Here is a 144,179-nt window from a genome sequence, read left to right on the forward strand (position 1 = left end):
AATAACCAGGCAAAAATTAACAGCATAAAATGGGAAACAACTGAAAATAACTGAAATATGTTAATGACAAAAATGTGATAAGGTGGAATCTAATTTGTTTGAATTATTCGAAATCCAATTTTGACAGGTGTGGTAGAGATGTAGCAGAATTTAGATTTTTCTTGAATTAATTAAAAACTAGCTAAAATCAAATGGTTAAAATTGCAGTTGTTAATTACAATAGAATAACTATCCTATTGGCCCGAAGACTGGAAGAAGGCCAATGCGGTACCTATCTTCAAGAAAGGGAGGAAAGTGGATCCGGCTAACTATAGGCCCATCAGCCTGACTTCTATCCCGGGGAAGATCTTAGAAAAGTTTATTAAAGAGGCCATCCTTAATGGACTGGCCGACACCAACATCCTGAGGGATAGCCAGCATGGGTTTGTTGCGGGTAGGTCTTGTTTAACTAATCTCATCTCCTTCTATGACCAGGTGACCAATAGGGGTGACCTGGACAAGGGAGAAGAGATTGATGTCATATATCTTAAGTTCAAAAAAGCCTTCAATATGGTATCCCATGATCACCTCTTGGCAAAAATGGCCAATTGTGGCCTTGGGTCCACCATGATCTGCTGGCTGGGAAACTGGCTCAATGGTTGGACCCAGAGGGTAGTAATTGATGGCAGTCACTCATCATGGTGTCCTGTGACCAGTGGGGTCCCCCAAGGCTCTGTCCTTGGACCCATATTGTTCAACATCTTCATTAATGATGTGGACATTGGAGTCAGAATCGTACTGGCGAAGTTCACCGATGACACCAAACTTTGGGGCAAAGCATCCACACCAGAAGACAGGCGGGTGATCCAGGCTGACCTGGACAGGCTCAGCAAATGGGCAGATGAGAAACTGATGGCTTTTAACACTGAAAAATGCAAGTTTCTCCACCTTGGGAAGAAATACCTGCAGTATCCTTATAGGCTTGGCAGTGCTACGCTGGCTAGCAGTACAGAAGAAAGAGACTTGGGGGTCATCATTGACCACAAGATGAACCTGAGCCTGCAATGTGATGCTGTGGCTACTAAAGCGACCAAAACGCTGGCTTGCATCCATAGATGCTTCTCAAGCAAATACCTGGACATCATTCTCCCCTTGTACTCAGCCTTGGTGAGGCCACAGGTGGAGTACTGTGTCTAGTTTTGGGCTCCACAATTCAAAAAGGATGTGGAGAGGCCTGAGACAGTCCAGAGAAGAGCCACATGCATGATCAGAGGTCAGGAAAACAGACCTTATGAAGACAGGCTGAGAGCCATGGGGCTCTTTAGCCTGGGTGATTTGAAGGCCACCTATAAGTTTATCAGGGGTGACCATCAGAATCTGGGGAAATGTTTATTCACCAGAGTGCCCCAAGGGATGATGAGGTCAACTGGTCATAAACTACTACAAGACCCTTTCAAGCTGGACATAAGGAACAATTTCTTTACTGTCTGAGCCCCCAAGGTCTGGGACAGCCTGCCATCAGAGGTGGTTCAAGCACCTACATTGAACACCTTCAGTAGCAAACTGGATGCGTATCTTGCTGGAATCCTATGACCCCAGCTGACTTCCTGCCCTTTGGGCAGGGGGCTGGACTCGATGATCTTCTGAGGTTCTTTCCAGCCCTAATGTCTATGAAATCTATGAAAACTTTTAAACCCAGCAGTTACCTTAATTATCAGGGTCAATACAGTGGAACACTGAACAAATTGTGCTCCAACCAACTACATATCACTGCATGTGGTTTTAGCAATGCAGTTTTAGCGCTCAGAAACATTATTTCCTAATTCCCTTACATATATACAAAGTACTCTAATGATGAAAATCACCAGGTATAGGGAAAAGAAACTTTTAATTACTTTAAAATTATAAACTTGTTCCTGAATGAAACAGGATTAAAGCTACAATGATGTTGCTGCACATGTATTTCTACAGAAGAATGCAGAGTTAACCCTAACAGTTACAACTGTACTACTCCAAATCAACCACTCTCTTTCATTTATTAGGTCAGTCTCAACTTGGGTGGTTGTCTCATGTTCTATATAACACTGTTTACCTTTTTCCTCTTTGTGCTTCTGGTTATACTATTGACTAGTTATTTCAAGAAACTGCATATTTCAGAATTGGTGGAAAGTTGATTAGTTTTTGGGAATAAAAACCAGTTAATGAAGAGGAAAGACTTCACAAATTAAAAGATATGTGATTTTGGAACAACATTTGTACCTACAAAGGCAGCATACAAGATATAAGCACTGAGTACTTTATAAAAGGAATTCTGAAATTATTTGCCAAAGAAGTTAAACCATTATAGGAAACTCCTACCCCTTCCTACTTCTAAGACTCCAACAGGATCTTTATTTTATATGGATTTTCTTTTAATTTGGATAGAGGGGGAATGCCAAGGAGTTTATTAATGTTTCTCAACATTTGGTGCATTTAAGCTTATAGTTCATTAGTGTTCTGTTTCTCAGTGGGGTATATTGGCCTGTGCTGACATGGCTAGCCAGCTCCATTAGTAATGGGTGCCAAGGAGCATGCCTACTTGAGATGTTTACCATGCAGTAGACTAAATAGCTGTGCAGTAACCATGTCTACATATGCATACCTATTAGGTTGGAGTAAACTAATTTATTTCATAGCAGGACCGTACTTGAAGGGTGCATCTACACATGCAACTTGGGTTTATTACACAGTAATTTATTGTTTAGTAACCCAGCCCTGTGCAGGTGTCTATATGTGCAGGGTCTTCAGAGCAGATTTTCTGCTTATGAAAGTAGTTTGCTCCAGGCCTACTCCTGTCCTTTAAAAGGCAACCTCATGCAGGGCTTTTCTGGCCCAGAGCAGTCTGCAGCTGGCTGAAACAGACCTCTATGACATTGCCTGCAGTCTGTGGCCAGTATGTGATAGATGCTCCACACCCAAGCCCCAGGAGTGATGACCCGAACTGCAGGCTTCCGTTTATTGCTGTGCTCACTGTGCTTCACTGCTGCAGTGACCAACACCTGGCCCAGGTTAGCCTCAACTCTGTCTGTCCCCTGTACCACATGTCCACATGGCCAAGCTCACTGACCTGCCTGTGGCACTCCACCCCTGGGCTGTTGCCTACCAGCCACTGGGTGACTTCCCAGACCCTGGCAGGGACACCAATGATACCCACATGAATGCCACCAAAGGTGCCTTCCATGAGCTTCTGGGGCTCTAGTCCCGCTGCCTGTGGGCCTACCGTGCCAGCCAGGACTGGTGGTTCTATGTCATCCAGCACAGCAGGTGGATTCCTTCCAGATGACCTGGGCCACATTCTAGGAAGTACTTGACCAGATCCACCCATATCTACAGCAACAGTCCACCATCATGGGGCTGACCCTCCCCACAGAGATGTGGCTGACTATTACCTTCCTCAATCTCACCATCCTGCCATCAGCCACCTCTTTGGGGTGGACAAGGCGACCATGAGGGAGGATGCTGTAAAGGTCTGTGATGCCACACCATGGATATGCTGGGCTACACCATCCTCCAGGTCAACAACCCCTTGGATTGTGGTGTATTTCCATGCCCTAAGCTTCCTGCAGTGCACCAAGGCCCTAGATGAGACCCAGATCCCAAACACCTGCCTGCCTTGGGGTGACCACCCATACTATAGCCAGTGGAGCTTCCATTTAGTCATGCTTCAAGCTGTGGTGCATCATCAGGGAGTCTTCACTGTCAGTCCCAGCTAGGCTGGCAACACCCATGATGCTTAGATTTTCCAGAATTCCACCCAGCCAAACCTGATGGAGAGAAGGCACTTTGCACCAGGTGTTCTGGACCTCCAGCTGGGTGAGGTGACTGTCTCACCCTTCCTCATTGAGAACTCGCCTACCCACTCCTGCCCTGGCTCATGCGGCCCTACACCAGCCAGCTCCACCTCTGCTAGGCACATTTCAACAGGTGACACATAATGGTACAGTGTGTTTTTGACCACTTAAAGGGACACTGGTGCACTCTCACTGCCTCAAGGTCATGGAAGACAACATCCCAAGTCATCATCATTGTAGCCTGTGTGCTGCAGAACATCTGTCAGGCTCCGGAGGAGCTCTTCCATAAGGCATGGGTGGAGAAGGCACAGGGGCAGGGCACTGTCTGTGACAGCTGCTGGTAGACCACCTCCTCCTGCACTCCCTACTATAGGGCACTTGACTAGTCAGCCATGGAATCCAGACCCACTGCACAATCTGAACACCATACTCACTGAAGATAGCTTTCAGTAAATATCTTTATTTCCCTCCTCCTCAAACACAGACTCCCTCTGACCCCCCTCCAGTCAGAGACCCCACCACCTCACTCACCACCAATAAAACACCCTCTTCCCCATGCAAACTATTTCCATTGTGCTCTGTGTGCCCTCCCAGGGTGGGGGACAGTGGAGTGGAGGTGCCCATTGGGCAGATCCTGGGAATAAGTGCCCAGCACTCTGGCCTCTGGCCACACCATTAATGATGCAGAACCTAGGGTGAGGCTGGCAGATGGGGGCTCACCTGGGTTTGAGGGGGGCACTGCTTTGCCTGCACTGCCTGCTCCACCTCCTTCACTATGGGGCCATGGTCATTACGGCCTGCATGCAGTACTGGTGCCACTACAGGCAGATCCTTCTCAGAGGCCATATACCACCAGGTGAGTGGTGGTGTGAGTGGGAGGCAGGTTAGGGATTAACTTCTGGGTGCCCTGGTGCAGGTTCAGGGGCAGGGAGGCATTGGATGCACAAATTCACAGATTCATTAGGGCTGGAAGGACCTGCCACTGCACCTCAGCCCAAGCCCACTCAGGAGCCTGCTGCTGGGGGGTGGACAGCTTCCAGGGGTCAGGAAGGGCCAGGGATGGGCAGTGTGTGGCATGAAGCAGACTGCCTAGGCCAGGATGTTGTCCATCATCTGGAAGTCCTCCTTCATAGCCTCCACTGCTTTGGCTACCAGAGCAGCCTTCTGTTCCTGGGCTTTCTACATGCTCTCAAGGAGGGCAGTGTGACTCTCCTTGAGGGCCAGGGGTCTGCTCATGAATGCCCAGTCCTCATGGTCCCTCTCCCACTTGAGCACAACCTGCTCCTGGTTATGCATTAATTCCTTAGTGCGTCAGGGCCATAAGTCCACTAGCTGCACCTCTGTCATGGTGACCAACCACTCCAACAACAAAGTCCAGTTTTGTGTCCACCACTTTTGGAGGTGGCAGGCGCAGAGGGTGATGGCCACGGGTATTAGTGACCTTGAATACACATCCCCAGCAGTGGCTGGTGCCTCTCTCCAACATGAAGCTCCTAGACCCATGGACCCAGGAGAGAGAGGCTCTTTGTGACAGTTTGCAGCATTTCAGAGATAGCAAGCACTATACAAGGGGGCTGTGTGCCACCTGGCCTTAGATCAGGGATCATGCACACATGGGTGGCCAGAAACCATGGTAAGTTGGTCAGGTAGACCCTGCCACAGGCAGCTGTTGGCCAAGTCCTCCATCCCCGCTCCCTCAGTTGGGGCAGGCAGTCTGCTTGGTGCTTGCTGTAGGCTCCCAGTCTTCCCAATTCCCTACGCAGGCCTGGTTAGGGCTGGCTCCTGGAAATGGTTGCCACAGCTGGTTCAGACCTACTCCCCCCACCACCATTCTCTTCCTTCAGGCCAAGCAGTCTGCTTCCTTGTCACCAGGCCTGCACCAGCCGGGCTTAAGGGCTGAGGGGTTCCCACCCATCTGGGACACAGAGCTGACAATGCCCTTTCCTTCTCCTCAGTGACAAGGTAGCCTGAGACAGGGCCCCCACCACATGGGGCCACTGGTCTGAGTGTGCCTCTAATGTGAGTCCGTCGGGTGCACTGCAGTTAGCTGTTTGAGCTGATTGAGGTATGCCTTTCTATTTGTATCCTTCATATTTACATGAGCTATAAGGCCCACCCAACTAACTAAGAGCCCTTACTCTGTGGGGCCAATGAGTGAAAGGTACAACATTTCTTGGGACAATAGGAAAAAAACAGGATAGGAATGACATAAGGGTCAGAGGGTCAAAACATGAAAATGAGTGTTCCTGAGGAGTATACTGAGCAGAGCCCACTGGCCTGCACCCACTGGTCCTCAAAGGCATCCAAGGAGTCAGTGCATGCATGGATAAGTGAAAGGAATGCATCCCTGCTACCCGCAGCCTTGAGGGAAGCTTGAGCTACTATACCTTGCTGATGATGATCACCATGGTGCCCCAGGTACACCTGTGAACCTCCCATGAGACCTTGAGATTTCATGGTGCCCCTGGCAAGCTCATGCTTCCCTGCAACATACAGCACTTCCTGGAGGGATACCTCTGCCTATGCTATGAATGCCTGACCCCTGCTGCTGAGGAGACCTCTGCTGCCATTGATGAGTTTCTCTGCATATGACAGGCCCCCGGCTGCCTAGTTGGGAGGTCACTGGCTGCTCAGTATAGTTTGTCACTACCTCCCAGCTCCTTGTGTGCTGTGGAGAGGTACCCTGGGAGAGAAAGGGGAGCTCAGCCAGGCTGAGTGGTGTAGGGGGTGCAGGGCAGGGGCAGGGAGTGGAAGGAAGGGAAGGGAACGGGAGGGCCCTCCCCTCACGTAGGGCCCCTGGCTGCAGGTATACAGCCTGGGGATTGGCAGGAGACCTGGCTTGGGACCACATAGCCATGTTGTTGCTTTTCCCCCGTCACTGCCGGGACGTGACTACTTGTTCTCGTGCCGCTCTTCCCCGGGTGATTGTTGTCACATCCCTCCGGTGTTTGCACCTTCGACCAAGCTGATGGTTTCCGTGCAACTCCTTGACCCCTGTAGAAGAAATTGGCTTACTTGACTAGAAAAACAGACAAAGACCAGATGTGCTGATACTGCTTAATTCAAATGTTCTGAGATAAGGAATCCACATTCCTGCATTCCTTGGGTTATCTTGATATCTTGCCCTGTGCATTCCTGCATGCCTTGGGTTATCTTGATATCTTGCCCTATGCATAGATAGTTTGTTTAAGTAAACTTCCTAAGTTTCTGTGTAATTTACTATTGTTTTGTTTCTCCAAGGTGTATTTTTTATCTCTTTCTCTGTCTTTAGTATAAATACGCTTGTAAACTTAGAGAGTCTGAGAAATCCTTTGAAACAGACAAGTGGGTGATTCCCCTTGCTGTAGGGAATTCTCCCTGTGATCACAGTATCACCTTAAATAAAGAAAAGCTGTCTCTGTAAGTTCTGATTCAACCACAACGCAAAGTTTGATTTCTTCCACACCCCGTTCCCGCCTGCCATGACTTGATGGTTTCAGTGTCTGGGGTCGTTCATTGTGTGCACTCATTGGCCCTGGGGCTCCTTCCGGGGGTCAGTCTTGGGGCTCTGCTACCCCTACACCCCGGCCTCATGCCTCCTGTACAGTGGTGCCACGTTGTTCGTTGTTCCGTCCTCTGGCCTCTTGACTAGATCCTATGCAGGCTCTTTCTTAACACCAACTAGGCCTACTGTGAGGGTTTCATGCCCTCCAGTATCCCCTGGGGTTTGGGGAAAAGGCCACCCAAAAGAAAACCAAAGAAACTCCAACACAAAACTTGGGCCTACCGCCCCTTTAACTACTCCCCCCACCGCACCTTACTGGAGCACTGACTGCCTTATGCCTAGGCACTCAGTCTCTGCCTATTCTCAGGCACCTCTCAGTCCAGCAACGGTGTTTCCCTTGGTGGCACCTCTCTCTGGGATTCCCCACAGTCTCTCGTTCCTGGGACTGACCTCTTCTGGGTCACCCTCCACAGTTCCAGAGGGGCGATTCAGGCGCTTCCTAGCAGCCACACCCGCAGCACCGTCCAAGAGGCTTTTTTCTTTCTTCTCACACCCGTCCTGGGTGTTTCTCTCCCCTTGCCCTGATGCTCCTGCCTGCCTTAGTTGCAGGGACATTGGGTGCAGCCTCCTCACCCTCTCTGCCGGCCCCGCAGTGTGAGCCGCCATTTTTATTTGTGCCGGCCAGCACTCTGTGTTTACGTCACTGGCTGGTGGCAGCTGTATAAACAAGCGGCTAAAGAGCTGCATGGGCTTTGCCTCTTGCTTTCCGTTTGTGGGCTCTGGAGTCGCCAGTGAGTATCTCTGCGTTCTGGGACACCCCCCATTCCCTGGCCTTCCTCCCGGGGCTTACTGGGGGTGTGGCAGGCATCTCTGGTTGCCCAAGTTTGTCCCTACAGGTGGTGACAAAGTGCAGGTCCTTCCAGTGTTTTGAGGTGCAGGGGCATGGTGCCTGGCCGCCTGGGCAGTGGCACCTTCTGGGGAAGAACTGGAGATCATCATCCCAGTGACTGGTACCAGCCTCAGGCTGTCCTCCTTGGTGGGGCTGCACACTGTGAGCAAGGTGTTGCAGTTGCAGGTACACATCCAAACAGCATGCCCAGAGTAATAAGCTTCAGAGTTTATTGCTTCGCATGCATATGCATGTGTAGACATGCCCAGGGTAGTTTAAAATTAGCTGAATACAAACTATGTTAAGGAAATACCCCAAGATCCACAAAATAATTCATAATCTATAACAAAATGATAATATAAGTGAAATGCTGTGAAAGAGTATTCCATTTTATAGAATTACATACATTAGATTGTGTTTACTCTGATTGTGATTATTATGTTGAGAGCATTAGATCAATAGTGCCAGGCTACTCTTAATTCCTATGTATTGATCAGCAATTTTTGGAAAAGGATTTATAGGCACTAAGTCCTGGTTTAAATGTATTGTTTATATTTATAAGTTTTCTTCAGGAGTGAATCACATTCAATAGTAGACGTTTATTAGAAGTTACCTCCATCTTTTTTCATTTTAAACTTGTGCTTCCAAATGTTTTCAGCATCCAAAGACACTTCTACTCAGATTAGTTTGGTTGTTCCCTCCCTCGAAGGAAATAAAGCTTTTATTTACTTCAGTTTCTAAATGTGACAGATTTTTAATAAAAACATATTCTCCAAGGAACTGGGTGAATTAGTCTGTACTCAGTTCTTTGCTGCCATAAGCAACTTAGGTCTCTTACATTACACCGTAGCCATGGTATCAACAGACAACCTTTCCTGCTTTATAATGCCATTTTATAAACAGCAACCCATGTCTTTCTTTGCAAGAAAATACATATTTCAGATTTTTAGAAAAGGGAGATTCAAAACTAATACTCAATTACTGTTTTAACCCCCTGCCCCCACAAATGCATTTTGTGTGTATGTGTCCATGCATTTTGAATCACTACAGTTATGATTATTACAGAGACCTCTAGACTTTGTGGACATTTATAGTGATATTGCAGTAATGTGTAAACTGGTTCCTGGCCACATTTGACAGTTAGCTCAGTACACAGGGAGCAATATAATTATGTGTGCCATGGGGTTCATACAGTTCCCACTACATGGTGAGAGATGTGGGGTATGCAATTTTTCTCCACTTCTGTATTGTTCAATCCACTTCCAAGGGTGCCTGATTTCTGGTATGTTCCCCAGTTCTCCCGTTCCCTGATGAGATTGTATTTGAGGACCTATTATCAGCCCCAGGGATAAGATGGGAATTCACTGTTTTCTTTGGCATCATTAAACTAATGATAATAGATGTCAGAAAGGATAATTAATAGAGGACAGATTATTCTAGATATACCTGGTTCAGTGGTCTCCCTCTCCTGCCACCATTGGAGATAGGATAATGGGCTAGATGGACTACCAGTCTGCCTTGTTACCAGATTTGGCCATCACTTTGGGGTGTGCTCATTTATTAGGGGTACTTTTCTAGGGTCTTGGTAATTGTATCAATGTGCTGCTTGTGTTACTTGTGTTTCTATACAGAGCTGTATATCTCCCTTCTGCAAGTCCTCACCCCCAATGGAGCTATCTTGCAGGGCTCAGTTTCAATGGGGCTGGGTTCCTCCAGTCACCAAATTAGTCATACACACAAACACACACAGATTAACATGACACACCTGACCCAGCCAGGTTGATCAGCATGGACAGGCTGGCACCCTCATATGCCAAGAATCAGTTCATCAGAGCAACAATAAACTGCACAAGCACACAAGTAAACAGAATACCTCTGAATCCAGCTGGGTGTCCACCTGACACCCTGCTGGGCAAGCATTCAGTTCATTAGGGCATGTCTGAGCCAAACTGGGTCAATCAGCCTGTACAAGCTGATCCCCTTATGTGTTTCAAATTCAGCATGTCCCAGTCTTTAGCCTCTTGATGAGCAGACCCCACAGTATTCTTGGGCTTTTAGCTTAGGTAAAAGAAATGTTGCTGCAGAGCTATTGGGGAAGGAGAAATAGAGAAGGAAAAATATACCCAGGTACTACCAGTTTGACTATATAAATTATTGATTGCTAAGTATATGAAATATATAATGGTACAAATAATAATAGACATGCAAAGGAAAAAAACACAAACAATTACAATACTACCCTGTTTCACTATTTGGGGAAACTTAGCTCAATCTTAACTAATACAGTTCAGGTTCAGAAATTTATGCCTAGAGAGAAAAGAGAGAGAGAGAAAGACAGAGAGTGCGCTGGGATCTCACCAGTCCAAGACACTTGGGTTTCAGTGTTGACAGGTAAAGTTCTTAGCACAATCCTTGAAGGGAGATGATCTGTTTCTTCCAGCTTCTTGAAAAGAACAGTGGATGGTATCAGAGAGACTTTTCTTCTTGAAGCACACACACACACTGCTGATTTTTTTACAGATTTTTATACCCTCAGTTCAGCTTCTTCAAAGCATTCTTAATAGTGTAAATAATTGTCTTTTCTATTGACAAAGGGTTATCTGGTTTGGAACATCTCAGGAAACTGATTGATAATCAGGAAACACATAAGTTTAGGGAGTAACCAGACACTTAGGAGCCAGCTTGATATTCCTATGGATAGCAGATATACTGATGGGATATTTCATGGTTTCTTCAGAAACAATAGATAGCTTGCAGCATCCGGGTTTGGGATTTTTACTTCTAGTGAACAAACCTCAGCTTAGCATGACTTTTCCAGATCTTACTATGGTCTTTTAACAGACTTAAGGCAATTATTGGAGTGTTCATAACCTTTGGGGGAGGACTTCTACCAGTCATCCTGGGAAAAGTATGACAACATTTGTGGTCAGGGCTCCAGTGGGCTGGACACTGTGATGAAACCTTTACCATTGTTCAAATGTTGCCCATACCCCCTCTGACTCAGGCTCTTTGCCTCAGCATTCCCTAACCTGGCAACAGAGTTTTAGTCAATCAAGTTTAAATAGGCCTCCCATAGTGGGGATTGGGGAATGTACGGCCTGAGATGCCTATTAAACTTTACTTCTGCTTAGAGGTGTGTGTGTGTGTGTGTGTGTGTGTGGAGGGGGGGAAGTCCTTTGTAAATCCAGATTACAACTGCTCTGATAAATGCTGAGCTGGGTGTATATAAATGTCGGTTTATTAGCATATGGAGCACAGATTCCCCATCACGCAGTGCTCCCCTGCTTCTCTGATCCCAGAATTCATTGCAGTCTTTGCTTCTGCTTCTGTTCTCCATCTTCCATGTAAATAAGTTGTCATCTAGTTCCATCTCAGATGTAAATGAGACCTAGGGCAGTTGTTATACTCTAGTCACCCTTATCTGGAGGGTTTTAGGTGCGTCTCCCGCTGCATCTTAATCAGTTTTTGTTTATGTAGAGCGGGGGGGGTTTCTTTGTGAGTCAGACAGTCTGTGTCCTGTGTCAGGGTTCCCCAAGAACATGGAGCTGAGAAGTAACAGCCTAGTATGACACTTATGTGCTTATCAAGAGGTGAAAAATAATAACTTCTGGAAGATGTGGAGCAGGTGGGAAGGGGAGGAGGAAGGGAGGAGAAAAAATCTTCGGGGGATTCTGATGCCTGTTCTTTTGTTCTTTTCCTTTGTCTCTGAGTATGTAGGAATCATGGCTCTCCTGACCTCTCACTGTTGCTGTTTAATACAAATCTGATAGTTAATAAAATCTAAGGTATCTTTATTTTTTCAAGATGAATCTGCCAATCTCACATGTATCACTGAGACCTGAATGGGATGAGGCATCTAAGCCAATATTTGTCCAAATGGTGTTGGCCAGCTATGTGATGCACTATCAGCCTAGGGCTGGATGCTAAGCTTGAGGGGTGGGGTGGGGTGGGAATGACGGCAGTGGTCTATATAAAAAAAATATGGGCTACAGGAGCCATCTGGTATCTAATGTATTCAGTGGAAAAGTATTTACTGTGTGTGGATCTTCATATAGATTGGATATTCTGTTACTGTATTGACTACCTCACAGCACAACAGATTTCCTGACCAAGCTTGCTAAACTGGTCTAAGAAGTGGTATTGTTTTGGATGACTTCAATATCCATATTGAAGCTGCCTTCAGGTTGGAACAGGACTTCATGAATACTATGCTAACCAACAGACAAGGCAGGACACACATTAGATTTAAAGTTTTTTGCACCTGCTTAGAAACAGGGGTCTAATCATTGGGAGAATTATTAAGATGCCTCCATCTTGTTCAGACCACTATCTAGAGCCTCAGGACCTGACGTGCAGCTCCTAATGCTGGTACAGCAGTCCCTACAAATTGAGTACGCTGAGGTGGTACCTTGACATGCTTTGGGATCATGACCCTGTGGTCTTCTCCCTGGTCAAGATTGCAGGAGTCCACTTTATTGTATGCAAGAACAAGGCCCTGATCAAGGACACTGAGATGAACATCCTGGGCCTGGGACACTGAAGACTTCCTTCCCAAGAGCACCGGGCCACTGCCTGCCTCATGGCCCCTGATAGGGGTAGATGCAAAACAATGTGCAATTAACTCATGGATACTGGGCATGAGGGAGAAGTGCTTCCTGGTAAGCAGAGCTCAGGACCTCTGAGTCCAATCCTTGGCCCTGCATTTGCACAGACAGAACCCCTGGTCTGGGACTCAGACTCCCCATCAGTCAAATGGGTACAAGGAGGCCTGCTTTGTGACTTGTAGACATGAGGAACATCCCATTCCCTTTGAAAGGCAGTCTGAGCTTTCACTGAATGCTTTCTAAATCCCAGTGCTTCTGGAATATGGTCTGCTGGGGGATAGAGGAGGGGATACCTACCCCCATCCCAGACTGGGTTGGGGGTTCCTGCAGCCAGGACCACTGGCTATAGCATCTCCTGTCCCCTGGTGTTGGTACTAATCAAATGTAGCTCAAAGGCTACAGAGGTGTCAGCTCTGGGAAAGTCAGCCCCCACCTCACCCCCCTCCCACACACATGCACCTCTGAGGCTGGATTCAGTTTAGAGATGGAGGTACCAGGGAGGCTGAACTGCCCCCAAAACAGCACCATCACCTGGAGGGAGTGCAGAGAGATTCAGCATTAACTCCTGCACTGCTGGCAGCTTGGCAAAGCTTCCACCCTGATTAAACCAACCTGATCTGTAAAAAAAGAACCTTTCCAGATGTGGCAACCAAGCAAAGGAAGCAATCAACATTTCCAGGTAAACCACTAATGAGTTCCAATTTAATAGAGCACAAGGTCCAAACAGAGACATTATAAGGGAAGACCATACATTAAATTGGGTGTCATCCAGGAATAAGCTGGGTGCAAATTTGGACAACTCAGCAAATGTAAAAATCCTGCTGCCAATCTCAGCACCCTCCCCACCCCCCACACACACTTTTTGACTCTCTCCAGCCAGTATAGGTAGGAATCTACATTGCACTGTCATAAGTAGCCAAATAGACTTTGGGTAAGTGTTTGTTTTTGTGTTTTGTGGTGAAACCAAATAAAAGGTCAAGCTGTAGATTTCTGCCTCTTTTCTCAGTAGCCAACCTGAAAGGTTACCTGTAATCCAGGTAACAGCTATTCCAGCACTAGCCACAGAAAAGCAGTTTTTTCCTCCACTGCCATTCCATGTGCAAAGCGTTCCTTGATGGAACTGTTTCAGGTGATGAATGGCCAGGTGGCATCCATAGTAGTCAGACAAATTTGTGACCTGCTTTGCACACAAAACTGCTTAAATTTGGCTGTTCTTGGAGACCACGTGCATTTGTACATGCCACAAAACTGGCCTTTAAAGTAGTTTAAATGCCCTTTTGTGCCACTTTAATGGTGTTGCTGTTTGTATGTTTGGCAGCATATTCTGCTTTAATGGAGTTGCTGTTTACACTCTTGGTGGTGTATTATGCTTTAAATGACTGGTATGTAGCAGGATAAAACACCTCCAAGGTGTTTTAGTTTGCTACTGAACAAAGTGCAACCATGCACCGGGCACTGGAAGCTGACACACTCAGGGCTTGGCAGGCCCTGTGCAGCTCAGGCACTGTGGGACCCAGCAGCAGCCCATGCAGGGAGGCTCCACTGAAGGGGAAAAAAAGTGACGAGTCCAATTTCCTCCCCACCCTGGAGCCTGCCTGCCTGCCTGAGCTATGAGAGGACTCAGTGCTTCCTTCCATGGCTGCAGCACCCACTGGAATCACCCAGGCTGAGTACCAGAGGGCAGATGCCACCTGGGGGGCCTCATACAGCTCAAAGACCACTCAGCCCATCAAAAGCTCACCTTTCCACACCCCAGCTCCCTGCTGCTGAAGAGGCAGGTAAAGATTGAGCCCCCATCCGTAAATTTAAGTGGTGTTTTAAAAACCAGCCATTTTAATTTAGGGAGAACTCAACTGAATTAACCCCCTGTGGTATGTACAAGCAGCCCACCAGTTTAACATCAGCATCTGAATTTGGGGCTGGAGGAAGCTCATTTGTTTGTATGGCCAGTTATTACCCACCAATGCAAAGAATATGGTTGGGAGGAGGAGGATGACCAATTGTGACCTGGACCCATGTCCATCCTGGCTTGTAAAGGTCAGATAGGGGCAACAGGAGCCACTGCTGCTGGGAGTTGTCAATGCCTCCCTTCGGGAGGGTATTGTGCCAGACATCCCAGGTCTATGATTATCCAGATTCTACTCAAAAAAGCATCTATAGGTATTGACTTACCAGTCAGCTGCCATGCGGTCTTTCTTTCTTTTCAGTATAATATGGAGACCTCATTTGTGGCTTTGGGCAATGATCGTTGCTTTGAAATCAAGAGGAGAAATTGCACCATTGTTCCTATTAGATCTTTTAGTGATCTTTGATATAATTAACCATGAGGAGCTGTTCGTGAATACACACCAAGTCTATTTGGCATGTACCCATTGTGGGTATTCATGGGATGTTCTTAACTGGGAGATTCCAGAGGGTAGTGATGAATGAATACTCATTCTACCCTTGGGACCTTTCCAGTAGAGTCTTTAGCATTACATCTTGTCACCCCCGCTCCCCCATTCTTTGTGGATCTGAGGCTATTGACTTGGAGGTCAGGAGCAGTGGGGAGAAGAGGGACACAGGCGCACGTGTGTCCTTCCCACACGTGTGCCTCCTTTCTGGACCCGGAGCAGAGGCGTGTGCAGCAGTAGCAGCGGCGGCAGCGAGCGGAGCAGCTGAGGGGGCAGCAGCAGCTGATCCCCTAAGGTAAGTGGGGCTGAGGGACTGAGGGGCCGGCGCAGCTGAGCCGGATCCGGAGGGGAAGCCCCCGGGTCCCTCTTAGCCGAGCCGGTAGGGAGCCGCGCTCCCGAGCCGCGCAAACAGGCGCGGTCTGTAAGAGCGCGCCGGCGTTTGCGGCGGCGTTTGCGGCGGCGGGCGAGCAGGTGGGGCCCAGAGGCTGACCCCTGCTCTGCTAGTAAGGGCAGCTACTCCTGCGATGGTGTCAACACGGAGTTCTGCCAGGGCCCCTGCCCGGGGGGCGCGGCCTTCCCGGGGCTTGTCCGAGGCCTCCACCCAGACAGAGCCCTCGGGGGGGCTGCCGTCCTCCAACCCCCTGGCCTGCGGGAACTGCCCGGCAAGGTCTCGGGGGGCAGGGACTGGGGACTCCTGCACCTGTCCTGTAGGTATCCGCCTTAGGACCCTGGAGGAGCGGGTGCAGGAGCTCCTGGAGGAGGTTAGCTGGCTGAGGGGAATCCGTGAGGCAGAGGAGGAAATTGATAGGTATTTTCTTTCTCTGCAGGGTGGTACGACAGAGGAGAGGGCAGCCCGGGACGAGCCCTCCACTGCTGAGTGGCAGACGGTCTCCCGCGCCAGGGCTATTAACCATGTTGCGGCACCAGTTCCTCCTGTCCATCTGGAGAACAGATATGAGGCCCTGGCAGCCCTGGAGGAGGAGGGAGCAGTGGAAGATTCCAGGGAGGAGACTTTGCGCACACAATGTCCTGTGCGGGCGGCGCGAGTCAAGAGGCCTAAGAGGAGGAAGCGTCGCGTCATCGTGATTGGTGACTCCATCCTGAGAGGTACGGAGGGCCCCATCTGTCGCCAGGATCCCTCAGCACGTGAGGTCTACTGCCTGCCCGGAGCGAAGATTCAGGATGGGAAGGGGATGCTCCAGTCCATCATCCAGCCCACCGATTATTACCCCATGGTCCTTGTCCATGTGGGTACTAACGATGCGGCCAGGAGAGCCCCTGATCGCCTGATGGAGGACTACCATGCTCTGGGAGGCGTGCTGAGGGAGATGGGCGCACAGGCGGTCTTCTCTTCCATCCTGCCAGTGAGCGGTCGAGGCAGACGTCACGAGATGTGCATAGCAGAGACCAACTGGAGGCTACAGGAATGGTGCTTCGAGGCGGGCTTTGGCTTCCTCAGCCATGACCGGCACATCGTGATGAGAGACATGCTGGGATGGGATGGGCTCCACCTTTCCCCTAAAGGTAAGCGTGTGTTCTCTTCCAGGTTGGTGAACCTCCTTCGGCGGGCTTTAAACTAGGCTCGTCGGGGGAGGGGGAAGATGAGGGCGGAGGAGACGATGAACTACCAGGCCCAGCAACAGCCAGCGAGCCCAGACCAATGGTCAAAAGGGAGAAACAGGTAAGTGATGGGGGACGGGGCATTGCTGAGACTAGGGGGTCAGTGGGCACAACCTTTGGAGGCCTCAAATGCCTCTACACGAATGCTCGAAGTATGGGGAAGAAGCAGGAGGAACTCGCCCTCCTCCTAGCTGTCACCAGCCCTGACATAGTAGGGATCACAGAAACGTGGTGGGACTCATCGCATGACTGGGCGGTGAGTGTCAAGGGCTATAGGCTATACAGGAGGGACAGGATAGGAAGGAAAGGTGGAGGAGTAGCACTCTACATCAAGGAGGAATATACTTCCTCGTTAATTAGCAAGGGGGTAGAGGGGGGGCACTCTGAGGTGCTCTGGGTTAGAGTAAAAGGCAGTCCAGGGGAGAGAGACTTAACGGTGGGAGTCTACTATAGACCTCCCAACCAGGGAGAAGAGCTCGACCAGGAATTCTTAGGTCAGCTCACAAAGGCAGTGAGGGCTAAGGATGTGGTCATCATGAGGGACCTGAACTTCCCAGACATCTGCTGGGAGGAGCAGTCAGCCAAGTCTGATCGCTCACGTCGGTTCTTAGCCAGAGTACAGGACCTCCATCTAACCCAGGAGGTGCACAGTCCCACCAGGGGAGACGCCTTGTTGGACCTGGTGCTGGCCACGGGTGATGACCTGGTGAGGGGGCTGCGGGTGATGGGCCACCTGGGAGACAGTGATAATCGCTTGCTGGAATTCACCATCCAGCATAAGGTGGCAAAGGGCTGCAGCAAGGCAACAGCCCTAGACTTTAGGAGGGCTGACTTCAACAAGCTAAGGAGGATCGTTGGGGAAGCGCTGAGGACCCAGAGGGGAAGGGAATCAGATGTCGAAGGTGAGTGGTTGCTCCTTAAGGAGACGATCCTCCATGCCCAAAGGGAGGTAATCCCAACAAGGGTCAAAGGGAGCAGGAGGGTACATAAACCCCCATGGCTCACTAAGAGCATCCAGGAATGTCTCCTTGCTAAAAGGGAGGCATATACCCAATGGAGAGATGGGGTCATCACCAAGAAGGACTATGTTACAGTCGCCCGAGGATGTAGGGGGGCAGTCAGGAGGGCCAAGGCAGAGATGGAGATAGGACTAGCTTCCCGGATTAAGGACAATAAGAAGTCCTTCTTCAAATACATAGGGGGTAAAAAGAGGGTCCAGGGTAATGTGGGGCCCCTGCAGGACACGATGGGCAACTTAGTCATCACGCCAGATGATAAAGCTAACATATTTAACAATTTCTTTGCCTCTGTCTTCCTAAGTAGGGACCAGTTCAGCCACCTCCCTGCTGGGCCCCCCTCGGGCCCCGGGAGAGACACGCCTGGGCCAGGGGTTAGCGAGGAGTTAGTTAGGGTACTTCTGGAGAGGCTGGACATGTTCAAGTCCGCTGGTCCGGATGATCTTCACCCTAGGGTTCTACAGGAACTGGCCGAGGTCATTGCGGGACCCCTGGCGCGGCTCTATGAGCACTCGTGGTGCTCTGGCGAGGTGCCGGAGGACTGGAAGAGGGCCAATGTGGTCCCTATCTTCAAAAAGGGAAAAAAGAGGACCCGGGAAATTACAGGCCAGTTAGTCTTACCTCAATCCCGGGTAAGCTCTTTGAAAAAATTATCCTGGCACACATCCAGGAGGGCCTTGCGGGGGAATGCATGCTCAGGGGCAACCAACATGGGTTCATCAGTGGCAGGTCTTGTCAGACCAACTTGGTGGCCTTTTACAATCAGGTCACCAAATCATTAGACGCAGGGGTTGCTGTGGATGTAGTCTTTCTGGACTTCCGGAAGGCTTTCGACACTGTCTCTCACCCTGTCCTCATCAAAAAGCTGGGAGACTGTGGTGTTGATGCCCACATGGTCAAATGGGTTGCCAACTGGTTGGAGGGCCGCACCCAGAGGGTGGTAGTGGATGGGTTCTTCTCGACCTGGAAGGACGTGGGCAGTGGGGTTCCGCAGGGCTCGGTCCTCGGGCCCGCACTGTTCAACATCTTCATCAGTGACTTGGATGAGGGGGTAGAAAGCACCCTGTTCAAGTTTGCTGATGACACTAAGATGTGGGGGGATGTGGGTGCACTAGAAGGGTGCAATAGGCTACAAGCTGACCTTGACACGTTGCAACGGTGGGCGGATGAGAATAGGATGGGGTTTAACACTGATAAGTGCAAGGTGTTGCACATGGGGAGGAAGAACCGGCACCACACTTACAGGCTGGGGAACTCCCCTCTTGCCAGCACGGAGACGGAAAAGGATCTTGGAGTCGTCATTGACTCCACGATGAACATGGGCCAGCAGTGTGGGGAGGCAGTCAAGAAGGCCAACCGTACCCTGTCATGCATCCACAGATGCATCTCGAGCAGGTCCAGGGAGGTGATCCTCCCCCTCTATGCGGCACTGGTCAGGCCGCAGCTGGAGTACTGCGTCCAGTTCTGGGCGCCACACTTCAAGAGGGACGTGGACGATATGGAAAGAGTTCAGAGGAGGGCCACTCGTATGATCAGGGGTCAGCAGGGCAGGCCTTATGAGGAGAGGCTACGGGACCTGAACCTGTTTAGCCTCCACAAGAGAAGGTTAAGGGGGGACCTTGTGGCCTGCTACAAACTGGTCAGGGGGGATCAGCAGGTATTGGGGGAGTCCCTGTTCCCCCGTGCGCTGCCAGGAGTGACCAGGAATAACGGTCACAAGCTGGCGGAGGGTAAGTTTAGATTAGATATTAGGAGGCGCTACTTCACAGTCAGGGCGGCTAGGGCCTGGAACCAGCTTCCAGGGGAAGTGGTGCAGGCTCCTAGCCTGGGGATTTTTAAAAGGAAGTTAGATGAGCACCTTGCCGGGGTCATCTGACCCCGGTGCTCTTTCCTGCCAAGGCAGGGGGTCGGACTAGATGATCTACCTAGGTCCCTTCCGACTCTAGCTACTATGAAACTATGAAACTATTGGGTAAGATTGTAAAGAGATTTGGAGTGAGGTGCTATCAGTGTGTAGACAATGCCCAGATCTAATTTTGCCTTCTCACATGACCCAGACCCTGCAGTCTCTATCCTTACCCAGTGCCTAGCTACATTTTGGAAGTGGATAAGCTAGGGGTGGTAGTAGTGGGCAGACTTCATGACTTGGGGGGATAGGGCCACCTGTTATTAATGGGACTCAGCCTCCCCTGGTTACTCAGGTCCTGTTAGGGGCCCTAACAGGCTACTGAGCTTTGGCTAATTGTCTAGTGAGCCACACCTACCTGGGGATTAGCCTGGCAGCCCTAATACAATTAATGACTACAGCTGGCCATGGTTTGTGCCTCTTGATTGGGTGGTGGGAGAAAAGCATCTCCATTTAACGCCAGCTGTGAAAACAGATTCCAAGTCAGCCAACAGTTCTGATTCAGATCTGCTCTGGTAAGCCTCTGTTCCTGTGCTGTTTGGCTTCCCTGACTCTACTTGGCTGTGCTCTTGGACTCTGGTTTGTGGATTTTCCATTAAATCTAGTAACTTAACAACTGATCCCTGGTCCCTGACTCTGCCTATGTTTTGGACTCTGCCTCTGGATTTCCCTCTTAATCTGCTAGCTCAGTATCAGCTTCCTGAACCTTGACCCCAACCTGAATTTTGTACTCTACCTCCAGGGTTTCTCCCTTGGGTCTGGTAATTTGGGCCCTAAACACTGACACAGCCTACATTCCTGGCTACCCTCAGTGGCCTAACTACTACACCAGACTGCCTGCAACCTAGTCATAGAATCACAGAATCATAGAAAATTAGTGTTGGAAGGACCTCAGGAGGTCATCTACTTCAACTCCCTGCTCAGAGTAAGACCATCCCCAACTGTATCATTTCAGCCTTGTAAGTCCTCAGCCCTGAGATGATCTCAGATCCCTTGCAACCCTTAGATTCTCAAGTAGCAACAATGGCTAGGAGTGCCTTTCAACATCTTCATCTGGTGCAAAGGCTGACATTTCAGATATAAATGAAGCCTTCCCCTGGAGGCTAGGGGGCATGGCGATTGCCCACCGGTGGTGGCAGTGAGGGTATGGCAGTGGCAAGCAGGCAGCTGCAGCAGTGTCAGCTGCCTGTGGGGGGAGGGGAGGGTGATAAGTGCCAACCCATACATATTTCAGGGCAGGTTACCATCCTTAGCATTGCCAGCACCCCTGTTTCTCCTGAGTTGTGTGGTTTAATCCTAAATCTTTGCTTAAAAAAAAGTGGGGAAAAAAGAGGAAAATTAAATCCTAGAAACTGCAGATTCCTTTTTCTCAGGCCTCCTACATATTCCCTTATTTAGCTCTTCTCAGACTTTCATTTCTGGCTTCTCAATCCCTTTCTTTTAAGTAAGATCACTCTTGCCCTTCCACTCCTCCTTAACAAAAAGACTCTCAGCAGGTCCCACCATCTGTCTTACACCGCTCTGACTGAGGAGAGCGGTCTTTTATAAACAGCATGCTCTGTTGGAAATCTGCAGTTTCCATGATTACTGAACTACAAGTAACAGAATCCATCTGTTCTTGGTACATGTCGCATTACAAACACTGAACCGTAAAGATCCAAAGGCTCAATATTAAGGTGGTTGTAATATTAACCCTAGTGTATAGTGTAGAATGGAAACCTTGCAAGCAGACACCAATACATGCTAATACTGCCATGCTCAGTTACGTTCAGTGCACGTTTTGATGAAGAGCTAACTTAAAGCAAACAAGTTTTATTCTTGCAATGTTTTAGGCTTTCAAATTTCAAAGAGGCCAAAATTGTATATGGAATACAATATTAAACAGTAAACCAGCTGAGAATGAAATATAAAGAAAATTGAAAACAGCAGGGAACAAAAGCAGTTAGGAAACTTCTGAACATGAATTGTGATAATAAGCCTCTCAATTAGAAACTGCTTAAAATCAAAAGCATACTACATTAGGTTAACTATAACATTATAAAGTATAAAAATGTATAGAATAAGGGTTTGAACTACAAGAATTGAGGTTGAGGTTATTTAATTAATGATGGATTTAACTCAAAAAGCCAATTCTTACCCAGTTTTTGTAAAAATATTGAAATAATCCAAATGTCAGTGAAGAAGCAGGCTTTTATCTGCAGGGTCAAGCAAGTTACTTTTGTATTGATAATTAAAATTATGACCAGTCTCTAAAGGACTGACTATTGGTGGGGTTATAAGGAAAACCCTTAAACTCTCTTTTTAACTAAAAAAAAAACCTTTGGTTCCATCTCTCATCTATACTCAGTATTCAATAAATCATAAAAGTGTGAACGATTCAAATAAACCACGTAAAGGCCATGTAGAAATACTGTTTTTACAAGAAGATATCTAAAGATTACTGAAGAAATCTAAAATATAGAACACTGGTGCTGTGAAACAGTTCTTTTTTGGGGCAAGGAGACTAGCATGAAACTTCCTGACCTCACAAAAATCTGCTTTCTCATAGCCCTTCCAAATCAATCATGCTACAAACATGGGTTTTTGTATAGCAGAAAAGGCAATTTAAACAAATAGGTTCTGTTCTGACAAACTCAGACCTGGAGAAGAGAACAAAGATGTCAGATCTGTACAGATACTTAAGCACTACAATGTCATGCCCCCCTAGCACACATCTCATCCACTGCATAGGAACAATTATGCATAATGGAAGTTTCAAAACCCTGCCAGTTAAACATCAAAGCAGGTTTTACCCTTAAAAATGTTTACTTGCTTGTAACAACTGACTTACCATCCCACACTTTCTTTAGCTGTTGCAGCTCTGGCAAGCACTAGAAACCACAGCGTTGCTGAAGGGAAGGGAATACATTTCACCTCTGAAGATCACCTTCATCACGCTCCCGTTACCACAAGTTGGATACAATGCACTATGCACCCCCAAAGTCGCACATCAAAGACAGTGCAAAAACCACTGTGTAGTAGATGGAGTCTTGGGGACCCCTTTTTTCTATAGTAGGATCAAGATCCACTGTGTGGCTCCCCACAATCTTCTAGGTCAGGGATGGGTAACCTGTAGCAGAAGTGCCATAAGGGGCATGGGCAGTGTCTGCATGTGGCACACAGCATATTGTGGAGGGGACAGGCAGCAGAAGGCAGAGCAGGCAGGAAGCAAAGGAAAAGAAGCAGAAAGCAGGGGAGAAAATCAGGCAGGAGAAGAGGATAAGAGCAGCACTGGGGGAGGGTACAGGGGTGAATCTGTGGCCTGCCTGCCAAAAAATGGTTGCCCCCTTCTGTCCTAATGATTGTTGATGACGAACAAAACAAAGGCCTCAGTGTCTACATGTGCACACACTTACCATGCAGTAAATTTAGCTATTCATGAGTAAATTTGGTACCTGCAAAAGCAAGTAGCAAATTTACTCATGAGTACTTATGGTGCAGTAAGAAATCAACTTGTGGCAGAGGTGATACCTTTTATTAGACGAACTAGATATTTTCCAAAAAAATCTTTATTTGCAAGCTTTCAGGCACAAGTACCTTCCATCAGGCATAGGAAATTGCAAGGATTGTAGGTAGAAATGAAAATACAGCACAATAACACATGTGTAGCTCCCTGTCAGCCCTGGCACTAGGGAGCCAGCCTGAGCTCAGCCCCAGAGCCATAGGTGATGCATAGGGGGGGCACGACCCCCCCTCCCAATATTGGCCACCACCAAAGCCACTGCCAGCTTCTGCAGGCAGTTGCCACTTGCACCCGCCCCACCCCCCACTTCTGACGCAGCTGGCAGCATCTGCAGGTGGTCTGCCAGCATCCAGGCCCAGCTGCAGCTGGAACTGTCTTACTGCACAGCTCCTAGTCCCACACCATGCCCCTGTGCTGGGAACTACAGTCAGCTGCCCAGCCCCAGCCCCCACCAGCAGTTTGGGGAGCCCAGACTGGTGCCTGAACCAACAGCTCCCTGCCCTCAGCCCCAGCTACAAAGTGCAGCTGTCCATGTCACTGTTGGCTGCCAGCAGCACTAGCTGCTCCCCTGGGGGGGAGCCCCTGGCTGAGCACCCACATGCTACACCCTACTGCCCAATGAGTCTACCAAGAAACTGCATACCATTGACACCAGTTGGGACTGACTGGAGAGGCCAGGCATAATATCCCCACCCACACTGTAATCCCCGTGATGAGAGAAGGGTCCTCCCTGCCCTGGCCCTTGCTCCTGACCCTGGCATTGGCCCTAACCCTGGGCCCCCCTCCCTGCCCCACCTCCTCTCTTGGCATGGCCATGCTTCCCTGGCACCTGGGTTCCCCCCAAACAGCATGCTGGGAGGTGGGAAACAGTGGAAAACTTTACTGAGCAGCCCATGCCCCTACAGCTAGGTGGTCATGGGCCTTACATGCCAAGGAATATGTTGCTGCTGGTGGTGATGTCCTCATTCGCAGTGGGGGGCAGCAACATGTAATGCAGCCACATGTGGAACTCCAAGCAGCACTGTAGATTGTGGGGTAGCCTGGCCTTGTCATCCACACCATTGAAACTCAGGTTCCCATGCCAAGTGAGCAGGCTCACCAGGGGCACCAGCATCAGAGCATAGTAGATCAGGCACCCCTCTTTCTGTCCAAACAGCTCCTCATGCAGCTCCCAGGAAATGCACAAGGACATGCTTGGGTTGCAGCACTGAAATGGGGGGGGGGGGTGGAAATCTGGCCTGAGGGTGCCTCCCAGGAGAGGAGCTCTGTGGGGATGATGGGGGTGGAAGCATCTCTTTATCCCAGTCATCAGGGAGCCCTGCATCCCCCAAACCTGGGCTCTGTGGGCTAGGTAGCAGCACAGGAGACTGATGGGCCTGTAGGAGGAGAAGGCAGGAGACAGTGGGGTCTTGAGCCATGGCAGCAGGTACTGCCATGAACCTGGCCTGTCCCACGCTGGGAAGGGGGTGGGGGAGGCAGGTTACCCACAGCCAGAACCCACCTGGGCCCTGTTCTATCTGGCTGGCTTACCATGCTGCCTGGGCACTTCCCAACTCCCAACATGAGGCCAGGCACCACACAACCACTGGTACAAAGCATCTTATCTCATAAATGTTGCAAACTCTCACAAGCAGCTTCTTTCTCATGGCCCTGCAGCTGCACGTTGATGAAAATCTGCATTTGGCAGCTGGGATGTTGCTTCAGGTTTGCTGCTACCTGCAGCCAGGGCCCTGGGGATGTGCCAGCTTCACAGAAGGAGGACCCAGGTTTGGACTGACCTAGACTGATTGGTGATGACCACAGAGGACTGGCAGGAGGATGTGTGGATGTGATGGACAGCATATGTTGCCTGGAAGGACAGGTGGTGGGCAGAGGATGTTTTGCATGAGGAGGAACAGGACCAGGCAGACCAGGAATTCAGGCCACAGGTCCTGGCTCTGGAGTGTAATCAGGGCACGGTTGTTTTCAGGGCAATGCAGGCTATGGCAGAGGACCACCAGGTGCTGGACACTGTCCTGGCCCTGGTGGTCATCTTCATGCCACCAACCACCCAGCAGCAGACCACCTCATGGGCCTGGGCAGAGGTTCAGTGTTGCCCTGACTAGCCAGGAACCCCTTTCCCAACCCCTGCCATGGGTCCCCCACCACTCAGGCCCCCCACTGAAGCCCAGTGATGCCTCTTGCCTCATTTCCATGCAGGTAAAGAGCCAGAGATGCCTGCAGCAGTGCTAGGACCATGCATTGGCCCTGCTTGTCCTGGCCACCAGCTGCTGGAGGGGGGTCCACCCATGCCAGGGGACCAATGGCTGCAATCACCCCTGAATGATCCCCCTCACCACTGGATTTATGTACACCTATGGGGACATGACCAGAGGCCAGGATGCTGGCTACCTGTCCCCAACCTCTGTCTCCTAGGTAACTCCACCCCATGACTGCCCACCCCAGGACGTCACACACACAAACCACATTTTAAATAGTTTGCATGAGGAAGAGGGTGTTTTGTTGGTGGGTGGGGTGGGTGATTGAGGGGTTATGGTGTTGAGGAGGGATGGGGGCAGGTCTTATTATGGGGATGAAGGTGGGGGTCTGTTATTTGTGAGGACCATAAAGTGCTTTTCTAAGAATGTTCATACTGTGTATGGTGTTGTGGGTGGATGGTCTGTCCATGGCTGTCCAGGCAGGCTGCAGTGGGGAGTGCAGGAGAAGGTGGTCAGCCAGCAGCACTCACACCCAGTGCCCTGGCTCCCATTGGCAGGTGTGCAGCTTAGCTGAGGCCATGATGGGGGTCTGCTGCTATTGCTGACACAGCAGTTAATGCTCCCACTGCCAGGTGTCCCCTGACTGCTGCACCTCCTTTGCCCAGGCCTCATGGAATTGCTCCCCCTTGGCCTTGCGGACACTATTCAGCACACACACTATGGCAATGACCCAGGGGATGTTGTTCTCAGTGAACTTGAGGCAAGTGATGAGGGTGTGTCAGCATCTGTTGAGGTAGCTGAAGGCACACAACGCCAGGGTGTGGTTCCAGCCCAGGCATTGGCTGAAGTGGGTCTGGCAGGGATCCACCTGCCTTGTGTAGGACTTCATGACCCAGGACAGGACCAGGTAGGTTGTGTCCCCTATAAGGAGGGGCAGGACCACCACAGTGCCCAGCTGGAGGTCTGGCACCCCCAGTACACAGCACCCACTCTGCGCTATGGCTGGCAGGGCAGAATTCTGAAACACCAGCATGACCTAGAGGGCAAGGCAAACCTGCAGGATGGCCTCTTCAGCAGTCACATTGCCCATGTCAAAGAGGTGGTCCACGTAGTGGAGGCTGGTGGGTGTGGCTAGCTAGAGCAAGGTTATGCCCACCAAGGTGTCTCTAGGGAGGAACTGCCACACCATGGTGTACTGCTGCTCCAGATGCAGGCATAATCCATATTCAGTTACGCTTTTTTCTGTAACTGACTTATGTGGTAAACAATAACAAATAACATTTATAAATACTTAATTTAGGTAAAAAAATTAAAGTTACTTTGTGGTATAATTTCCCATGGCCAGCAGTCTGACCGTGAATAAAGGTTATTCTAGTAAAAAACTCATAACACTTACTTGTATGTTTGAACTTACAAACAAAATAGTTTTGCAGGTAACAGCCTGCTCTCACCAACATGAAAAACACTACTTCCAATCTACCTAACCTTAGTCAAAGAGAAAAAGAACGGCTACTGCCTCAACAGTGGAGCAGGGGTGGTAGATGCTCCTGCCAGCATAGATCTCACCAGATACCTTTCACCCTGATTCCTCAAGCTATCAATGCACTAGTACTGTAAGGGACCTGAGACACACAATCAGAGTGACACTGCCTTCTATGTATTTACACAAGTATGTGCCTGGTCAGATGGACACTCTCATTCAAAGGATTTGGAGCTTGAAAAAGCAAGATATACATATACACTGTCAATATGACCCATCCTGACATCATCATCATAAACCTGGAGAACCACATTACTGTAGGATAAGTAATTATGCTTTTTTATTACAGCAGCAGCTTGAACAGAGACCATTGTAATGTCAATAATGATGTCTAAACCCCCTTTTTGCACTGAAAATGCAAACACCACACATATAATAGGTACCTGAAGAACTGTAGGTGCAACTAAATTGTAACGTTGTCAGAAAGGCAATATCATCAAGATGGAGTTCTTCAATGCAGTCGTTGGCTTTTTGCCATCTTTTCTTAGATATCTTTGTAATGCCATTATAGCAGCAATGCCTGGAAGTTCCTGAATTAATAGGATTTTTTTTTTAATTTTTCATTTTAATTTCATTTTTGCATGCTGCGAACAGCACAGCAAGTGACATAGTATTTTATTTTAAATGAAAGTAAATTTCTATATAAAAAAAACCAAAACCAAACATTAATACATTGACTTATAATAAACAATACCAAGTGTCTGGATGATTTAACTTCAGTAATGTACAGAAGCTACTGCATCATCTTGTAATTTGCTTTGTGTACAGTGTTAAAGCACACAGTGGCAAGCCAGCTTGACTTACATAAAATAGCACCAACAAGCCTCTTCATAGTGAATGTAGGAAGTGTAGAATTTTGTTTAGGATGGACATTTGTAATCGTGTGAACACTGCCTGTCTATGCTAAAATACCAGTTTCTGTATTTATTTGAGCCTGATGCTTCCTGCAAGAAGTATAGTTCTACTTAGATAAAGTGTAATCTTCAACACTGTAGGAAAGCACCTAAATAAGACCAGATTTACTTGCTGTTGTTCGATAGATACTGCTACATTAGTTAAATTTGCGAAAAAACACAAAATTAGCATGAAAGATAACACATCAAAAGCTGAAAAAAAAGCCAGAACAAAACAGAACAAATCTTTCCTAGACTTCCCTCTTAATGGAATTTTCAGCCACAGACTAGCACTTGAGCTCCTCACACAACAGATGAGGACAATTTACTATCTTGGGAAGAGATTTTCAGCAACCACTCTGACTGGGGATCTGCTGAAGCTAGATAGCCATGAGATGAGCCCCCCATACAGAAATTTAAACCAACGATACAAAGGAAAGTTTTTTATGCAATGGGACATAGCCAAAATAGCTGGCCAGTCAACTTCTGGAGAGCTATTATTTAAAGCAAACATAAAAAATTACATTTCACAAATGTTTCCTTGGACAAGTCTACACATACAATTAATGCACAAAAAATTTATAGTCTACATGTGTGTCCAACAAATTTGCTCCCGATAAGCACATTCAGATGGGCTGGGTTCAGCACCTTGGCTCGTTCCAGAAGCTTTACCCAGTGTCCTGGGGGCCTTCTGGGACTCTAGTAGTGATGACCTGGGTGCACAGAGCCTGATCAGCAGACAGTGTGTTTCTGGGTGGCCAGGTTCCGGTTTCGGGAGGCTAACGCTGTAGCCATGTGCAGCACTCCACTTTTTTTGCCCTCTTTTTTTTTATTCACATTCACATGCACTGCGTGCATTTTGCAGTACCTCAAAAGCGTCTGAGGTGCCACAAAGTGCACGAGTGTTCATCTGGACACATCCAACAGGAACAAATTTTTGCCCAACTGGAGTAGTTCAGGGCAGGGCTCTGTTCCCATACTGCAGTCAGGGAGACCTCTAGGCTCCCCCATGTGCCATCTCTGGGTTGACAAGGGGCACAGGGCTCAGGCCTGGGCTCCAGGGGCAGTTGGGGGCTCTGGGAAAGCTGTTTCTTGGTCTTCTTCCCTGATCAGCTGGTGGAGTATCTGGCAGTGAACCCTTGGATGGGTGGGAAATCCCCACCCAGCCAGGAGCGTGCTACCACCTGTCACACTGGTGGGACAGCTCCAAGCCACCTCTGGCTGGGCAGGTATTCCTCGCCCAGTCAGGAACTTGATGGCAGCTGCCCTGCAAGCATGACAGCTGCCAGTGAGCCCCCAGTAAGCAGGGAAGCAAGGACCTCCCCAGTCCTGGTGCTGCTCCTGTGGGGATCTGGGAGCTGTGCAACACCAAAAATGGGGTGGGGGGAAGAGAGTGACCCTATCCTAGCACTGATCAGCTCCTGTCTTTCCCCAGGAGCAGCACCAAGACTAGGCCCCCTGCAGACAGCCAAGGGTGTGGTTGACCAGGTACAAATTTGCTCCCAGTCAGCATCTATACAAGTGCTACTGCACAGTAGCTACTGTACAGTTAATCTAGTACTAGCTAACTGCACAGTAGACTAATTTACTGTGCAGTAGCTGCTGCAGACAGTTACATGGTGATGCTTTACTTTGTAGTAGATTGGTCAACTGCACAGTAAAGCATCTTATTTAGATGCATACCCTGTGACTTATACAACAACACTTTGGACAACTAGAACAGCCGGTAATGAACTTCACAAATAGAGGTACCACACATCTCATTGTAAACTCCACAACTCATCAAATGACAGTGGCCAGATCTTATGTAGAGGGAGAAGAAACACAGATAATGGAGAGCTTTTGAAGGGTAGTAAAGCAGCAGTTCTACACCAATTAAACAGACAGAACTGATGTGGAGGATTTGGTGCAGACAAGTATTTAGAGCACCAGCAAATCCAGCAATGGTATTGATAGTGGTGAAGGAAGTCCAGGAAGCAAAAACCAGCTTCCCATGCAGAGTTAGGAAGGCTAACGCATCAGATTCAAGCTAATTCATAAGCTCTATTCAGTAAGGAAAGTCTTCCCTTTCCTCCCATGAAGACTTCGCTCACTCCACTTCCCTTATATACCTTCCTATCAACACTTCTGCACTAAAACAGCACACTGGAATTAAAGAAAATCCCAGGGAACACAAATCAGACCACCCATTCACATCTTCCTGGCACAGCCACATACTGGAACACTCCAGTAGGACTCTAGGGTTTCAGCCTGAGGATCAGAGAAGCTCCCACATGCATTTAGTTCCCCTCAAAAGTACTCTCCCAGCCTTTGTAGGTGGGGAGGGGGGAGATGTTCAAAACAGTATTGCACAGGGTATAAAAAGAAAGAGAAAAGTGGCTGGGTTCTTATACATCAGGTAGTATTAGTAAGATGGATCCCAACAGATCATAGATACCAGTGACATGAATCTAGCAGGGAGCCCTTGGTAATGTTCAGTAGATCAGGCATGGGCAAGAGGAGGATGGGAGAACTGAAAGGTTTCCTGACTCCCCAAGACCTGTGGTGAGAGCCAAAATTCTGCTGTGACTCTTCTGTGCTAAGTTCAAAATCACCTTTCAGATGATGGGTCAGACATTTTGTTAAAGATATTAAGGAATGGATAGAAAGAAATGTAGGCCATATCTATACTGCTATATTCTTACAACCCTGGAAGTACTTCCTGACTCCAGACCTACCAATTATCTATATCTGTTGGAAATCAGGGGTAGCTTAGCTTAGTACCTGAAGCCAAGGGCCCTGGCTGGATTGTTAGAAATCAGCCAGAATTCATGAGCTTCAATTCAGAAACTTCAAGTCCAGGGACAAGGACAAGAGGTAGATCTAATATACCTGGATAAGGTCAGGTGTTTAAGGTCTGCAAGCCTAGACCTTCAAGCCAAAGGACAGAACCCAGAGTACAGAAGCTGAAACTAAAGAGGCAAGACATGAAATAAGGTTCTTAGAAAGCAAAAGCTGGGAAGCAGATGTGAACAGGAAAACTGGTTAGGAGTGTGCAGAGAGCAGGGTCTGCTTGCAGGCTGTAAACCCAGTGTAGTGGGCAGCAAAAGTCAGGTAATAATGTAATTTCTTAGAGGAGTTGAGGCTAATCAGGTAGATAAGAATAGGCTATCTTAGAACTGGAATGGACCGGCAGCTATCGTCAAGTAGAAGAGCCAGCTTTTAGGTCCATCTGCTATTAAAGGCCTCCCCATTACTGTTCGGGGGACTGTAAATTTAGACTACAACATTTGTATATTTGGACTAAGCTGGGACTCATATGGGAGACCTAGCTTATTAAGAAAGTGACAAGGGTCAGAACTGGAAGACAATTCTGGGAAAACAGAAGAAAGGCTAGAGGAATGGAGGTGGTATTTGCTCTCAATGTGTTTTTCAAGGGTTGGTCTTAGTTGGTAGTGATTTAATTTCCTCCATGCAACTTAAATGTATTATTTTGAACCCTTAACTTTTTCAAGATGGCCATCTTTGGCTGAGTGTGGAAACTGGACAAATGAGGCACAGGGAAGCCATGTATTTGAGAGGGAAGCAGCTCCCTCTGACTGTGAATAAAAGGTTTTCTTTCTGTTTCTATTGCTGTCTCAGTAAACCTATAGAACATTACAATAACAGTTATATTGTTTGCTTCTAATCGTACTGTCTCCCCAAGGAATAGTCAAGAACCCCATATAACTAAAACAACAGGAGTCACTTTAGTGAACTTTCATCAAGACAGGATTAATAGAACTTGCCCTACCCTTTCTCATTTCTTCAAGCTATAATTTTTTAGTAACATTGGAAATAAATACAATTATTTGATTTTCAGCAAGTTATCTGAAACATTTCTGTACTACATTTTCATTTCAATGTAATTTGATGAAGTACAAGTGAAGTCCCAAGTTACTTAAGTTCATTGCTAAATTGATTCTAATTGCTGTGAAAGAGATCCTTGAAGAATATTTGTCCTGTATAAGGAAAATAGCTTTTAAAATGAAGCTGTTCCAAGATAGGGTCCAGTCAAAGCTTAAATAGTCAGTTAGGCTCTGGAGCGGTGAGAGACGCGCGGGTGAAGCCTGCTGCACCCCCACTCCCCTGAAGCCCCCCAGACACCCCCTCAGCAGCCGCAGAGCCCCCTGCCGACCCCCAGCACAGCCGGAGGTAAGCGGGCTCGTGGTGGGAAGGGGTTAACTCCTCGCTTCCTGGGAGGAGGCCGCTGCCTGGTGCCAGGCCAGGTCAAGCCCCCGCCCAGGCCCCTACTTGGCCCAGCCCCCCACGGAGCCACGCGACCGGAGCCGCGCAAACAGGCTGCATAAACAGGCGCTCAAGTTAGCGCGGAGTCCGCGCAGGGCAGGGCATGGGAGGGCACGAGACCCTGCCTGCGACCCCGTCAGAGTAGTCAGTCCCAGCCGTAGCCAGCCTATCAGAGGCATGACACGGATGGGCATGTGCCGCACCCCGAGGGTCCCCTCGGGCTCCGCGGCCCCCCCATTGGGCACCTCAAAGATGGCCACCTAGTGGGCTCCACGCAGACGGAGCCCCTGGCTCTTGGCTGCGGGGGCTGCCTGTCCCCTTTTCAGGCTCTGGGGCCAGGGAGCATGGCCACCTCCCCTTGCGGGGTCTGCTCCCTACTGGGGTCTCTGGCGCACCAGCTGGAGGAGCTCCAGGCCACAGTCCAGAGACTGCATGCCATCAGGGACTGTGAGCAGGAGATAGACTCCTACTGCCAGGCCCTTCTCCCCCGGGAGCCACAGGGGAGAGCACCGTCTCCCTCCACAACTAAGGAGGACTCTGGGACCTCCTGCTCTGCCCAGTCAAGGGCATGGACCAAGGTGGTCAAAGGCCCAAAGGCCCGCCGCACCAAGGCCCCTCCCTCGCCGGAGCTTAGCAACAGGTTCGCACCTCTTGCAGACCCAGCAGAGCCTGCTCAGTTGCCAGCTCCCGCAGGCAACCCAGGTTCAACCACAGCTACTGGCCCCACTCTCCCCAAGTCAAAGCGAAAGGTGTTTGCTGTAGGAGACTCCATCCTGCGGGGCACTGAGGGGGCAATCTGCCACCCCAACCCCTTAGCCCGGGAAGTCTGCTGCTTCCCGGGGGCCCGCATCCAAGACATTGCGGAGAGGATCCTGCAGCTCCTCCGGACCACAGACCACTACCCCATGCTCCTTATTCATGTGGGCGCCAATGACATGGCTCAGAGCACCCCCCAGCCAGGTCATGAGGCGCTACAGGGAGTTGGGAGTGGGGCTTAGGGGTCTGGGAGCTCAGGTGGTGTTTTCGTCGATCCTCCCAGTCTCAGGCTATGGGCTGAGGAGGGAGAGGAGGATCCACACAGTGAACCAAAGACTGCAGAGCTGGTGTCATCGGGAAGGCTTTGGCTTCCATGACCACAGCCCGCTCTTTGGAGAGAGAGGCAGCGAGCTGCTGGGAAGAGATGGCCTCCACCTCTCTCCCCTGGGGAGGAGGCTCTTCTCAGCCAGGCTGGCTGACCTGCTCCACCAGGCTTTAAACTAAGGCCGCTGGGGATGGGGGGACTACTGCCACTGCTGGCCTGCTGAGAAACTCTTGCAAAGCCAGCGGACCAAGGCACTTAAGGGAGCCCACCCCTGCCCCAGCCCTGGCACAATCTGTGGGCAAGGCAAGAGCCCCTAAGGGCACACTTGCCTGCCTGTACACTAATGCCAGGAGCCTGGGTAACAAGCAGGAGGAGCTTGTCTTCCTGCTCAGTGCAAAGAATTATGACATCATTGGGATAATGGTGACCTGGTGGGACTCCAGCCATGACTGGACCACGGGTATAGAGGGCTATACCCTGTACAGGAGGGATCGTGTTGACAGAAGGGGCGGGGGTGTAGCTCTCCATGTCAAGAAAAGCTACATGTCTCTGCAAGCTGATCTTGGCGACTGGCATGGAAAGCTAGAGACCCTCTGGGTTAAAATTCGTGGGGAAAATGGCACAGGGGACACAACAGTGGCATTCTACTACAGACCTCCCACTCAAAGTCCTGAGCTTCACCAGGAGTTCGCCCGGGAACTGACTGAGGCTGCTTGCTCCAGGACCTTGGTTGTCATGGGTGACTTCAATTACCCGGACATCTCGTGGGAAGATCACTCAGCAAAATCCAAGCAGTCGCAAAGCTTTCTCTTGTGCATGAATGACCCCTACCTGACTCAAGAAGTCTATGGGCCAACGAGAGGCAAAGCGCTGCTCGACCTGGTACTGGCTACGGGGGACGACCTAATCGGCGACCTAGTGATTGATGGGAAGTTGGGTGACAGCGACCACGAGCTGATCACCTTCACCATCCGCCATAAAGCTGGCAAGTCAGTCAGCAACACAGAAGTCCTTGACTTCAGAAGAGCTGACTTTGACAAGCTCAGGAGGCTTGTCGGTCAGGCCCTCAGGGACCATGACCCCAGGGAGATGGGAGTTCAAGAAGAGTGGTTGCTTCTCAAGGAAGCGATCCTCAATGCACAAGCTAAATCTATTCCAACACGGAGGAAAGGCAGCAAGAAGGCACAACAGCCCTCCTGGCACTCTCGGACCTCCTGCGGCTAAAAAGGAAAGCCTACAAAGGATGGAGGATGGGATTCACCTCCAAGGAGAATTATTCTGCGCTGGTCCGGTCCTGCAGGGAGCAAACCAGGAAAGCCAAGGCTGCAACTGAACTCCAACTAGCTTCAAGCATCAAGGACAACAAAAAGTCCTTTTTCAGATACGTGGGGAGCCGGAGGAAAAGCAAGGGCAATGTTGGACCCCTGCTAAACCAGATGGGGCAACTGACAACTGACGCCCAGGAAAAAGCCAACCTATTAAATAGGTACTTTGCGTCAGTCTTTCATCAGTCACATGGGATGCCCATGCCTGCTATGGGACAGGGAGATCTGGGTGATGGGGATCCCCTACCCTCCATAAATGCTGACCTCGTGAAGGAACACCTTGAGAAGCTGGATACCTTCAAGTCAGCCGGCCCTGACAATCTGCACCCCAGGGTACTCAAGGAGCCGGCGAGCACCATAGCCCAGCCCCTGGCACGGATCTTTGAAAACTCCTGGCGCTCTGGTGTAGTGCCAGAAGACTGGAAGAAGGCCAATGTGGTGCCAATCTTCAAGAAAGGGAGGAGAGTGGATCCGGCTAACTACAGGCCCATTAACTTGACTTCTATCCTGGGCAAGATCTTAGAAAAGTTTATTAAGGAGGCCATCCTTGATGGACTGGCCCAGGCTAACATTCTAAGTGATAGCCAGCACGGGTTTGTTGTGGGTAGGTCTTGTTTGACCAATCTCATTTCTTTCTATGACCAGGTGACCTATCACCTGGACAAGGGAGAAGAGATTGATGTCATATATCTTGACTTTAAAAAAGCCTTTGATGTGGTATCCCATGATCACCTCTTGGCCACACTGCCCAGTTATGGCCTTGGCTCTACCACGATCCGCTGGCTGGGAAACTGGCTCCGTGGTCGGACCCAGAGGGCTGTAAATTGATGGCAGTCTCTCATCGTGGTGCCCTGTGACCAGTGGGGTCCCTCAAGACTCTGTCCTGGGACCCATCCTGTTCAACATCTTCATTAATGATGTGGACATTGGAGTCAGGAGTGGACTGGCCAAGTTCACCGATGACACCAAACTTTGGGGCAAAGCATCCATGCCAGAAGATAGGCGGGTGATCCAGACTGACCTGGACAAGCTCAGCAAATGGGCAGATGAGAACCTGATGGTGTTTAACACCGAAAAATGGAGGAAAAACCTGCAGCATCCTTATAGGCTCAGCAGTGCTACGTTGGATAGCACTACAGAAGAAAGAGACTTTGGGGTCATCATTAACCACAAGATGAACTTGAGCCTGCAATGCGATGCTGCGGCTAGTAAAGCGACCAAAACGCTAGCTTGCATCCGTAGATGCTTCTCGAGCAAATCCCGGGACGTCATTCTCCCCTTGTACTCGGCCTTGGTGAGGCCGCAGCTGGAGTACTGCATCCAGTTTTGGGCTCCACAATTCAAAAAGGATGTGGAGAAGCTTGAGAGAGTCCAGAGGAGAGCCACGCACATAATCAGAGGTCAGGAAAACAGATCTTACGATGATAGGCTGAGAGACATGGGACTCTTTAGCCTGGAAAAGCGTAGGCTCAGGGGTGATCTGATGGTCACCTATAAGTTTATCAGGGGTGACCACCAGGATCTGGGGGAACGTTTGTTCACCAGAGCGCCCCAAGGGATGACGAGGTCGAATGGTCACAAACTCCTGGAAGACCATTTCAGGCTGGACATAAGGAAGAATTTCTTTACTGTCCGAGCCCCCAAGGTCTGGAACAGTCTGCCATCAGAGGTGGTTCAAGCACCTACACTGAACACCTTCAAGAGTAAATTGGATGCTTATCTTGCTGGGATCCTATGACCCCAGCTGACTTCCTGACCTTTGGGCAGGGGGCTGGACTCGATGATCTCCCGAGGTCCCTTCCAGCCCTAATGTCTATGAAATCTATGAAATAAATTAACAGGGATATCACTTATAGGTTTCCTTCTATGTATCCCAAGCTCAGGTTTGGTTGTAAAATGGTTTACCTAGTCAGTGATACCACAAAGGCATAAAATAATGATGTCCTGTAAGTGCTTCTAGTTAAAACTGTGAATAGGTTGTCTTTTCAGACCTATTTGTAGCAGTTAAACTGAAAAACTGAAGAGAAGTAGTAAGTTTATCATGCTGGGTTCAATTTAATATCCACCCCGACCCCCTGGCAATTTCAAGGAGTACCAATAAACTTGTCACCTGCATTTCACAAGAGACAATTAAGATCTATTATGTAGATTTTGTACATAATGGGTTTTAAATAAACTAAAAATAGCAATTCTTCTGTCATATATTTGCATTTATAGATTAATTTTATTGTAAGGAGGAAAAAAAGGGAGGAGAGAATATTCCCATCCAGTGTTGTGAACCCAAACACTGACTGAAGTGTGAAAACCCAGCTAAAAATTCAGTGGTTTATCTTACAAATCTTCAATTATCTTATTACCCAATTACTCATTTTAAAAATTCTACAGCCACATTGAAAGAGAAAAATATTTTAGGGGCTACCTTTCTCTGTTTTATAGACATTTATATATTATATAATCTATAAATTAAAAATGTTTATAAATTGCAAGCACTTCAAAACATTTATCCAAAAGCTAATCAAGTCATAGACTTAAATATCTGTGAAAAATGATAACGAAAGGACACATTATAGTTTCCCTCTGAAAAGAAAAGGGGCTTAAAAAACTACAAACTAGATTTGAAAGTTCCCAGAAAATAACAACATGATCACCTCTGTGAGAGCAGGACCTGAAACCCAAAAAATCCTGATAAAATTTGGAAAAACTCTGAATAAAATAGGGTGAAATACAAAATGGACAAATGAAAAATACTACACTGAATTCACCAATCAATGCACAAGTTTAAAATGGAGAATGACTGGGTAAGTCACAGTACTGGGTAAGTCTTTTATTCTATTCATTATTGGCCTTATCTAAAGCTTTTGGCAACACACTTCAGGTGAGAGGTGGAAATATTGAAAAGTGTACAGAGGTGAGCCACAAAAAATTATTAGTTCTATCAAACACAATATAAGTAGAGTTTGGAAGAATTGGGATTACAGGTTTCCTTTGCTTTTATGCAGGTTCTGTATATGTGAATTTGCTCTTATGTGATGACTTTTTTTACACACAAAGTTCGTTATATGCTAAGTAAATTTGTTATACGTGAGGTAAGTTTGTAGGGGAAGGGGTCAGGGAGGAGGGGCATGGTGCAGCCCAACAGATGCAGGGAGGTAGTGTTGGCTGCTCCAGGAGTTGCAGCAGGGAGCAAAGTGGAGGGAACTGTCAGTGGGTGCAGAGTGGGGGGGTGGGGGCATGACTCTTGCTATACACATCTTGGGAGGGCTGTGGGCTGAGGGGCTGTGCCAGGCTCTTTCCAGGGGGGTGCATGTCCCCAGAGCTGAAGACAGGACTAGACCAGGCTGCTGCTGCAGTCTGGGGCTAGTGTCAGCATCAGGCTCTTCCCAGTACACAGGGCGGACAGCAGCAGCACTCAGAAGGAAGGTTGGGGGGGTTACAGTGAATTTTGGGGTGGCCGCAGACCCCCTCTCACCATTGCCTGCCAAGAGAACCAGGAAAAGCCCAGTGCCACCTCTGGTCCCAGCCCACAGTGGTACTCTGCTCTCGTCCTGCCAGGGGCATGCAGTCCTTCAGAATAGCCCGATTAAGCCCCCCAGCCTGCAGCCATCCCAGGGTATGCATAGCAACAAGAGCTGCACCTCCTCACTCCCTACCCCATGCACACTGACGTTCCCTCCACTTTGCTCCCTACTATAGCTCCAGGAGTGACTGATACCACCTGCCTGCAGCTGCTGGGTTGCACTGCTGTGCCACTCCCCCAACCCCTTTCCTAGCCCCAGCCTCATTCCCTCCTTTCCTCACTGTTGTGGGAACATATCCCTAGTTGTTACGTTATAAACCGGGTTCTTGTTATGTGAATTCAAGTTATGCACATAAAGAGAGGGAAACCAAAGAGTGCTTTTGCTATTAGTCTTTAGATAACAACCAATTGCTCTCTGTCCACAGGGGACAGGATGAAAAGTAACAAGCTGAAACTGCAACAGGGTAGATTTAATATTGGATATTAGAAAAGGAACTTTTTAATTCTGAAAGTGATTAAGCATGAAAACGTTACTTTGGATGTCTGTCACTAAAAGTTTTAAATGCAGGTTAGAGAAATATTTATGTGGGATGGTTTATATAAGGAAGTTTAGACAATACAACAAAAGAAAGCTAGCATTTTCCTTTTATTTACTAAGAATTCTCTAACCAAGGATATTTCAACATTTAAAGGAGGCCCTCTCTCCAGTGATATATGGGGTTTTTTATGGATATAACTAAGATGCTTGTAAAATGCAGCATTTAACAGTCAATGTTTAGCTGTCCGTGTATAACATCTGCTTCATCACTTTCACGTGCAAATGCATTTGTTCAGTAGGTTTCTATCTGGAAACCATACACTATTCATAGTTCATCTAACAATCCTTGGGAAGGGAAGGGAAAGGGTAATATTTTCAAATAGATAGTCTCCCTTGCATCCAGCACCCCTGAAATCAAACTAATTATTTACACCAAGAGGACCACAATAATAAAAGCATGTGAATGATGATGATACAGAGAAGCAAATTAAAATAATAGCTTAGAATTGATTGACTTAATTCTTAATACTAATAACTTATCCATCAAGTTTTTTAAATGATTATTTCCACCTTTCCACATAAATCCTTTTTAAAAAGCAATGAGATAACAGCATATCGTATTAACTATCACAACCTTGTTAAAGCTGTTATGCCACCAATATGTTTTTGCCTCTTGATATAAAACAAATGGGGAGAGACATGGTGAGAGGAAACAAATCCATTAGCAATAGAATCATAGATAATTAGGGTTGGGAGGGGCATGCGGAGGTCATCTATTCCAAACCCCTGCTCAAAGCAAGACAATCTCCAACTCCCTCATCCCAGACAAGGCTTTGCCTACCTGGATCTTAAAACCCCTCCAAGGATGGAGATTCCACAACTTCTCTGAGAAGCCTGTTCCAGGATTTCCTATCCTCCTAGTGAGAGAGTTTTTCCACCTATCTAACTGTAGCAGGGGTCCAGCTGAGCCCTGTACTTACTGGGATGGAAGGACACTCTGCAGTCAGCAGATCCCCAGTTGGGATCATGGGAAAATGGCAAGCCCATGCTCCCGGGATCAGCTGGAATGACTTCCCATCCCTAGCCTATAGTTGAAATGTTTCAACTTTCAAAACATTTTGATCAGCCTCATTTTGTTTCAAGTCTATTTCAATGGCCTTTGTTTCATTTTGATTTTGCTGTTTTGACCTCAAAATGAGTTGTCAAAAATGAAATTGCCACCAAAATTTTGCACGACCCTACTGCAGGACAGTCACTTAGGCAGGCTGAAACTGTGTATTCAGCACTGGCTGGAAACCCGAGTGGAAAGTGGTGGGGTGTTGGGGAGGAGAAGCCCCACAGAAGAACCCAATATTGACCCATGATAATCTCAGCATACTTTCTCTAAGCAAGTACTACTTCCTTAAATCTCTTTTCAATTACATCAAGTCATGGCAGGTGAGATTTGAAAGAGAGAAAGTGTGGCACTTCCTGAGTGTGCAGCACACATGCCTCATCCTGGTGTATCCACTCAATGTGGTTCCCTCTGCACTAACCTGGACATCCCTTGCTGCAATCCCTTTCTTAATCCAGTTACAGTCAGTTTCCACCACATCTGGTGGTAAGGAGTTCCACGCTTGAATGACATGCTACTTGTAAAAGGACTTCCTTCTGTTAGATTTAAACTGGCTCCCCTACTTCTCCCATGCTCTCCAAAGTCTTTCTCATCTCCAAACATTTATTGGTACTTTTGGATATGGGAATATGGCCTAATCCCCCAATGCCTATGATTTGCCTGGATGGAAAATAAAAACAAGGGGCAAGCATGTGGGCAGCCATCAAGACCCCCCTCTTTCTCCCTCCTCTTGGCCAGCTATGGAAATGGAATTCTTGCTGCCCTAAAATGTTCCAAGTACCCAACACCAGTGCCAGGGTAAGGGCCATGCTGCCTCCTCTCACATGTCAATTCCTGGACCTTGGTCCAAAGACTAGGTAAAGATAGTCAAATGTCCGAGGCTAAATCAATTCAGTTTTTGCAGGTTAATCTAAAATGCACAGATTACATTGAAACAGAAGTGAACAGATATTTACCCTTCATTAAGGAAAAGTAACCACATGCCTGAAGTGGCTCCTGCCAGAAACTGGGGGGATGCTAGAGTATGGCTCCCTGACTGCGTGTTCATTTCCTCTTCCTACTGTGCCAAGGTCTTTGAGATTTGCAGTCCAGAATTACAGCAGCATAACTCTGCAGGGCTGCTCATCACTTCTTCCTGCTTCCAGGTGCCTCTGGGATTTGTAGTTCACAGTTGAAACCAGCAATAAGTTTGAGTGGGGGAAGGGGTATTTATTGATACCTTTGGGCTCCAGACCCCAGCTGGGATTTGCCTATGGACTGGGCTGCATCCCCAGCTGTGCTTTCCCCTCCACCCCCAGCTAGGAAGAACAGAAGCCGGGCCAGCCCTCCTCTTTGGAGCAGAGAGCACAGTCCAGCCCAGGAAAAGCATGCTGGGATGCTGGGGGACTCTTATTTAACTTGAAAGAGGAAGGGGTCTGATACAGAAGTTTCATAAACTGGTTTGACCCAAATCAGTTAAATCTGATACTGCTTTCAGCCAGGTTTATCTTAAACCAGTTTCAGCCAATTTGAAACTTGTTTATGTGCCCTGAGCTTCTATTCTATTGCAGGTTTAAATCAGTTTCTGATCACTTAAACTGGTTTATGTCTAACTTCTGCCCATAGCCAAAGTGTGCCCATCAGCATCCTGGTGCATGGGCCTTGTATCCCTTCATGGGCACAGCTGTTTAGAGTCATATCCCCTCCTCCCTCCCTCCACCAGCAGACACACACTAATTAGGTCAGAGAGTGGGCCCAGTGCCTTTCTCTTCCCCTGACTTGTGCTGCTCCCACCACATCGCTTTTCAAGGCACACTCTGGCAGAGCTGGGGGAGGGGTGAGAAGAAGCAGCCAGGATCCTGGGGTGATCTGACCCTTTAGTGCTGGGCGGACCAGCACCACATGATAATATCCCCGCCTTTGTGAGCCCTCAAATGATGCTGGCCTTGCTTGAGGCCAGGTAGCCTCAGCACTCCCGTCAGGCAGTACACGGCACTAGGGCCCAGCCCCACTTACCTGCAGGCAAGCAGGCAGGCAGACACAAGCCTGCTTCTCCTCCTCCTCCTCCACCATCCCTGACTCAGCTATTTGCACCATCCAGGCTGTGGCCAATAGCCACAAAACTTGTGATTTTATATATTCCAGCACAGAAAGTATAAGTTAACTATACAAACTGAAAGATGGATGACTGCATTGCTAGCTCTAGACAACATTTGATTCAAAATAATTACATTATGTTTTGAAATTTCAAAATTTTCTTTTCAAGAGTTGTATTCTATAGTTACTTAATGCCAAGCAGAGTTATACTTAAGATGAATTCCCTACAGTTTCAAGTGTTCTTGCAGACATGGAAACATTACTGATTCTTTTTCAATTCTTATTTACATCCACAGTCATAACTTTTATACATAGCATGAACAAACTGCTGTATTAAGAACCAGAAAAAAAGCAGAAACAATTCGTGATTTGAAATAATCTCAAGAATTAGAGCATCTATCAATGCATTGCATAATTCATGTTTTAGTTACAAAGTAGCAGCATCTAATTTACACAGAATATAGAGAAAAGTTTGTATTTTGTAATTTAAAATAATGAAGATACTTCTGATGGAATTTTTCCTATTTCTTATCATTATGGTAGTGCACAGAAATCAGAATCCTATAAAGCTAGCACTCCCCCAAGACTGTCTTTGCCACATAAAGCTTGGTCTGAAAATGAGGAAGGTGAGCGGGTTGGCTGGAAAAAGTATAACCGTACAGTAGTTTTCCCTCCATGAAACAAAAACTCCACTCCTAGACTCGCTGGATAAAAGACCTGAATTACAGATTCCTATAGTGGAAACAGCTCTGACATTCTAAATAAGCTCGTTTTTAAAGATAGCACTCATAAAAGGAACCTTAGTTTCTGATCTACACAGATTCTACTGATCACTTTCACTTGACTTTCCAACTATTTTCGGGATTCCTGCAGGTTGCATTGACCTTCCAAGGTGCAAAAATGATGTCCCAAGCCACGAATGTTGTCTATGCCCTCCTAGCCAGTCCAGTAGCTCTATCAGCCACATAATAATTGAATAACAGAGACTTGCTAGACATTGCTTTTCTTGTCAGCATGTGCTTCAATTTAAAAGCACTGCAAACAGTTTTTTAAGATGCATCACAATGCAAAGTTCAAAATGAATCTAGTGGTTTCCTGACAAAAATGAGAGACATTTTCAGAGAACCTCAGACTGTCAGCCCCTAGCAATGTTTTAGTCAGTAGCATGTATGTAACTCTTGGTTAAACTCTCTACCATCATTTTACCACTACATTTTGTGATATATCCAGTCTTCCTGATTTGCATGCTTGATGTTGATTGTTTGCTCTTTCCCATTAGCTACAGTAAATGACAAGCTGTTTGCGGTAGCTACAAAGATTCCCCCATTCTCTTTTCTGACATTTTCATGGGTAGGGGAACCTTTTTTTAAAATATGATTTCATTCATAACCCTAAGTATTGCAGCAAGAGGTATTAGCTCATTAAGACACAACTCAGTGGTTTCCCACAAGATTCACCTTGATCTTCCCCCATGAGATGTCTCCAGTATTAGTTGCTTACAAAGTTTCACCATGATTTCTTTGCAGGAAGCTTATCATCTATTGCAGAAGTCTAGAAGCCTGCATTTATTTATGCTGGGAAGGTGGGTGCTTAATATGCCGGTTCATGTCCCTGCACCTTCTACTCCTCCTTCACCCCCTCCCCCCACTGCATTTTTGCATTGAAGCCCTAACCCCAGGCCTCAGTGTCTGAGGCTTCAAGTGAGAGGGAAGGGTGGAAGACTTCACTGGTTCTGCACCTTGCAAAAAACTCAAGTGCTGTTTTGTGAGTTAACGAGCATCATTCCAACATGCTTCCAATAAAAGGGCTCCCCCACGGCTTGAATTGAAATACATGCATCTCACAAAGACTTGTCAACTTCCAGCACTACACATCTCGTTGAGAGAGCAGGCAGCTGTCCCAGCCGCCAGGAAGGTTTTTGTTCTAGGCACATAGTACACTCTGGAAGTGAGAAGCAATTCCCTCTTCCTCCCTGAAGCAACCATGTGTGCCCTGCAACATAGGATTTAATTACTCTGCCTACCTTTCGCAGAGCTAGGAATTTTAACTTAATAGGAGCAGGTCTTACCTACATCTTGATAAAGCATGTTGCAATTGTTGTGTGTGTGCACTTTTCAAAAAAGTGCCAATTAGAAAAGCTGAACTAGGCAGGACCTAAAACCATTTGCTAATGAGTTTTTTACTTTTCTCTATTTATAAGTAGTATACATTGCATAAGAAACACAATTTGCTGCTGTTTTAGCGGCTGTTGTTAAAGCATGAAAAACTTCTGTCAAATATAAGCAAGTGATGTCAAAATGAATTGGAAAAAGGAGGGTGTAGCCTTTCTTACCATGTCCTGTGAAATAGCATAAACAGTACAACTAGTAATGTGGTTTTGTACAGCTCCTTCAATTCATGCTTACTTTATCTATTTTTCATGTTGTTAAACCACTTTCTAGCTGTTCAGAAATAAGAGCAAAGACAATTTTTATTTCTTTTTAAAATATTGCTGGATTTATAGAGATCTTTGGTAGATAAGCAAATCTGAAAAATTGCATGTTTATGTTTTACAGAGGAAACATATTTTCATCAGAGGTCTTTGACTAAATACTTCCCTTCAGAATGCCTGAAAATAATGTTCTCCTTAGTTTTTGTGCTGGGGAGCTGGGAGTCATATCAGCAAGAATTGCTTCAGTTCCCAGGAAACTGTTTGAACATTTTCTTGGTTATTGTTATACAACACCTAAATGAACATGATATAACAATGATGACCCAGTTTCTACAAAGGAAAATCACTGTCTTTAAAAATTTTTTAGAATTATTTAGTTACATCAATGAAACAGTCTGTTGTAGTATCTCAGAACACGCTATAAAAGAAACCAAACAATCTTGGAGAGAACATTTAAATTGTAATTTGGGATTTAAGGCCTGGCTGTAAGAGACAGAAAACAGTATGAATAATTGGTCAACTTTCAAACTAGCAAAAGGTTAACAGTTGGGAATCCCCCTTTTTTATTGGGCCTAATGATCTGGAAAAATGGATAAGAAAATATTTTGCAGAAAACTATACAAGACATGAGGAATCTGATAAACCTAGATGAATAATCAACAGAATGACAACATTTTTGTGGCACCAAAGGCAAGGTAATGAAAACTTTGAATTACTATAGATATTTTCTGTGCTTTAATTGTAAACTATTGTGGAAAAATATTGGGTCATTCAGTTAAGCACAAGCAAATGATTTAAAAAGCAAAATTAGAGATGTATACAGACATTCTTGTTTCATCTCAAAAAGTTATTACAGATACATGGATCCTAGAGACTAAGGGAAAATGATTTGAGGTATAATAAGACTTTCACATGAGGAAAGATTGAAAAGTGTTAGACCCTGACTCCATGTGGCACCCAATGACCAGGGAGAGGACAGTCCAATTGCCCATGGATCCTGGTATTCATTAGCCAGAGCAAACAGGAAGAAAACACCAGCACACATTGCTTGCAATGGCTTTATTCAGAATGGAGACAACTTCGAACTGCCTCCCAAAAAAACAACAAACTGGGGAGGCGCATCAAAGATTAGTTCTTTTCACATTTTATCCACCTGGCTCTATACATATTAACATTTACCTCACCTATGTCCCTCCTTCACTTCCACCCGTTTCTCCTCCCATCTCAAACTCCGCCTCTGCTTACTATTTGCTTCATTAGTCTGGTATTGCCTATGCATGTCATTCATTTACATGCCTCTTTGCTAAGAGCACATGCGTAAGACTTTAACCCCCATCTTCTTTCGGTCACTTGCAGTTTCTTGCTCTTCTTTCTAGTTTTCTTGCTGACTTCAGCACCATCTCCAAGGCCATATTTGTACTTTGTCACATGACGATAGCTGGTGGGCTGCCTTCTATTTTTACCCCATGCATCATACACTTGCGCCCTATCCTTTTGTTAAGAATCTGTTTGCTTAAGCATTAGCGAAGTTAGTTGCTTTTAATGTATCATCCAGCCTTGTGACCAGCAGCTTTTGCTGAGACACAGAAAAAAACTTTTATTCACCTGCACACCCAGCACTCCTCAAAATCTAGATCATTACCCCAACACCCACAATCCATATCATTACCCTAACACTCCCTCACAGAATTAATATAGGCAGCAAAAGAGAAACTCAGCTGTACAATACACCCCTTGGGCCTGGCAAGGTGGATGGTGCTTTTGTGTTACTTGGACAGAGGATTGACCTTTCTTGCCCATCATTGGCAATGAGTGAGAGAGTGGTTAGGCTACTTACTTTCCAGCCTGGGACTGAGCCAGGAACTGAGATGATGGTACCATAGGAATATTTTATTTTTTATTGGCAAGAATATGCAGCTGAACATTAACTGGATGCTTAGTGTTATGGTAGCACTACTAGTGACTTTGCATTTTATAAAAGTTGGATAAGTGTCAAGGGCTAGGACCTTTTAACTTGTCATGGAAACTAGGTATGTTGTTTGCACAGGAAAGCCCTGGTTTTCCTTAGGATTTTATCCTTTTATTTTGTGTTCCTAATCTTTGCATAATGTAGTGCTACTAATTCCCAGAATTTATGTTACTATTTCTACTATACAAACTAAAAGACATTAATTTTAACACAGAAAAAAACAAATACAGGACGGGAAAAAAGGAAACAAAGAATGACAATAAAACAAATAATTCAGTAGCTTTCTTGGGATTTGGCACGGCTGAACTCTGCAAGGTTATGGAGGTGATGCTCTGCATGATGTATCATTTTGTAGCCACTCTTTAGGTATTTCATAGCTTATCAAGAAGTTTGGCGTTACATTTTATAGTACAGCATAGTTGACATTACAATTACTTATAATAACAGCATTTTAGAAACTTAGTAAAATACAATCATTACACACAACAGTTAAGCTTGATTTCTTTCTTGTATGCAGCAAACTTCATGATATTTTACTGGTAATTGCATCCTGTAAAATACAAAGATAAAAAGAGAGGGGTTCACCCCTTTTGGTTAGTTTACACTGTGGCTGGCTTTGCTTGGCTTATAGCCAGGTTGGCACTTATTTAAAAAAAAATTCTCCTTGCACTTTCTAGAGGCTGCTTTTACAGCAGTGTTCTTTTCTTAAAGTGGCAGGCATTTTATGCCACACACTTCTTTTCCTTGGCTCGGACCAAGGGTTTTCCTGTTGGAGTATGCTTCCCTTAGCTTTTTGTTAATGAAAAATAACTCATATGGAGGTGGAAGCTAAGTTTTTAAGACACTCTGTATTTGCCTTTGCCTGTTCTTCAGTGTGCTTATGATGCAGCATTTTGCAGAGCTTACCCTGCTTCAGGTAGCTCTACTACACTAACCACGCCTAGAAGTGTGGCAGTTTCAGCAAAGTTTCTGACTTCTGGGCTTTTTGCTCCTCCCCCACCTTGAGTCAATTAAGATTGCAGGCTGTTAGCTCTGGCAGCTCTAACAGTGATTTTTTGGTTCCTGTTCCCCTTTTCAGGACTGCTAAATTACTTGTTTTTTTAAGGTCCTGCAGACTTTTTATTAGATCCTTTTTCTCCTTTCTCTAGCAACTCTCTAGAAGCCTAACACTTGTCTAAGTTTTACTTAACTTTCAGTTTTTCCTTTCCTTAACAGATTTTAACCATATCTTTTCTGGGCTACAGACTTTACAATTCATTCTCATCAGTGGCTTTTTCTTGTCTTACTCTCTGCAAACTAATTCATTTATCACATTTTTCTCTCTCACAGCTGTACAGCCCAGCAAGCTCCACTTTAGGATTAAGAATGTTTCCCCAAAAGACCGTGGGCAACAAATTATATACTACACACAATCCCTTCAAGAAAACATTTTACACCCTAAAAAAGAAACTCCTAAACTATACCTCTGCAGAGAAAAAACAAAACAGGTCTCTGATAAGCTTACTCCTTTTTCCTTGCTTAAAGTAACTTAAAGTAATTCTGGGCACTGATCTCTCTTTACACAACTATACCCCGACGCTTTTCAAAACAAGCTGGTACACTGCTGTACCAATCTCTGTCTCTTTTAGGCTCTTCACTGTTCTCAGAGAGATAGGGGGAGAGAACTAAGTTTCCCTTCACTTCTAATCACAAATTCTCTGCCATTGCCTGAACAGATGTCTAATAACAGACCTTTTTTTCTTTCTGTGCTGTTTGCCTTTATTTTCTGGTACACACAGGATCCTACAATGTCTGTCTCATATTCCTCTAACAGTTTTTGATCTCTCTGAAGCTATACTGCTTGTATAACACTTTATCTTGCTGTAACCTTAGCACCAGTAATGTACGTTTTACAAACTCCATAGCAAACACACACCTGCTTTTGTTTTTTCTCTCTGCAGAAAAGACTGTATATATTTTTCCCAGGGACCTTAGAGTTAAAGAACCCTGTTCATTCACAAAGCTTTTCTAGCTGAGAGAGATGACTTTCTTTGCTTTCTAGCTTCCTATTGTAAACACAACAGGAGGTTCTTACTTAATTCCAAGGAGACTACAGCATATACTTCCACAGCATATACTCCTGTCCACTAGTCTGCCTGACCTGGACAAAGTCTCTTGGTCATCAGTAACAAACAACATCTCCTGCACAATACTTATAACTTTAGTTACTTCCTATATAACTTTACCTTACTACAAGTTTCAGCTAACCCCTCTAAAACAGATCACTCTGCATCAACAAATTCCCTGATTAGTTAGGTTACTACTCTTGTGTCCTGGTGAAGTTGCCAGTTATGGATCTGGTTTTGGACCCAGCACTTCTGTATCTATATAATTCTATATCTACTAAGCCTAGGCTATCATCAGAGTTAAGGTACTTCTGGCCAGGGTGCAGGCTTCACTCTGAGGCTCTCTCTCTTGGGTGTCAGGAGTCTGAAGGTAAAATCTTGAACACTCCAAGCTAAAGCCAGGAGGGTAGTTGCTTTACTTAAAATTCCCTTCACCCAACCATGGGTCGTAATCCAAGCTGAGCTAAACAGACTCTCTTGGTGTCCCATACCCCCATTCTGTTTAACCCAACTCTCAGTAAAAACACAGAGGTCACCTTGACCCCACACACAGAGAGAAAAAGCCTCTGAACCCACTACCATGCTACTTGGGAAAGGTAAAAGATGGGGTACGATAGCTGGGATGGCCCAAGAGAACCTAGTACACTGGTGCATAAGTACACAGCTAGGTCTTACCCTGGTAGGATCGAGATGATCAATCCCCTCCAAATGTGTGTTAAATCCTGCTGACGATGCCAAGATGTTAGACTCTGACTCCACGCAGCACCAAATGACTTGGGAGACGAAGAGCCAATTGCCCATGGATCCTGGTACTCATTAGCCAGAGCAAGCAGGGAGCAAACCCAAACACACATTGCTTGCAACAGCTTTATTCAGAATGGAACTACCTCCTAAAAACCCAACAAATTGGGGAACTGCATTGAACGTTAGTTCTTTTCACATTTTATACACCTTGGTTCATACATAATAACATTCACCCCACCTATGTCCCTCCTTCTATTCTACCCATTTCTTTTCCCATCTCAAACTCCACCTCTGTTTACTGTTTGTATCATTAGCATGGTATTGCCTATGCATTTCATTCATTTACATGCCTCTTTGCTAAGAGCGCATGCGTAAGACTCTGACCCCCATCTTCTTTTGGTCACTTGCAGTTTCTCGCTGTTCTTTCTAGGTTTCTTGGTGACTTCAGCACCATCTCCAAGGCCATATTTATGCTTCGTCTCCTGACAATAGCTGGTGGCTGCCTTCTATTTTTACCCAACGCATCATGCACTTTGCACCCTAACCTTTGTTAAGAATCTGTTTACTTAAGCATCTCCGAAGTCAGTTGCTTTTAATGTTATCATCCACCCTTGTGACCAGCAGCTTTTGCTGAGACACAGGAAAAAAACTTTTATTCAGCTGCACACCCATCACTCACCAAAATCTAGATCATTACCCCAAAATTCATATCATATCCAAACAAGCTGAAGACTGTTTTAGATTTGAAAAGATTTGATATATATAGTTACTGTAAGCACATGGTATATGGCATATGGAATACAAAAGTCTAGCATGATAAAGCCCTGAATTAGGGACCTAAATTTCTGATGTAATGCATAATAAGTGGCATTCTAAAGTGGTTGACAGGAAATACTATGGACCAGGTATGTCCAACCTGTATCATGTGTGCCACAAGTGCCTGCTGAGAATAGGGAAAAAAATGTAAATTTTAAAGTATCTAAGCCTTTGTATTTATACATAAAACTTTTAAAAATACATTTAGTATGGTATCTATTTTTCTAAAGAGTTGTCTAAACTCTAAGCTTCATTAAAGATGTCTCTGTTTTTTATTTAAATAGTTGCGTTATTTTGTCTCCTAGCTAAACTGGAGACAAATATTTTAGTTTGGACCCCACTAACCATCAAGAACAGAAAGCAAAATGTGAAGAAAATGCAACAATAATTAGTTAAAATTTCATTTGAATAATAAAAAAGCTTTAGACTAAAAAAAAATTAAAACTGGAGAAAACTGGAGAAAATAGAATGATGGCAACATGCATACTTTTGAACTTAATGAAGATTAAAAGAAATATAGAAGAAGGGGAGATTAAAAACAGAGTACTGCTGAGAAAATAACAGGAAATTATATATGGTAAAATTAAGCAATGAAGAGCAAAGCAAAAAGATTGATGAATAAATTAAAATACATGATAGGAAATAAGCGCAAGAGAGGAATTTTGAAGCAAAACCAAGGACTCAAAGGAACATGGAAATAAGAATAAAAATTACAAAAGCAACTCCATTGAACAAATTAAAAATGCTTAAAGTGTGGGAAAGCAGTCATTCAGTCATCTACAGTTAGTCTTATTTTTATGAAGTTTCATGCTTTTAAATGACTTCTCTGTAATATATCTGCCTGGAGAAAAAAATGGTGTTATTGGTAAACTCAGAAAATGTAAATGCTCTTACATTTTGGAAGGGTGAATCTTGAGTTGTGTGTTCCATGAAGAGATTCTTTTTTTTTTTTTTTTACCATCTTACCAAGTGGCTCTGTGATGATTAAGTCATTTCCTTCATCTTTTATCTATCAGGAATAAAGCAACTGAGTGCTAAAATCTGACTGAAGAACTGGAAGATGCAACACTTTGATACTGTGGTACGCATTTTAGTTTTATAAGATGAGGTAAATGATTGGCATCATGCTTTACAGTTAAAACATAAAAAAAACAAATGAACATTTTCACCTGAGGAGGTCAGACCTTCAGTATGATAAATGTTGCTTTTTAGTATAAACATTTTACAGGTTAAAGTAAGATAATTGACCAGAAAAGGATCCCTTGTACTTGCTAATGAAGTATACCTCCCCAGCAGTGACATAGTAGCTCACTGGATAAATGCTTGTTTGGGAACTGGAAAATTCAGTATTGTTAATATATATGCTATATCAGGGCTGCCCATCTTCTAAACCATTGTGAGCCTCATGCCACACACTGAACTGATGATGCTGTGGCCACATGCTGCACAAGGTCCCTAGGACCTCTACAATACAGCCAGGAAAGCCTTTGCCTTGCCATGGGCACTGTCGGAACCTGCTCCCCTCCAACCCACTGGCAGCCACTGCGTAGACAATGAAAGGTCTCTCCACTGTGCCATAGACAAGGAAAGGTCTATGTAGACAAGGAAAGGTCTCTCCATTGTGCCACTATATGGACAGTAGGCTCAGTAGGCCCCATCTTCCTTCCCTGAAACAACTCTGGCCACCACAACAACAGGAGCAATGGTGGGGGGCACTAGGCAGAGCCTTGTGTTAACTTCTGGCAGGCCAGATGCAATCCGAAGGCTGCCAATTGGGCGGGGGGGGGGGGGGGGGGCTTCATTATGTTATGAAAGCTTTCATAAAGGGTTAAAAGGATTTTCAATGGAAAATTGGCTAACAATGGGAAAGGCAAGATAGTGAGAATTCCATACCTCTTCTGAGGTCTCCAGCTTTCAGGAAATTTGGACAATGTTTTCTAATTCCAAGGGATATCAAAGGCTTATGTAGGCATGTAACAGAGTTTATTTTACTCCTAGTTGTATCCCTATATGTTATTATAAATAACTATTTTTCCTCCATAATATTTACAGTTTTTATATATTTTACATTATTGCTATATGCTACTTGCCTGTTCTTTAACATTTGCTTAGCTACATCTTATTTATATGATATGTATAAGGCATTTATCAAATTAGCATGAAAGCACTGCACATGAATTAAAAAAGCAAACACTCATTGGGGGTAGGCTGTCATCTGTTTTACTGTACATTTAATCACAGTCCCAATAAGCTCACGGTGTAAGATATTTCTCTATTCTGATATAAGTTTAATGTTGAGCTGATACTTTTGATCATTGTTGCGTTATGATCAGACTCTTGAGGGGAAATGACAGCAAAGAGATATGTTTTACTATGACTTGGGGACAGAAAGCATTAGAGCTGTTTTAATTTTTTGAAGAATATTTCAGGATATTAGATCTTCCTTTGACAAAGCTACACACCCCAATTCCACACATTTATCCTTTTTTTGAGATAAATATAGCACACTTAATTGTTGAACCAACCAAGAGATGATAATGAAAGAGATTATTTGATATTATTAAATATCAAACTTTCTCCCCAGAGATTTGGTAAATCAATGGGAGCGTCTTTGAATAGAATTGATGCATTGGAAACTAGTGTAAGTTGCAAAATACTCTACATATGTGGTCATTTTGGCTCTTGCTGATCAAATAGGTAGTTTTGTTGTAGGTGAGATGTAATTTATAGACAGAGCTTTCTGACTAGGTCACTTTTACACTTGCAATTACAGAACGACACTCTTAATGACTCACTTTTAAGATTAACATTAATTTGATCTTTTCTAGACTTAGGTTAAAGTATCTAATCTTGATGAAGATTCCATTCTCTGGTATTTGTTATGTAAGTGGTCAGACAATAGTGAAAGGCCAGATGAAAAAGATATATAAAGCTGAATTTTATCAATAAATATTTGACTGCATGGTCCATGGTATCTAACTGGACTTGCCTACATACTTTCATAGTTTTTAAATGGGACCAGGGCTGAAATCAAGGAATTTGTCTATCAAAGTTTGGAGCAAGAGCAATGTCCACCCATGATAACTTTTAAGGGTTCTTTGAGGACTTGCAGAGGTTGTGATTCTTTTAGCACTTACCTGCACATAGAAGCAGATTAATAGTGTTGATTGATTATGTTACAAGTTGAATTATAACCTGAGTTTTACTAAGCTTCTCATCCTTTTTTGGTTCCCCTTCTTAAGGAAAATGACCTTTAGTTCAAACAGTGTTCTCTCAGATCCACGACCTGACATGAAACTAAATCTAAAGTAGTCTATGTTGTCCATTCAGTTTAGAGAAATAATTTCTTTAATACAATCTTATCCAGAATTGTTTTGAAGGGGAGTTTAAGTATCAGATGAACATTTGCAATGCAGCACACATTTATTTGAGATCTAGTTGCAGAAGGTGACTGTCAGAGTGGTGCTCCACAGAGAGGCATTAGCTACATTAGTAAAGAAAGAATTTAGGGGCAAGATCCAGTAGATCTGAAGTGCCTAAAAGGCATCAATAGTTAGATAGGCTGGAGTATTGTTGTAACCATGATGGCCAGGAATGATGTGAGAATCAAGGTATCATAGTTCTTAAATCTAAAATCATAATTCTGAGTACACACATCTAACTTTATGACCTTAAAGATAGAACGGTGCTTCTGTGCACACCCAGAAATGCTACAATCTGTATTTCTCTGTTTTAAATACCTGAAGGACTCAGTCTTATAGGTATTCAGACAACACATGTAATGCACACTGACAGGATTGCCCATAAAAATTGGCATCCTAACCACTAGGCACTCTCCATCACTCCTAAGGAAGTTTTGCACTTTGCAGACAAGATATGAATATTAACTGAGCCTTAGAGATAGAGGGCGTCAGGTGGATCTAGCAGGCTAAGCCACATTATCCAGCCTTCAAGGACCTCCATGAGTCCAAAAGTTTGAAAGCAGACAAGCAGTAGTTAAGTCTGCCCCTCTCCCCAATTACCAAATTTTCAAACCCTTGGAGAGCCCTATGGGTGAGATAACATTGCTCCATGGACCAGATCTGGCCTGCAGGCCAGAGATTAAGCACCATTGTACTAGACTATTAAATGATAAAGACAAGAGGCAGTGGCGCAACTCTTCTAAAAACAACTATGAGACATGCTCAGGTCTCTGATGGGAGTGTAGTCAGCGATTGTCTTTGGGATAGAGTTCAGGGCTATGGATATGACATGGGAAGACTTCCTTGAAGTCTGCTGTGAGGCACCTGAGGAACTGGATTGTATCTTAGCCTTCTTTTTTCATGCTTTCCTGGGTATGAAGCACTTCAGAGTGAGGTTTTCTGAGTCTAAGTATTAGGTATCTAAATCCTTTATTCACTGTGTCATTAAGTTGAAAAAAGGTAACTCCATATTGCAGATGTTGGCATAGATTTTTTTCAATGTACCTAGAATCTGTAGAAATGGGCCAGTTCTGGCATGGTAGCATTTCTTGGCAAATATTTTGATCACAGTACTGAAAGCTGACTTAGAAAACCCTTCAACATGTCAGTATCTTGTTGTTTTCCTCTTGCTGAAATCTCTTGTTTATTAACCTTAAGAATGAGAAGGCAACATTCCTGATTTACTAAGGGACATTGGTGCACATTGGTTTAAAAAATATTTCCTTTACAAAAAGGAAGTGAATACAAGCTGCATTCAAAATCACTTAACATAAAACAAATAGCAGCAAACATTAAATTCCACTTTAATTAACAGATATATTGGCATGGTTAAGATTGTGAAAGTGCTCTGTAGTTTCTGTGCATGATACGTCAGCAATACGTAGCAAAAATCCTATTACTTAGTATGTCAGTGCTGTAATGAATATAAAACACTTTAATTCTAAAAATATGTGAATGAATAAAGAAAATCTTACTCATTGCAATTGAAGATTGTTAGGATGTTACAAAGCAACAAACTTAAAATTTTGTTGCACTTAGGTGAGACAGGAAAATAATTTGATGGAAGCCAATATTGACATTCAGGTTATGGACTGGCAAAAAAATAATGTCATACATTAAGTTGGGGATCCAGGGGAAAGGGCCATGGCCCAAGATCATCTGCTGTAACTGTTTTGTTTGTACCAGTATGAGGACATGGGTAGCCAAGTCTGGAGGCCTACTGGTGAACAAGATCACTGGACTTGAAAAGTCAAGCCAAGTTCAGGGAGCAGCATGGTCAGGAAAACAGATGATCAAGACATGGGTAGCCAAGTCTACAGTTTACAGGTAAGCTGAGTGAAGAAAACAGGAGAACACAAAGTAGGCAGCATTACCAGACTACAGTTTCAAGTCAGGAAGAGACCTAGAGTCCAGGCTGCAGGCTTGACAGGTTTTCTGCTTTATCCCACACTAGATGGGGGAAAAAAACCTGTTGTAATTCAGCTGTTCCCCAAATTTGGGTTTATCTGACAGCCAAATACTGTAGAGATGGATGAAACAGTTACCTTGAATAAGCTAGCATGTGGTAAATCCATCTCTTCCTTTCAACTAAAGTAAGAAGAAAGAATACACTTGATACTTACTTGTATCAAAATAAATATAAGAACCCTTTAGAGTTACAAAAATAGGATCTTTGAATGATACTTTCTTTTTGCATTTTGTTGGTGGCAAGCTAAAACTTCCTTGAAGAATGGATGTTACTGTTAATGCTGTTTAAAACATATAATTATTGGTTTGCAGGAAGATGCATAGATATTTAGATTTGCAGGAAGATGCATAGATAAAATTTTACAATAGAAATACATATTTTGTGGGAATTTTAATTATAATTGATATAATTTTGTATACATATGCACTAGCAATTCATTTGCAGTCAGTGCAGCTGTTTAACATGTTACTGACCATATACATTTTGCCAAATGACAGGTATCCAAAGTTCAAAGATTGTCTGGTTGTACTTGACTGTGCATGGACAAAACAGACATTTTTTCCACAGCTGTTGTTACTAAATGCAATATACAGATTTTAGCTGTTTCTTAAAAAAAACAAAAACAAACAAACAAAAAAACACCAAACACATTTGTTTCATTCAGTTAAAATATGACATGTTGGAATGTAAAAGTGCATTTGCTGCCATTCTACTGTTTTGTCAAACAGTCAGGTTGAAACGGCTGTTTCCTTTTCAACGTGGATCATTGTTCCTGTCACTGATAGAAATAAATGCTGGCTTCCTGCAGAGCATTTGTCCACATTCAAAACTTGGCAAATTTACTATTCATAAAGATATCTTTGTGAAGTGATTAGGCACTGTAAATGGAAAAGTATATTCTGTAAGAAAAACGGAAAACAATACTTCATCTTATTATTTTTGTTTGGTTGGTTTTGTAAAATATAATTCTATTGACTGAGAAATACTTTTCGGCTTTCAATTAGGTTTTCCATGGATGGCGGTCTCTGCCTGACCAACAATTTTTTTTATCGTTTTGTTTGGTTCTCACTGCAGGGCTAGCAGAAAGCATATTCTTCACTGATTCCACTTCCCTCAGAATTCTTGCCTGAATTTACAAAGTACTTTTGCGTCTTCCTTTGCTGTTTGCCCCCCATTGTCCGTATTTCTGCAGCTTCCTTAGCCATTTAATGAAGGTCTTTGGCACTATGAATAGTTTTTCAAATGTGCCCCACAATAAGATCCATTATGTGAACTAGACAAGCGATGTTCACACAGTTGAGAAGCAGTCCTTTCAGAACATCAGTAATTAGGTCTTTTTCATACATGCTGCATTGTCTGTTGTGAAGATCAGATGGTCTTTAAAATCTATTTCTAAAATCATGCCAAACCTGAATTAGCAACAGTATGGTGAGAAACTGATGAAAATGTCAGGTTAAGGAAACAAGTACAAATTTAGCCACTGCCATTTCTCATTAAACATGTCAACAGCATTTTTCAAATGTTCTTGATAGGTTTTGTTTTTTTGCTTTTTTCAGTAGTAGTCTCGCGCTGTTAAAGACATAAAGCGAGTATTGTTTCCTGAACTGCTATTACACAGGGATGGCACCCCTGATTTGTTTTTAACTTGGTTGATTAGAAAGGTATAAACTACAGAATGACTATTCTTCTTAAGAGCAGTTTGGGATTCTATGCACATTGTCTCAAAACCCATCAAATTTCAATTTTGTCTATCTCAGCATGTAAATTTGGAACTGGGAAAAGCCCCACTGTTTTTTCTTGATGCTCAGTGCTGTAAATTAAGCTTTTGTTTCACTTCAGTCCTGGGCCAGGAGATACTAACTAATGGTGATTTTCCAGACTTGGTACAAGCAGCACATTTCTACAGGGAGTACAGAACATCTGTATCTACCTTCTATCTATATACAGTTCATGATTAAGCAATAGGATATGTTATCTTGCCTAGCCATGGCCACTACAATCTTGGAAAGATTGTGAGATCACTCCAAATCATTTCATCAGGGATGGGTGGAACTGCATCTTGCTTCTTCTTTCTGTGGGTAAAGACAGGTGTCACATTTGAAGCATTTTAAATGCTCTGAAACAAGCTGAAGTGCTACAAATTGTATTTGTTTGAATGGAATACTATTTAGAAGTTCTTTGCTGGCTGTGACATGTGAAAACAATATAGAAAAGAATAGGGGACCCCTGGGTCCTCCAAGATACTACTTTGCTCCACTTTTTCCATACATGGGGGGGGTAGGAGTGGGGGAGTAAGCGCTTTCCTGCTATCCTGCTACTCTGGGTTTGCTGTCCCAGAGCCCCTCACCACTAGAGACAAGATCCCCATGCTAATTTAATCACCACAATGAGACTCCTGCCACTGCCACCAGAAATGGAGATATAAGGAATTGGGATGAGACCTGGAAGCCTGGTGGTGGTGGGATATGGGAATTGCTGCCATAAGACCCCTGTTGCCATTGCTGTAACCAGAGGATGCATGGGAAATTGGAGAGCTGGTATCCTGACAGTAACATAGAGGTTCAGGGGGCATTGCTGCAAGTTCCCTATGTCCCTGGATTGGCATTGTTAGATCTCCCCAAAACCCCTGTTACCCAGAGCCACAATTCTAGCTCTCCCAAACCTCGAATATCTCTCTGGTTCTGGAAAAGGGGGTTGTGGCTGGGAAGGGTGGGGGCATGTAGTCTCTGGTTTCCCATTTCAGGTATTAGGAGCACTCAGGGGGATCAGGGGCAGTAGATGGAGAGTGCCTACTCGCACTGAGGGAGGATAATGGAGCCCAGGGAGATGGGGACTTCAGAACACCAATGACAGCCACTCTACTGTCTGGTGGTTGAATTGCTACTTTTTGATAATGTTCCACTAGTGTAACAGACTTGGAAACATTTTATATGTCTGTTTCAGCCCTATGTCATATTCAATAACTTGCGTGAAAGTAATAGGTTGTATCCCAAAAAGGGCTGTTGGGCAGAGGTTTCCTTGGAGGAGGAAGGAATTGTGCTGCTCTGTACACAGATCTTTCTTGTATTTTGGGACAGTCCTTACATCAGGCTCATTTGAGCTCTTTAAATGGATGTGGGTTAAGAAGCCTTTTCTTGCTATACTTTGCTAGACCAACCCACATTTGGTCTATCTAGCATAGAAAAAAATATCTGCATCTCTTAGTGTATGCTCCGGTACTACATCTGATATGTTACTGAAGCAGAGATATCATGGGTTGGCTAGGCCTCTATATATAGGCAGCTCCCAAAAGGTATGACTGAGAGAGGAAGTTGAACAATATAGTTTTCAGGAGAAAATTATTCACTTCAGCAGCAGGATGCATGTTACAACTACTTGTTTCCAGAAATATTTTTCTCATGGTAACTTGAGATCAGGCCAATACCAATATTCTGGGGCCTCCTATTGTTTTACTAGCTCTTAGCATCTGCTTCTTAGTACATGATCATCCTTAGTACAACTTAGTACTTTGACAATTTGTCTTTTTTATGACAAAATAAATTATTGCATGGAGCACTGATATGGCTAGAAGTACTAACAACATATCAGCTGCTTTGTATTCAGACCAAAAATGAAACCAAAGCTTTTGTCATGCAAGCTGTAAAAAAAAAAAATCTCAAAATACTTTCCGCCTGCTAATTTCTACAGCGATATCTAGCAGTTAAAAAACTGTTGTCATTATTCCAGGGGTACCAAAGTAATTCAGTCTGTGACACTGATGCTACAACTTTTCCTAGGATTAATTTAAGCTGGTAAAATAATTCTTATTACAAATGCATGTTACATTAATGTAACAAATAAATTATGTTACAAACTATGACAGGACCCTGAGTCTGCCAAGGCCATGAATGTGCAAGCTTCTCTACTGGGGAGAGACCAAATTCAAGTTAGGGGGATCAGAGGAAAAAAAGTAAAACACTACAATATCACAGGGGAAGACAGAACATCAAATAACGTTGTAAAACACACTAACCCCTATTGCTTCACTCTCATGCCCAGCTAGTGCTTACTTTCCACTCCCTGTAAGGCTCCAGTAGCAGGAAATACCCTGGATCAAGTAGACTAATTCCTACTCTCTTTACAGTGCTCCTCTGGGTCCCCATCAGGCAGGAATTTTCACTGTCTCTGTGGTAAAGCTCCCTCTCATCCCTATGGTCTTAGCTTCTCTGCTAAGATTTCCTGTGCCCCAAAGTTCTAGCCTTTTCAGCTATAATGCCCAAGTGATAGACTCCTTCTGTGTCAACTTAGTAGGGCTTCAAATCAGTGGGCTTCAATGGTTTCCAGTAGGTAGACACATTCATGTAGGTAGGATCCCAGTAGGTAGGCACTCTCCATATCTATTTGAAACCTTCCAAATCAATTCAGAGAGATTTGACGATTCAGACATAGACACAGCTTTAAATGTTTCTTCTACATACGTCAAGGTACCAGGTGGCTTGTGAATGCTGAGATGCTGGGACAGATGGAGTGTCCCACAGGAGCATGGGTGGGGGGGATCATCCCCAGCACACTCAGCACAGGACCCAGAAGTGGACCAGAAGCACTTCCAGTCCACTTCTGAGTTCATTGCTGAGCACTGGGGGGACCCCCTCATGCTCCTGTGGGATGATCCATCCACCCCACTATTGCAGCATTCATGAGCCATGCCTGGTACCTCGAGCTAGGTAGAAAAAACATTTAAAGCTGTGTCTATGGCTAAATTGCCAGTTATCTGAATCAGCATCAAATCTTCATATTTAGATTCAGCAGATTCGAATCAGGACAGTGATCCGAATCAACAAATAGAATCACTGTCCCTGATTCAGGCTGAATCCAAATCTGAATCAAATATGGCCCATTTCACACACCCTTAACTGGCAGAGTGCAATGAGCCATCCCACATCCAACCCCTTTACAATCCAACTATTAAACCCGTTCCCATCAAAGAACAAGCAATATAACCACATTGTTGTCACAGGTCTCCCCTGCAGCACAAACAATAGGGGTTATTGCTCAGTGCCACCTCAGATGTTTATCCTTTTAACTTTCCTTCTTGACAGTGCATCTGCTACCTGGTTCTTCTTTCTCTTTACAGTTTCAATCTGCCTGTCATATTCTTGCAGCAACAGACTCCACTGCATGAGTTTTGATTAATCACCCTTCATGCTCTGTAACATTTCAGTGGGAAATTGTCTGTATACACTGTAGAAGGCCAGCCATACAGATATGGCACAGTTTCCTTAAGTCCCAAGCAATTGCCAAAGCCCCCTGTTTTTTGTCGGGGTAACCAAACACCGAGTGAATTGGGCCCCAAGGTCACGGTGGGCCGGGGTGGCAATTGGAATACGAACAGGTGGGATTAGTGGCGGTGGAGTGTGAGCTGTACGGGAAGTTTAAACAAATATGATTTATTTACTCATGCTTGGGAAGCGGAGGCTCAGATATTTCTTCAGTTACAGTATAGCGAACAACAAAGGGGTCTGTTGGCCCACGAGGTTCACTAGTGAGCCCTTGCTTTCTACCCCCTGAGGGAAAGGTGTGGCTGCCCACCAGCTAGTCCAAGGGCTGGTCAACAGCTCATGAGCAGGATAACAAACAACAAAAACTGTAACGTAGTGAATCGAGGAACGGGGTCGTGACGCCAGTCCAAAAGACAGTCCGGAAACAGAGGTCGGAGATGAGAAGCCAGAATGAAGTAAGCCGAAGTCAAAATCAAAGCCAAACAGTCCCATAACCGAGATCAAAAAGACGAGTTGCTCCACCCACTGTCCACAGCCTCTGCTTGTGCCTCACAGTCCCTGCAAAGGCAGCCTCTGCTCACAGGATCAAGCACAGTCTCTCCTCCAAAACACACACGCACTACCTCACCACCCCCGGGTGGTGGCTCACAAACCTTTTATAAGAATTTAGTGGCCAATTAGAATGCTCTTCACAGAGAAATTTCTAGTCAAATTACATCATGCAGTCAGTGAACTGAGCATGTGCGTTAGATCAGATTACCTCATGCTCTGTGATTGACAAGCCTCCAGGTCACCCAGAGGGAACATTCTGGGGGCCTGTCTGTAGTTTCAACTCCCTGTGATGGCAGCACCAAAGTTAAGATTTTTCCTTGACATTTTTGTGTTTTTTAAATGGGGCATAATTTCTTTCCCTAGGTGACAGTTTTTCATTTAGGTGAACCACTGTATTGTACACTCCCTTGTCATCCTTCTGTTGCTCTGTGGGGTCAGGCCAACTCTTAGGATCTCAATATTGTGCTGTTAGACAGGAGGGCATGGTGTACAATTGCACATATACAAACACACAATCAATGTGGTGCATACACACCCACACTACCAACTCAGGCACATACACATCCAAACTAGCCTAAGCACATACATACCTATCACCAATTCAAGCACATACACTATACACCCCAAAAGTTAGACAAAAATCAATTGTCCATACCTGCACTCTCAGTACACATACACAGATCACTAATTTATACATCATGCACACACACATACATACATAAACACGTACATCAGTTCACATGCATAAAACCCACCTACACATACACACAAGAAAGTTTCTAACTTGTATGGTACGGTATGTACGTGTGTGTTTGGGGTACCTGGGATACTTGAGGGAAGATTAAGGTGAGAGAGAGTTAAAGTATAGGGAGCAAAAGTTGCCAGAACTGGGGGACTAGAGAGAAGATGGCTGAAGAAGTGAGGCTTGGGTTTACTTATGATCAAGTGGCTCCAGGGTTACTTGAGGTCACTGGTGCAAGGAGAAAAAAAGCCTGGTGGCAAAGACAGCCAGGAAAGAGAGAGAGACAGAAACCTGGGAACTCGGGGCTGGAAACTAAGGCAGACAGCTGAGATATTGTGGAGGGGAGGGGGCAGATAAGTGGTAGCAAGGAGGAGACAGCCAGGAAACAAACTGAGGAAGAAACCTGGGAGCTCAGGGGAAAAGATAGTGGGGATAAGACAGTGTCAAAGAAACAGGGGGTTTGCAGGCAGAGAGGAGCTCAAGACAGGTGTTGGAGGTGGTGGTGAGCCAGAAGCAGGAGAGGGAGAAATGAGACAGAAGTTAGAGGGGCAAGGAGCAGAGATTTGAGCAGGGCCAGGCTGTAGTAAAGCAAACCCAACTCAGGGGTCCAAATAACAGTTTTATTAAACATGCACTACACAGCCCCATGACGTTATTGGTTCTCACACACACACACATGCACACACTCACAATGGCAGCAGGAAAAAGAGACTCAGTGGAAGGGCTGGAGTACAGGTAGGGAAGAGAAACCCTGGTTGAAGGGGGGTGGGGGTCCAAGTCCCTGGTTGAAGAGGGAATGAGAGTGATAGCTACCTAGAATCAGAATCATAGAATCATAAATCAATGAGTTGGAAGGGACCTAGACAGACCATCTAGTCCAACCCCCTGCCATGGGCAGGAAGGGGCACTGGGGGTGAGGGGGTCATAAGACCCCAGCCAGGTGCCTATCCAGTCTCCTTTTGAAGATTTCCAGGGAAGGTGAGAGCACCACCTCTCTAGGAAGCCTATTCCAGGCTCTGACCACCCTTACAATGAAGTAGTTCTTCCTAATAGCTAACCTAAACCTATCCTCCCTCAGCTTGTGGCCATTGTTCCTGGTGACTCCAAGGGGGGCCCTGGTGAACAGACTTTGCCCAAGTCCCTGCTGGTGGCCCCTGATAAGGTTGTAGGCAGCCACAAGATCCCCCCTCAGTCTCCTCTTGCAGAGACTGAAGAGATTCAGGTCCCCCAACCTCTTCTCATAGGGCTGGCCATGGAGGCCCCCAACCATACTAGTGCCCCTCCTCTGGACCCTCTCCAGGTTCTCCGTATCCTTCTTGAAGTGTGGCACCCAGAACTGGACACAGTATTCCAGCTGTGGCCTGACCAGCCCCACATAGAGGGAGAGCAAGACCTGTCTGGACCTGTTAGGAATGCCCCTGTTGATGTATGACAGGGTGCGTTTGGCTCTGCCTATTGTTTCATCGCATTGGTGACTCACATTCATCCTGGAGTCAATCATGACTCCAAGATCCCTCTCTGCCTCTGTGCTGCTGAGAGGGTCAGCCCCTAACCTATAACCATAATGCTGGTTCCCTCTCCCCAGGTGCAGCACTCTGCACTTGTCTTTGTTGAACCACATCCAGGCTGGAATGGGGTCCTTGTCTAGTAGGTGTTGTCCAGAGGGCGGGGATCACTGGCAGGGCCTCTGGGTGGATAGGTGGATAGGTGGTATGGCATGATGCCTGTCCAGATAGAGGGGGTGTCCCAAGGAGTCATGGTTCACTACCGCTCTTTATGAGGCAGACTACATCTGATGTCCTACGGAGAGGGCCTGTCCAGGCAATGTCATTCCTGTTCAAGAGGGTTCCAGGTGTTCTTACTGAGCACATGCAGCTTAGCACAATGGTGGGTTGCCTCATCTTTTGTTTCTTGAATGCCAAGGGTGTTGCCCTGAGGGGTCAGGCCAATGCTCAGGATCTCAATATTGTGCTGTTAGACAAGAGGGTGTGGTGTACAATTGCACATGCACACATAAAAATCAATTAAGCACACATACACTCACTAGGTGCACACACACTTTCTAGGCATATACACTCACACTAGCAACTCAGATACACACACGTTCAAAATAATGAGTCTAGGTTCATGCACACCTATTACCAGTTTAAGCCCATACACATTACACACACCAAATTTAGACAGAATCAGTTACCAACACCTGCACATCCAGTACATATACATGGATTACTATTCATATACCACACACACAATACATACACACATACATGGTTCAGTAATTTACACAGATACCACCCACCTACACATACACACATCTGAGTTCTTAAATTGGATGTTGTGATGTGTATGTATGCATGTATGTATGTGCTTGGTGTACTTGGGATAGCTGAGGAAAAGTTAAGGTAAGAAAGTAGAAGTGTACGGAATGAAAGTTGCTGGGAGTGAAAGTTACTGGGACCGGGATTATAACCAGTAGACTAGAGGGGCCTGGGCTGAAGAACTGAGGGTTGGGGTAACTTTAGGTTAATTGATCTTAATTGATTAAAAGACAATGCCCAAAGCCTGCAGAACAGGGGAAAGATGCCAGCACAGAGGCTGGGACCAGAGCCAGCACTATGAGGGAGCTGAAAAAGTAGGTGGGAAGAGGGAAAATGGGACTAAAGGAAAGTGTGGGTATTAAAGAGGGGCTCTGGGTGTGGGGAGCCAGAGAATGGCTCCAGGGCAGCTAGAGAATCTGCAAGGAGCAGCAATAGATGCTGGGAGCTGGAGAAAGGCTCCAGCTGCTGGAGAAAGCTGCAGGATAGCCACGAGGAGCTGGGAAGCTGCAGGGGGGGAGGGTGGACTACAGAAGGTGCGCAGGAAGCCAGAAAGCAGAGAGATAAACAGCAAAAACTCACAGAAAAAGCAGAAGGAGAGACTGAAAGGTAGCAGGGCAGCAGGAAAGCAGAGAAACGCAGCGGAAAGTCACAGGGAAAAGGCAGGAGGAGTATGGGGAGCCAGCAGAGAGCAGAAAAATCAAAGGGAAAGCAGGAGGAGAGACTGAAAGGTGGCAGGGGCAGCAGGAAAGCAAAGAGAGGCACAGAGGTGGCAGAAAAGGGGAGACAGAATTGGAAGGAGATCGAGAAACTAGCGGGGGGGGGGGGCTGGAGCTGAGAGAGAGAGTGAGAACGAGCCTGGGATTTAAGGTAAGGAAGGGACTGGGATTCAGTAAAATATGACCCATCTCAGGGTTCCAAATGACAGTGGTTTTATTGAACAGGGGAGACGGTGACACAATGTCTTATTGGTTCACATGAACACAATGGCAGCAGGGGTTAGAGAGGCTTGGTGCAGAGGTTGAAGTCCTTTGAAGTCCAGGACGAGAGAGAGACAGAGAGAGAGAGAGAGTCCAAATTGTAGGAGGAGGTGTGCAGGTAATATCTACCTATACCAGGCTGGAAGTTGATCCTTGATGGCCAGTCGGGGTCTCCTACAGGTATAGTCCACAGGGCGTCCCTAGCAAGGTCTGTGGGGTAGATAGGTGAAGCTAGTCTGATCTGAATGGAAATGGCACTCCCACTGGGTCTGTCCCACTGGGCACTCCCACTGGGTCTGTCTTCACTGCCCCTCTTTATAGGGGCAGACTGTGTGTAGCCCTAATGACAGGAGGCATGCCCAGGCAAGGACCAGCCCCTGGTGTACTGAGCATGTGTGCTCCATGCAGGGATGTGCAGTGTCTGGAAAGATGGGGTACAATGACAGAGTTACTGGTTATGCAGGGTCTTTTGTCTTTCAAATGCTCGGTTTGTATTTCTGTTCCTGGGTGAGGTCCGTGTTTCCTGAATGAATCAATGTGAGGTGATGGACCAGTCCTTACAGGCCATTCAGTATAGGCCTGCTACCATTGTATTTCAGTCATTCCCAATCACTCTTATTCATCTGGGAACCAGTTTACATGGGAGGGGTACGTGACTCATACAGTTGCAATACGGGGGATGCCCAGGCAGAGGACAGAAGCTGGAGGCCTGACATATAAAATGGAAACTTGACATGACTTTGGTTCACTTACAAACACAGGCCTAAACCATACAATATCCATATGAAACAATAAAAATAAATATGAAAATGATACTAATACTGTTGCCGGCACAAGGTGCCCGAGGGAGGCAACAATTGGGTTCGTTGCCCGGTGTGCGTCGCGCCAAATAAACACACTGGGGGAGAAGCAGACAGAGTTTATTTGAGCTCAAGTAAAAGGCACAGGGAGACCGTATTGTCTCAAATCCTGCACACCTAACCCTGCAACAGCGAGATCTTTATACCCCGGTCAGTTTCACTGTCAGTGATTTTCCACCAGCTGGCCCCCTCCTCTCCCTCTTCCCTCCTCCTTTCGCTCTCCGAGCGGTGCCCTTGCATTCCACAGATAACAGTTTTAGCTCGCCTGCTTTCCAGAAGGACAGGAGATTTGCAGGCGCCAGAGAGAAAGGGTTGCAAAGGTTGGGCAAGGGGGGGCTTTGGCTCTTCTGAGCCTGGAGCAGAAGGACTTCCTCGACACTCGTGGTCTTCCATCCCTCTGAGTTACCCAGGGTTATGCCCAGTGTCACCAACAGTAAGAATCAATACAAACCTAATAATAATACAATATACAACAGTGGATATCAAAAACCAAAAACTTGCTACCAAAATAAAGATGTTAAAGCTTATCTTAAGTGTGAACTCACTTATGCTTGTCTATAGGGAATAGAGAGGGAGAGAAAGAAAAGCCAGAAATAATTGGGGATGGGAAGGGAATGCATATCTATCATATATATATTTATATCATATCTGTATATGTGTGTGTGTGTGTATATATATATACACATATGTGTATATATGTGTGTGTGTGCTTGTGTATGTGTATATATATGTATGTGTATGGGTGTATATATATATATATGTTTGTGTGTGTATATGTATATATATGTGTATATATTTATATGTGGAGGTGCATATATATGTATATACATACACATACATATACACATGTACATATACATATACACACATATACACACACACACACATTCACCCGCGTATTAAAAAAGAAAAACTGGTGCTACAAGGGTGGTTCAAAGGGCTGGGTCGCTGGTCCAGCTATTGGTGTTGATGGTTCGGTCATTCAGAGGGAGGTATTTTTAGACCTACTTCCATTGTCTCTCAAGCACCCTCATTCATCCCCAGTCATTCAGGAACCAAGTTACATAGGAGGGGTCAGGGGACACAAGGTGGAGGCTTGACATTAGAAGATGGAAACTTGACATGACTCTGGCTAACTTACATATGTAGGCCTAAAACAGTAACCACACAATATAAAAGCAGTTAAAAAAAAAATCAATACAAACATAATAATTATCACATATAAAACAGTGGGTATCTATATCAAAATAGCAGGGCAGCTATTTGCAAAGAGGGGGAAAAAAAATTAAACTTAAAACTTAAAAAAATAAAACTTACTACTTAAAATAAAATGTTAAAGCTTATCATATATCTTAGTTTTCTTATACTTATCTATAGCAAATAGAGAGGAAGAAAAAAAGTCAGAAATGGTTGGGGAAGGGGAGGGAATGCATTCTAAAATAAAAATTCGAAAAGCTGGGGGTTTCGCTACAATATGAAAAGGAAAATGCCCACCAATTGCATATACGGCTTTAGAATTTTTCAAGAGGAAAACCCTCTTTAAAGGATGCAATTATTTTATACAAAAGCTTTTCCTTTTCATGTTTAGATATAATTAATTGTATTTAGATTATCATTTGCAAATAATAAGATTAGTTAAACTGTTTATCTAAGTATCTGTATACAATTGCCAGCAGTAAGCTTCTTTCATACCATGTACCTTTTAAGAAGAAATTTGCATGCTATTGCCATACAGGGAGGTGCATACTATTTAACTGGAGTTTTACTTTTGGATTTTCTTAATAAAAATATTTATAATAAGACTTTAAGATTTTTTTAAAGACTAGAACCTCTATCCAAACATGAACTAAAGTTCTTTGAAAATTCCTTTTATTCTCCAAAAGATATGGAAACCGTTTTCTTCAGTTCTGCAGATGTCACAGTAGACAACCATAGAGTTCAAAGTCAACATCCATTTATTTTATGATTTTTGTTGTTATGGAACTAATTAGGAACTCCAGTCATGGACAAGAACCCCATCTATTTTTCGGGATAATTCAGTGACTGCATAGTTTGCTGTTTACTTTCAGTTCTGTTAAAAGATAATGCTAGCAAATAAATGGTGGAGCTTAAAAGCAAAAACCCAACAAGAGGTGGCAAAAGGGCTGAGAAGAATAAATAAATAAATATTAAAAAGATAAAAAACCTGTGGTCAAAGAAGTTAAGGATGATATGGAAATTGCTGAAAGACAAACTTCATGTGTAGAGGCTGGGTACATCTACATGTGAAGCTACGTTGCCGTCACAATGCGATACAGCGACATAGCATCCTTGGGTAAAAACCATGATGCTCCAGCTACATCACTAACCTAGAGCACAGTTAATTAGTTTACTCAGTCCTAAAAATCAGCACAATAACACCCTGTATTGTGCCATGTGTGCTGCACACAGTTATTTTACATTGCCAGAGCGGTATACTATAACCAGGGAGCATGGTGCTACAGTGTTGTAGCTGAAGCATCATGGTTCTTACCCAAGGATGCTCTAGCTTAGTACCTGTAAACACAAATTATCCTACGGTGGACTTTTTTTACTCTGCAGCAAAACACATCTAGATGTTGATAGGACTGTCTGGGGTATGAGGATGCTTTAGTGCAGAATCTGCCTGCCAGCTAGACCCACACTGAAGTACTCCTGTGCCCCAGCCAGCCCCTCCACAGCATGTTGTGCTGGATCAGAGCAGAACCAAGCAGGCAGACTGACCCCCTAGACCCCTTGCCAGCTTGGGCTGCTCTGATCTGGCTCCATGTTCTGTGGTCCCAGGCACACATTCAACATGGCTCCTGGGAGCAATAAACTCCAGTGCGATATGCACCAGAGTTTATTTCTGTACATTAATTACACATGTAGTTCCACCCACTATCTAGCAAATTACTACAGGATAAAATTTGGGGTACATTATTCTGAAGTAATCATGTTGTGTTGGCATGGCCTAGTTATTCCCTGACAACAAAACAAATACTTTATTTCAGTTTTATAAAGGTGATGATGTTGAAAATGGAGGCTTGGAAATGGAAATTACTATCTCCAACTCAAAAAAATCTTAATGCACACAAACTGGCAGACTAGAGAATGTCCATAATTTTGGAAGAAGGTAAAGGTGCAGTAGCACCTTTAACAAATCTCACAAGTTTGGTGGTAATACCATATGACTGAAGAACTACAAATGAACTGTTAGTTTAGAATCCATGCATATTAGTATGCAAGACACTGAAATAAAAGAATAAATGCATTTGAAATAAAATAATACTTAGACGAGCAGAAAATGTTATGAAATGCAGCATGATTTTACCATAGACTATGCCTATGTCTTTCTTTTAAAATAATTTTTAGACAAAAGGAATAGAGTAGATGGAACCTGTCTTGATCTTATTAGAATATCTGTTACAGTGCCACAAATCAAAGTATTATTTTAACTGAATATGATGGGGATTAGAACAGATATTGTGAAGAGGGTAAAATATTGACTGAAGTGGAAGAAGCAATGGGAAAGGTTTAAAGGAAAGTATTAGGGATTAGTACAGGTATTGTGAAGAGGATAAAATATTGACTGAAGTGGATGAAGCAATGGGAAAGGTTTAAAGGAAAGTATTAGGCTGGATAGAGGCTACTGGAAACTTTCTGAAAGATCAGTCTAGAGTTTATTAATGACCTTGGCAGAAAAGTATGAGTACTAATGAAATCCACTGATGGTATGAAGTTGGGAAGCATCATCAATGCAAGGAAAGTTCCAAATATCCTACAGGAAAAACTGGATTACCTTGAGAAGCAAAGTAATAAAAATGGAATGAAATTTAATAGGATCATGTTCAAGCTTATAACAAGAATTTCCTTCCACAATTAGGGGACTCTTCAGTTCCTGAGCATCTAAGTAGTCCTTCTCTTCAGCGTTTCCAGTCTGAAAATGAAGCCTGAAACCCCTTTCAGTATGATTACTGTCTAAAATGTAGCAGGGAGTAAATACCCCAAAAGGCAATGAACTACTACTTATGCATATGGACTGGTTTGGCACAAGAACAAATAGTTCCACGAATAAATGAAGTCTAGAAATTAGAGAAGGAGGTATCTAATGACAGGAGGGGGTGAACTCCTAAAACAACCTTCCAATAACAATAATAGGGATAAGGAGACTAATTACTACTGAGATGGACATTAATTTATTAGTAGAATTTTATGATATGGGTGTGTAACAGGGGTCTCTCTCAGGACCAGTCTCCCATTGGCCTGCCCACCTGTTTCTGGGCCAACAGCCCACCTCCACGTCCTTCATGTTTTGTTGTTTCTTAATTGTTTATAATAAGGCGGGAGGCTGCCCATTCTTTCTCCGATGCCAGGGGGCACTATCTGCAGCTCCATTTCTCCCCTAGATCACAGCCCAAGCCTTGCAGATGGTATCCAGGTGACACAATGCTTCCGGTCCACAGCTGGACCAAGCTTAACTCTCGTTGTCAGGCTTCAGACAATACATTCATACCACCTTCCTTTCACTAGGGCCTCTCACACTCCACTCCGTCTCACAGGGTCTCTTTCATGCATCGACAACTTGCATCGCCTTGCTCCCTCTCAGAGCAGGCCATAAGCTCTACCTAGCACACACCTTGGGTGGCAGATATAACATTTTTTGGGTCTCTCCTGCGACCCTCACCTGGGTCTCCAATTACCTGACCCTCACTTGGCCCTCCAATTACCTGACCGGGTCCAAGCTTGCCCTGGCCCCTCCCGGGGCAATTCTACACAGATTCACACACACATACAGAGCTCCCAGCCCTCCGGTTTACCTCTCTCACTGGGGATCCACACCTGCCCCCTCACTGGGGCTCCACATCTCTGCCCCCTCACCAGGGTCCCAGAGATTCTTTCCCCGGTGGGGGCTTAGGTGGCCCTAGCTATGCCTGGCCCCTTGTACCACAGTGTTGTGGGGGCTAGGGGTTAAGGCACCCCAACCCACCTTTCACCAGGATAGTAACTAGCCTGGTATTTCCTGGGGGCTCCCACACCACTGGGAGCCTCACCAGGCCATGCACTCCTGTCAGGGTAAAGTTTTAGGTCATTCCCAGGACCAGGAGCCTCAAAACCATCCCCCTAAACTCCTCCTCTTACCACTAAGATATTTCATACAGCCTTTCAGCCAGGCAGTGTTTCTGCCCAGCCTGCAAGCAGCAAACTGCTCTGTTTATGTAGGTGGCCAGAGTTCTAAAATGGCCACCGTAATCAAGCACCTGCTGGATGTTTGGCTCAGCCCTTAAAGTGGCAGGCACCAACAGTGCCCTGCCACAAGGTGCCTGTTAAAGCTAAGGCATCAGGCTATTTCCAGATTTGGTCCATGTAAAAACAAATAGCACAACTTTGCTCATACTGTATGCAGGATAGCAGTGAACACTTTTCAAAGAGTATCTGATCTTTCAGGTTGATGGGTACTCCAGCCTTATCCAACAATTCAAGTATGTGTGAGACTTTTAACATATTAATAGTTCCATTAACCCACTACCCAAAAACTTGTAGGTCTTAAACTGGAAAGACTCAGTTCCTCCATAGTTTCATAGTTGGTAGGGTCGGAAGGGACGTGAGCAGATCATCAAGTCTGACCCCCTGCCATGGCAGGAAAAACTACTGGGGTCAAATGACCCAGCAAGGTGTTCATCTAGTCTCTTCTTAAAGACGCCCAGGATAGGAGCCAGCATCACTTCGTTTGGAAGTTGGTTCCAGATCCTAGCCACCCTGACAGTGAAGTTGCACCTCCTGATGTCTAGTCTGAATCTACCCTCTACCAGCTTGTGATCATTACTTCTGGTCACTCCTGGTAGTGCTTGGGGGAACAGGGACTCCCCCAGTGCCTGCTGGTTCCCTCTGACTAGTTTGTAACAGGCCACTAGATTGCCCCTCAGCCTTCTCTTGTGGAGGCTAAACAGGTCCCTTAGCCTCTCCTTGTAGGGCCTGCCCTGCTGCCCCTTTATCATGTGAGTGGCCCTCCTCTGGACCCTGTCCATGTTGTCCACATCCCTCTTGAAATGCGGGGCCCAGAACTGGATGCAGTACTCCAACTGCAGCCTGACCAGTGTTGCATAGAGGTGGAGTATCACCTCCTTGGACCTGCTTGAGATGAATCTGTGGATGCATGACAAGGTACAGTTGGCCTTCTTAACTGCATCCCCACACTGCCAGCCCATGTTCATCTTGGTATCAATAGTGATTCCAAGATCCTTTTCTGCCTCTGCACTGATGAGAAGGGAGTTCATCAGCCTGTAGGTATGCTGCTGGTTCTTCCTCCCCAGGTGCAGCACCTTGCACTTGTCAGTGTTGAAACCCATCCTGTTCTCATCTGCCCACCCCTGTAACCTATCTAGGTCTGATTGCAGCCTATTCCTCCAGTCTAGCATGCCCACATCCCCCCACATCTCAGCAAATTTGAACAGGGTGCTTTTTACCCCCCTTATCCAAGTCACTGATGAAGATGTTGAACAGTGCAGGCCCAAGGACCGAGCCCTGCAGAACCCCTCTGCTCACATCCCTTGAGGTCGAAAATGACCCATCCACCACCACTCTCTGGGTACGGCCCTCCAGCCAGTTAACAACCCATTTGACTGTGTAGGTGTTGATTCCACAGTCCCCTAGTTTTTTCATGAGAATGGGGTGAGAGAGAGTGTTGAAGGCCTTCCTGAAGTCCAGAAAGACTACATCCACTGCTACCCCACATCTAAGGATTTTGTGACCTGGTCATAGAAGGACCTGCCTCTAATGAACCCGTGTTGGTTGCCCCTAAGCACAATCTCCCCTGCTGGCCCCTCATGTACATGTGCCAGAATAATTCTCTCAAAAAGCTTACCCAGGATCGAGGTAAGACCAACTGGCCTATAGTTCCCCAGGTCCTCCTTCCTCCCTTTTTTGAAGATGGGAACTACATTGGCCCTCTAACCCAGAGCACTAAAGTGTGTCCCTCCTCTGACCTTCTGCTACTTGATAAGGATGTGTATTCCTCCTTGATGTAGAGTGCCACACCCCCACATTTCCTTCCTGTCCTGTCCCTCCTGTACAGCCCTTGATATTTACCGCCCAGTCATGTGTTGAGTCCCACCACATTTCCATGAACCCCACTATGTCTGGGTTGGTGTCAGCTAGCAGGAGGGTAAATTCCTCCTGCTTGTTCCCTTTACTACGAGTGTTTGTGTAGAGGCATTTGAGGCGTCCTGAAGATGTGTGCACTGGCCCCCTAATCTCAGTATTTCCCTGGCCCCTGTTGCTTACCTGGGTGTTTGTTCTGCTTGTCATCAATCTAGGCTGGGCTGTACTTGTGGGTGCTGCTTAGTTTAGTGGTCTAAGGCTTCTTCACCCTCATCTTACCCTTCTCCGGATGAGCCCACCAGAGGAGATTAGCCAATCTGGAAGAGAACTCCTTCCCTGCTGTGCGGGAGCAGGTGAACCAGCGGGCTGTGGAGCTCACTGGGCTGGCCCCCCCACAGGAACGCCTTCACCCCGACACCGGAAGGTGGGGCAAACATTTACCTCTTGCAGGTGTGTGGCAGGAGAGTCCGGCTCAAAAGGAGCGCCGGAACGGGGAGCAGGACCGGAAGTGCCACAGCGAATGGCGGACACCGGTGAGGAGGCGGAGGGGCAGATGCGTGCCGCCTGAGGCCAGATCCGCACATTTTGGCGCAGCGGTAAGGCTCCACTGAGGTGCGAGTGAGAGGCGGTGACCCAGAGCGGAGACAGGTTGACCGCAGTGTGCCGGACCGTCTGGCTTTGGCAGGAGCAGGGCAAAGGAAAGCTCTAAAGGTCAAAAAGGGTGGACGGACTGTTGGCAGTGTGTTCACAGAGTTGAGTCGCAGGGTGGGCCCAGAGGGAGGGCTGAGGATGCCCATTGAAGAAGGCCCCAGAGAAAGAAGCAGGACCCTGCTTGAGGAGAGAGCGGGGCTCCAGATATGGCCGCTTTAGGCAGAGGTGGCATTGACATTATCCCTCCACCACTTCTGGTGAGGTTTGGACTTACACTAGAAGAGGGAGCCATAGAGAGGTTTCTACGTGATGGCATGGGCGAGGGTGTAGGGGTGGAGGAGCCCTCACCAACTCCCCGATGGACACAAGGTCTCATTTCTGGACGTGCATGCGCCAGACAATCCATCTGAACCAGGAATCATCAAAGTCATGGCAGGAGAGTTTGGGGCATGCACCCCGGAGGGTGAGCGTCTTGTATCACTGCATGCAAGCTAATTGCCCTTGCTGAGAAGTGAGGTATATTATCTTAATGTTCTGTGCTACAAGCATCTGCTTCCAGTATCCAGCCTGATTTTGATCACCACAGAACTATCTGTGTGTATATATGTAAAGAGTCTTCAACTGAACATTTGCAAGATAGCATTTTCCACCCTAAAAGACAAGATTGCTTTCTTAACAGAGTCCCCCTGAATGAGTGGAATCTCAAATAGTTCTTCAAACCAGCAGTGCATTCCCCCACTAGTGCAAAAAGACTGAGGTGCAGCTCAGTTGAGGGCTCCATAATTCTACTGTACCTCCTTCTTTTTAAACCATTGGCCTTGTCCCCCACATATTGTTCTGCCAAAACTACATTGCTTTCTTATAGTTAGGAACCTACTCAATTTGCAGTTTCATCCATTTCCCCAGAAGGAGCCAGTAGTTCTCATGGTCACTGTAGCCTGGCCATGCAGCGCCCCAGTGGGGAAGAGAAGAGGAGGGCTACCAGCACAAAGAAGACCAGTCAAGATGGCTGCCACCCCTTTTCCTCACTAATCAGTGTGGCCCTGCCCCTTTCAGCAAATCAGTTATTCCAGACCTTGGGGGCTCAGACAATGAAGAAATTCTTCTTTATGTCCCATCAGTCTTGCAGGAGGTTATAACCATTTGACCTTGTCATGCCTTGGGGTGCTCTGGTAAACAATCTTTCCCCCAGATCCTGGTGAACATCCCTGATAAACTTATAGGTGGCCATCAGATCACCTCTGAGCCTGTGCTTTTCCAGGATGAAGAGTCCCATAGCTCTCAGCCTGTCATCATAATGTCTGTTTTCCTGACCTCTGATTATGTACATGGCTCTTCTCTGGACTTTATCAAGCTTCTCTACATTACTTTTGAATTGTGAAGCCCAAAACTGGACACAACATTCCAGCTGCAGTCTCACCAAAGCCAAGTAAAACTGCAGAATGCTGTCCTGGGATTTGCTTGAGAAGCATCTATGGATGCAAGCCAGCGTTTTGCTTGCTTTACTAGCTGCAGCATCACAATGAAGGCTAATGTTCATCTTGTGGTCAGAAAAACATTTACAGCTGTGTCTGTCTGAATCATTGACCACAAGAGTTCATAACTCTAAGTCCCTTTCATCCATAGTACTAGCCAGTGTAGCACTGCCAAGGCTATAAGGATGTTTCAGGTTTTTCTTCCCAAGGTGGAGAACCTTGAATTTTTTGGTGTTAAACACCATCAGGTTCTCATCTGCCCATTTTCTGAGGCTGTCACTGTCAGCCTGGATCGCCCCCCTGTCCTCAGGTGTGAATGCTTTACCCCAGAGTTTAGTATCATTGGCAAGTTTGGCCAGTCCAGTTCTAACTCCAGTGTCCACATCATCAATGAAGATGTTGAACAATATAGGTCCAAGGACACAGCCTTGGTGGGGGGAGAGGGGCACTGGTCACAGGGCACCATGACGATTGACTTCCATCAACCACCACCCTCCGGGTCTGACCATGGGCCAGTTCCCCAGCCAATGGATTGTGATGGACCTGAGGCGGCATTTGGCCAGTTTTTCCAAGAGATGAAATGGGATACTGGGTTGAAGGCTTTTTTGAAGTCAAGATATATGACATCAATTTCCTCTCCCTTGTCCAGGTGATAGGTCACCTGGTAGTAAAAGGAAATAAGATTGGTCAAGCAAGACCTATCCATAACAAACCCCTGCTGGCCATCCCTCAGGATGTTGCTGTCGGCCAATCCATTAAGAATGGCCTCTTTGATAATCTTTTCTAAGACCTTCTGTGGGATGGAGGTCAGGCTGATGGGCCTGTATTTTGCCAGATCCATTTTCCTCCCTTTCTTGAAGATAGGCACCACACTGGCCTTCTTCCAATCTTCAGGTACCTCACCAGAGCACCAGGAGTTCTCGAAGATCCATGCCAGGGGCTATGATAGTAGCCAGCTCCTTGAGTACCCTGGGGTTCAGATTGTCCGGGCCAGTTGACTTGAAGATGTTGCGCCTCTCAAGGTGTTACTTCATAAGGTCAGCATTGATGGAGGGCAGGGAATCTCCCTCACCCTGGCCTCCCTGTCCCATAATGGGCAGGGGTGTCCCATGGGACTGATGAAAGACTGACACTTACCTCCACTCAATTCTTTCCCTCCACTATTTATAGTAACTTAGGAGGCACAGCAAGGCTATGCCTAGCTTGCCACTCCAGGAGACTTGTGGCCTGTGGCCAGGATCAAGTTGCAAATGGTGTCCTGCACCACCAAAATTGCTGACCCCGACTATAGGATATTCCAGCACGTATGTTTCTAAGTATCTAGAATGGAACAGATATTACCTATTTCCTTCACCTGAACCCTTTGGTTAATAGAATGTCTTTTATATATCCTGAGTGTCAAAGATCAGCTTTATTAAGATTGATATCAATTAGGACTGTGCAAAGTGGCTAGTATTCACTTCGGATTTCGATTTAGCCAATTCAAGAGACAATGATTTGATTCAGTCATTTGAATCACTGTCCCAAATCAATTCAGCCAAATTTGATTCTGAGATTTGGCTGCTGCTGAATCAGCTGAATCTCTGAAGCATGAAGGCCCAATCCCCCACCCACTTTCCCATTCTTGGCAATGGCTGCCCTGCCTGTCCCAGCTCCCAGCTCTTTGGGAAAAAAAAGCACTCACCAGCTGCTGCCAGGTGGGGAGGTGATCCCTGCTGCCCCCACTGTCCCACACCATGTGGGGGACTCTGCCATGAGCCCCCTGACCTCTGCCAGCTGTCCCAGCCTCTGCTGTGGCTGCCCTGCCTGGCCCCAGCTCCTAGCCTTTAAAAACAAACAAACAAAAAAAAGCCCAGACTCACCAGTGCCTGCCTAGCAGGGGGGCAATCTCTGCTGCCTCCGACTTCCCTGCTCTGGATGGGGAGTGGCAGGGGTCCTCCATGGTCTCTCCCCACCCCCTGCTTACTAGCTCAGAGTCCAGGTCCAACTCCATGCTGCAGCTGGCAAGGACTGCCTGAATCACCAAAGCTTTCTGAATTGATTCAGAAAGCTTCTAAATCAGGGTGAATCTCTTCTGAGTTGAAACAGCACCCAAAGCTTCATACAGCCCTAATATCTATATGAGCTAGGTACCATGATAGGTAAAAGATTTAAAACACAGGCTTTCACCCTGGATTACATATGGTGGGTACATCTGAGAAATTCCACATCAGTGCTGCATCTTGTGTGAATGGCAACGATCAAACCCCACACATTCTTCTCTTTTCACTCTTGCAATAGACACTTCCCTACATTTGGTAAATTCCAGTTAATTTGTAATTTTCATGTTCATTTTTCTTGGAGAGAATTTTTCTAGGCATTCCTTACAATAAAGAAATAGGAACTCTAGAGTGCATGGACTAAACTCATCCTGGTATAAGGGAATGTGGTATGGATAATAAAGGTGAAATTTTTTATCTGCACATAAAGTAATAAATTTAGCTATTCAAGCTGCCCCACCCTGGGTGAATCTACACACATGCAATTAGTACAGACCAATAAACTCTGGGCCAGTTTGCTCTGGAGTCAGCCACTTCCATCAGATATGTATACACACATTCTTGGGATTGCAGCAATTAGACCTGGGATGGAGTAGCTCTGGGCTGGCAGCATGGATAAATTTAATATTTGCAGTAGTTTGTGTTATAAATGTGAGGACAGACAATGCACACAGGTGGAGTGCTACAAATCAACACAAACCACATTAAGATGACCCTGGATAAAATAAAAACACATTTGGAACTCTTCAATGTAAAGTATTTTGTGGTACAGTTGGTCAGTCTCTGCTGGCATCCCACAGGACTCCCCCATCTCTGCCCCAAAATAGTCCATCTGTGACTAATCCCCGGATTCTGTGCCCTTGAACCACAGGCCCTGTCCTGCATGTGATCTTCCCTTTTTAAAGCTTGGTGCAAAGGCATACTGTAGCTACTAGTTTCTGGACCATTGTGTTGGAAACATGTATGCTCACCCATTTACTCGCCATCAGAGCCAGGCTGGGCATGAGTGGATTGTGGCAGAGATGTCAGCTCATGGGCATAACCAGGACTGGCATCAGTGCTAGGCCAAAGCCAAGGTCCTGAAGCCATGATTCTGCATGTGAGGAAGATGCCCTGATCACAATTTCTCCTGGGGTCCCCATGGGCTCTCCTGGAGATCCTTTCCTGAAACTGAAATCTCCTTTCACATCAGCAGTGTTGCAAACGATGACAGCCCTGAGCCTTTTTTGCCTTCTTTGACTGTTTTACTGTTTATCCAACAAAGGAAAAGAAACTCCCTAGTTATACTGGACAGTCCTGCTGTTCCCTTTGACTATCCATGCTGACTTATTTTTTCCCAGGACATTTTTCCTGCCCAACTGCCATGTTCCTCTGTTTCATTGCTGATATATAGCCTCCCCAGTTGTCCTGTTTGTAAATTTGCCTCCCTTTTTAATTCCCCCTGTGGATAAAATACTCAATTAAACATTGCTTTTTAAACATAATCTCTCTGCATTTCTCACTAGCAATAGTAAAACTACACTTTTAAGGCCTATCCACACATAATACATTGGAGATTGCCTTGTGCTCCCAGGAAATGCTGTTTTAACTTCTGAGCATTCCTAACTGTGTTCTTGCCCATTTATAAAATGAAGGACAAGAAACCAGTGGCCTAAGAAGCATAGTTGGTGTCCAAGGCAAACCATGCTGGAGAGCAGGGGGGTGGTGGGGAGGACACAGGTTCTGAGAGAAGGGGGTGGAGTGTTGAGAGGAGTGCAGATTCTGGGCAGGGGTTGGAATGGGATCTGAGATTGAAGGCAGGGGGCACGAGATATCAGAGTGGGGGTGGGAGGAGGCTATGAGAGGTGATAATCACTCATAACTGTTTGGATAACACTGGCCTTTTGGGGAGCAGCAGCTGGAACAAGACTTTAAGTTGTGTTTCAGCAAAGCTGCTAACCACAAGGCAGAATGATATATATTAAAAGTAACTTTGCAAATGCTTAGGCAAGTAGTTTTTAAACATACAATAGTATTGTTGTGAGATATATAGCTTTTATATATAAGATTTTGCTTATGAGTGTTTCTGCTGAGTAACCATCTTAATTGTGTTAACCATTTTTCTGGAAAAAGCAGCAAGTAAATTTTGAACCAGCTATGGTGAGGCACAAGATAAGATAGAGGGGTCCAGAAAAGGTGGAGATGGTACAACATGGGACAGAAAAACAGATTGGAATGTGGAAAATAACATGCAACTGAGATGAATATATGCAAAAGGGTGAATGGTGATCGGTAAAGAAACCCCCAGAGTCCACCCATTGACTGACAGAAGGGAGTTCATGGCCTTAGATATGCACTCATAGCAAAAAGGGATATAAATGCATAAAATACATAGGCAATTCCATGCTAATAAAGCAAACAGGTGAAGCTTGAAATAGGAGGAGAAATGGGTGGAACAGAAGAAGGGACGGAGGTGGAGTGAATGTTAATGAGTATAAACCAAAGTGTATACATGTGGACAAAACTATTGTTCAGGGCAGCTCCCCAGTTTGTTGTTTTTTGGGAGCTAGTTCAGAGCTATCTCCATTCTGAATAAAGCTGTTGTGAGCAATGTGTGATGGTGTTTACTCTGGCTAATGAGTAACAGGATCCATGGGCAATTGGATCATCATCTCCCTAGTCGTTGGGCACCACATGGAGTCAGGGTCCCACAATAATGACTCCAGGGATTCCACAGTCCTAGCTAACCTACTGGTGCCAGCATGTATGCTCTGCTCTCCCTGGTTGTTGCTTTTAGAAGTAGTAGTAGCTGGGGACTGTTTCAGAGTTCCCAGGATGGGAATCTGCTGGGGTGTGGACTTCATGTGGGTGAGAAGCAATTCCAGCAGCCCTCCTAAATTGGCACTTGGGACAGGTGCCCCTCTTGCCCACCCTAAGTTATGCTACCCCAAGTAACTCCTTAAATGCAAATAATGACAGAAAAGTTTTGCAGTATGATCATATTATGGCATGCTCAAAAGCACTAGTTCAAACCAGCTACAACTCTACTGAAGGGAGTTAAGATAGAACGTTTAAATCAATTTAAGAAATATGTGTATTCAATCTGCCAAATCCATAGGACTACAGATAAAAGGCTGTTGGAGAAGTACAAGGGCATCACCACATGGGTGTATCTTTTTGAAAGGGTGGACTGTGTGTCAAGAGAGGGAAAATGGGTCTCTTCAAGGCAGTCTGCCAATGAGTTTGGCAACTGGGAGGAAAAAAAGCAAAGGTCATAGATGTGGACTGAAGTATATAAGGTTTCTGGAACAAAAACAACCTTTCATCTCTGAATCAGAACCGTGGACCCACATCCTAGGGATATTGTGCACGATCCTTGCTTTGATGAAAGCAAAACTGATTTTTTCCCCCCCTTATTCTGTTTTTAGATGCTATCCATTTATTTTTTCTCTTTCTAAAATAAATGAAACAGCATAGGTGGAACAATTATTTTGTTTATATGCAGCACTGGGGGAATGAGTATTGACTATCTAGCCTTGGAGTTGCTGGTCTATGAAGACTCTGCAGAACCTTGTCTTTAGCTGACAAGTGCTCATTTGCAGTTTGTTGGTGTGATGGTGTAAGGGGAGCCTTAAGCAATATTTGTTCTTTCCTGATCATGGGCCAGTCTACAATGGGCCAGACCCCAGGCATCCTGAAGGCTGTACTAGCTGTCAGTAGTACCCTGGAGTCATTCTAGCAGCTCTTGATTGATTGTAACTAGTTCTCTGTGACAGCTTAGTATTTGGCAATCACTGTTGGATGATTTTGACTAGTGAAACAAATCATACAATATCATTGCTGTTCCCTGGTGAAATGGATTCTGAAGCTTTTCAGGCCAGAATACTTGCATGTAGAAGTTTAAAATGTGTTTTCTCTAAATACTCACAATGTGATTTTGACATTAATTTTGACATCTGTGTTGAAGGTCATACTATATCTATGCACACCATGCATCATTTTTGCTTAAGCAATAATTTGAGGATATTTTGATTTATAAATACTCCAATATTGACTTTTTACAATGGGATGAATTTCACCCATATTTACTGATCTCAAGTGCCAAAAAAACACAACGTGGTAAAAATAGGAGGGTTTTCAGAAATAGTCATGTAAAAAAACAGAATGGTATTGTAATTCCATATATTACGATAGGACCATTAATGGTTGTCAGGTGAGGGTTGATAAATATTTGAATCCACCTGTTAAAAAAACCCAGAAAGATATTGGCTATTGTATATCTCTTTCCTCTGAAATGACCCTGTGCAATCTGGTTTGTAAAGCTCAGGGAAGATGTGATTACTACTAAGGGTAGCATTTTATTATTTCTGTTATCTAGCCTTTTTTTGTTTTTGTGGGTTTTTTTGTTATCTACAGGCTTTTAGGATGGACCAGAGTATGGATAGTTGATCTAAGGAGGTGTCTAAGGAGGATAGGGTTTACCATGGAGAGAGCTCAGGTAAAGCTGGTACCAGTCACTGCCTGAGGTATCAAGTCAGGGTTTATAATGGTGTTGGTGTCACTGGGCATAACCCTGGGTAACTCAGAGGGATGGAAGACCACGAGTGTCGAGGAAGTCCTTCTGCTCCAGGCTCAGAAGAGCCAAAAACCCCCCTTTCCCAACCTTTATAACCCTTTCTTTGGTGCCTGCAATCTCCTGTCCTTCTGGAAAGCAGGCGAGCTAAAACTGTTACCTGTGGAATGCAAGGGCACCGCTCAGAGAGAGAAAGGAGGAGGGAAAGGGAAGAAAGAGGGGGGCCAGCTGGTGGAAAATCACTGACAGTGAAACTGACCGGGGTATAAAGATCCCGCTGTTGCAGGGTTAGGCGTGCAGAATTTGAGACATACAGTCTCCCTGTGCCTTTTACTTGAGCTCAAATAAACTCTGTCTGCTTCTCCCCCAGTGTGTTTATTTGGCGCGACGCACACCGGGCAACGAACCCAATTGTTGCCTCCTTCAGGCACCTTGTGCCGGCAACAATGGGTTCATGGTTGAAGCAAGCATTGGTTGAGCTAGGAGGTCCAAATCAGGAACAAGAAATGTCAGGGCAGGAACAAAGCAATCCAGGACAGAAACAGGAAGACACAGTCGTGGGAGCAGGGACCAGGTAGGAACTAGGCAAAGTAAAACTGGACCATAGGTTTGGGTTAGACAAAGATACATGCAGGACCTAGGCAAAGAGTAAGGTACAGGTTCAGGTGGGATCTAGGTAGGAGCAAGACACAGGTTTGCCTACAGCAAGGGCAAATAGGCTACAAGAGCTCCAAGCAGGCCAGGAGGTGCAGACAGGCAGTCTGTTTGCTCAGGCAGCATTTTAGTGTTTCCTTGGGGCTTATGAGGCCTGAACAGGTAGGTCCTTCTTCCTTCAGGTTACGGGGATTAATCAGCCTTGACTCTGATATCTTCTAACTAGGCCTAGGTTCATTACACAAGGCATTTGGGATACGTATACATCCAGAGAGTATTCTATTCCTGGACTTGTAGCTCTGCTGTATAGATAAGTATATGAAGAGTGGCAGCAGAAAAATGGGTAAAGAAAGTCCCCTCTTTTCCATCCATCTAGCTGAGTGGTCTGGGAGCCCAGAAGACCTTGGTCTTAAACCTGCCTTATCCAGAGGGGTTTTTGCCAGATCTAGGACCCAAATCTAAATCTGGGTCTAGATTAGCATAGCACTCTAAATATCATGCAACATATCAACCATTATCTAGCCCCTTCTTCTGTATCAAAACTCACAGTTTTTCTGTTTTTTTATTTATTTTAAAATGCATTCCCTCCCCTTCTCCAACCGTTTCTGACTTTTTCTCTCCCTCTCTATTCCCTATAGATGAGTATAAGTAAACTAAGATGTAGGATAAGCTTTAAACATTTTTATTTTGGTAGCACATTTTTGGTTTTAGATATCCACTGTTTTATATTGTTTTATTATTAGGTTTGTATTGATTTTTACTGTTGTATATTGTATTATCATCATTTTTTGTATTGATATTTATTATTTCATATGGATATTGTATGGTTTAGGCCTGTTTGTAATTGAACCAAAGTCATGTTAAGTCTCCACCTTGTGTCCTCTGCCCGGGCACTCCCTGTGTCCCAACTGTATGAGTCACGTATCCCTGCCATGTAAATTGGTTCCCCGATAAATGAGTGTGATTGGGAACGACTAAAATACAATGGTAGCAGGCCGCTACTGAATGGCCTGTAATAACTGAGTCATCACCTTGCATTGATTCACCCAGGAATCACGGACCTCACCCAGGGACAGAGACAAGAACCCAGCATTTGAAAGACAAAAGACCCTGCAGAACCAGCAACTCTCACCATTACAGCCACCCAAAACTGCATATCCCTGCATGGAGCACACATGCTCAGTATGACAAGGGATAACCCTTTTCTGGGCATGCCTCCTGTCACTAGGGTCACACCACATCTGCCCCTCTCCATTTGGACCAGCACCATGCCAGACCACCTATCCACCCAGAGGCCCTGCCGGCAACCCCCCTCTGGACAACATCTGTTGGACAAGAACCCCTTTGTATCCTGGATAGGTCGATATTACCTATGCACCTCCTCCTACAATTTGGATTCTCTCTCTCTATCTCTGTCTCTCTCTCTCCTCCTGGACTTCAATGGACTTCAGCCCCTGCACCAAGCCTCTCTAACCCCTGCTGCCATTGTTTGTATGTGTCTGGGTGGGTGGGTGGGTGCAAGGGAACCAATAAGACATTGTGTCACCATCTCCCCTGTTCAATAAAACCACTTTCATTTGCAACCCCAAGTTGGGATGTGTTTTACTAAATCCCAGTCCCTTCCTTATCTTAAATTCCAGCCTCATTCTCTCTCTGTCTGCTAGTTTCCCGATCTCCTCCCAATTCCTTCTCCCTTTTTCAGGCTTTCCCCACACCTTCTGTAATCCTCCATCTGCCCTTCCTGCAGATTCCCAGCTCCTTTTAGCTGTCCTGCAGTTTTCTCCAGCAGATGGAGCTTTTATCCAGCTTCCAGCACCTACTGCCGCTCCCCGTCACTTCTCTAGCTGCCCCAGAGCCATCCTCTGGCTCCCCACATCTAGTGCCCCTCTTTAATACACACACTTTCCCTTAATCCCATTTTCCCTCTCCTCACCTACCTTTTCAGCTCCCCCGTAGCTCTGGCTCCAGTCCCAGCCTCTGTGGTGGCATCGCTCCTCTGTTTTGCAGGCTTTGGGCATTGTCTTTTAATCAATTAAGATCAATTAACAAAAAGTTACCCCCGAGCCTCAGTTTTTCAGCTCAGGCTCCTCTAGTCTACTGGTTCTAATCCCAGTCCTTGTAATTTTAACACCTTACACTTCTACTTACTTACCTTAATCTTTACCCAGGTATCCCAAATACATCAAGCACATACATACATACACATCACAACACACAACTTAGGAACTCACCTGTGTGCATGTGTAGGTGGGTGGTATGTGTGTAAATTAGTGAATACACATGCACATATATATACATATATAGATATCATTGTGTGTGTGTGTGTGTGTGGTATATAAATTAGTAATCCACATATGTGAATTGGATGTGCAGGTGTTGGTAACTGGTAACTGATTCTGTCTAAATTTGGTGTGGGTAGCGTGTATGGGCTTAAACTGGTGATAGGTGTGCATGAACCTAAACTAGTTATTTTGAACGTGCGTGTATCTGAGTTGCTAGTGTAAGAGTGTGTGTGTGTGTGTGTGTGTGTGTGCATGGTATTGTGTGCATGATATACAAATTAGTTATCTGTGTCTAACTTCTGGGGTGTATAGTGTATGTGCTTGAATTGGTGACAGGTATGCATGTGCCTAGGCTGATCTGGATATGTATATGCCTGAGCTGGTAGTGTGTGTGTGTATGCACCTGAATGATTTCTGTGTTTGTATATGTGCAATTGTGTCACACCCTCCTGTCTAACAGCACAATATTCAGATCCTGAGAGTTGGCCTGACCCCACAGGGCAACACTTCAGCTTTCCCTTTGAAGTTGCACCCACAGGCAGCCATGAGGAGAGGTCTTTGGAACATGTGTGATACCAATAGGCTTAAAGTAAACCTCAGTGTCTAAATCAGTGAGGTAACTGCTGGCCTGAAAGAGAGGGCGTCCTTGCTTCTAATGAGCTAGAAACTCCCCCTTTGAAGTGAATTCCATCCTTTTTTTCCAAAAAACTATGTTAGTGGGTCAGCTTCAAAGGGATTCCAGATGAAGGCAGCAAGTCGTGCCTGATCTGTGTTGCAGTACTTAGAGTCATGTTCTTAGAGCTGAAAAACGCCCTGATTGAGACCTGCAGGACTTCTGTCATTTCAGCTTAGTGCCCTAGGCTGACCTATGGGTAGAGAGCTGTACTAGAAAGCAGAAAATGGCCCTGGTTTGGACCTCTAGCCTCCCAAATGAGTGTCCTAGGTACTAACCTATGGAGTAAAAGAGGGAGACACCACCCAACCCTTCTTTTGTTCTTGAGTCTAGGTCTAGTAGTCACAGGTTCTGAACAACTCGATTTTTAGGCGTCTTAAGTCCTCTGTACATCTGCAAGGGGAAGGCATATGAGCCATGGTCACTATTGAACATGTAATTTGCACTTTCCAAGCTAGGAGGCAGGGGATGCTACACAGACAAATGGCTCTATGAAGACTCCAGCATACAGAAGTTCTTTAGAATACTGTAGGTTGCTAAAGTGCTATAAAATACAGTGCTTCAAATTTAATACCTTATTTAGCAAGGGTAAATTCAAAGTGCTATCCCCCTTTTTAAAGTGCTGTAAAGCCATGCAGTTCTGTTAAGTCATGGCAACAAAGAGTTTTAAACAGCAAAAAAAAACAACTTCTGTGCAATCCCTACTTGCAAGAAAAAGATCACTGTAAATAGATGGATGTGTGTATGGCAACTTGAAATTCAAATTTGAATTTGTCAATACATGCATTAGTTTTTCTATAGCTTTTCTAAAACCTTTATACACTATATTAAATCAATATTGCTAAAGGTTGAGTATTTCCTGGCAGTTAATGACCAGCTGGAGGAGCTGAGATTTCTCAGTTACTTCAGAAATTCTACAATAAGCAGTGAAGGCCCTAATTCAGCCAGATATTTAAGTATTTACCATAATGAAGCATGTAGGCAGTCCCTTTTATTTCAGTGGTACTGTTCACTTAGGCACATACTTAGGCGAGGTGCCGGAGGACTGGAAGAGGGCCAATGTGGTCCCTATCTTCAAAAAGGGTAAAAAAGAGGACCCGGGAAATTACAGGCCAGTTAGTCTGACCTCAATCCCGGGTAAGCTCTTTGAAAAAATTATCCTGGCACACATCCAGGAGGGCCTTGCGGGGGAATGCATGCTCAGGGGCAACCAACATGGGTTCATCAGTGGCAGGTCTTGTCAGACCAACCTGGTGGCCTTTTACGATCAGGTCACCAAATCATTAGACGCAGGGGTTGCTGTGGATGTAGTCTTTTTGGACTTCCGGAAGGCTTTCGACACTGTCTCTCACCCTGTCCTCATCAAAAAGCTGGGAGACTGTGGTGTCGATGCCCACACGGTCAAATGGGTCGCCAACTGGTTGGAGGGCCGCACCCAGAGGGTGGTAGTGGATGGGTTCTTCTCGACCTGGAAGGATGTGGGCAGTGGGGTTCCGCAGGGCTCGGTCCTCGGGCCTGCATTGTTCAACATCTTCATCAGTGACTTGGATGAGGGGGTAGAAAGCACCCTGTTCAAGTTTGCTGATGACACTAAGATGTGGGGGGATGTGGGTGCACTAGAAGGGTGCAATAGGCTACAAACTGACCTTGACACGTTGCAACGGTGGGCGGATGAGAATAGGATGGGGTTTAACACTGATAAGTGCAAGGTGTTGCACATGGGGAGGAAGAACCGGCACCACACTTACAGGTTGGGGAACTCCCCTCTTGCCAGCACGGAGACGGAAAAGGATCTTGGAGTCGTCATTGACTCCACGATGAACATGGGCCGGCAGTGTGGGGAGGCAGTCAAGAAGGCCAATCGTACCCTGTCATGCATCCACAGATGCATCTCGAGCAGGTCCAGGGAGGTGATCCTCCCCCTCTATGCGGCACTGGTCAGGCCGCAGCTGGAGTACTGCGTCCAGTTCTGGGCGCCACACTTCAAGAGGGACGTGGACAATATGGAAAGAGTTCAGAGGAGGGCCACTCGTATGATCAGGGGTCAGCAGGGCAGGCCTTATGAGGATAGGCTACGGGACCTGAACCTGTTTAGCCTCCACAAGAGAAGGTTAAGGGGGGACCTTGTGGCCTGCTACAAACTGGTCAGGGGGGATCAGCAGGTATTGGGGGAGTCCCTGTTCCCCCGTGCGCTGCCAGGAGTGACCAGGAATAACGGTCACAAACTGGCGGAGGGTAAGTTTAGATTAGATATTAGGAGGCGCTACTTCACAGTCAGGGCGGCTAGGGCCTGGAACCAGCTTCCAGGGGAAGTGGTGCAGGCTCCTAGCCTGGGGATTTTTAAAAGGAAGTTAGATGAGCACCTTGCCGGGGTCATCTGACCCCGGTGCTCTTTCCTGCTAAGGCAGGGGGTCGGACTAGATGATCTACCTAGGTCCCTTCCGACTCTAGCTACTATGAAACTATGAAACTTTGGTACATTTTTCCCTATGGAAAATATTTTAGAATCTTTATTACCTGTTTGGCCCCTATTTTAACTCAGCAGGGTGTTACATTCTCAGAATAGCTATATTTTCCTTTGATCTATAAGAAAGTAATTTTATTACCTGTGATGATTAAAATGTGTAGCAGCATTTTCTTATTTATTTATTTATTTTGCTAAATACCTCTATTGGGGAACCAATGTTTCTATGCTTTAATTAGACAGTAGAAATCTATGAGAGTGCCTTCATTTTGCTTTCAGCTGTTTACTTTGCGTCAGTAAAATCTATACTCTTTAAAGGAGGTCTCAACTATAATTAAAAGTGTTATTGAACTAAACATACTTACCAGTGTTTATCTCATTATGTAATGCTTCTGGCACAAAAAGAAGAATTCAACTAGTTTTCTTTTTGGTGTCTTTGTTATGCAGGTTTGTTGGGTTTTTTTAATGCATGAAATTCAGTTCAGGTAATGACAATCACTGCTGTCAAGTATTGTGAAGGCTTTGCAGTCCTGGAATTCATGTATTCAATCTAAATTCTGACTATTTAAGCACATAAAACTCTAAAAAAAGACCTCATAAAACAGTAAAATTGAAGCCATCAATATTTGTTTTCTGTTACATTTGAAATTGGAATTTGAGTTACTGGATTCTTATTTAGTTTTACCAAATTAAAGGAGCATTGCTGGTTCTTTGAAATCACAGACTGAATATATAATGTGAAACAATATTTCATGAATGAAGTGAGCCATGTCCAGAAGGTCTATGCAAGGTCAATACAACACATAACTCCCGTATGTAGAACTTGGGTGTTCAATACTTTCCTATAGGCTTTTTAAGTTATTTTAATCCTTGGTGTCCTGTGCAACAATAAAGGTTAAATGGATCCAGATAAAGACCACCAGTCATTCTCTAAACTTACACATATACAATCATATTTGAATTCCTTATTTTCAGTAGAGTTTGATCCTTTGTGGCTCTGGACTGTAGTGTGATATTTTCAAATTCCATGATGAAACCTTTGCACCAGTCACATAGCTGAGAGAGGCTAAAATACAGTCACAGATACCTAATAAGAAATTAATTCCCCTAAAGAAATCCTAGAGAGGATGCTAGTGCATCTCTGCTGCAAAATGGCTCATCTGTCTTTCGCTCCTTTCTTCTCTATGGCTTAAGTGCTGCTATGGCCTTCAGATATAAGACTGAGATGTTTTATTTTCCTGTTTGAAAATACATGGCCTGATTATTCCAACAGTGTACAGCAGCTGCAATTGCCGTTGATTTTATTGGTAGAAGTAGGCACACAGACCCTGAAAAAAAATCAAATGATTGGTTCTCCCTTGGAAAAAGTAACAAATAAACTAATTCTAGTGAGGATGTGCCTACAAGGAAACCATGGGTTTTCTAAAAGAAGTTTTGTGTGAAAAAAAATGGTCATTTTAAAAATGCATTACTTGGGTTTCTTTTGAAACAACAAGCATTAAAAAACAATGTGCCCACTTCACTATGTTAGTCACAACTTAGAACATAATATCTTAAAGATTTAAAGCCAAGCAGGAGTGCAGGAACATTCCTGACCAGAATACAATAGATAACACATAATACACTTCAGAAGAGAAATGGAAACCATTTAAAATTAGTTTAAAAAACATATTCATCCTACAGAACAATTCTATTCTATTAATATTGTAGCAGAAAGCCAAATCACAAGTTTTAATTCAAGAAATACAATAGTTTTTACAAATAGTCTCAGACAAGGAGAGAAAACTGAGCCCATCACCATCTAAAACAAAGTGCATTGAAATGAAGGATGCTGGCAGACGTGCAGCTGCCTGCTTTAACTCATGGCACTTCACAAAAAGTGCTATGAGTTAGAGTGAAGCCCCCAACCCAGGAGACATTTGTCTTTTGGGTCAGAGGGATTGGGGTAGCTAAGCTCCACTTTGGAGCTGGTCCACCAGAGGAGCCTGCTTGTAGCCTGTTTCCCCTAGCTCAACCCTTCCCCCCCTCTGCAGCAAGGGTGGGGGGAAAGGAAGTGGGAGGGAGCTCTGGGATACAGTTTGCCAAACTTGAGCAGGAAGCAGAGGATCCTGAAGGAAACCTGCCCCCACTTCCAGCTCAGGCCCTGCAAACCACAGTCTGCAGACCCCTCCCCTCCATCCCCTTTCCTTCTCCCCCTCCCTTCCTGCAGACAGCACTGGGGGTGGGGCTGGACTGCATCAGCCCAGCCCTGGTAATGCAAGAGATTGACAGAAGTGCCTTAAGGCACTCCACTTCGGAGCGTCTTCATCTGATCCCTTATTAAATGAGGTGTAATTTGTCACACAACCGGCCACTTTTAAAGCACTCTGAAGACATTCATGTGTGTCACAGCATGGCTATAAAGTGCTTTCAGGGGGCCGATTGTGCAACATGTGTCATCTCTGTCAGTGCCTGAAATAATATCTGTTACACTATTCCTGTCAAAAATTCTACCGCATGTTTAACTTTACATGCCACTGACTAGTCTCATTTAAGTCAAATGTGTCATAAATGTGTGAAAATGTTATTGTGTGCATAATTTTTTGCAGGATTAGACTTTTGGAAGATACTTAGCAAATGAAAGAAAAAGATTAGTTGTATGAAGACTATTACATTTAAAGGGAATGAAAATCTACCATCACCATATTCAGGAAATCATGGGAGAGAAACAAGTAAAAAGGAAACAAACTGTTTTTTTCTAGAAGATGCTTCCCCACGGCAGAATATGAGAGAAAGGATGCAAAAGAGTCAGGAGGTGTACCAGGGAGATACATTCTCTTGGTATATAAAAATGCAGCTTTGCTATTCTTTTATTTTCTCATTATTCAATCATTTAACCTTAGACTAAATGAAAATTGCATTAATTAATGTTATTGGCATAGGTTTGAGCCATATATTCCACTGAAGAATAAAACTGGCAATTTAGATACACAACGAACTATGCATCCCTAAGAAAGAACCTCTCTCCCCCCTCATGCACCCATCATATTTTATGACAGATGCCTGGGTTTTGGTAGTATTCATAGACGATGACTTTTCATAAATTGTCCTTCCTCCATCACTGTTTATTACATTAAAATGTGTTTTACTATGTTACTGTTCATTCCTCACTTTTTCTTGTTTGCTCTGTTAATCCAAGCTGAAGATTCATTCTAAGCCTATTGAGGGATTGTGAATTCATTGCACTAATTGATGCATTGATTAAAAACTTCTTGCTGGAAAATGAAGGCTCATTTGAGGTATGCCACACAATTTGGAACTGTTTGGGGACTGAAAGCCTCATTAAGAGGGATCTGTATTAGCTATGCCTTATGGAGAGAAAAAAAATCAAAAGACCAGGAGAAAGTAAAAGATTAGATTTTACACTAAATTCAGAAACTTGAAGATATAGCATATCATCATCAATTCATAAGCTCACTAAATTTGAAGTCATGAGAGTTAAATATTAAATAACTGAATTCTTTGGAGACTTTTAAACTAACTTTAACTTTCACAATGTTAGCTAAAAATCTTAACTGGTCAGCGTATAGGATTTTATGTATAGTTTTCCTTGGATCTTTTAGATTTTGTTACCCCCCCCCTTCTTCTTTCCCTTTAAAGTATTATCATAATCTCATTTCCATTCCTCTCATCAAGTAATACTTTGCTCTGCAGCCTTGGAGCACAATCATCCTGTTGGCTGGAGTTGCGGTGAAGTGAATAGGGACTGTGTGCACCTAACTGACAGAATAATCAAGCTGCAGGGCATCTGTGTTCAGATCTTTCAAAGGTCAGTGAAAAAATGGAGAGAGAGAGATGGAGCTAAGTTATAAAGAGACAGCAACAAACTTGGAGGACAAGCTGGAGCAGAAATGAACAAGGGAAATGAAAACGTATGTCATGAAGGGAGAGCAATGGGACAGATAATACAGATTGGTACAAACAAGAAGTGGAAGTATGCTTTAAAAGAAGCTGTTGCTTGTCAAGAAAAGTGAAGGAGAATAGAGAGATAAATGGGATACATAAAAGAGATGTCTTCCGATACATAGACCATGGGGATGCAAAAAGAAAAAGAAAGCAATAAATAGAAGCAGTGAACACAATTATACCATATTTTATTGTTTAATTCCATAGATTCATAGGCTTTGAGGCCAGAAAGATTAATTACAATCTAATCTGACCTCAAAAGGCAGATAATATGCTTAATATCTGCATCTGACTCATAACTCCTGATTAAACCAGACTGCATCGTCTAATATATTCTACTTGTTTTATATTGTTGTGGTAGATATTTATCCCTTTCTACATATGCAGCAAGAGATGGAAAGGATAAGTATTTTGAGGGAGGGGGAGCTGGGAGGGTTGTTCTGCTTTATTGTAATACTGCTATACAATTTACTGACAGATTATTGAAGGGTTATCCAAATGTATAAATAAAGTTCCCCAGAACACTCACAGTTCTTCCTCTGACTGCAATCTAGTCACCCAAACATTTGGCTTATGAGGAAAATTATGAATCTTCAAATATTCACAACTATATGCAGATCCAAGGAAAAAGTGCTTGATAGCTACTCCAGTGGAGGGAGGAGATGCCAGTCAAAATTCACTGGGGAAATTCAGGAACTGATAGCCTGATTTTAAATTGGGTATCTATACTTTTTTCCCTGCTCTCTACACCCCAGTTCCCACCCCCACTGACTGGGAATGGTCCATACATTTTCATATGACAGGAAACATTGTTTGTGAGTGCTCCATCATGTCTGATGTTGTTTTGTAATACAATTATCCACAGACCACTATTCCAAGTTATCTCTTCTTAGAGCAGGTTATATTAGTGTATATGGGTTATTCCCAAACATATTGGTGTGCTAGTGTGGAGGGTATGCTTTCCTTACCTGTTTCATCCTCTTCTTTGAAAGTTAGTATGTGTCCATTTATGTAGGTTTTGCTCAGACTGGTAAAATCCATATGTGAAACCTAGGTGCATCAGGAAAAGCCAAATGTTAACATCAAGCAAGATTATACTACTTACATGATATTATGTTTCTTGTGCATGTGCCTTATAGATCTCGTGGGAGGAATATAACTCATTCTGGCAGTTAAGAGACTCTGCATTATATAAATTGGTTTTAATATTATTCCTATACCACATGAATATGCTGTTTCCAGATTCTTCATTCAAAGTATATTTGTATAGAGTGTGCTAAAATTGTGGGGGTTTCTTTCAAATATGCTATGACTCTGCTTTGGTTCATTGCAACAGCAGATAACTTTTCATTTTTCGTGACAGAGCATTGTGTTTTACATTCTAAAAGCTTTGAGATACTCTGCATGAGGGGTGGTATATAAATTAAATGATTGATTGAATAATAAAGTCTTCATTGGGGGGTTGCTATATTCTTCCAACTAAAACACTGTCCTAGCTCTGGTTTACAAATAGGCCAGATGTAGAATAATATACTCTAGTGATCTATAAAAGTGGTTCTTTACACACATTATTTGCTCATTCTGTCATGTACTGTTTTATAACTGGTAGCACATCAGAACCAGCATATTGGTAGATAATGTTAATGGTCACATTTTCTTTTCCTCTACATAATTTCCCACAAAGTGTAGCAGTCATAAGTTTTGGGGGTTCTCATAGTTTTATAATAATAAGACTGAACATACCACTGTGTTCTCCATAGATTTAGAGACATACAACATTTTAATGTATAATTCTCTTATTTCTAGGCATATATATCATGAGCCAAATTGCTAACTCCAGGAACAGTAACAGCAAGTTTGTTATTTTAGTATTTCTAAATGTCTTTTCCCAAATTGTATTTTCTATGCTTTCACCATAAGGGGAAATTACTGGCACTTACATTTTCAGGATGTTTCTTGGGGAACTTTTTGTGTTAAGTTTACTGGCTGGTCTATCAGTCTGAACCCCATCCATCCCCCTTTTACTATTATTTGTTTATCTTGCATTAATAAGTAGACCCTTTTTTTTCTTTATGTTGAGTCTTTCCTCAAAGTGGAAAGAGAGAGCATAAATATCTAAATAAAATGTAGGAAATATGTATAGATAATAGCTGATTGTCAAGCAATATATATGCAACATGTCAAAAGCACCTTACATATTCCTCCCAATTACCTTTTTATTTTAAATGTCACCAGACTGACTCTCTCTCTCCTTGGAACACAATTCTTGATGCCTTCTATTCATCCCATCTAAACCACAAAAAGAACTTCAGATTAATTCATAGGGAAAAAGTAAAAGTAAAAGTGCAAACTACCCCAGATGTGTAAAGGGCTACACATGACTGCTCTCTTGACTCCTTCTGACAGAGGATTGGGGTACGGACAACTCCTGAAAGAGTCCCAGTGGGGCTGGGATGGGGACAGACAGCCAGTCCCTTCTCTGTCAAATCTCTGAGGGCATATCTACACATGAATGTAAGCAGGTTTAAATTTAATGCGCATTAAACTAATGCAGATTAAGCAGGTTTTGGCCAGTGTCTGCACTTGGTAGGATTTGGAGCTAACTTTAGTCCCAGGTCATTTCAGCTTTGCCATATTCCCTGTGGCCACTGGGGGAAGCTCCAGCCTCCAGACAGATGGCTACCAGCATTTGGCAGCCATGCTGAAGCCAGAGCCAGCTGCCAGCATTTGACAGTCATCTTGGAAATACATCCCTGCCCTCTGATCCCTGGCCAGCCCCTTCCCTGCCCAGGAGCCACATGCCCAGCACAGAGGAAGCTCACAGCAGCTCCTTTTTTGCCTACACTGCCTCTCTGTGCCAGGGCTGCCTTTTCCCTGGCCCCTACCCCTGCCAGTGATGCTCAACACCCCACTGCTCCAGCTCAACCCCTGCCAGTGATGACCATCTCCCCATGCTCTTGCTGGCCATGGTGCTGGCCCTTCTGGCCCCAACAGGCACCCCGTAACCCAGGGCCCAGGAAAGCCACACACCCACTAGGGCACCAGCTGCAGAAGACCCTGGCTGACTTGCTCCTGCACTCCAGCCCACCTGCTCCATTGCCTACACACCCACTCCCCACTGCCCACCCCCAGCACCACTCTCAGGACATGCACATGTTTGGGAAAAAAAACCTTATTACCCTCACAAAACCCACCCCATACTTCCCCCTTCCCCCTCTACAAATATTTCCTTTCCACCACCCTCCCCACCCAGCAACAAAAAAATCCTTTTACCAACAGCAAAATATAGAGAGAGCAGCTCAGTATTGGGGGATGAGAAGCACCCTGTCAGAAGCCCTGGGGCTGGGCTCCAGCTGGTCCCCTAGTGGCTGGGCAGACCCAGGACTAAATTCCCTGTGTTAATACAGATTAATGTATCTACAGATGTGTTACTTTGCATTAACTAATCCCGCTTAACTTTTATACTTGGTCTGGGCAGGTATGAAATTTAGGCTGGCATAGCCTAAAATCACCATTTTTAATCCACATTAAGACTGCTCGCTGTAGACATGTGCCCCTAATGCATCTTAAATTGAGCTAATCCACGTTAAATGACCATGTGTAGACATGCTATGAGTGACTCAGAGGCTGTGTTTCAATGTTGCAAATCTCAGTGAAGACAAAGGTAAGGGCACCCTATTTTGTAACTCCCATCAGCTGCAGTCCTTCTATGAAATCAATGTTAGAGTTTACTCATCCTTAGTTAATCCTCATCCCTTTTTAAATCATCAGGTTCCTTTCCTCCATGCAGGCTAACCTTGCTGTCCCCAATGGGATGCTTTGGGGAAATCTGCAGAAGCCACTCGCACTTGACACAACTTTCTTCACATATTTTTCTTGTTTCTCCACAAGTAGAAGGTTGGCTTTTGTGACTGTTCAGGGCTTTCAGCCTTGGTCCAGAGGGTTAACATCAAAAGGGCTGGATACATACAATATACTAAACTCTTTTACTATTTAGTAAAATTTAATGCATGTAGTAGGTAGTTACATCTACCTTATACAGCATGAACTATGTTCAACATTGTCCAGCTCTGCCTTTGTAAAGCTAAGTCAGGAAGTTTAGAAGTGGGGCCTGTGATAGAAATTTGTTAATGACATCAATTATGGATCCATTTTTCCTTAATGTCAACAGTTTCATAATGTAGCTCTTTTTCCACATCCCAAAATGAACTTCTTGGCTTAACTCTTGGCCTAGGGGTGTCATTATGTTACTCAAAAACTGGTAGTGAATTGAATATAAGCAGTTTTTTTATAGACGCTTAAAGTAACCTGTTTATGTCAAAGATCAGGACGAGGAATATGAGATAGAACAGACAGGCAAGGTACAGAAGTGAATCTTGCATGTACCTGTTGTGAGTCTCATTTTTTCATTTAGTTGAGAATCAGTCAGGCTGGTATGGGTGCTTCTGCCCCAAACTGGGACACAATACCCAGCTGTTGAATAAACAAGGGCCAGCACAGGTTCAAAGAACTTCAGCATCACTTCCCCAATTTATACCAGCCAGTTTTGAGATGATATTACTACTGATAATACCTTGCAATTGATATCAAATCTAAAACTGTCTCTGGCCTTAGCCCTCAGTGCTGATGTTTATAGGTTGTTTATAGCTTACTTTGTCATACAGTTGCAGTATTCCATTTGAATAAATAAATAATCTCTCCTCATGTTTGGGGGGAGTAGGCATTCTAGCTGTCTTGCTGACAATCTGATAAGCTAAAGGAAGAGGAAATGCTTAAGGCAGAAACATCAACAACTTGCCAGGCCTGATGCAACCAGAAGGGAAAGCCTGGCTACAAATGAACTAAGCTACAGCTGGTGCTGGTATCCATCAATCCCTGTGGACAGGCCCATCACACTCCTTGTGATCCTTTCAAAGCAATTGTATGAGGGGAGTGAGCAATTTTAGTTTTTGGCAATAATCAGCAGTCTTCAAGAGATAGCTGATTCATGGTAATAATCATTCCAGGGAGAAGGAAGATTACAGCAGTTGCTATGAAAAGGGTCGTGTAAAGGTGCCTTGAAGGAGGTGTAAATTTAACTCCAGCAAAACTAATGTGAATCAGGAGTACAATAAAGCTCCATCACAGAATTTGAACAGAAAGAATAAATCTATTAATTGCTCTGGAATTTTTGTAAGGCACAAGATAAAAAAAAGAAGAAATATGATCCTTCACCAAAAACTTGAGTTTTAATGAGAGACACGTAACACAACTCCCAGTACTTATTTTTAACAAAGGAAATGGAAGTTTTGCTAACAGTTTCTAGCAGAAGTTGCCTTTGAATCAGTACTGAAAAGGGTTTGTTTGTTAGCACTAGTCAGAATGAATAATTTTCAATGTCTTTTCAGGGAAAGCAGGACACTTCTGTATTGCCAACCATGAGCTTTCAAAATGCCAGCATCAAGCCTAAAAAGAAAATGAGATAGTCATACAAAACCTAAACTTTTAAAAAACAAAATAAATATTTTTTTTTCTGTCTTCTGGAGTTTCTTTAGGGTGGATTGGGTCACAGTATTCTATCCTTTTCCACATGATTTTTTTTCCCCCTATCTGCAAAAATTAAAACATCATTAAAGACCTGGGAGCCTAGAAGAATCTGACAATGGGTGAGTGAGTTGGCAGATGGTGGTTTTTCACACCTTCTGTACACATCAGCTGTCCTGAATACAGAAGCGCATTGATGGCTAACTAGCTGATGTCAAAACACAGGCTTGTGAAGCTCTGTATCACTAGTAAAATAGTACCTAGAAGAATGGACCCTGCATTTGTCAGGTTCAGATTTATTCAGTGTAGTCAACAGTGATGGAATGAGAGACAGGGTTGATATTTTCAAGATATTTCTAAGACCGTGTCTTTTGGGAGCTTGTGGCATTTTCCTGGGCAAAGAAATTTAAACATTGTATAGAAAGGCAAACAGAAGTTGTTTTATAGCTGAGTGAACAAGACAAACCAAATAATTTATTGGATGTATTTAGTCGCTAAGGGCAGTCTGTAGTTACCACAAATACATTTAGTTTCAAAGTTTTTCAGTCACATGTTTTGGAAGTTTGAGAAGAGGGATTAACTGTACAGACTGAATTAAGAATTCACTGTGTCTATTTGGCATTAGCTATTCAAGCCATGTTGTTACTTAGTTGTGATCGTTAGCTAAGTCATGTAGTCTTTTCTTTGCTCCCTTCCTGACTGCAAATAATACTTGTGCTACCAAAACACCCAAGGCATGGCATAAAAATGATTCTATGTTGTATCTAAGACTTGCCATTTACTGGGTCAGACCATAGGTTCATCTCGTCCAGTATTCTAAGTCCACAGCAGGGCACCACCACTTACCACTTGTCCTGCTGGAGCTGCTGGGCCAGGAGGCTCCTTCTCTCACCCCCCCACCAGTTTCAGCTGGACCTATACCCCCCTTCCGTTCTTGGAGGGAGGGGAGGTCTCCTTCTTCACCCACCACCAGCCATCACCTATTGCTGCAGCCATCTGCAGGAGGAAGACTCTACAATGCCAATGGAGTCCTTCCATCAGCAAACACCATCTGCTTCTGCCAGCTGTTCCAGTAGCAAATCCTGTGTTTACCCCTCCTGTAGTGAGTCCTGTGCTCCACTACTTCTCTCCTGGTGTTTCATGTATGGCTGAGTAAGCCATTACCATATATACCCCACCACTCCCCCGTGCGTGTCCTTGTGTGTCTTTTTGTGTTTACCCCCCAGCTTTAGCCCCCCTCCACATACCACCTCTCACATGGGTCTAGGACCCCCCCACAAATTGCAGCCCCCAACCTAGTGCAGCTGGAGAAGGCACCCTGCCCCCCCCACAGGTAATCACTCGCTCTTACCCAGGTGGACAGGGTACGCACTCTACCTCCCCACCCAACCCCTTTCACCTAATTTCCCATAGAAGGGAAAAAGCCCCTTGAGGGGATTGCTGCACTGGCAGCCTCAAACCCAGAGGACAACCAATAAGCCAGGGCCAGGAGGCTTTCCTTGGCCAGCCTCCCCCAGAGTGTTATACTTAATGTTGACTAAGGGGTGCTGTGAACAGAATAAACTAATCAGTGATGTTTTCACTCTTACGATGCACAGAAATTGAAGCTTGTTTTACTTTTTCAGCATTGTATTTAAGCAGGCTCTGCAACTCAGGATGGGTTAAAATGGTCTTAGCACATTTAAATTCATACCTAACTTAACAGGAGTTATTTTAGTATACAAAGTAAGATTATTAATAAACAATTGGATAGTAAATACTGGAGTTTTAAAAATTAGACTCACATCCACTTATATTAGTTATGTTACAACTACAAAAGTTACTATGGTTAGTTATGGACTGTTTATGCACTTCATTAATGATTACAGAAGAGCATATTGTATGTACACAAACACATCCCTGCCCCATATACATGATGATGGAACTGCCTTGAACAGGCTGCGTAGTTTATACACCGGGGTGGGCAAAAATGGCATATTTGTCCAGTGGCCGGACTCCATTTCTCAGCAGCCCCTGTCCACATCTCTGCAGCTGGTTTCCATGGAGATCCCAGAAACAGTGGCACTGTGACACTGTGGGGCCAGGGTTTTCAGGAAACCAGCCCCAGCAGCACTGGCAGGGCATATGGCTGGATAAGGACCTGCTCTGGTGCCAGGCCTGGGATATTGCAGTGGTGACAGTGTGGTCTGGAGCCAAAGTAGAGCTGCTGGACTTTGCCTGCCTTTGCTATACACAGTCACAGATACTGACTGACATCCACATGTATGCTGGCATCTGTTGGGTCTAGGACATGATCCTCACATACAAACCTTAAACCTTGTTCCACTATACTTCCTTCTAAACTCACAGCTTTCCACTGATTGTGTTACCTATTTCCTAGAGGTAATGGGGTTAAGGAGGGACCTATTAGTGTTTAACCCAGTGGAACAAATCATTTGGACTTTTGCTTCTGCCACACTTAAAACTTATGCAATTATGATATTGTCCTTTTTGTGGTAGATGAAATTAACTAACTTCCACTGTTCTGTGAGCTGACATTCTCAGAGTGAAGCTGAGTCCCACATAATATTCCAAATTCAGGTGGTAAAGTACCAATGTCTCCTCAGATAATGGCTGTTGCAATAGTTTGGAGCCATGCTTGACACTGAATACATGCCAGAGGCAAGGGCACATTTTTCTGGGCCACTCCCAGTGCCTTTAACACAAGTACATTGAATTTCTTCCACTCTGGTAATAGGTTAGCAGTGAATCATTGTTCCAAATTAATCAGTGATTTATTCAGTGGCACAACCAAATGTTTCATTTAAATTGACACTGCCACAAGCTTACAAGACCCAGAACCTCTTCATTCTGTGGAATTAAGGATGACGTTCCCACTCTGCCTAATGTGGTGGCAACATCTCATTTGACACATAAGCCCTGATGCCATGGGTACCAACTATGCAGCTCAACCATCCAGGTGCCAACATATGGGTAAACACTGTGCAGCTAGGCCACACAGAGGAGACTTTGATGGAGTCTAATGACAATATGACTTTCTTCAGCAATCTAACAGGTTCAATAATCAATCCTTGCACTTGATCCTTGTTGACTACCAAAAACTCTGCCTTTGTAATGTGGAGCATGAGACCAGGCTCAATGGGAAAAACTTTGGTATACCCAACAGGTCCACAAATTTTCCACAGACCTCCTTGATCAAGAGTCAAAATGATATTTAGCATTCCCATTACCCATGAGTTTGCAGAATTATCATCATTACAAATACCATATTTGTGAATATACTAAGTTTTCCCCATGCCTGCATCTGGGAATTCTGTGGAGTAACATCCAAGCTGGTGAAGTCTTCCATAAGGGTCTGTTAAATTTACATCAATGCGTTTCTTAAACTGAGCTGGGTTTAAATTTGATGCAACCCACTGGCTAAATTGCATAACCATGGAAATCATTTGTCCAACAGGGACATGCTTGGGAGCTCACCATTTTAGAGTATGACACCATGACTTGGTATCAGGCTCAGGTTATAGTGGTTTGGTTTCACTGTGGACTCTTTTGTTGGGCCAAAGCAGTCTTTCATCTCAGAAAGCAATGGTAATGTGAGTCCAGACTAGGATGATAGGAAAAACAACTTGTGTCTTTCTTTGGTGAATGTTTCATGGGGAATGTATCCTCAGGCTGCAAACCAAAACTAAGATGCTGTTGAGGTGCCTGCCTCACCAAAAATTAGTTATTAGTGCCTTTGCCCCCTTTACAAGCCTTTAAGTGTGATGTGCGCACACATTTTTAATATGATTTCCTTTCCTTTTTGCTGAATTTAAATTTTATAGACAGTCGGGCTAACCTTAGTTACAGTGAATTCAGCCCAGATGGCGCACAATAAACAGTCCTTATCTTGGCAAGCCCAGTACATGACTAGGTCACTGACCTCCCACTTGACATGTTTTTCAAGCAGCCCAAAATGCCTTTCCATATGATTGCAGCTTATCTTTAAGGCCATTGCCAACATCCAGTGAGTATCAGAGACTGCTTTTAACATTTGCTGCATCCACTCATCTGTTAATACTCATGGTTGCAAGTCCTTCAGGCACATGCATAGCTGTGGATCCATGCAGACCTATGAGGATACCAAATTTCTACCCTGAGGGGATCAGTTGGCTTTTCCTTTTCCTTCCCATCCTGGTTAACCTTTTGCTCCTTAAAATGTTTCTTAGGCCCATTATGACTAAAAGTAACTGAAGCTACTTTCCTCTTGTCCTTTGTTCCCTTAGAGTCTGTTGCCCAAGTTCATAGCCATCTCTAGCTGCCTGAATAATGTCCCAGAGAGGAAGTTCCAACACTCTTCCTCCATGACACATTCATATACCTGTCAAACCGGAGCTGGCGAGCCAAGCTCACGGTATTGGTCACGGTGGGGCAGCCGGGTGGTGACAATTGGGCACGGAACAGGTGGGATTAGCGGCGGTGGAGTCTGAGTGGCACACAAGCGTATGATTCCAAACAAGGTGGTTTATTTTAACTTATGCTTTGATGGCGTAGGCGCAGGTAGCTTCTTCAGTTACAGTATAACACAAAACAACAAAGGGTTCTGTTGGCCCACGGGGTTCCGGAGTGAGCCCTTGCATTTTACCCCGTGAGGGATAGGGGCGGCTGCCCACTCCTTAAGTCCCAGGGTTGGTCAACAGATCATTAAAATGGAAATGAACAAATGAAACTGTAACGCGTCATGGTGCCAGTTCTAAGCGGCCGAACGGATGATCCAAGAGTGGTGAATGAAGCCGAGGTCGGATGCCGGGTAAGTCGTGGTCGTGGTAGGTGGGCTAGCGCAGAATCAAGGTCGAGGTTGAGAGCCAAAAAGTCCAAGAATCCGGAAAGATCAATGCCGCACGAACGAAACGAAATCAGAGATGCAGCAAGAATCTCCACTGGAAGAGATCGATAGGCCACGAAGCCTAACTGAGGGACAGTCCCTGGAGCCCCAGCCTCTGTCCTCAGCTGAACTGATCTCCTCCTTGAGGGACAGGTCCTCAGACTTTTATAGCAGCCCTATAGCCAATCAGGCTGCTTGGCTGAGAGAAATTTCTAGAGGTGTTACCTCGTTCCAGTTGTACACTGGGCATGCTCTGCAATAATGTCTGTGTAGCAACTGAGCCTGCGCAGGGTTGAAAGTGGGTCAGGTCTGATTGACAGCTCCTGAGGTCACCCAGGGGGCACATACTAGGTCTGTTTCTATAGCACATGCTCATATCAGCTAGTTCAATTCCTGTATTGTCAGCATACATACAAAGTTTTCCATGACAATACCCACAGATAAACCTTGCAGTAATGGTCCCTTAAACTCATCCTAATCAAAGGCATGCATGTTTAGCTCTTCCCTTAATAGGGCGTGTGGAGCAGGTCTTCCCAATATCAGGCCCCATCTGTCCTCCTCACAATAATAATAAGGATACAAATCACAGGCATCATCATCATCCTCATTCTGTTCTCCTTCGCAGTCACTACTGCCCCACTCTGCCCTTCTACCCTGGATAGCAACAATGCTTCCATTTGTAATGCCCAGGTTTAGTTCTAACCCCCTTATCTATCACTTAAAAGCCCTATTGTCTGCAGGTTTGCCCAGCTCTGCATCCTTAATAACTGCCTGCACTGCAGCTTGGGCATCCTGAGCCTTTTTTCCTAAACTTCCTTTTCTTCCTCTTTTTCCTCCATCACATACAATGCCTTCTGCATTCTCTGCAGAATTTCTCTTTACCAGTTTCTCTTTACCATTTAGTATTTTGTAAACCCTTATTATGTTCCCCTTCAAATGCCTCCTTTCTGAACTGAACAGGTCTAGCGTCTTTAGTTTTTCCATCCATCCATACTACTAATCATCCTTGTTACCCTTCTCTGTAGCTTCTCTAGTTCTTTTATATCCTTTTTTAGGTGTGGGGACCAGAAATGACCACAGTATTTCTGTGCCCTTGTTGCCAAGAAGGCTAATGGCATACTGGGCTGCTTTAGTAAAAGTGTTGCCAGTAGATCAAGGGAAGTGATTATTCACTTCTATTTGGCACTGGTGAGGCCAAATCTGGAATACTGTGTCCAGGTTTGGGTCCCCCACTACAGAAAGGATATAAAAAAATTGGAGAGAGTCCAGCAGATGGCAATGAAAATGGTTAGTGGGCAGGGGAACAATAATTATAAGGAGAGGCTGAAGCATCTGGGCTTATTTAGTTTGGAAAAGAAAAGAATGGGTGGGGAGTGGGATTTAATAGCAGCCTTCGACTGCCCGAAGGGTGGTTCCAAAGAGGATGGAGCACTGTTCTCAGCGATGACAGATGACAGAACAAGGAGCAATGGTCTCAAGTTGCATCAAGGACAGCTAAGGTTAAATATTAGGAAGAATTGTCTTACAAGGAGGGTAATAAAGCACTGGAACAGGTTACCCTGAGTGGTTATGGAATCTCCATTCTTGGAGGATTTTAAGACACAGCTAGACCAAGCCTTGGCTAGGATGATCTAGTTGGCGATGGTCCTCCTTGGAGCAATAGGTTGAACTAGATGACCTCCTGAAGTCCCTTCCAACCCTAATTTTCTATTATTCTATTCAAGACACGGACATACCATGGATTTATAAAGGGACATAGTGCTGCTTTCCATTTTTGTAGCAGAAACCCCCCATTGTACATTTCCCTTCTGAACATGGATATAACTGAAGTCCCTACTTGCCTGTACACCCTCCCCCCCTCATTTTGTGCATTTCTTTGCCTTCTAAGTATGGGCAGAGACCTAGCACACTCATTGTATAAGTGTGGCAAGGCTCAGAGCAAGCCAGAAAGCTGAGGTGGTTTTCTGTAAGAGAAACTTACAAACTACATCTACATATCAATTAAGCTCAGTGTCACTAAAGAAAACAAAAGAACTAAAATATCCACTGTAAAGACTGTAAATATATCCTGTGCAACCTAACGCACTTACTGTCCCCAGTAGCCTTTGATCCTCGCTACTTCACATTTCATTTTTATATATTTCTCAGTTTCCATTTTCATATTTCATCTGTCTCATCTTTACCATGGCATTTTGTATTTTATATTTTATACTTTTAAACTCTTAAGGAATGTACTCCCTGTACAATGAAGTTACACCGACCATTGTTAAAACTGCATATGAATTGTAATTGTAAAGTGATAAAATCTGTTGAGTGGATGTGAGAGAACGATGATCATCAATAGACAATAGCCTAGCCAAAGGAACTCCATTTTAAGCTAATCAAGCTAAAAAACTGATTCCTGGAACTTGAGCAGTCACCCTATGGACTGTTCCTGTAACCCATGACAATACAGCCATTAAGTCAATAAGTCAAGGGTGGGCTCCTGAAACTTCAGGTACCAACAGACAGAGACCCCTGTGACTAACAGCTTTCAGGTACTACTCAAGACCCATGTGGGTCAGCGACCTCCGGACCGGGTAGTCAAGATGATGTTGAGGGATCTCACAAGTCTACCAGAAGGGATAAAAAGCTGTGAAACTTTATGCAAGTATCAGATTTAGCCTAAAATCACCATTTTAAGGTGTTTTAAGGGTGCCTGTATAGACATGCATCCTTAATGCACCTTACATTGTGCTAATATGCATTAAGTGCACATGTGTAGACATGCCCAAAAATCCCTAACATTTTGTTCATCTTTTTGATGTTTGCTGAGCACTGAATTGATGTTTTTAGTAACCTATCCACAATGAATTCAAGATCTCTTTCCTGTGTGGTAATTCCTCTTCCCAAATGTTGAAAGCTTTTTGTGCCATAGGCAAATTGAAAGGAATGATTTTATGCTGAGTGGGTTGTGAGGGAATGGGTTAGTTTTGGGAAATACAAAAGAGGAAAAAGAAATAAATTCTGTAATATCGACATTGCAGATATGTGTTTTGGTTATTTCTGCTTTCTTTCTTGTCCCTTTAGCATGGCTAGCCCTTCTCTGCAGGTACTGTTCTTTATTTTTGTGTAAGTACAGTAAATCTTCCACAGTGGGTTTCCCCAATAGTGATTGTGGCCTTCAAATTAATACTACCAAATAACTCAATGAGTTCTGAAATTGACATTTCTAAACACATTTTCCCACTTGTATATTGTGTAGCTCCATGCCATGAAACACTGTTATTTTTATACTGTGGTAGCACTTAATACTGTATTTCATAGAACACTGAAGGCAGACGTGGTTTCTTCACTGATCAGCTCGTAAGCCAATATAAGACAAAATATAGGACAAAATTGAACAAGTGAGTGTAACAAACAATAGAGGAAATAAAGGACAAAGGACTGGTAGAGCCTAGTAAAATCTTCTTACTATTCTGAATAACTTTTAAAATTATTTTTCCAAATTAAATACAGATATAGAGATGGGTTAAGGCAGGATGACAGGAAAGGAAAAATTAACAGAAGTCTGAGTAGAAGTCTGAGAGGAAAGCAGAATAAACATATTCCTGTATGGGACAGGGGTGGATGAAGCAAGCAATAAAGCAGTAAACAGAGAACATCTGTCTTCTGGAAAGTAACTTCTCCGCTCTGAAAAATAGGATCAGTACCATAGATCTCATACAACCAATCTCAATCCCAAAGGGTGAAAAGAAAAAAAAAAACCTTTGAATCATATTTTCAAGGTAAGAATAACTATTATTTTTGTATAATTTTTTATGAGAAATCTCATTTTTGTTAGTGACTATCTTACTTTATAAGTATTTTAATATACTGTTAAAAGCAGCTTGTAAAAAAATCCTATTTCATCCAGTTCTAAAATATGCAACTATAATTTTCCTCTCCCAAAAAACCCCCCCAACCCATTGGTCTCAGTGTTCTTTCCTTTTTTTTTTTTTTTTTTTTGGTGAGAATTATTGACAGTTCCTGGGCTTAACTGCATGTTACTCAGCAGATATTTGCATTTTTCCTGAATAAATATGCACCATCATTATACCACTGGAATACATCTGCATACACAATTTTTCTGTTATTTGGAACTCCCATAGCACTAGAACCTTCCTGTTGGAACCTATTTGCCCCTCAAACTGGTAATTTCACCTTTAACCATTTTCCTAAAGCCATTTATATGTAACTGCATCTCATTTTCATTACAATCCCCTCAACTACCTGCAGTATACAAAGTAACATTTCATATTAAACGTAACATACTCCCTCTTCTTCAGGAGATAGCCTTAATTTGAAATTCTTTGACTTATACAGATAAAGCTTGGAAAATCTAGTAAACAAATTCAGACCTTAGAGATGCATACAATACCTAACAAATAAAATACTGATTACTGTATATGCTAATGAGGTGCATATTTTGCAGTTTCCCCAGGTACTTTATTTCTCTCTTTTTGGCTTTTAAAAACTTAGAAAAGAATAATTCATTAAAAAATAACCCAAGACCCTGCTTTATACACAAGCAAAAGCCCAATAGACTGAACTCTGAAAAAAAAAAATCTCTCATACGTTAAATTTAGGTTACCTACTAACCTAAAGATGTTAGTAATTCATTTCAGAACACTTAAGAATCCTGCTTTTGAAAACTGACTAGACTAGGTCAGTGTAGAGTTAATCAGAACCAGGCATCAATATTCATCTTTTTCTGTATTATCAGAAACATTAACTCTTTGAAGGGGGTAGCAAACTACAACAGGTAAAATTCCTATTGCCACTGAGTCACTAAAATCATAGCAAAAGTCCCAATGAGGCCAGGAATTTGCCTAATCTGCCCATCTCAATGTATCTGAAAATGTTTCTATTTTTTCTCTGTAACAAGAGCAGAGAGGTGGAATTGTATCTGAACACATGTTTTATACAACTTTTCATGCATGTTGTTAAATCTGGTGTTCCCACATTACTTTAAATCTAACCATCCATGCATTTGAAGTGTGCAGAGAAAACTACTTTGCTGGCAGTGTATTGTAGAAATACCAAACTATTTCTAACCTCAGTCTTGTGAGTGTCAGTAGTAGCTCCACTAAAGTCAGTGGGATTACATTTGTGTAAAACCACCACAGGGGAGAGCACAATCAGGCACATCAATTGTGGGGTAGGGCAAATCTCCACAGTCTCAAATCAGAATCAGACTGAGAGCACTGAGTTGTGAGGAGGAAAACAAGGAGATTGATTGAGGAGCTGAAGCAATTTTACTGTACTAGGCTAAAAATTAATGGAATGAAAGAAGACTAGAAGCACACAGAAATGTGCTGTTACTTTCAAAAAGAACCTCAGTAGTTTTCAAAGGATTCAAAATAAGATATTGTAAAAATCAAAGCTGTTTACTTTTTTTGACAATGTTTTGGGCTAATGTCATAAAACAGTTGTTTTCCACCTGATTGGACCTATTTTGTGTCTTTGATTCAAACTAATTGATTCACCATTAAAGACATGCTGTATTAATTCAGGATTCTTATATAGTTTAAGGGAAAAATGAAGAAAAAACTAAAGATGGTCCAGTCAAGAATGAGAAATATTTTTTGTTATCATTTGCTAATTAATAGAATGTTTTAAAAATGCTCATCATACAAAAACTTTAGTGATTAAATGCAAACTCTTTCTTATTTGTAAAACATTTCCCACTTGTAAATGTAGGATGCTGATCTGTGGGTACTAATTTAAATATTAAATAAAATTTCCTTAGACCAACATTCTTTTTATAATTAATATATTTCAGCCTAATTGGCTACCTTTGTACTTAGAGGCTATACAGTTGATATAAAATTAAAATTTTGAAACATTTACTTAGGCAATGGGTTTAAGAGCACTTTTAATTAGTTATTTTGAGAATTTCCTTATCTTTCGTATCAGTTTCTATTTCTTTTGAAGCTTTGAACTTTATAAATAATTATGAACAAGCTTGAAAATTTGTGGCTGTTCTAAATTAGCGTAATGAAGTTTACATTATTGACTGTGCTCCAAATCATGTCAAATGCCTTGAGTTTATGGCAAAAAAATAACCCCATTAACTCAATAAAAATATACATTAAAAAAAGAATCAAAGTGGCAGAAACTTCAGATGAAGTATTCTCTCCCCACCTATACACACTCTCAATTTCTGGTGCAAACATGTTATTTCACTAAAAACTAACACTGGGAGAAGGGGCAGAATTCAGCAAGAAAATCAATTTTTTTTAATTAGCTCCCTGTTACTTCAGATAATCTCCTTTGTAGTTTCTTGTCAGATAACAAATTTCACATGAAATTACTTGTCATAGTTGATAGTTCTTATGTAATCATTCTTATCAAACTGATCCAACAGGTTTCCTAAAGCTATGTACCAATGACAGGTTCCTTATAAGCAGACATTCACCCCTAGACTGCATCAGTTTGCATCTAGGGAAAATATGCTGTCACTGGTAAATTTTCCATGTAAAAATTGTATGACTTCTAGAAAATGAGATGGTGGTCTCACATCAGTTTTTGTATTATTTAAATATTCTGGATGAGGAAAATGTATCTACAGAGCATTCTCTGCAACTGTTATGGCATGTGATCCATAAGAGAATGGTATTAATGTAATAGGAATATTGGGTCAGGGTAGGCCATATTGTATCACAATAAATGGCACAAAGGACTGCAATAGACTGACTGAAAAAAAAATAAAGACAAGTGTTGTTTTCTTGTTCCTGCCATAGTTTTCAAAATGTACTGTTTTTGTCAGTTTTGAAAAGGTAGATTGTAGAGCTCCCTGCAAATTATCATTAACTATTCATTAAAATGTTTCATTTTTCTATGAAAAAATAAATTAAAATCATGAACAACTCCAAATTCAGAAAAGTTGATCAGCCCTACTTCTTGGTCAGGTACAGATCTTATACTTTTACTGGTACAAGTGATTGGAAACCAGTCTATTACCCATAACAGAATAGAAGTTTGGCACACAAAACCAGTGTATACCCACAGTAGAACAAAAGTGTGGCACACATAGATTGGTTTAAAAATAGCAGACCCCCCTACTCCCACCAAAGGGTGAATGTGTTTTGTTTCCTATGATCTAAACTGTGTTGCTTAAAGAAAACATGTAAAATAGATCAATTCTGCCTCTGGGTTTTTTAATATCTATACCTAGCCATTGGAGTTTGATCAAAACCTCATTGAAGTCAATGGAAATAGTCCCAGTCCACTGATGAGCTATGAAACTTCTCAGGTGAAATAAAACCATTCCCACAAGCCTAGTTGCAAAAGATTAAAATGAAGCAAAATCCCTTTGACTTCTTTTGGAACAGGCATATAATCTGGAAAAAAACAAACAAACAAATTACTTAAAATGCCCTCAACTTTCTTCATAAAAGGCCTCCTTCTTCATCAAAAGAAACAAAAATTCCTTCCCAAAAACACAAAAGCATCAAAAGTGGAGCAGCCACTTCAGTTTATTAAACTGCCCACTCTAAGAAATGCACTTTGTTCAGATTTAACAGTGGCAATGGAAAAATTGAGCTTCTAAGAAGATTCCTGGAGTGAAGTGATGGGATGCGACTAACCCCAACAAACCAAATTGAACGACAGTTTTGTAGAGACTATGAGATTTTTCTAGAATGGTGTAAAATTCTTCCCAGTAATGCCCAGTGAAAAAAAAAGAAACAGAAGAAATAGGCTACTTTATTTCCCTTTGAAATCAGTCCCTAAAAGAAGTATGAAATGTTTTCAGAAAGCCTGGCTGAGAGGTACATAGATTCTCCCCCTCAAAATCCACCCTAGAGGGCACCAAATTGAGTTTATTATCCATATATCTCTTAGCCCTGTGATCTTTGACTGCTGATGTAATTGCAGCAGCTGCATATCATTTAGAGGCCTGGGAAAAATCTCACTGCTTTATTTCTCAGAATGTATTTTGTTGAATTAATAATAAATCCTATGCTTATTCTGCTAACAAAGCATCTAGTATTGCCCTTGCAGTTTCATGGATAATTTGATCTTCATTCTTACAATCCTTCAAGAGTCCTTGATTTTCTAGTCTAACTTTAGAAAATTAAGTCTGACTCCCTTCACTCGGCTGAAAAATGACATGATGATCCTTTAAATGTGTTTTTGCAATTTTACAAACTGGATTAGTTGGTTGAATGGGATTAGTAGTCTCAGAGACTCAACATGTTGTTTTAAATATGGTTTGGAAGGTACTTTGACTCATTTTAGCCATCCACCTCACAGATTGGAATTCACAAAATATAAATTAGGCACCTAGAAGTTAGGAATCTCAGAATGGGATTTGTAACAGCCAGCAGGCTGAGTTGTGGGACACCTAGATGAACCATAGGAAACACTGGGCACAGACAGAAGTGTAGCTCCCCTCTCTAACTGAAAATGCTTTGCAGGAAGTGATCTGAGTTACAACAATCCTCTGGACCAAACAGGAGTTCACTGTTAAGGATCTAGTTGCTGGTTGCAACCTGTAGCCATTTTCCCCCAGAAATACCGCTTCCTCTCTCCCAGCCTATCCCTGTTTTCAGAATAGGAGGGAGGACAGGGAGCAGAGGTAGCTCATTCTAAGAGTTCCCCAGCTAGTACTGGAGAGGGGTGGGTGGATTGGAGCCCTCCCTCCCTCACCCACACCTTGGGAGGGTGTCCAATGCATCCACCCCACACACCAGTGAGGGCTGAAAAAACCCCAAACCAAACTCCCTCTGCTCCCTTTCCCCCCTTACCATTCTGCAAACAGCTCATGGCTGGCAAGCAGCTGAGACAAAGTTACACAAGATGCTCTGTTTTGAAACAAGTTCATGTTCACCCCATAAACCATTTTTTAGTAGTCTGCAGTCATGTGTTTATATTTGGTCATGGCTATAGACCACTTCCTGTGGCCATATCAGACAGAAATGGTCACTTCTGCCTGTGCCCAATAAAGAGAGGGGTGTGTCTCATTCTCAAACTTTAACATCTACTTGCAGCACATCTTAGCATCTTAGATGTCTATGTGAGACTGAGATTCACAGTCCAAAATTCCTTCCTAGACTTTGGTACCCAAGACAACTCTCCACATACATAAAGCTATTTTACCTTTTTCTTTTAAAACACATCTGGAAGCAAGAGGTGCCTAACTATTATGTAATAATCTAGTGATTAGAACACTTTCCTAACAAGTGGGAGACCTGGTTCTAGTTCCCCAGCCTGAGGGGCTTTAAAACCACATCTTATGAAGTGTGCCCCCTCTACAGCAAAGAATACAAGACTTCCATGAGCAAGAGCAAGAGCAAGAAAGAAGGAACATGTTGGAGTTGCCTGGGTAAGAGAACTGAATTGTGAGAAGACAGCTTGGGTTCCATCTCTGATCTGTTGGCTGCTTGTGCATTTTGCATTAACAATTCATTCTAGAAAATGCATTAATGGCATTGGAAGAAAGGAGTGTGACTGCCACACTCACCCCTCCCAGTGTACTTCTGCCCTTGTTTCTGAATTACAGTAGTTCTTGTCCTGGCCAAAGTCAATGCTATTGGGGTGTATTAGACATGCTTAACGCACATCATCCAGATTAGGCCCCTCAGGAAACACAGGAAGAGGAACACTTAGTTTGTGGGTTCCAAAAAGACTTAGATGTAAGATAGACACCAAGCTCCTTAGTTCAGCCATGCTAGGGGTACCTATGGGTATATGCAGTTGCCAAAGTGTAGACACCCATGCAAGCAGTAACTATGAACATTACTGCCCAAAAGTTAGGTACAAGTGGTCCTCTCAGGTATTTAAATGGTGTGAGAAAGAGAGAGAGTCACAGGATGCAAAGAAGCAAGGGCTAAACATAGGGTCAGTGGCCCCAGACCCACAGCCCCAAAGGACCTGGCAGAAACCCTCCTTACCCAGGTGTTTCTGGAGGAGAGGGGCTAGGAACTCCAACTCCAGTATAAAGAGGAGCCGGGAACAGGCAAGAGTGGGGAGCGGGGAACCAGAAGCAGGAGGATCAAGCTGAGCCACACTGCAGAGAACCCTGAAAGCAGTGTGGAGAGCTGGTAGGAGCCTCCTCCAGAGAGCAAGCTCCCCAGAGAGAACTTAGAGAGACGACTGTTGACCTGGCAGTGCTTGGAACTGCCTGTTACACACTGTGAGCCAGAGGGGCCTGGCAGAGACAGGTACTGTAAAGTCTCCAATAGAGGGGCATTCTAGAAAATTGGTACCTTAAAGTCCCTAAAAGGGACGCAAGACAAATTTTGTCATAGATGGACCTAATGGGTTGAGGGGAATCATGACAACCCCAATAAGAGGCTCGTGGAGAGCCACCATAGAGACAGTAGTGGAAGAAAAGAGGGACTGACCTCAAGAACGTCATTTTTGTTTGTTTTCTGCTAAAAGGAGCTGGAACAATAATCCAGGCCAGGAGTACTTGGTTTTAGAGTTTTTTTGTTTTTTCTCTTCTTGGGACGGAGGCCACGGGGAAGGACAAAGCAGCCGATCAGAAACTGGTGGAACGGGTGAGGGTGTAGGGGTGGTGGAGCCCTCAGGAATGTAGGACATTGTGGGATGACTAATTGAACTACACATCCAGGTACTGAACCAACTTCTTTAAACACCAAGTTGTGGCAGGTGAAAGCATAGGTGTGTAGAACTCTAATTAGAATTCATCTCTCAAGTTGGCCGGCAGGCGGTGTCCTACAAGCCTGCAAGTGAAGGAGATACTTGACAAATGGTTAAGTGGAATTGTAAGGACCACATTCTTGAACATAGTTGGCTAAATTCTGCCTAAAACCTACCATTGGCACCTCAGTCCTTTTGTGTTATTTCTTTTTATATAATACGCTATGGTTGATAGATTCACATCTATCTAAAAGTGTAGCACTTACCACTAATAAGCTAGAAAAGGTCATGGAGTAGGGTCCTAAAGGGTTCACAATGTATGCACTTAGAAGAATATGTCATTACATGGTTTAAAGGAATTATTTCCAGGGACTACAAATGCAGTACACAAATTGGACTGTGCACTAGCTGAAGGGAAGTTGGTAGTGTTACAGCATTTTCCAGCTAAGTAATCAGACCATGATAGAAGTGCAGTGAACATGCTGATGCCTAAATGTGGGAATTAAGATCTGTGGCTTCTAGGCAACTGGAATTCTTCCAAAACATATGCTTGATGTTCTGCTTTTTGTGGAATATACTCAAACAGCTCATGTTTATCTGCATCACATCACCATCTGTCTCCCTCTCTTTTTTTTTTTCCTTTGGAGCCTTTATTGCCTTCACAGTTTATATATGTAAATGGCATAACACATTGATAATTAGGAATGGGAATATTGGGGAAAAATGAATAACGTGTCTGAATACTAAGGACATTCAAATAATTGGGTAATCTTAAACCAGATTCTATTCTGCCTATTAGATGCATAAGTGGATTTAGGCACCTATGTGTAATTCTGTCCCACTGTGCTCAAGTCCATGAAAAAAAAGTTAATGGAAAAGGTGAATGAGTCCCCTTCACTGCTTTTTTTACAACTGAGTCTTAAGTGTAAGATGATAGTGTATTACAAAAATAGATGTATTAATGGATTTTCAGAAACGTGAAGAGAGTGAAATAGAAGAAAATATAGGTGCCTTAGTCTGCTTAGATGCCCAATTGGTGGAATAGATTCTGGTTCCTAGTACCTACAGGTAGTACCTACAGGTAGGTTAGTATCTTTCACACTCAGCTGGATTTTTTTTGCTGAAGTGAATAAAGGAATACTGGAAAGGAATAGTAGTAAGAAAAGTTCTTAAGACAGGGAACTCTGTCCAACACAGGTCTAAAGGGTACATCAGTTAGCTTCACAGGGTGGTTTCTGTGATTCTGATTTTCCCTATTGGTTTTCTAGAACAGTCTTAACTGTCTTTACCTGTTATGAGACTGTAAGTTAGTCTGCAAGGAGCCATGTCCTTGGTGGCCTGGCCCCTATGCATGTTTGACTTTGATCCATCCAGGGCATCCCCAAATATACATAATGGCCATCTCTGCCTTAGTGCAATTGAGACTTGTGAGTGTAGGTGTTTAAACCCTGTCCAGAGCCTTGCATTTAAATCTAGACAAGTATAATAAAGTGGGCACGAGTTAAAATAAACATAAGTCAGACAGTGCAAGACAAGCAACTCTAGAGGATCCCAGAAAAAGTGGTGAGGTTGGACTAAGGCACTTAGCATAGCACCAGGGGCTGAGGGTGAGTTAGTAGAGTAGGTACAAGAAGGGATTAAATAGGAAGATAAACAGATAACTGGGATAGGCATCTATGGCCAAGGAAAATCTATACAGGGTCAGGAGGTTGGATCAGTGGACAATTGGGCACCAGCTAAGGAGTGGGGTATGAATATGTGACTGGAAACCACATCAAGTGGTATCACTTTATCTACAAAACTGAGTAATGAAGTTTGCAACCTGGAATGTCCACACCCTGATGGGCAACCCTACTGGTGACTGACAGGAACGAAGGATAGCACTCGTGGCCAGAGAACTTCCACAATTGTTACCTCTCAGCTCCATGTTCTTGGGGAACCTTGAAACAGGACACAGTCTGTCTGACTCACAAACAATGCCCCCCCACCTAAACAGAAACTGATTAAGATGCCATGAGAGACGCACTTAAAACCCTCCAGATAAGGGTGACAAGAGTGAAACAACTGCCCTAGGTCTCATTTGCATCCGAGATGGAACCAGATGACTATTCATTTACATGAGAGATGGAGAACAGAAAGCCTGAAGCAGAGACTGCAGTGAATTCTGGGATCAGAGAAGCAGGGGAGAACTGCATGATGGGGAATCTGTGCTCCAAATGCTAATCAACCTACACACCCAGCTCAGCATTTATCAGACCAGTTCTAATCTGGATTTACAAAGCACTTTCCCCCCACACACTCACATACCTCTAAGCAGAAGTAAAGTTTAATAGGCATCTTGGGCTGTACATTTCCCCGGTCCCACTATGGGAGGCCTATTTAAACTTAATTGGCTACAACTCGGTTGCTGGGTGAGGGAATGCTGAGGCAAAACACCAAGTCAGATGGGGTATGAGCATCATTTGAACAATGTTAAACAGTTTATCACAGTGTCCAGCCCGTTGGAGCCCTGACTACAAGTGTTGTCATACTTTTCCAGGAACAACTGCTGGAAGTCCTCCTCTCCCAAAGGTTATGAACACTCCAATAATTGCCTTAAGTCTGTTAAAAGACTATAGTAAGATATGGAAAAGTCATGCTAAGCTGAGGCTTGTTAACAAGAAAAATCCAGAACCTGATGCTGCAAGCTATCTACTGTTTCTGAAGAAACCGTGAGATATCCCATCAGTATATCTGCTATCCATAGGAATTTCAAGCTGGCTCCTAAGTATCTGGTTACTCCCTAAACGTATGTGTTTCCTGATTATCAATCAGTTTCCTAAGATGTTCCAACCAGATAACCCCTTGTCAATAGAAAAGACAATTTGATTTACACTATTGAGAATGCTTGAAAGAAGCTGAACTGAGGTTATAAAAATCTGTAAAAGAAGCAGTAAAAGTATGTGACACCACCTGCTTTCTTCTTGAGAGGCTGAAGAGGGCAGATCATCTCCCTTCAAGGATTGTGCTGAGAACTTTAACCTGTCAGCTTTGCAACCCAAGTGCCTTGGACTGGTGAGATCCCAGCTCTCTCTCTCTTTCCTCTTTTCTCTCTAGGCATAAATTTCTGAACTTGAACTGTATTAGTTAAACTTGAGCTAAGTTTCCCCAAATACTTAGTGAAACCAGGGTAATACTGTGATTGTTTGTGTTTGTTTTCCTTTGTGTGTTCTAGTGCAATTATATATTTCATATACTTGGCAATAAATAACTTTTATAGTCAAACTAGTGGTAACTGGGTATATTTTTCCTTTGCTACTTTTCCTTCCCCACCTGCTCTGCAGCAATGCTTCTTTTGCCTAAGCTAAAGATACCTGTGAAGCCCAAAAAAATACTGTGGGATCTGCTCATCAAGAGGCTAAAAGATTGGGACGTGCTGAGTTTGAAACACATAAGGGGATCAGCTTGTGCAGGCTGATTGACCCAGTTTGGCTCAGACGTGCCCTAATGAACTGAATGCTGGCCCATGAGGTTGTCATCTGTACACCCAGCCGGATTCAGAGGTATTCCGTTTAACTGTGTGTTTGTATCTGACTGTAGTTTATTGTTGCTCTGATGAACTGATTCTTGGCATATGAGGGTGTCAGCCTGTCCATGCTGATCAACCCAGCCAGGTCAGGCGTGTCACGTTAATCTGTGTGTGTTTGTGTGTATGACTGATTTGGTGACTGGAGGAACCCAGCTGCACTGAAACTGCAAGATGGCCCCATTGGGGGTGAGGGCTTGCAGAAGGGAGACATACTGCTCTGTGTAGAAACACAGGTAACACAAGCAGCACATTAATAGAATTACCAAGACCCTAGCAACGTATCCCTAATAAATGAGCACGCCCCAAAGTAATGGGCAAATCTGGTAACAATATTGACAGTGCTGCACTTTGTAAGACCGGGCAAGAGAGGGACAGCTCACAGAGTATGGTGACAGCTGCACCTTTTTTGGAAAGGAAAAACTGAAAAAGAAAGACATCCACAGTGCTGATTTTGTTCTCAAAACCAAGGCTGTTACTCAGATGCCAGAATGTCTGTTGCAACAATGAGCATCTCATGACTCTTCGTCTTCAACTGACCAACAGACAACCTGCAGCAGTCTTCAGTGTGTATGCCCTGCCCCATGTATGTAGATAACGAAAAAAATGTATTTTAAACTCTATGAGGTCTGATGCTCCATCCCCAAAAAAGATAAGATATTTTTTCTTGCTGATCTCAGTTTTAGAGTAGACAGAGATTCTCAGCTATGGAAAGGAATTCTTGGAAAGAAAGAAATGAAACCCACATGATGACCAACCAGCACAGATGACTACTGGACAAATCATCATTTGATACAGTTTGTCAGGCCCATCTGTACTGCCACAACATAGTGTGAACAAAAAACCTACCACGATAGAGTTTCAGTAACAAGTGCTTGAAAGACCCTGCTACAAGCAATCATCAGAGAGAACCTGTCTGACCACTCTGACCATCCATACATCCTTGAGGAAGGTATCTATGATGTACACAAAGAATCTCTAGGTTTCACCACAAAGAAACATGAGGACTGTTTGGTGAAAATTAGTCAAATTCAGGCATTCATTGATAGAAAAATTAGAGCTTTCAGAACTTGACAGGAAGACATCTGCTGTAAACAGAAGCAAGATACTTGCCACTACATTAAAGCCATGACCCAGAGGTGTAGGTTGTAGCTATGTAAATTCCTCAAAGGGAATTTACAAAACACCTTTCACAGATGAGCCTATGAACTTTACTTCAGCAACCTCCTGGATAGAAAAAAGCATGAACACAAAAAAGCATGGATACAAAAAAGCATGAACTAAATCATGGACATTGGATTTAAAACACATTATAACCTGCCTGACATCTGACTCCCCGGTACCTCTCTGCTATCTACCTGCTACATTTACCCCCCCTTCCCCACTCCTGCCTCCCGCCCAGCCTATCTCTTTCTCATTGACGTGATACATATTTATATGTTCACTGACTGGCTTTCTTGCATGCATACTAGGTTATGGCTTCTTTACTATTCGTTCTATCCAGGAAGAGCACACACCAACTGCAGATGTTTCCTCAGCCTGATGTCCGAGGCTGGAACAATACTTCTTAAAGACAGCTCGACCATCAAGGCATGAAGGAACATTGTCAAGAGCTCTTGAACTAAGATACTAATGTCAAAGACAATACCACCAAAGCCATTCCACAGTGCCCCATTAAGGACTACCTTGGAGATCCATCAACTTATCAAGAGGCCTTGAAAGTCATTAAGCAGATGAGAAACAAAAAAGCATGTGCTTTGCCCCACTTTTTATATTTATTAAATATAGGAAATCCTGGTAGCAAATTTTGCCACTATGCTGCTAATTAGCAGTGTGGCTCATGGTTTAATGTGTAAGGTGTGCAATTTGTGGCACCACAAAAGGGCTGTGGCACCACAAAGCACATGTGGCTGCATGTGTGCATGTGGCCTTGAAGCCAATTTGGAAAAATGTTATTTTAACATGAGTGCCTGACAGGTGAGTACTGAATTATCCCCATTGGGGACATCACATACAACAAGACATCAATCACTGTAACCAATCTCACCTTACTATGGAGGTGAATATGTGAGAGAGACAAAGGGAAAGGGCTCTGGCTGAACGTCACCAAGATGCACTCCTTTCTCTTGAAGCTATTTGTTATATGTGCAGTTGAATATATGGGTTTCCTATTGACCTTCTCAATCATAGATTCATAGTTTGTTAGTGGCCAGAAGAGAACTTGTAGATCATTGGGTCCAGCCCCACATACAGAGTCATTGATAACTCTATTTACTAGAAGGCTTTCATCCTTATATCAAAGGACTGCTGTCATCACCAATGGTAATGACATAAGTTTCTATCTCAAGAAAGGTCAGCACTGGCTCTGACATGCTAGCATGGTCTTTCCAAGGAGTTGCTGCCCAAAACAGTGCTATTAACCAGTCCATGGCCACCCATTCTGTGTCCAAGTTACCACCAAAGGAATTAGTCATGATATTAGTGGTGTTTCATTTAAACCATGGGAAAATGTTGATTTAGGGTTACTCTTTTTAACTGAAAATTTGAGATTTTTTTTAAACAGAGAAAACCAGGATCCCTTATTATGAGATGGCAGGCAGGTTATATGTGCCATAAATCTAATGTCTATATTTAGTCCATGACTTTTTGTATCTAGTAGATTTATGAGTGAAGTTCTTAGGCTCTTCTATGAAAGGTGTTTTGTAATTCCCTTTAAGGATTAGAACTGCGAGAGCGGAGAGAGATTGGTTGCCTTGTGAGAAATGTGCACCCACAGATAATTGGGTATTTTTGTCTTTGATAGATTTCTTGTGTGCATTCATTCTGGTACGCGGGTGTTGTTTGGTTTCTCCTACATATTTTCCATCATGATATTTAGTGCCCTGGATGAGATATATTATATGAAGTTGCAGGTGTAAGATCCAGGAATGATGATAGTTCTGTTGTAGGGTGTTATTATGTTAATTGTAGAGATGTGTTGGCAGGTTTTACATGTTTTGTCCTGTCATGGTGTGGATCCATTTGGTGTACTTTGGATTATAGGAAGTTTACTTCTGGAGATGAGGTTGGTGAGGTTCAGTGCTTGTTTAAAGGCTAAGATAGGTAGTTCTGGAAAGATCTTTTCAAGAATTGGGTCTTCTTCTATTATGGGTTTTAATTGTTTGAGGATTTTCTCCACAGGTTCTAGGGCAGGATGGTATGTCATAACTAATGGTGTGCAATTTGTGGAGATTATCTTTCTGTACTGCAACAATTCTTCACACGGTATCCAGGTGGCTCTTTCAAAGGTACAATCTATCTTTCTGGAGGACTTAAGCATTATAACAAAAACAATTAAGCAAAATAAAACTCCCCAAACCTACTCTATTTGTAGTTCTTCAGGTCTTACTCTAGTCTTGAGCTTCTCATCTTGGTCTCCCCTTAAGGCATAGCTGCCTGGCCCAGCTCTGAGCAAAATCAGATTGCTTTACCTCTGTTGATAGGGCATGGTATCCACACTAATCTTGCTGGTCTGGGAAGAGTGCTTCAATTCAGTTCTCATGGTCAAGGTTAGAGTCATCTCTCCATCACCACTGCTATTCCTTCTGGCCCAAGAAATCCTTCCCCGCACCACAACCCAGCTTTCTGCCACCACTGCACATACACAAACCTTTGCCAAATCAGTTCTTCTGAATTTAGACTGCTCTACTTACTCCCGAAGCAGGGCCATCGTCACAAGTCATGAAACTTCTAAAAAGGAGAATCAGGCTTTTGGATACAGTCCCTACTCTTTAATATTTGTATTCCTCCTTCTGAGCCCAAGCTTTATTACCTAACCTTAATTCACTGTGGTGACTCCCAAGTCCATGCAATATGTAGCAAAGTTCTTGCACTTATATTTTAAGCAGTGAAGCTAATTGTTCACCATCACATATGTACTTATAACTTAACCACACTTTAAACTCTAAATGATGGAATAACTGGAAACCTCATACAACCATACTTGACTGAACCTGGCTCTTTTCTTTCTCACTGTACAGGGCTGCAGCCCAAAGGTATTTCTAGCTATGGATATGGATAAAGCAGCTGAAGTTCAAATCCAAATTCATGTTGCTTAACTCTAATGAAATGTGAAAAGGGTTAGCCATGTTAGTCTGGAGTCAGGCAGAAGTTAGGGCAAGGTGGCACCTTGAAGGTTAACTGGTTCAGAGACACATAATCTTTGGCAGATGCTGTCTAAACTACTTATTTTAACAAATTATGTCATTTAAAAAATATTTTGAATTTTAAATAGTATCTATATAGAAGGCATCATGCTAATCAGCTGATCTATGTGCTTATATTACTGATGCATGTGTATGTTTACTACTTTTAACTCTATGTAGTGCTTCAGAAGTAGTGAAAGCATGAACTCATTTCTCTTTGGGCTTACACATTGTTCATTAAATCCCCATTTCAGGCTCTTTGCTTTTCATGTCAGTTATAACAACTCACCTTGAATTAAAATTGCAGATGGAGGTTTCAGAGATAGCATTTCTTTTCTTTCTTTATTTTTCACCTGCAAACGAGATGTACTGAATCCGAGTTAATGAAAAACGCTCAACATGTAGTCCCAAATTACCATTTTAGCCAGCATTTTAAAAGGAAGGAATACCATTTTAAGAAAATTCTAGATAGCACATTAAGTCTTTTACACAGCTGAACAGTACGCACTCATTAGGAAATACCTTATGCATCAGCATTTTATAATAAAATTACATTTAGAAAAGTTTCTCTCTCTCTCTCTCTCTCTCTCTCTCTCTCTCCCTTTCTGCCTTCTTGTCAGTACTAGAAAAAGTGGCAGACTTATTTCCACTGACTCCATATTCCATGTGATGGACATTTTTTGTTTGACAAATTCTTCTTGTCAGGCTTTCTTGACATTTTTCCAAGCAGCACATCTCTGAGATGATATATTTTTTGTCAGTCTTTCTAACAGACCTGTGGTGGGTTTTCAGGAGGAGAGAGTCAGAACAGTTAGGATTAAATTCTGTTTTGATAGTCTAGCTTTCCAGTACATGACAGATTCAAGAATCACATTCTCTTTTGTTTAATATGTAACACATACATCTTTCCAAATTAGATAGAAACCTCTGCCTCTATTTACTGTACTGAATGTGTACCTTGTAAAAGGTGGCCTCTGCATATGCACCCACACTTTTGGGCACATACCTACTACTGGTATTTGCACTTTTAAAATTTAAAAACACTCAGACAAAACTCATTTGTCTATATATGATATATAATGATACCTTTTGATTACTCTGCTGTAAAAGCAAAGGTTTCTAGAATAGACCTGTCCTCATTCTCCCTACCAGAAGTTTCCCTAGGTCTAAGGGGAGTTTTAGTGGATGCAATTTGTAGCTCTCTATGTGAAGGAAAGCTACATGTCCATGCAAGCTGATGTTGGCGACCAGCAAGGACAGCTAGAGACCCTCTGGGTAAAAATTCGTGGGGAATATGGCACAGGGGACACAACGGTGGCAGTCTACTACAGACCTCCCACTCAAAGTCCTGAGCTTCACCAGGAGTTCGCCCAGGAACTGACTGAGGCCACTTGCTCCAGGACCTTGGTTGTCATGGGTGACTTCAATTACCCGGACATCTCATGGGAAGATCACTCAGCAAAATCCAAGCGGGCGCAAAGCTTTCTCTCATGTGTGGATGACCTCTACCTGACTCAAGAAGTCTATGGGACAACGAGAGGCAAAGCGCTGCTCGACCTGGTACTGGCTATGGGGGATGACCTAATCGGCGACCTAGTGATCGATGGGAAGCTGGGTGACAGCGACCACGAGCTGATCACCTTCACCATCTGCCGTAAAGCTGGCAAGTCAGTCAGCAACACAGAAGTCCTTGACTTCAGAAAAGCCGACTTTGACAAGCTCAAGAGGCTTGTCGGTCAGCCCCTCAGGGACCATGACCCCAGGGAAATGGGAGTTCAAGAAGAGTGGTTGCTTCTCAAGGAAGCAATCCTCAATGCACAAGCTAAATCTATTCCAACACAGAGGAAAGGCAGCAAGAAGGCACAGCAGCCCTCCTGGCTCTCCAGGGACCTAGCGGACCTCCTACGGCTAAAAAGGAAAGCCTACAAAGGATGGAGGACAGGATTCACCTCCAAGGAGGATTATTCTGCACTGGTCCAGTCCTGCAGGGAGCAAACCAGGAAAGCCAAGGCTGCAACTGAACTCCAACTAGCTTCAAGCATCAAGGACAACAAAAAGTTCTTTTTCACATATGTGGGGAGCCAGAGGAAAAGCAAGGGCCACGTTCGACCCCTGCTAAACCAGATGGGTCAACTGACAACTGACGCCCAGGAAAAAGCCAACCTATTAAATAGGTACTTTGCATCAGTCTTTCATCAGTCCCATGGGATGCCCATGTCTGCTATGAGACAGGGAGATCTGGGTGATGGGGATCCCCTACACTCCATAAATGCTGACCTTGTGAAGGAACACCTTGAGAAGCTGGATACCTTCAAGTCAGCCGGCCCTGACAATCTGCACCCCAGGGTACTCAAGGAGCTGGCGAGCATCATAGCCCAGCCCCTGGCACGGATCTTTGAAAACTCCTGGCACTCTGGTGTAGTGCCCGAAGTCTGGAAGAAGGCCAATGTGGTGCCGATCTTCAAGAAAGGGAGGAGAGTGGATCCGGTTAACTACAGGCCCATTAGCCTGACTTCTATCCTGGGGAAGATCTTAGAAAAGTTTATTAAGGAGGCCATCCTTGATGAACTGGCCCAGGCTAACATCCTAAGGGGTAGCCAGCACTGGTTTGTTGCAGGTAGGTCTTGTTTGACCAATCTCATTTCCTTCTACGACCAGGTGACCTATCACCTGGACGAGGGAGATGAGATTGATGTCATATATCTTGACTTCAAAAAAGCTTTTGATCTGGTATCCCATGATCACCTCTTGGCCAAACTGGCCAGTTGTGGCCTTGGCTCCATCACGATCCGCTGGCTGGGAAATTGGCTCCGTGGTCGGACCCAGAGGGTTGTAATTGATGGCAGTCACTCATCGTGGTGCCCTGTGACCAGTGGGGTCCCTCAAGGCTCTGTCCTGGGACCCATACTGTTCAACATCTTCATTAATGATGTGGAGTCAGGAGTGGACTGGCCAAGTTTGCCGATGACACCAAACTTTGTGGCAAAGCATCCACGCCAGATGATAGGCGGGTGATCCAGGCTGACCTGGACAAGCTCAGCAAATGGGCAGATGAGAAGCTGATGGTGTTTAACACCGAAAAATGCAAGGTTCTCCACCTTGGGAGGAAAAACCTGCAGCATCCTTATAGGCTCGGCAGTGCTATGTTGGATAGCACTACAGAAGAAAGAGACTTGGGGGTCATCATTGACCACAAGATGAACATGAGCCTGCAATGCGATGCTGCGGCTAGTAAAGCAACCAAAATGCTGGCTTGCATCCATAGATGGTTCTCGAGCTAATTCCGGGACGTCATTCTCCCCTTGTACTCGGCCTTGGTGGGGCCGCAGCTGGAGTACTGCATCCAGTTTTGGGCTCCACAATTCAAAAATTATGTGGAGAAGCTTGAGAGAGTCCAGAGGAGAGCCACGCGCATGATCAGAGGTCAGGAAAACAGATCTTACGATGATAGGCTGAGAGACATGGGACTCTTTAGCCTGGAAAAGCATAGTCTCAGGGGTGATCTGATGGCCACCTATAAGTTTACCAGGGGTGACCACCAGGATCTGGGGGAACGTTTGTTCACCAGAGCGCCCCAAGGGATGACAAGGTCGAACGGTCATAAACTCCTGCAAGACCGTTTCAGGCTGGACATAAGGAAGAATTTCTTTACTGTCCAAGCCCCCAAGGTCTGGAACAGTCTGCCATTGGAGGTGGTTCAAGCACCTACACTGAACACCTTCAAGAGTAAATTGGTTGCTTATGTTGCTGGGATCCTATGACCCCAGTTGACTTCCTGCCCTTTGGGCAGGGGGCTGGACTCAATGATCTCCCGAGGTCCCTTCCAGCCCTGATGTCTATGAAATCTATGAAATCTATGTAATTTTAAGAAAGGAACCCTGGTAAAAGGTGCAAGGTAGGTTACTGTTATATATCTATCTAATTGTCCTTGGTGATATGAAGCTGTATAAGTCTTTAGAACTACCCTGCCCTCATAAAATACAATTTGATCATTTTTAACACAATAGGAGACCCACATCAATTTGATGGTGTCAGAAGAGGTGCTAAGCATCACCTTTAAAAGACAATCAAGTTAAAATTAATTCTGATTAATTCATTCAACATCAGTTAATTTAAAATTAGCTAGGTGGATTAGGTAGGTGGATGTGCACAGAATGTGTGTAGTCTTTGTAAAAGCATCTCACATATTTAATCTATTATTGTTTAAACTTTTCTTGATTTTTTTCACCATTTTGCCCCTGTACTTTGTATCAACAAACTACTCAGACTCCTGAAATGCTGCAGCGATGGAAAGTTCATATTCTTACAAATTCACCCACACATTGTTAGCACAGCACACAATGCATGAAATGATACTTTACTCAGAAGAGCACTTTACATAGTTCAGCCTTTGCTGAAAGACAATTTTTTGAGACAGTGGATTGAATTCAGACTGCAAATAAGCAGCAGCAAAGTAATGCCTCACCAGAAACATATATGTACAAATACTCATGTGCATTAGGCCTGTGAAAATAGGGAAGCATTCAATTTGGATTCAGCCAGTTTGGAGGACAGAAATTTGATTTGGAGATTTGGATCACTGTTCTGAATTGATTCAACCGAATTGGCTTCAGAAGATTCGGTGCTGATTTGGAGAGATTCAAGCATAGGGTTCCACTGAATCACTGTACCTTTGTCATTTTTTGGTTTATTTACATACAAAGTTCAAAGGTTATAGCCCCCTTCTGAGAGCATGAAGCTTTCCAAGGTCCAAGGAGATAGGTGTAGGGATTTCTGGGAAACTTCCTCTCAAAGTCTTGAAAGCAACACTCATGTTACGTGTGTGTGTTAAGGCATATTTAGAAGAAAAGACCATGGATGGTAGTCCCTTCTAAGAGTATAAGTGTTGCCAAGTTTCAAGGAGATAGGTTCAGGGGTTTCTGGGAAACTGCACCTCAAGCTGCTGACAAGCAAAACTCATGACATGCGTGACACTGGGTGTGTGTTAATGCACAGGGGGTGCAAAAACTGCAGGGATGGTGGCCCCTACTGTGGCCATGAAGCCTGCCAGCTGCAAGGAGATAGGTGCAGGGGGTTCTGGGAAACTGCACCTCAGGCTGTTGAAAAGCAAAATTCACAACATGGGTGGGTGATACTGTGTGTGTTAAGGCACAAGGGAGTGAAAACTGCAGACATGCCAGCCTCTGCTGAGGCCATGAAGCCTGCCAGCTTTCAAGGAGATAGGTACAGGGGGTTCTGGGAAACTGCACCTCAGGCTCCTGACAAGCAAAACTTGTGACATGGGTGGGTGACACTGTGTGTGTGTTAAATAGTCCTGGGGCACCTACACAACATGGTAGTGTACCCCAATGAAGTCTCTTCCTCCCCTACAACCTCAGGCTGGTCCACCATTTTAAGTTAAAACAGGTATAAATTAACTTAGTGAGCATTAGCTCAGTAGCACCAGCAGCATCTGAGACAGCCAAACTATGGCAGAGCCCTTCTTTCCTCTCCTGGAGGAGCTTCTTCTCCAGCGTGTGTGTCAAGGCGCATCCTCACTGTGTGACTCTGTGTGTGTGTTAAGGTGTTCCCACGCTGTGCGACTGTGTGTGCTAAGGTCCTTCCTCACTGGCACTGGGGCATCTACACAACATGGCAGTGTGCCCCAATGAGGTCTCCTTCTCCCCTACAGCCTCAGTCCAGTCCATCACTTTAAATGGCAACAGCTAAAATAATAACTTAGTGAGCAGCAGCACAGTAGCACCAGCAGAATCTCAGGCAGCCAAATTATTACAGAGCCTTTCTTTTTATAAAAGAATGGAATGGAAGAAATAGAGATGCTGTTTTGGATATATAAATGATGTATTGCTTGTGGTGTGTAATGGGTTTTGTTGTGTTTTTATGTTTATATGTTTAGTATTAACCCCCCCTCCCGCCCCGAATAGTTAGAAAAATATATCTTGGCAAACTTTCCTGTTGAAAAACCGTTTATCAGGAAATGGAAATGGAGGCATCAGGGGGTGAGGGACAGGCTAGCATGGAGGGGGAAGGGGGATGTAGCAGCACAGGTAAAAGTGCACAGGTACCTGGGGAGTCAGATGTCTGGCAGGTTAATGTGTGTCAGAATTCCACTGACTATAGTGAATCCATGAGTTTCTGCACCTATTACCTAGTAGGCTGATGAAGTGAAGTTCATAGCCCTGAAAAGTGGTTTGTAAATTCAAAGAAGCACCAAACCTTGCTAACATAACCTCATCACCAGAACTGAAGCCAACTTCCTACAGCTCAAAACCTACCCCGTACCATGTGAGCTGCTCTGGCAGTATGCAGGACCATCTCCCTTTATTGACCGTGGTCTCATCCTGGTGCTCAGGCTGCGTCAACAGCATTCAGCAGTGTGCAGTCTCCTCCCCCTCTGCTGTATGGGCTGCACTGGCAATGAATGGATCCCCAAGCCAAGCCCCTACTGCACAGCAGCAAGAGAGTTGGACAACAGTGAGGAAGTCCTGTGTAGGGAGTTGGACAGTTGAATAGCTGTGTCCTAGAGCAAGCAAACAAAATAGCTGATAGAACATGCTAACCACAAGAAATGGGAATGATAACCCAGCTTTCTGAAGCTTAGAGGCATTGATCAGCACTACAGGCAGATACTTTCCTCCACTCAGGTTTCACAGCTCTGAATCTTTCCTGAACTTAAATGTCTTTGCCTTTCAGAGATTCTTTTCTCTTGAAAGTTGTGTAGCAGGAGATGGTCTTCTCTTCCAGTGGATGGTTCATTGAAACAAACTTAGAGCAAAGAATGGAACTTTTGCCTCAGGTACATGCCCTAAACATCAGCCCATGGACACACAGTCATTCCCAGTGAAATCTTTCATTCTTTTTTGCAAAAGTGGAACAGCTTCAACATGAGGGGTTGAGAGTAGTCTTGCTCCTCAGAATAGCATACAGCCTGGTGCTGAGAGCACTCTTTTGGGCACAGGGAGATGTACATCTGAGTCCTCTTAAGAGAGGGAAAAAATGTTAGCCAGCTCTTCCAAAGTCTATGTGAATGCTCTGAGCTATTGAGGAAAAGTGGGATAACAGTGGCCCTACTACCACATTATTTTGAAGGAAAGTAGTAACTGTTGGGTGTATTTTTAGTGGAATCTAATTTGATAGGTGTTCTCAAACCCCACTTACTGTATTAAGCCCTGTTTCAGACAAACAGGCTGAGGGGGTCTGTTGGATCTTAAGTATGAGATAGACACCAACCTGTTCAGCATTGTTTAGACTGAACTTCCTCGATGCATGCCATGCCCAGAATCAGAACTTTACATGCCCAGAGAAAATTAATATGAAAAATCTGAGGCACTGTTGGACTTGGGGGTCCCTCCATGATTAGAAGAGACTTCAGCTGGGGATGGATTTAGCTTTTGGATTTTTGTCCTTTAGAATCTAGTCATCATCAGCAAGGAATCAAGGTGATAGCAGAAAGGTGAATCAGGAAATCAGAAAGGTAAGTAATATCAATGAGTAAAGTTTCAAAATAGATATCATTGAACAAACTTGAGAACATTTTTTGACACGCTGGCAAGCTTGGTTAATAATATTCTTATGCTTCTGCTGGTCCAGGATTTGGACCTTTGAGTTTATGCAAGATAGCATTCAGATAAAATATTAGCAGAGCCCAAAATCACTGCATCTGCTACCAGATGAAATAATAAAAAACTGTTTAACTGGTAAATCATATTCCATGTGAGTATTTTTAGGGTTATCTCACATGAATCTATTTTTGTAAAATGCTAGTCAGTGTTTCTATCTGAAAGAATATAAATTATTACTAAAATCCACAGATGATGCAGAAAATGGCAGGGTGGTAAATAATAATGGGAACAGGTTAGATGGACCAGCTACATAAGTTTATATGGACCAGGCATATGCATTATGTAGAAGTAATTGGCTTCCTTGACTAGAAAAACAGACAAAGACCAGACGTGCTGATACTGTTTAATTCAAATGTTCTGAGATAAGGAATCTGCATTCCTGCATTCCTCGGGTTATCTTAATATCTTGCCCTGTATGCCCTGGGATAGCCCTATGCATAAATAATTGTTTAAGTAAATGACCTAAGTTTCTGTGTAATTTACTATTGTTTTGTTTCTCCAAAGTGTATCCTTTTATCTCTTTCTCTGTCTTTAGTATAAATACGCTTGTAACCTTAGAGAGTCTGAGAAAATCCTTTGAAACAGACAAGTGGGTGATTCCCCTTGCTGTATGCAATTCTCCCTGTGATCACAGTATAGCCTTAAATAAAGAAAAGCTGGCTCTGTCAGTTCTGATTCAACCACAACGTGAAGTTTGATTTCTTCCACAATTATATGGATAAGGCATGTTCAGTTGAACAATGTGTTTTAACAGAGCCAAGCTCAAGGTCATATATATCTAGGAACAAAAAGTGCAGACCACCTAGGGTCATGGAAGAAAAAGTTCATAAAGAAGCTGCAAGAATTATTCAATTATTCAAGTTCTGGTGAGCATGCCTATTAATAAGACACTAGCGTAGCTCAACTATCTAATTTACTCAAGAGAAGCATGAGGGAATGGTAATTTGATCATGAAGCAGGATATGCAAAGGGAAGATATTAATGACAGTACATGGTGCTTTCTTCTAGCATAAAAAATACAAGATTTAGCAGCTGGAAGCTGAATTTAGACTAATGCAGATTAGAAATGAATAGATATGAAACACAGAAGTAGTAGCAATTTCTGGTTGCTGGTGAGCATTTTTTTCACCCTGCACCAACCCAAGTTGGTGCCATGACATATATCCCAGCTGTTCCACACTAATTACAATAGTGGTGACAGTGATTAAGGCCTGACAAAGGGTATTTGTACCCAGAAGCTTGCAAAGAAGATTTTTTCCCAACTATTTGAGTTGGTCTAATAAGATACCAGATTTACCAAAAGAACATTGTCTAGTTATATGGTAGATTTTTCACCATTTAAAATTTTGAATTACTGATTAGATACCTTTTTTGAGCACATGATGTAGCTCAAACTGTGTTTATGGGTTTTACTTAAATTCTTCTGGCTGATAATCTATGGCCTGTATTTTACAGGTGGACAGACTAGATTGGAGTGGCCAGTCCAAGTTTTGGGTACCACAACTGCCTCAGGTGGCCTCTGTGCATGCAGACTAGGAAAGGAAAGGGGACCAGGCAGCAGAGCATCAGATCAGGCAGGGAGCACACAGCAGGAAACAGAAAGTAGAAGAGCAGCTTGGGCATGGAGCACAGGGCAGGGAACAAATCAAGTAGGGGGAGAGGATTTAACAAATGAAGAAAGGGAAAGGTATCGAGAGTGGCACTCCAAGGATGTGGAGCCAATTTGAGGTATGCCCACCAAAAGATTGTCTCCCACTGGAATAAATGATCCTAACTGTCTGTTTCAGTTTTACCATCTATGGAAGTGTCTCAGTAAGTCTCTGCTGAATTCAGGAGTCAGTTTCACAAGAGCCCTTGTTTCAATCAATAGAACCAAAGCTAGAAAACTCAGGGGAAAAAAGCAAAAACATTCTAGCAATTCTAGCACCGGAGGTCATCAAACTTCATGCTGGCTGTAGTTACTAAAGTGTCTGTTCAGACTAATTGCCATGTCTGCAAAACCTGGAAAAGTCTATATACTATACAGGATTTGAAGAAAGGGTTAGAAAATATCATGCTACTTGCTGGTGTCGATTCATAACTCAGGTGGTCATTACAGTTTCTTTATAAATCTCTGTTTTCAGGGAGTTTATAAATCTTCCATTAAAATATTTTTTCTGTGGAGACAATATGCAAGAACACATCCTGGGATCAATTACACTGAAAGAACTTTCCCCAAAAAGGGTCATTTTGAGCAATGTAATTTATTAAGAAAATCTTTACTTGGGTGCAACATCTTGTTTCATGTAGTCTTGCTTTCTCTCTGTCTCATTTCTCCCACCTCTGATCTCTAGCTGAGCTAATCCACATGCAGGGCACATCTATAATCAATCAAACACTCTCTTTCACTAGTTTCTTGCCCATACTCTCTTTTACATTGAGACCAAATGTGAGTGGGTAGAATCCCACTAAAGACCACAGAGTCTTTCTGCCTGAAGCTTATCTAAATATGGTTTTGTCTCATGAATAAAAATGTTCTTCCATGCACTTCATTGTCAGTTTTTATTCAGATATTGTACTTAAACATGAAAACTTTTGGCAGGTAGTTAAATAAATACTTCATCTACAAGTAGACAAGTCACTTAAAAGGGAATCCAAATGTTTTGGGTATATTCATTTTCTGGCAGCTGCGCTTATTTGTATGCATAGTTAACAAGAGACATAAAATAAACTAAAAACTGTTTTCTGATTATCATATATGGAATTTATTCCTGAAATAATGAATACAGCTTGATTTTTAACAAGACTTGGGATTGTGATTTCATGCCTCTACACATTTGAAGGCCAAGCTTATTTTTCTTTCAGAAATAAAATCTGATGACAGGTACACTTTGGCAGCCCTACAGCTGTCTTCAGGAGGACAGAAGCAAATACCTTATTTGTCAGACAGAAACCAAATATAGGACACCTCATGTATCACTTTTCTAACTGATGGCTACAGACCATTTAATGATTGCTTCAATTGCTATACTTTTAGTCAGCCAAGGTAATCTGGATGCAATCCCAAAAGCCTTGTTAAGAAGGAAGAAAAAGATCATAACATGAGATTTCCAGGAATAAAGCAGGATACCTTCTCTCTATCAATTCTGTCTACCCATGTTAACCACCTGGCTAAAAGCCATCTTATAAGGTACTGAAAAGAAAACACTACATAGTAGGGACCTAACTGTCACAATTCCACATGCAGAAATGGAATATTAGGTTATTTGCTAAATACAGAATCTCTATAAATCCTCTTAACCTCAACTCCAGCTTAATGAAAATATTTTTTGTCCAGTCTTTTCACTAATGGAGGATCAGGCTAGGTAAGAGTGTGTGTGTGTTTGAGAGAGAGAGTGTATTTCAGTAAATAAGTAGGTAGATGCTGAATACATAGGTACACCTTCTGGGAAGCTTGTCTGATGTGCTGTATTTACAGTGCATTGGAGAAGACCCAATTAATCAAGTTTGCTGGAGCATGCTAATTAGTGTTCCCCAACCAGTCCCCACATCTCCACATGTGTATCAGTGTTCCTGCACTTCAAAATGGAGGTGGAGGCACTTTAAAATGCCTCCACTGACATTTCGGAGTGTGGGGACACTGATACACAAGACATTCCAAGCACCGTAATTAGAGTGGCTCTCTGAGCTGCTCTAATTAAATACCTCCTCCCCCTTCCTTCCCTGCCTCCCCTTGGATCATATGTAAAAGGTTTTACTCAAGGAAGTAGAAAAGACAAAATTAAATTAATTACTTCTTGAAAATGCTACATTAGTGTTCTAAAATACAAATGGCGACATGCTTTTTAAATTTATATCAGGAGGGATTTCAGAAGGGAATCTGGACCTGGAGGTTATAGCAAAATAAATTCAGGGGTTTGCATCATTCTTTTTTTCCCTTAAACAGGAGATTCCAAACTAAAATTAGTATCAGTTGAAGTTTGTTATGTTCATTCTCCATGGTTTCCATAAAAAAGTCATGTTAGCTATTGATGTTTTTGTGTATTGTACTCTGATATTCACAAAATCTACATTTGAGAAGTAGTAAGCACACAGTCATATCATCCAACCAGTGTTGTAGCAAAAACCCCAGTTTTTTTTCTTTATTTTAAAATGCATTCCCTCCCCTTCCCCAACCATTTCTGACTTTTTCTCTCCCTCTCTCTTCCCCATAGATAAGTATAAGTGAGCTCAGACTTAGGATAAGCTTTAAACATTTTTATTTTGGTAACAAGTTTTTGGTTTTGGATATCCACTGTTTTATATTGTATTATTATTAGGTTTGTATTAATTATTACTATTGTATATTGTATTATTAACATTTTCTTATTGATTTTTATTTTTGCATATGGATATTGTATGGTTTAGGCCTGTATTTATAAGTGAACCAAAGTCATGTCAAGTTTCCATTTTATATGTCAAGCCTCCAGCTTGTATCCTCTGCCTGGGCATCCCATGTTGCAGCTGTATGAGGCACGTACCCCTCCCATGTACATTGGTTCCCAGATGAATGAGTGTGATTGGAAATGATTGAAATACAATGGTAGCAGGCCTCTACTGAATGGCCAGTAATGACTGGGCCATCACCTCGTATTGATTCATCCAGGAACCACAGACCTCACACAGGAACAGAGACAAGAACCCAGCATTTGAAAGACAAAAGACCCTGAAGAACCAGCAACTCTCACCACTACAGACACCTGAAACTACACATCCCTGCATGGAGCACACATGCACAGTATGCCAGGGACTGACCCTTGCCTGGGCATGCCTCTTGCCACTAGGGTCACAGAAGGTCTTCCCATATAAAATGGGCAGTGAAGATGGACCCAGTGAGACGCCCTCTCCATCTGGACCAGCACCATGCTACACCACGTATTCACCCAGAAGCCCTGCCGGTGACCCCCTCTGGACAGCACCTACTAGACAAGGACCCCTTTCCAGCCTGGGGTAAGTAGGTATTACCTACACACCTACTCCTATAATTTGGACTCTCTCTCTCTCTGTGTCTCTCTCTTCCTCCTGGATTTCAGTGGACTTCAGCCCCTACACCAAGCCTCTCTAACCCCTGCTGCCATTGTGTGTGTGTGTGAGTGTGGGTGCAAGGGAACCAATAAGACATTGTGTCACCATCTCCCCTGTTCAATAAAACCACTGTCATTTGCAACCCCGAGTTGGATCATGTTTTACTGAATCTCGGTCCCTTCCTTATCTTAAATTCCAGCCTCATTCTCTCTTTCTCTCTCTCTCAGCTCTAGCCCTCTACCCCTAGTTCACTAGTATCACTAGTTTCCTGATCTCCTCTCAATTCCTACTGCCTTTTCCCTGTGACTTCTGCTGCCTTTCTCTGCTTTCCCATTCCTCCTGCCGCCTTTCAGTCTCTCCTGCTGCTTTTCCTGTGATTTTCTGCTGTCCATCTCTCTGTTATCAGGCTTCCCCCGCACCTTCTGTAATCACCCCACCCCCCCTGCAGCTTTCCAACTCCTCGTGGCTGTCCTGCAGTTTTCTCCAGCAGCTGGAGCCTTTCTCCAGCTCCCAGCACCTACTGCTGCTTCCAGCAACTTCTCTAGCTGCCCCAGAGCCATCCTCTAGCTCCCCACAACCAGAGCCCCTCATTAACACCCACACTTTCCCTTAATCCCATTTTCCCTCTCCCCACCTACCTTTTCAGCTTCCCCGTAGCTCTGGCTCCAGTCCCAGCCTCTGCGCTGGCATCGCTTCCCTGTTCTGCAGGCTTTGGGCATTGTCTTTTAATCAATTAAGATAAGTTAACCTAAAGTTACCCCTGAGCCTCAGTTTTTCAGCCCAGGCCGCTCTAGTCTACCAGTTTTAATCCCGGTCCTGGTGACTTTCATTTCCAGCAACTTTCACTCTCTGCACTTCTACTTACTTACCTTAACCTTTCCCCAGGTATCCCAAGTACACCAAGCACATACATACATACATATCATGATACCCAACTTAGGAACTCACTTGTGTGTATGTGTAGGTGGGTAGTATGTGTGTAAATTAGTGAATACACATATATATACATATATAGATATCATTGTGTGTGTGGTATATGAATTAGTAATCCACGTATGTGTATTGAATGTGCAGGTGTTCGTAACTGGTAACTGTTTCTGTCTAAATTTGGTGTGTGTAACGCGTATTGGTTTAAACTGATGATAGGTGTGCATGAACCTAAACTAGTTATTTTGAATGTGTGTGTCTTTGAGTTGCGAGTGTGAAAGTGTGTGTGTGTATGTATATGTGTATGTGTATATATATATATGGCATTGTGTGCATGATATATGAAATAGTGATCTGTGTCTAACTTCTGGGGTGTATAGTGTATGTGGTGATAGGTATGCATGTGCCTAAGCTGGTTTGAATGTGTATGTGCCTGAGCTGGTAGTATGCATGTGTATGCACCTAATTGATTTGTGTGTTTGGTTATGTGCAATTGTGTTACACCCTCCTGTCTAACAGTGCAATATTGAGATCCTGAGAGTTGGCCTCACCCCATAGGGCACAGTGTGAGCTTCCTATAATGTCCTCTTTACAAAGAGGTAAAACCCACTAATGACAACTGCAGGTACTAGGGACCAAGTTCTATTCTACTTATTCAGCTTCTAAGTGGACTTAGGTACCTAACTGTGATCCTATTCCACCTTTCGAAGTCCAAAAACATTCATTAATGTGTCTACTTTTGTAAGGTACCATTAATTTACACTTAAGATTGAGTCATAAAAAAAGCAGGGAGAAGGAGGACCTAAACACCATTTATATTACCTGTTTTTCAGGGACTCAAGCAGGGTGAAATAGATTTACTTTTAAGGGCCTACGTCTACTCATACACCTAATTGGTAGGAAGGGATCTGGCTAATACATTTCTTCTTCAGTTAGGTAACTTAGCTGTTCAAAGTATTAACATTTTTTTTTCTTTTCTGAGGGGTGAGGGAAAGGAAATACCCCCCTGCTTTGTCTTCAGTTTTCTTCAGGTTGTGATTTTTTTTGTGTGAGTTACTCCATGGATCTACCACTTTATCATCTGTGCATGCTGATTTTTTGCAACAACCACTATTCTTGATTTTTAATTATGTAGACTTTTTAAGGGCATGTTACACTGACTTCTCTTTGCTATTGTCAGAAATATAAAACAAAATGAGGGAAAAGTTTGGTAAATTTCTTTTAGTCATTTCTAAGTTTGGTTTTTGAAGAAAAAAAGAAACTGAAAATGGATATCAGTGGATGTCATGCAAAACTTGACACAGGTATATTTTCAGTTTATGCTTGGCAAGGCTAAACAGGTTATTAATCATGCACCTAATACCTGCTAACAACTCTGGGGTTTCTGATGGGAAAGTTTGGAGGTAATGATATCTCACTCCCTGCTCCTACTGGGAGTGATTTTGCAGTTTAGTTGTTCCAGTTATTTTCACCACTTTAGGGTAAATGCAAGTTTGAAATGAAATTTTAGTATTTTATCTACCTATGTGAAATGCACAGCATGCTGCTTGGATATTAATAGGCTGTGTAGTGCAGTTAGAAACCTAGGGTCCATAAGAAATGTGAACATATTCTATATACAACCATAGAATTTATCTTAATATGTACATTTCCCAGCTGCCTCAACTAAAGCAATGTTGTAATACAAGAAGGAATGTAGATCTTTGAGTGATTGGATATTTAAATATTTTCAAGTTAAAAAAAAAAGAATCCTGAAACCTTTGCAAGTGAGTTTGATGCATAGTCAGATTGTCACATTTGTACCTATCATTGGGGTTGAGAATTCCATGTAAAGAACAAAACATAAACTGTTTTTCACTCATGAGCTTTTTTTTCTTTAAAAAAATGGAATTTTAGCAAAGAACAGGGATAAAACCTGGGTGAGACTTGTGATACAGATTATATCAGTGTTATGGGGTATTGATTGCTGTCTTGATAACCTAAGAGATCTGTCCTCTTTAGTGATATGTTGGGATCATCTAAGAGCCCCTAATTTAAGCAGCATGGTTAGGAAAGATTTAAGTGAGTTAATATTAACTGGAAAACATAATTATTATGTGGGCTTGCCAAAGCCCTTGATCTAGTTTAATCAGGATCATACAACAAAGCATTATAGTTTTTCCAGGGTTTCTTGCTGAACAGCATTGGTAGTGGGAATATTACCTAGTTCAAAGAATTTTTATAATCTCTTAAAACAGGCATAAAAGCAAATTATATAACTCTCTCTCTCTCTCTCTCTCTGTCTCTCTCTCTCTCTCTCTATATATATATATATGTATATGTATATGTGTACGTGTATGTGTGTATATATATATATATATATATATATGTATATGGAGATAAAAGTTAAACATTCCAGGCACAATCTGCCCCCCATCCCTCTACAAAAATGGTAAAAGTTAGGAAGAAAAATTATGTGATAAAGAAACAACATGAAATCCCAGCTGTGCCAAAGCCTAAAATACTCAAAGTGTATTTAAAGGTGTGTTTGAGCAATACAGTCTTCAAAACATTATTGATATGCCTTACAACATGGATGGACATAGTAGGGAAGATAGTATAAAATCATAGTTAATGTTCAGAATAAACATACCCTGGAAGTGTCAGAGACTTCTGAGAATTGTCACCAGAAATTGAAGGGATAGCAGATTAAAAAGGCAGTGAGTTTGTTTACACATGTATTCAAGAGTGCCTACTTTAATGTGCATTAACTTAATGTGCATTAAGTGGGTTTAGGCAGGCATCTTCACATGCAAGCAATCAAATGCATTAATGCCGTGTGTGGACTGAGTTAGGACTAAAGCTAATTCTGAATCAATCAACGCGCACAGCATTCATATGATTTAACATGTCTACACGTGTTAACTATTCATGTCTAAATTTGATACTTGCAATTCCAGGTATCAAATTTAGGTGAGAATAGCCTAAATTATCCATTTTTAATGCACATTAGGAGTGCACATATATAGATGCATGTATATAGATGCGCACCCTTAATGCACATTAACTTAGGTTAATTTGCATTAAAGCATCATGTGTAGACAAACCCATTTAAGTTTGAAACCTTCTATGTTCCTATGATTAGATGTTCTGTTTTTAAACGACTTCTTAAGGAGGTATCAAGGTGGGTAGCTAGTAGCCTAATGAAAACTAAAAGAAGCATGACAAATGGAAAATAATGACATGATCATGAAAGAATTCACAATCATTTTTGTATTTAGGGACTGTTTCTTTACTTCAAACAGTGGTAAACAATTATTTACCACATAGTTAATTTCAGGCAGCTATGGAAATATTAAAAATTACTTTAATCAACCAAATGATGCTTCACAACTCAGGTGCACAATATTTGGAACGTCTGTTTAAATATATGGAAGGGACAAATATCATCAAGAATAAAATTGAATATGATATTTTCAGATAAGCATCACAAGTACTGAAGCTTTGTGGCTTTACCTACTGAGTTACATTTTCAGAGCTGTCTTCCTCATTTATGCTCACAAAATTCAGATATGCTTACTGCCTTTTAATCTCATATTTGTAGGATATCTGCCACCTTGGCCCATCCAGTACAAACAAGAATGAGGATTTTTCAGGGCTGAAATATGGGGTACAACAAATCTGGTTTAAACTAATAAACCAGGTTCTCCAGGTGAGAGTTTTGATAGGTGCTTTTCCTTTGTGGACCAGACACGTCAGTAGGGAGCACATAACACATGATGATTAGTGGGCTGTATTTCCCCCCTCTCCTCCCCCACCAAATTGGTAACTGTTGCCTGTTTACAGCTACTTGCCCTTTTTTTTTTTAACCTGATACATGAACACATTGTTAAACAGGAAATAGCTACCAATATTATTAAAAACAGGCACAGACATAAAGGAGCCAAGTATACAACTATTTTCTGAAAGATGGTAGGACATTTTCTTCTTCTCTGGGCATGTCTACCATGCACATTTATTGCATAGTAACTGAAATTACTGTGCAGTATGGTGATTGTTTACACATGCACACCTGTACTGCACAGTAAATATGGCAATTTACACTGACTTGAATGCAAATTTGATACCTGCATTACATAGGTATCAATTTTACGCCCAATTAGTTACTGCATATTAATGCACATGTATACATCTTACTGTACAGTAACCTGGGGGCCCTCCCTCCTGGGTCTCTTCAGTCACCACGGGGCCAACCTTTAACCTACCCCTAGGGCTCCTGGCTGGCCACCTCTCCTGGCTTCAGTTTGAGACTAAAATTAGTCCCAGATGCTGGCAGCCAGCTCTGGTTTCAATTTGGGACTAAAGTTAGTCCAATGGGCTGGCAGCCATGTGACTAGAGGCTGGAGCCGATCTACACAGTGGGCACAGGACACATGGCAGGGTGCTAAATTTAGCCCCAGGATACCTGCACATATAGATGTTGGCCTATTCCTGCTTCCTGCACAGAAACTTACTGCATACTAAATTGATGTTTATTGTTAACTTTTCAAAGAGAAATGATCTAATGTCCTAAATGGCTTATCTATTTGACAAGATCCTGTAATGGCTAATTGATAGCTGTTTAGCTGGGAATCTTGGAAAAACATAAGAAAAAAAAACCTACACATGAAGGCATTATGCTGTTCACGTCAGGTAAAACGAGTAAAAGAGACCATTTGCCAGAATTTCAAATAGATTTAATTTGTTCTTATCTGCTAGTAAAGAGGCTGATACACTTGAAAATGAATTGGCATGATTTGTTTTGTTTTCCGTTTCAAAATCTCCATTTCAGTCCAGCTGAGTTCTGAATGGCATGATGTCGGTTGGTTGAGTTACAAAAGAAACATGCAATCTTGATGTATGTAAGAAAACTAATATCCAGGCAATTAAACACTTTCAGATTGTTATTCAGCTGAACACTTGAGTATTTCTTTTTTCCCACAGAAAATCTGTTGAGAGCAGTGAAGAGTAAGGAAGAAAAAAATAATAATTTACTTTGGATAGAACTTAAGTTACTAAGAATCATTTCTTATACTTGATATTAATGTGCAGATGAACAGCATTTGATAGGAACTCATAGACCACAGGAATCTAATACAAATATTTATGTTAATATGTGTCTATTGGCCTTGATTTAACCCCGCAACAAGTGGGGAGCCCCTTAATCAGCGGGATTTTGTGTGTGTGTGGAGGGTGAATTGGAGACCGCCTCTCTTGTCTTGATCTAACAGGTCCCACTCCCATTTCACTTCATTCTCATCTGCCATGCCTTGCTATTAAGAAAATTCAAGGGAGGTTGATTGTCTAGGGAAGAGCAGAGATCCACCTGACTAAAGGTCATCATCTTCTTTGCAGGGCTCCTGCTACTCTACACCTTGCTCTTTACCATTAATGCCTCGGTATCCAGATTTGTAGCCTTATGTTAGGGATTCTGAACCCCTCCATCAACAATTGCCACTCAGTCTGTGGCCCCAAGCCCTTCTTAGGGTACCTCCATCAATTCTCAATCTAGTCAGTAAGGCTACTTTATTCCCCAATGGCTTAGGAGTAGAATCAAGTATCAATTAAGTTTGCTGTCTCCCATGGTTCATGGCATATCAGTTACTTACCAGTGAATTCAACAGTTCCCTTATTGTATAACAGAAGATCAGCTCCTTATCACCAAACCCCCCTGTTTCACTTGTTTCACACACAGGAGATAAATTATTACTGAAATTGCCAGCCTCCCTTTTGATTCACAAAAGCTAAATTAATTATCAATGAATTCCACAATTAATTCTCAGTGAATTCCACAGTCCCACCTGATCCAGAGCTGAACAATTAATCATCAATGAATTCATCAGTCTCCCTTGATTTGCCAAAGATCAATTAGTTATCCTTGAATTTACAAGTCTTTATCTTTTGTATTAATTACATTAAGGGTCCTGTTCTCACTCTAGTTGATGCATGAGATGTCAAACTTGTAGGATCATTCCATCATTTTACCCACACTCTGACACCACTCACTCTAAATGTGTTATCTCACTGGAAGCAGAACTTTTCTTTACACTGTTCGAGTTCCCATGCACTCATCTGGTGTCACTCACTGGTCTGGTCCTGGAAAGTCCTGGCTCCATATGGCATGCACAGCATTCCCAGCCTCCTGTGCATTCCTCTGTCCAGGAGTAACTATGCATGCCAGCTTCTTTCTAGTCTGATGTAACTCCTGAAGACCACTGAGGGCTTGCTTCACTGCACATGACCACATGCTACTGGAATCTTGCTCTTTCATCCAGGACCTCACATGGCTCTCTCCTCCATCCGTTCCAGTGGTTGTTTAGCCCCACCAGATATTCTAGTGTACGTTTTTTCCTTGCCTCTGACCCAACAGTGTCCATCTGCCAGCACAGGGACTGGAACCAGTTCCCTGTTACTGTGTGCTTGAAGTTTGAAGAGTGCTTAAATTGTGCTTGAAGCAGTGAACAGGAAGAAGCAAACAGGACAGTTTGCAAGCAATTCCTTAGTCAGTTTGCAGGACAGTTTTCAGCCCCTTTCTTTGAAGAGGAACCAAAAAGGTAAGATTTTTTTTTGTAATTAGGGCCGACTAAGCTACATAGTTTTAATTTAGCACCTAAAACTCAACATCTAGACCAAGACTTAGGCTTCTTGTTTAACTGGAAACCAGAGCAAGGGGGAGTTTGCTAGAGTTTGCTTGGAAACTCTGTCTCACATTCTTCACAGTAAGCTTGCTTAAAGGAAAGAGCTTACACTGGAGTTACACTGGAGGGTAGAGCTAACATTCAGAGTGACCTAGATAAATTTGAAGATTGGGCCAGAAGGAATCTCATGAAGTTCAACAAGGACAATTCCTACACTGAGGACAGAACAATCCGATGCACTGCTACCTGCTTAGGACCAACTGGTAAAGCAGCAGTTCTGCAGAAAAGGACCTGAGATTTACAGTGGACAATAAGTTGGATATGAGTCAGAAGTGTACCCTTGTTGCTAAGAAGGTTAACAGCATACTGAGCTGCATTAGTAGGAGTGCTGCCAGCAGATCAAAGGAAGTAATTATTCTGCTCTATTCAGCACTGGTGAGGCCACATCTGGAGTACTGTGTTCAGTTTTGGGCACCCCACTATAGAAAGGATGTGAATAAGTTGGAGAGAGTCTATTGGAGGGAAATTAAAATGGTTTGAGGGCTGGGACATATGACTCATGAGGAGATGCTGAAGGAACTGATCTTATTTAGTTTAGTGAAGAGAAGACTGAAAGGGGATTTGATAACAGCCTTTAACTACCTGTATGGTTGTTCCTAAGAGGATGGAGCTATACTGTTTTCATTGGTGACAGATAACAGAACAAGGAGCAATGATCTAAAGTTGTGGATATTAGGGAAAACTCTCACAAGGAGAGTGGTGAAGCACTGGAACAAGTTACTAGAAAGGTGGTGGAATCTCCATCCTTGGAGGTTTTTAAGGCTCTGCTCCTGGCTGGAATGATCTAGTTGGGTCCTGCTTTGAGCAGGGGGCTTGGACTAGATGATCTTCTGAGGTCCCTTCCAACTCTAATTTCTGCAATTCGATGAAGTTAAGTATGTGTTTAAGTATTTGGCTGGATCAGAGTTTATACTGGCAGATATAAATATAACTTGGTGTATATATACAACCTAGGGTGGCATCCTGTTTTTTCCTGATCATCCAAGGGACCATATTTTGTTCATCTACATTGCATTTCTGGAATTTATCTGCCCAGAGAAATTCTATTCCTGGACACACAGCTCTGCTTGTGTCAACAACTACACAGGGTTGCAGAGTGGACATGCTTTCTCAGCTTAAAATTACAAAACTTTATTTAATGGCTTTCAGCTATCAGACCAGCTATATAATCTACATTACAAAATGAATATGTATACATAAATGCCATAGACTTTAGGACTTGTATGGCAGTTATTTTCTACTTTTTCCTGGGGCTGGAGCTCAAGTGAATTATCTAACGGATATGTATCTATATTTATACAAAAGGGAGTAATCATACTTACTCACCTTTGCAAGTATGTGACAACTATTTATTAGAAGTACTAAAATATGTGTCAGGAATTATTACTATGGAATCTATTGCATGCCTTTCTCACTCCTTCTTTACCTGTATTTAAATGCGTAATGCAATAGCATTAACTGCATTTAAAAATGATGATTAAAATAATTTACTTCATTTATGCTTTGTTAACTTCTGTAAGTGTCAATCCATTTGCAAAGTATTTTTAAGCATAATGAACCCAGTGAACAGGTATTGTAAAGGACAAGCTTCTGCTGATGTTAATATTAGACCTGTAGGAGGGCCCACACTTTAAAAAGGGAAAAAACAGTAACTGCTTTGGGCAATTTCAAAGAGCAGTAAGTCATCATTGCTTTTCAAGTGGTAGATAGGAAAATGAACCGGTATGAACACATCATTGTTCATCATCTGAAAAAAAATTAAGAAAGAAACTCTTCATAATGTATCAATATTTTAATAACAACAATTAAGCAATATCAAAAATGGTACCTCATAAATAAGCTACAAAAAATAAAAAAGAATAGGAAGATCAAGTATCCTGCCATGAAAGGAATGAAACTTAATACTAACCCATCTATTTCTGAAAGGTAATAGAGTGAGAACAAAGGAAATACAAGACAAGGACAAAAGGGACAGAGGAGTTCATTTATTTCCATCATTATATTCTAGCTTCTTACAACATTTATATCTTCCTTGTCAAACTTCTTAAAAAACACTAAGGTAAGCTGTATCTTGTATCTCTTTGTTGACTTCAGTGCAAGTTAGATCACAACCTTAGTGAGGAGCTTGAATGGAAGATAAGGAGTAAGAATGAAATCAGAACGTATTAGTAGATGAAAGATATTTAGAAGGGAGAAAGATGCTAATCAAATCCAATGCAATGGTAATCAAAATACTTTTTTTGTTAAAAAGTAAATGGCATTGTTTTGTTAGTTTACAGTTCCCATCTACCCTCATTTCATTATGTAATTCACAATCTCCACTATCTATTGCGAGAGTCTTAAAGAATGTGTGGCCATGTATGTGTGTGGATTTAATCATGCAGTGGACAAATACTACAAAATACAGCTATCTCTTAGTGTCAGTAGTACAGCAGGAGGGAAGAAAGAAGAGGAGAGTAGTGGCCAGCCTTCAGATGGAGAACAAGCTACAGCAAAAAACATATAGATAGATAGATAGAGATATATATATATATATATATATATATATATATCTATATATCTATCTGAAAACAAACTAACCACACTATCATTAGTACTGCTTTGCCTTACATAGCATTGTTCATGTCCAGAGTGCTTTACACACACAATCATTTTCTTTTAGATTAGCCTTAGACCAGTTTTCCTTTTGCCTTTACTTGACAACAAATTAGTGATTTACACAAGAGAGAATTTAGTTAAAGATATCTGATTGAAAACAATAGTTAAGTTTCTCTGCCTAAGAAGAGAAAGCTGCAGCTGTGCAAACTTCTTGGTATTATGACAAATCACCTTGTGGGTGAGTGTTGTTTCTTCATATCTTCTTTAACCCTTCCAATCTCTGGGGCCAGATCTGATCTTGTTTACATTTGTGTAATCCCAGAGTAATCCTGTTGTCTTCAGTGCACTTACTTCTATTGTATGCTGCTGTAACTGACATGAGAATCTGTATTTTTGAGCTGGGCCACCCCACTTAATTCCATCGGTAAAGAAAGAAGGACTTTTTGTTTTATTATGTTATGTTACTAGTATCAAATTTTGCAAAATAAAAACAGCTGAATCAGGCTTGCAACTAATCATATCCTTTTGAGCGTGACAAACTCATCTTTGAACAGTTTGTGATTCAAATCTTCAGGTCTTATGGCAGCCTGAGAATATATTTATATTTTTGCCTTGCACCATCATGCAGTAAGGACAGGACAAGATAAACTGCATTAATTCTGCCTCTCCAATGGGATTCTAAGCCCATGGAAAAGAAGCATT

This window comes from Crocodylus siamensis, chromosome 5 (genome assembly GCF_052110815.1).
Source record: "Crocodylus siamensis isolate JL-2025a chromosome 5, ASM5211081v1, whole genome shotgun sequence".
In the NCBI taxonomy this organism is placed as follows: Eukaryota; Metazoa; Chordata; order Crocodylia; family Crocodylidae; genus Crocodylus; species Crocodylus siamensis.